We start from the raw sequence: 115,148 nt of genomic DNA, 5'->3' as shown, positions 1-115,148 counted from the left end.
ATACTATGTAGTACGTCATACTATACTATATCTCCAAAATGTGACCATTTTTGGAGAAAAAAAATTTGGTCCAAAATTGGACAAAAACGACATACTATACTATGTCGTTTTTGATTCTGACAATTTTTGGAAAAACGTTTTTTTGGTCCAAAACTTGACAAAAACATCACACTATACTATGCAGTACGTCATACTATACTATGTCTCTAAAATGTGACCATTTTTGGAGAAAAAAAATTTGGTCCAAAATTGGACAAAAACGACATACTATACTATGTCGTTTTTGATTCTGACAATTTTTGGAAAAACGTTTTTTTGGTCCAAACTTGACAAAAACGTCACACTATACTATGCAGTACGTCATACTATACTATGTCTCTAAAATGTGACCATTTTTGGAGAAAAAAAAATTTGGTCCAAAATTGGACAAAAACGACATACTATACTATGTCGTTTTTGATTCTGACAATTTAAAAAAAAAACATTTTTTTGGTCCAAACTTGACAAAAACGTCACACTATACTATGTAGTACGTCATACTATACTATATCTCCAAAATGTGACCATTTTTGGAGAAAAAAAATTTGGTCCAAAATTGGACAAAAACGACATACTATACTATGTCGTTTTTGATTCTGACAATTTTTGGAAAAACGTTTTTTTGGTCCAAAACTTGACAAAAACATCACACTATACTATGCAGTACGTCATACTATACTATGTCTCTAAAATGTGACCATTTTTGGAGAAAAAAAATTTGGTCCAAAATTGGACAAAAACGACATACTATACTATGTCGTTTTTGATTCTGACAATTTTTTGGAAAAACGTTTTTTTGGTCCAAAACTTGACAAAAACGTCACACTATACTATGCAGTACGTCATACTATACTATGTCTCTAAAATGTGACCATTTTTGGAGAAAAAAAATTTGGTCCAAAATTGGACAAAAACGACATACTATACTATGTCGTTTTTGATTCTGACAATTTAAAAAAAAAACATTTTTTTGGTCCAAAACTTGACAAAAACGTCACACTATACTATGTAGTACGTCATACTATACTATATCTCCAAAATGTGACCATTTTTGGAGAAAAAAAATTTGGTCCAAAATTGGACAAAAACGACATACTATACTATGTCGTTTTTGATTCTGACAATTTTTTGGAAAAACGTTTTTTTGGTCCAAAACTTGACAAAAACGTCACACTATACTATGCAGTACGTCATACTATACTATGTCTCTAAAATGTGACCATTTTTGGAGAAAAAAAATTTGGTCCAAAATTGGACAAAAACGACATACTATACTATGTCGTTTTTGATTCTGACAATTTTTTTGAAAAACGTTTTTTTGGTCCAAAACTTGACAAAAACGTCACACTATACTATGTAGTACGTCATACTATACTATATCTCCAAAATGTGACCATTTTTGGAGAAAAAAAATTTGGTCCAAAATTGGACAAAAACGACATACTATACTATGTCGTTTTTGATTCTGACAATTTTTAAAAAAAAAACGTTTTTTTGGTCCAAAACTTGACAAAAACGTCACACTATACTATGCAGTACATCATACTATACTATATCTCCAAAATGTGACCATTTTTGGAGAAAAAAAATTTGGTCCAAAATTGGACAAAAACGACATACTATACTATGTCGTTTTTGATTCTGACAATTTTTGGAAAAACGTTTTTTTGGTCCAAAACTTGACAAAAACGTCACACTATACTATGCAGTACGTCATACTATACTATGTCTCTAAAATGTGACCATTTTTGGAGAAAAAAAATTTGGTCCAAAATTGGACAAAAACGACATACTATACTATGTCGTTTTTGATTCTGACAATTTTTTGGAAAAACGTTTTTTTGGTCCAAAACTTGACAAAAACGTCACACTATACTATGCAGTACGTCATACTATACTATGTCTCTAAAATGTGACCATTTTTGGAGAAAAAAGAATTTGGTCCAAAATTGGACAAAAACGACATACTATACTATGTCGTTTTTGATTCTGACCATTTTAAAAAAAACGTTTTTTTGGTCCAAAACTTGACAAAAACGTCACACTATACTATGTAGTACGTCATACTATACTATATCTCCAAAATGTGACCATTTTTGGAGAAAAGAAATTTGGTCCAAAATTGGACAAAAACGACATACTATACTATGTCGTTTTTGATTCTGACAATTTTTTGGAAAAACGTTTTTTTGGTCCAAAACTTGACAAAAACGTCACACTATACTATGTAGTACGTCATACTATACTATATCTCCAAAATGTGACCATTTTTGGAGAAAAAAAATTTGGTCCAAAATTGGACAAAAACGACATACTATACTATGTCGTTTTTGATTCTGACAATTTTTTGGAAAAACGTTTTTTTGGTCCAAAACTTGACAAAAACGTCACACTATACTATGCAGTACGTCATACTATACTATGTCTCTAAAATATGACCATTTTTGGAGAAAAAAAATTTGGTCCAAAATTGGACAAAAACGACATACTATACTATGTCGTTTTTGATTCTGACAATTTAAAAAAAAAACATTTTTTTGGTCCAAAACTTGACAAAAACGTCACACTATACTATGTAGTACGTCATACTATACTATATCTCCAAAATGTGACCATTTTTGGAGAAAAAAAATTTGGTCCAAAATTGGACAAAAACGACATACTATACTATGTCGTTTTTGATTCTGACAATTTTTTGGAAAAACGTTTTTTTGGTCCAAAACTTGACAAAAACATCACACTATACTATGCAGTACGTCATACTATACTATGTCTCTAAAATGTGACCATTTTTGGAGAAAAAAAATTTGGTCCAAAATTGGACAAAAACGACATACTATACTATGTCGTTTTTGATTCTGACAATTTTTTGGAAAAACGTTTTTTTGGTCCAAAACTTGACAAAAACGTCACACTATACTATGCAGTACGTCATACTATACTATGTCTCTAAAATGTGACCATTTTTGGAGAAAAAAAATTTGGTCCAAAATTGGACAAAAACGACATACTATACTATGTCGTTTTTGATTCTGACAATTTAAAAAAAAAACATTTTTTTGGTCCAAAACTTGACAAAAACGTCACACTATACTATGTAGTACGTCATACTATACTATATCTCCAAAATGTGACCATTTTTGGAGAAAAAAAATTTGGTCCAAAATTGGACAAAAACGACATACTATACTATGTCGTTTTTGATTCTGACAATTTTTTGGAAAAACGTTTTTTTGGTCCAAAACTTGACAAAAACATCACACTATACTATGCAGTACGTCATACTATACTATGTCTCTAAAATGTGACCATTTTTGGAGAAAAAAAATTTGGTCCAAAATTGGACAAAAACGACATACTATACTATGTCGTTTTTGATTCTGACAATTTTTTGGAAAAACGTTTTTTTGGTCCAAAACTTGACAAAAACGTCACACTATACTATGCAGTACGTCATACTATACTATGTCTCTAAAATGTGACCATTTTTGGAGAAAAAAAATTTGGTCCAAAATTGGACAAAAACGACATACTATACTATGTCGTTTTTGATTCTGACAATTTTTTTGAAAAACGTTTTTTTGGTCCAAAACTTGACAAAAACGTCACACTATACTATGTAGTACGTCATACTATACTATATCTCCAAAATGTGACCATTTTTGGAGAAAAAAAATTTGGTCCAAAATTGGACAAAAACGACATACTATACTATGTCGTTTTTGATTCTGACAATTTTTTAAAAAAAACGTTTTTTTGGTCCAAAACTTGACAAAAACGTCACACTATACTATGCAGTACATCATACTATACTATATCTCCAAAATGTGACCATTTTTGGAGAAAAAAAATTTGGTCCAAAATTGGACAAAAACGACATACTATACTATGTCGTTTTTGATTCTGACAATTTTTTGGAAAAACGTTTTTTTGGTCCAAAACTTGACAAAAACGTCACACTATACTATGCAGTACGTCATACTATACTATGTCTCTAAAATGTGACCATTTTTGGAGAAAAAAGAATTTGGTCCAAAATTGGACAAAAACGACATACTATACTATGTCGTTTTTGATTCTGACAATTTTTTGGAAAAACGTTTTTTTGGTCCAAAACTTGACAAAAACGTCACACTATACTATGCAGTACGTCATACTATACTATGTCTCTAAAATGTGACCATTTTTGGAGAAAAAAGAATTTGGTCCAAAATTGGACAAAAACGACATACTATACTATGTCGTTTTTGATTCTGACCATTTTTAAAAAAAACGTTTTTTTGGTCCAAAACTTGACAAAAACGTCACACTATACTATGTAGTACGTCATACTATACTATATCTCCAAAATGTGACCATTTTTGGAGAAAAGAAATTTGGTCCAAAATTGGACAAAAACGACATACTATACTATGTCGTTTTTGATTCTGACAATTTTTTGGAAAAACGTTTTTTTGGTCCAAAACTTGACAAAAACGTCACACTATACTATGTAGTACGTCATACTATACTATATCTCCAAAATGTGACCATTTTTGGAGAAAAAAAATTTGGTCCAAAATTGGACAAAAACGACATACTATACTATGTCGTTTTTGATTCTGACAATTTTTTGGAAAAATGTTTTTTTGGTCCAAAACTTGACAAAAACGTCACACTATACTATGTAGTACGTCATACTATACTATATCTCCAAAATGTGACCATTTTTGGAGAAAAAAAATTTGGTCCAAAATTGGACAAAAACGACATACTATACTATGTCGTTTTTGATTCTGACAATTTTTAAAAAAAACTTTTTTTTGGTCCAAAACTTGACAAAAACGTCACACTATACTATGTAGTACGTCATACTATACTATATCTCCAAAATGTGACCATTTTTGGAGAAAAAAAATTTGGTCCAAAATTGGACAAAAACGACATACTATACTATGTCGTTTTTGATTCTGACAATTTTTAAAAAAAACGTTTTTTTGGTCCAAAACTTGACAAAAACGTCACACTATACTATGCAGTACGTCATACTATACTATGTCTCTAAAATGTGACCATTTTTGGAGAAAAAAGAATTTGGTCCAAAATTGGACAAAAACGACATACTATACTATGTCGTTTTTGATTCTGACCATTTTTTGGAAAAACGTTTTTTTGGTCCAAAACTTGACAAAAACGTCACACTATACTATGCAGTACATCATACTATACTATGTCTCTACAATGTGACCATTTTTGGAGAAAAAAAATTTGGTCCAAAATTGGACAAAAACGACATACTATACTATGTCGTTTTTGATTCTGACAATTTTTTGGAAAAACGTTTTTTTGGTCCAAAACTTGACAAAAACGTCACACTATACTATGTAGTACGTCATACTATACTATATCTCCAAAATGTGACCATTTTTGGAGAAAAAAAATTTGGTCCAAAATTGGACAAAAACGACATACTATACTATGTCGTTTTTGATTCTGACAATTTTTTAAAAAAAACGTTTTTTTGGTCCAAAACTTGACAAAAACGTCACACTATACTATGTAGTACGTCATACTATACTATATCTCCAAAATGTGACCATTTTTGGAGAAAAACAATTTGGTCCAAAATTGGACAAAAACGACATACTATACTATGTCGTTTTTGATTCTGACAATTTTTTTGGAAAAACGTTTTTTTGGTCCAAAACTTGACAAAAACGTGACACTATACTATGTAGTACGTCATACTATACTATATCTCCAAAATGTGACCATTTTTGGAGAAAAAAAATTTGGTCCAAAATTGGACAAAACCGACATACTATACTATGTCGTTTTTGATTCTGACAATTTTTTTGAAAAACGTTTTTTTGGTCCAAAACTTGACAAAAACGTCACACTATACTATGTAGTACGTCATACTATACTATATCTCCAAAATGTGACCATTTTTGGAGAAAAAAAATTTGGTCCAAAATTGGACAAAAACGACATACTATACTATGTCGTTTTTGATTCTGACAATTTTTTTGAAAAACGTTTTTTTGGTCCAAAACTTGACAAAAACGTCACACTATACTATGTAGTACGTCATACTATACTATATCTCCAAAATGTGACCATTTTTGGAGAAAAAAAATTTGGTCCAAAATTGGACAAAAACGACATACTATACTATGTCGTTTTTGATTCTGACCATTTTTAAAAAAAACGTTTTTTTGGTCCAAAACTTGACAAAAACGTCACACTATACTATGCAGTACGTCATACTATACTATGTCTCTAAAATGTGACCATTTTTGGAGAAAAAAAATTTGGTCCAAAATTGGACCAAAACGACATACTATACTATGTCGTTTTTGATTCTGACAATTTTTTGGAAAAACGTTTTTTTGGTCCAAAACTTGACAAAAACGTCACACTATACTATGCAGTACGTCATACTATACTATGTCTCTAAAATGTGACCATTTTTGGAGAAAAAAAATTTGGTCCAAAATTGGACAAAAACGACATACTATACTATGTCGTTTTTGATTCTGACAATTTTTTTGAAAAACGTTTTTTTGGTCCAAAACTTGACAAAAACGTCACACTATACTATGTAGTACGTCATACTATACTATATCTCCAAAATGTGACCATTTTTGGAGAAAAAAAATTTGGTCCAAAATTGGACAAAAACGACATACTATACTATGTCGTTTTTGATTCTGACAATTTTTTGGAAAAACGTTTTTTTGGTCCAAAACTTGACAAAAACGTCACACTATACTATGCAGTACGTCATACTATACTATGTCTCTAAAATGTGACCATTTTTGGAGAAAAAAAATTTGGTCCAAAATTGGACAAAAACGACATACTATACTATGTCGTTTTTGATTCTGACAATTTTTTGGAAAAACGTTTTTTTGGTCCAAAACTTGACAAAAACGTCACACTATACTATGTAGTACGTCATACTATACTATATCTCCAAAATGTGACCATTTTTGGAGAAAAAAAATTTGGTCCAAAATTGGACAAAAACGACATACTATACTATGTCGTTTTTGATTCTGACAATTTTTTTGAAAAACGTTTTTTTGGTCCAAAACTTGACAAAAACGTCACACTATACTATGTAGTACGTCATACTATACTATATCTCCAAAATGTGACCATTTTTGGAGAAAAGAAATTTGGTCCAAAATTGGACAAAAACGACATACTATACTATGTCGTTTTTGATTCTGACAATTTTTTGGAAAAACGTTTTTTTGGTCCAAAACTTGACAAAAACGTCACACTATACTATGCAGTACGTCATACTATACTATGTCTCTAAAATGTGACCATTTTTGGAGAAAAAAAATTTGGTCCAAAATTGGACAAAAACGACATACTATACTATGTCGTTTTTGATTCTGACAATTTTTTGGAAAAACGTTTTTTTGGTCCAAAACTTGACAAAAACGTCACACTATACTATGTAGTACGTCATACTATACTATATCTCCAAAATGTGACCATTTTTGGAGAAAAAAAATTTGGTCCAAAATTGGACAAAAACGACATACTATACTATGTCGTTTTTGATTCTGACAATTTTTTGGAAAAATGTTTTTTTGGTCCAAAACTTGACAAAAACGTCACACTATACTATGTAGTACGTCATACTATACTATATCTCCAAAATGTGACCATTTTTGGAGAAAAAAAATTTGGTCCAAAATTGGACAAAAACGACATACTATACTATGTCGTTTTTGATTCTGACAATTTTAAAAAAAAACTTTTTTTTGGTCCAAAACTTGACAAAAACGTCACACTATACTATGTAGTACGTCATACTATACTATATCTCCAAAATGTGACCATTTTTGGAGAAAAAAAATTTGGTCCAAAATTGGACAAAAACGACATACTATACTATGTCGTTTTTGATTCTGACAATTTTTTTGAAAAACGTTTTTTTGGTCCAAAACTTGACAAAAACGTCACACTATACTATGTAGTACGTCATACTATACTATATCTCCAAAATGTGACCATTTTTGGAGAAAAAAAATTTGGTCCAAAATTGGACAAAAACGACATACTATACTATGTCGTTTTTGATTCTGACAATTTTTAAAAAAAACGTTTTTTTGGTCCAAAACTTGACAAAAACGTCACACTATACTATGCAGTACGTCATACTATACTATGTCTCTAAAATGTGACCATTTTTGGAGAAAAAAGAATTTGGTCCAAAATTGGACAAAAACGACATACTATACTATGTCGTTTTTGATTCTGACCATTTTTTGGAAAAACGTTTTTTTGGTCCAAAACTTGACAAAAACGTCACACTATACTATGCAGTACATCATACTATACTATGTCTCTACAATGTGACCATTTTTGGAGAAAAAAAATTTGGTCCAAAATTGGACAAAAACGACATACTATACTATGTCGTTTTTGATTCTGACAATTTTTTGGAAAAACGTTTTTTTGGTCCAAAACTTGACAAAAACGTCACACTATACTATGTAGTACGTCATACTATACTATATCTCCAAAATGTGACCATTTTTGGAGAAAAAAAATTTGGTCCAAAATTGGACAAAAACGACATACTATACTATGTCGTTTTTGATTCTGACAATTTTTAAAAAAAAACGTTTTTTTTGGTCCAAAACTTGACAAAAACGTCACACTATACTATGTAGTACGTCATACTATACTATATCTCCAAAATGTGACCATTTTTGGAGAAAAACAATTTGGTCCAAAATTGGACAAAAACGACATACTATACTATGTCGTTTTTGATTCTGACAATTTTTTTGGAAAAACGTTTTTTTGGTCCAAAACTTGACAAAAACGTGACACTATACTATGTAGTACGTCATACTATACTATATCTCCAAAATGTGACCATTTTTGGAGAAAAAAAATTTGGTCCAAAATTGGACAAAACCGACATACTATACTATGTCGTTTTTGATTCTGACAATTTTTTTGAAAAACGTTTTTTTGGTCCAAAACTTGACAAAAACGTCACACTATACTATGTAGTACGTCATACTATACTATATCTCCAAAATGTGACCATTTTTGGAGAAAAAAAATTTGGTCCAAAATTGGACAAAAACGACATACTATACTATGTCGTTTTTGATTCTGACAATTTTTTTGAAAAACGTTTTTTTGGTCCAAAACTTGACAAAAACGTCACACTATACTATGTAGTACGTCATACTATACTATATCTCCAAAATGTGACCATTTTTGGAGAAAAAAAATTTGGTCCAAAATTGGACAAAAACGACATACTATACTATGTCGTTTTTGATTCTGACCATTTTTAAAAAAAACGTTTTTTTGGTCCAAAACTTGACAAAAACGTCACACTATACTATGCAGTACGTCATACTATACTATGTCTCTAAAATGTGACCATTTTTGGAGAAAAAAAATTTGGTCCAAAATTGGACCAAAACGACATACTATACTATGTCGTTTTTGATTCTGACAATTTTTTGGAAAAACGTTTTTTTGGTCCAAAACTTGACAAAAACGTCACACTATACTATGCAGTACGTCATACTATACTATGTCTCTAAAATGTGACCATTTTTGGAGAAAAAAAATTTGGTCCAAAATTGGACAAAAACGACATACTATACTATGTCGTTTTTGATTCTGACAATTTTTTTGAAAAACGTTTTTTTGGTCCAAAACTTGACAAAAACGTCACACTATACTATGTAGTACGTCATACTATACTATATCTCCAAAATGTGACCATTTTTGGAGAAAAAAAATTTGGTCCAAAATTGGACAAAAACGACATACTATACTATGTCGTTTTTGATTCTGACAATTTTTTGGAAAAACGTTTTTTTGGTCCAAAACTTGACAAAAACGTCACACTATACTATGCAGTACGTCATACTATACTATGTCTCTAAAATGTGACCATTTTTGGAGAAAAAAAATTTGGTCCAAAATTGGACAAAAACGACATACTATACTATGTCGTTTTTGATTCTGACAATTTTTTGGAAAAACGTTTTTTTGGTCCAAAACTTGACAAAAACGTCACACTATACTATGTAGTACGTCATACTATACTATATCTCCAAAATGTGACCATTTTTGGAGAAAAAAAATTTGGTCCAAAATTGGACAAAAACGACATACTATACTATGTCGTTTTTGATTCTGACAATTTTTTGGAAAAACGTTTTTTTGGTCCAAAACTTGACAAAAACGTCACACTATACTATGTAGTACGTCATACTATACTATATCTCCAAAATGTGACCATTTTTGGAGAAAAAAAATTTGGTCCAAAATTGGACAAAAACGACATACTATACTATGTCGTTTTTGATTCTGACAATTTTTATAAAAAAACGTTTTTTTTGGTCCAAAACTTGACAAAAACGTCACACTATACTATGTAGTACGTCATACTATACTATATCTCCAAAATGTGACCATTTTTGGAGAAAAAAAATTTGGTCCAAAATTGGACAAAAACGACATACTATACTATGTCGTTTTTGATTCTGACAATTTTTTTGAAAAACGTTTTTTTGGTCCAAAACTTGACAAAAACGTCACACTATAACTATGTAGTACGTCATACTATACTATATCTCCAAAATGTGACCATTTTTGGAGAAAAAAAATTTGGTCCAAAATTGGACAAAAACGACATACTATACTATGTCGTTTTTGATTCTGACAATTTTTTTGAAAAACGTTTTTTTGGTCCAAAACTTGACAAAAACGTCACACTATACTATGTAGTACGTCATACTATACTATATCTCCAAAATGTGACCATTTTTGGAGAAAAAAAATTTGGTCCAAAATTGGACAAAAACGACATACTATACTATGTCGTTTTTGATTCTGACAATTTTTTGGAAAAACGTTTTTTTGGTCCAAACTTGACAAAAACGTCACACTATACTATGCAGTACGTCATACTATACTATGTCTCTAAAATGTGACCATTTTTGGAGAAAAAAAATTTGGTCCAAAATTGGACAAAAACGACATACTATACTATGTCGTTTTTGATTCTGACAATTTAAAAAAAAACGTTTTTTTGGTCCAAAACTTGACAAAAACGTCACACTATACTATGTAGTACGTCATACTATACTATATCTCCAAAATGTGACCATTTTTGGAGAAAAAAAATTTGGTCCAAAATTGGACAAAAACGACATACTATACTATGTCGTTTTTGATTCTGACAATTTTTTGGAAAAACGTTTTTTTGGTCCAAAACTTGACAAAAACATCACACTATACTATGCAGTACGTCATACTATACTATGTCTCTAAAATGTGACCATTTTTGGAGAAAAAAAATTTGGTCCAAAATTGGACAAAAACGACATATTATACTATGTCGTTTTTGATTCTGACAATTTTTTGGAAAAACGTTTTTTTGGTCCAAAACTTGACAAAAACGTCACACTATACTATGCAGTACGTCATACTATACTATGTCTCTAAAATGTGACCATTTTTGGAGAAAAAAAATTTGGTCCAAAATTGGACAAAAACGACATACTATACTATGTCGTTTTTGATTTGACAACTTTTTTTGAAAAACGTTTTTTTGGTCCAAAACTTGACAAAAACGTCACACTATACTATGTAGTACGTCATACTATACTATATCTCCAAAATGTGACCATTTTTGGAGAAAAAAATTTGGTCCAAAATTGGACAAAAACGACATACTATACTATGTCGTTTTTGATTCTGACAATTTTTTAAAAAAAACGTTTTTTTGGTCCAAAACTTGACAAAAACGTCACACTATACTATGCAGTACATCATACTATACTATATCTCCAAAATGTGACCATTTTGGAGAAAAAAAATTTGGTCCAAAATTGGACAAAAACGACATACTATACTATGTCGTTTTTGATTCTGACAATTTTTTGGAAAAACGTTTTTTTGGTCCAAAACTTGACAAAAACGTCACACTATACTATGCAGTACGTCATACTATACTATGTCTCTAAAATGTGACCATTTTTGGAGAAAAAAAATTTGGTCCAAATTGGACAAAAACGACATACTATACTATGTCGTTTTTGATTCTGACAATTTTTTGGAAAAACGTTTTTTTGGTCCAAAACTTGACAAAAACGTCACACTATACTATGCAGTACGTCATACTATACTATGTCTCTAAAATGTGACCATTTTTGGAGAAAAAAAATTGGTCCAAAATTGGACAAAAACGACATACTATACTATGTCGTTTTTGATTCTGACAATTTTTAAAAAAAACGTTTTTTTTGTCCAAAACTTGACAAAAACGTCACACTATACTATGCAGTACGTCATACTATACTATGTCTCTAAAATGTGACCATTTTTGGAGAAAAAAAATTTGGTCCAAAATTGGACAAAAACGACATACTATACTATGTCGTTTTTGATTCTGACAATTTTTTGGAAAAACGTTTTTTTGGTCCAAAACTTGACAAAAACGTCACACTATACTATGCAGTACGTCATACTATACTATGTCTCTAAAATGTGACCATTTTTGGAGAAAAAAATTTGGTCCAAAATTGGACAAAAACGACATACTATACTATGTCGTTTTTGATTCTGACAATTTTAAAAAAAAACGTTTTTTTTGGTCCAAAACTTGACAAAAACGTCACACTATACTATGTAGTACGTCATACTATACTATATCTCCAAAATGTGACCATTTTTGGAGAAAAAAAATTTGGTCCAAATTGGACAAAAACGACATACTATACTATGTCGTTTTTGATTCTGACAATTTTTTGAAAAACGTTTTTTTTGGTCCAAAACTTGACAAAACGTCACACTATACTATGTAGTACGTCATACTATACTATATCTCCAAAATGTGACCATTTTTGGAGAAAAAAAATTTGGTCCAAAATTGGACAAAAACGACATACTATACTATGTCGTTTTTGATTCTGACAATTTTTTTGAAAAACGTTTTTTTGGTCCAAAACTGACAAAACGTCACACTATACTATGCAGTACGTCATACTATACTATGTCTCTAAAATGTGACCATTTTTGGAGAAAAAAAATTTGGTCCAAAATTGGACAAAAACGACATACTATACTATGTCGTTTTTGATTCTGACAATTTTAAAAAAAAACGTTTTTTTGGTCCAAAACTTGACAAAACGTCACACTATACTATGCAGTACGTCATACTATACTATGTCTCTAAAATGTGACCATTTTTGGAGAAAAAAAATTTGGTCCAAAATTGGACAAAAACGACATACTATACTATGTCGTTTTTGATTCTGACAATTTAAAAAAAAACGTTTTTTTTGGTCCAAAACTTGACAAAAACGTCACACTATACTATGTAGTACGTCATACTATACTATATCTCCAAAATGTGACCATTTTTGGAGAAAAAAAATTTGGTCCAAAATTGGACAAAAACGACATACTATACTATGTCGTTTTTGATTCTGACAATTTTTTGGAAAAACGTTTTTTTGGTCCAAAACTTGACAAAAAACATCACACTATACTATGCAGTACGTCATACTATACTATGTCTCTAAAATGTGACCATTTTTGGAGAAAAAAAATTTGGTCCAAAATTGGACAAAAACGACATACTATACTATGTCGTTTTTGATTCTGACAATTTTTTGGAAAAACGTTTTTTGGTCCAAAACTTGACAAAAACGTCACACTATACTATGCAGTACGTCATACTTATACTATGTCTCTAAAATGTGACCATTTTGGAGAAAAAAATTTGGTCCAAAATTGGACAAAAACGACATACTATACTATGTCGTTTTTGATTTGACAATTTTTTTGAAAAACGTTTTTTTTGGTCCAAAACTTGACAAAAACGTCACACTATACTATGTAGTACGTCATACTATACTATATCTCCAAAATGTGACCATTTTTGGAGAAAAAAAATTTGGTCCAAAATTGGACAAAAACGACATACTATACTATGTCGTTTTTGATTCTGACAATTTTTAAAAAAAAAACGTTTTTTTGGTCCAAAACTTGACAAAAACGTCACACTATACTATGCAGTACATCATACTATACTATATCTCCAAAATGTGACCATTTTTGGAGAAAAAAAATTTGGTCCAAAATTGGACAAAAACGACATACTATACTATGTCGTTTTTGATTCTGACAATTTTTTGGAAAAACGTTTTTTTGGTCCAAAACTTGACAAAAACGTCACACTATACTATGCAGTACGTCATACTATACTATGTCTCTAAAATGTGACCATTTTTGGAGAAAAAAAATTTGGTCCAAAATTGGACAAAAACGACATACTATACTATGTCGTTTTGATTCTGACAATTTTTTGGAAAAACGTTTTTTTGGTCCAAAACTTGACAAAAACGTCACACTATACTATGCAGTACGTCATACTATACTATGTCTCTAAAATGTGACCATTTTTGGAGAAAAAAAATTTGGTCCAAAATTGGACAAAAACGACATACTATACTATGTCGTTTTTGATTCTGACAATTTTAAAAAAAAACGTTTTTTTGGTCCAAAACTTGACAAAAACGTCACACTATACTATGCAGTACGTCATACTATACTATGTCTCTAAATGTGACCATTTTTGGAGAAAAAAAATTTGGTCCAAAATTGGACAAAAACGACATACTATACTATGTCGTTTTTGATTCTGACAATTTTTGGAAAAAACGTTTTTTTGGTCCAAAACTTGACAAAAACGTCACACTATACTATGCAGTACGTCATACTATACTATGTCTCTAAAATGTGACCATTTTTGGAGAAAAAAAATTTGGTCCAAAATTGGACAAAAACGACATACTATACTATGTCGTTTTTGATTCTGACAATTTAAAAAAAAAACGTTTTTTTGGTCCAAAACTTGACAAAAACGTCACACTATACTATGTAGTACGTCATACTATACTATATCTCCAAAATGTGACCATTTTTGGAGAAAAAAATTTGGTCCAAAATTGGACAAAAACGACATACTATACTATGTCGTTTTTGATTCTGACAATTTTTTTGAAAAAACGTTTTTTTGGTCCAAAACTTGACAAAAACGTCACACTATACTATGTAGTACGTCAACTATACTATATCTCCAAAATGTGACCATTTTTGGAGAAAAAAAATTTGGTCCAAAATTGGACAAAAACGACATACTATACTATGTCGTTTTTGATTCTGACAATTTTTTGAAAAACGTTTTTTTGGTCCAAAACTTGACAAAAACGTCACACTATACTATGCAGTACGTCATACTATACTATGTCTCTAAAATGTGACCATTTTTGGAGAAAAAAAATTTGGTCCAAAATTGGACAAAAACGACATACTATACTATGTCGTTTTTGATTCTGACAATTTTTGGAAAAACGTTTTTTGGTCCAAAACTTGACAAAAACGTCACACTATACTATGCAGTACGTCATACTATACTATGTCTCTAAAATGTGACCATTTTTGGAGAAAAAAAATTTGGTCCAAAATTGACAAAAACGACATACTATACTATGTCGTTTTTGATTCTGACAATTTTTTGAAAACGTTTTTTGGTCCAAAACTTGACAAAAACGTCACACTATACTATGTAGTACGTCATACTATACTATATCTCCAAAATGTGACCATTTTTGGAGAAAAAAAATTTGGTCCAAAATTGGACAAAAACGACATACTATACTATGTCGTTTTTGATTCTGACAATTTTTTTGAAAAACGTTTTTTTGGTCCAAAACTTGACAAAAACGTCACACTATACTATGCAGTACGTCATACTATACTATGTCTCTAAAATGTGACCATTTTTGGAGAAAAAAAATTTGGTCCAAAATTGGACAAAAACGACATACTATACTATGTCGTTTTTGATTCTGACAATTTAAAAAAAAAACGTTTTTTTGGTCCAAAACTTGACAAAAACGTCACACTATACTATGTAGTACGTCATACTATACTATATCTCCAAAATGTGACCATTTGGAGAAAAAAAATTTGGTCCAAAATTGGACAAAAACGACATACTATACTATGTCGTTTTTGATTCTGACAATTTTTTGGAAAAACGTTTTTTTGGTCCAAAACTTGACAAAAACATCACACTATACTATGCAGTACGTCATACTATACTATGTCTCTAAAATGTGACCATTTTTGGAGAAAAAAAATTTGGTCCAAAATTGGACAAAAACGACATACTATACTATGTCGTTTTTGATTCTGACAATTTTTTGGAAAAACGTTTTTTTGGTCCAAAACTTGACAAAAACGTCACACTATACTATGCAGTACGTCATACTATACTATGTCTCTAAAATGTGACCATTTTTGGAGAAAAAAATTTGGTCCAAAATTGGACAAAAACGACATACTATACTATGTCGTTTTTGATTCTGACAATTTTTTGGAAAAACGTTTTTTGGTCCAAAACTTGACAAAAACGTCACACTATACTATGCAGTACGTCATACTATACTATGTCTCTAAAATGTGACCATTTTTGGAGAAAAAAAATTTGGTCCAAAATTGGACAAAAACGACATACTATACTATGTCGTTTTTGATTCTGACAATTTTTTGGAAAAACGTTTTTTTGGTCCAAAACTTGACAAAAACGTCACACTATACTATGCAGTACGTCATACTATACTATATCTCCAAAATGTGACCATTTTTGGAGAAAAAAAATTTGGTCCAAAATTGGACAAAAACGACATACTATACTATGTCGTTTTTGATTCTGACAATTTTTAAAAAAACGTTTTTTTGGTCCAAAACTTGACAAAAACGTCACACTATACTATGCAGTACGTCATACTATACTATGTCTCTAAAATGTGACCATTTTTGGAGAAAAAAAATTTGGTCCAAAATTGGACAAAAACGACATACTATACTATGTCGTTTTTGATTCTGACAATTTTTTGGAAAAACGTTTTTTTGGTCCAAAACTTGACAAAAACGTCACACTATACTATGCAGTACGTCATACTATACTATGTCTCTACAATGTGACCATTTTTGGAGAAAAAAAATTTGGTCCAAAATTGGACAAAAACGACATACTATACTATGTCGTTTTTGATTCTGACAATTTTTTGGAAAAACGTTTTTTTGGTCCAAAACTTGACAAAAACGTCACACTATACTATGCAGTACGTCATACTATACTATGTCTCTAAAATGTGACCATTTTTGGAGAAAAAAAATTTGGTCCAAAATTGGACAAAAACGACATACTATACTATGTCGTTTTTGATTTGACAATTTTTTTGAAAAACGTTTTTTTGGTCCAAAACTTGACAAAAACGTCACACTATACTATGTAGTACGTCATACTATACTATATCTCCAAAATGTGACCATTTTTGGAGAAAAAAAATTTGGTCCAAAATTGGACAAAAACGACATACTATACTATGTCGTTTTTGATTCTGACAATTTTTTAAAAAAAACGTTTTTTTGGTCCAAAACTTGACAAAAACGTCACACTATACTATGCAGTACATCATACTATACTATATCTCCAAAATGTGACCATTTTTGGAGAAAAAAAATTTGGTCCAAAATTGGACAAAAACGACATACTATACTATGTCGTTTTTGATTCTGACAATTTTTTGGAAAAACGTTTTTTTGGTCCAAAACTTGACAAAAACGTCACACTATACTATGCAGTACGTCATACTATACTATGTCTCTAAAATGTGACCATTTTTGGAGAAAAAAAATTTGGTCCAAAATTGGACAAAAACGACATACTATACTATGTCGTTTTTGATTCTGACAATTTTTTGGAAAAACGTTTTTTTGGTCCAAAACTTGACAAAAACGTCACACTATACTATGCAGTACGTCATACTATACTATGTCTCTAAAATGTGACCATTTTTGGAGAAAAAAAATTTGGTCCAAAATTGGACAAAAACGACATACTATACTATGTCGTTTTTGATTCTGACAATTTTAAAAAAAAACGTTTTTTTGGTCCAAAACTTGACAAAAACGTCACACTATACTATGCAGTACGTCATACTATACTATGTCTCTAAAATGTGACCATTTTTGGAGAAAAAAAATTTGGTCCAAAATTGGACAAAAACGACATACTATACTATGTCGTTTTTGATTCTGACAATTTTTTGGAAAAACGTTTTTTTGGTCCAAAACTTGACAAAAACGTCACACTATACTATGCAGTACGTCATACTATACTATGTCTCTAAAATGTGACCATTTTTGGAGAAAAAAAATTTGGTCCAAAATTGGACAAAAACGACATACTATACTATGTCGTTTTTGATTCTGACAATTTAAAAAAAAAACGTTTTTTTGGTCCAAAACTTGACAAAAACGTCACACTATACTATGTAGTACGTCATACTATACTATATCTCCAAAATGTGACCATTTTTGGAGAAAAAAAATTTGGTCCAAAATTGGACAAAAACGACATACTATACTATGTCGTTTTTGATTCTGACAATTTTTTTGAAAAACGTTTTTTTGGTCCAAAACTTGACAAAAACGTCACACTATACTATGTAGTACGTCATACTATACTATATCTCCAAAATGTGACCATTTTTGGAGAAAAAAAATTTGGTCCAAAATTGGACAAAAACGACATACTATACTATGTCGTTTTTGATTCTGACAATTTTTTTGAAAAACGTTTTTTTGGTCCAAAACTTGACAAAAACGTCACACTATACTATGCAGTACGTCATACTATACTATGTCTCTAAAATGTGACCATTTTTGGAGAAAAAAAATTTGGTCCAAAATTGGACAAAAACGACATACTATACTATGTCGTTTTTGATTCTGACAATTTTTTGGAAAAACGTTTTTTTGGTCCAAAACTTGACAAAAACGTCACACTATACTATGCAGTACGTCATACTATACTATGTCTCTAAAATGTGACCATTTTTGGAGAAAAAAAATTTGGTCCAAAATTGGACAAAAACGACATACTATACTATGTCGTTTTTGATTCTGACAATTTTTTTGAAAAACGTTTTTTTGGTCCAAAACTTGACAAAAACGTCACACTATACTATGTAGTACGTCATACTATACTATATCTCCAAAATGTGACCATTTTTGGAGAAAAAAAATTTGGTCCAAAATTGGACAAAAACGACATACTATACTATGTCGTTTTTGATTCTGACAATTTTTTTGAAAAACGTTTTTTTGGTCCAAAACTTGACAAAAACGTCACACTATACTATGCAGTACGTCATACTATACTATGTCTCTAAAATGTGACCATTTTTGGAGAAAAAAATTTGGTCCAAAATTGGACAAAAACGACATACTATACTATGTCGTTTTTGATTCTGACAATTTAAAAAAAAACGTTTTTTTGGTCCAAAACTTGACAAAAACGTCACACTATACTATGTAGTACGTCATACTATACTATATCTCCAAAATGTGACCATTTTTGGAGAAAAAAAATTTGGTCCAAAATTGGACAAAAACGACATACTATACTATGTCGTTTTTGATTCTGACAATTTTTTGAAAAACGTTTTTTTGGTCCAAAACTTGACAAAAACATCACACTATACTATGCAGTACGTCATACTATACTATGTCTCTAAAATGTGACCATTTTTGGAGAAAAAAAATTTGGTCCAAAATTGGACAAAAACGACATACTATACTATGTCGTTTTTGATTCTGACAATTTTTTGGAAAAACGTTTTTTTGGTCCAAAACTTGACAAAAACGTCACACTATACTATGCAGTACGTCATACTATACTATGTCTCTAAAATGTGACCATTTTTGGAGAAAAAAATTTGGTCCAAAATTGGACAAAAACGACATACTATACTATGTCGTTTTTGATTCTGACAATTTTTTGGAAAAACGTTTTTTGGTCCAAAACTTGACAAAAACGTCACACTATACTATGCAGTACGTCATACTATACTATGTCTCTAAAATGTGACCATTTTTGGAGAAAAAAAATTTGGTCCAAAATTGGACAAAAACGACATACTATACTATGTCGTTTTTGATTCTGACAATTTTTTGGAAAAACGTTTTTTTGGTCCAAAACTTGACAAAAACGTCACACTATACTATGCAGTACGTCATACTATACTATATCTCCAAAATGTGACCATTTTTGGAGAAAAAAAATTTGGTCCAAAATTGGACAAAAACGACATACTATACTATGTCGTTTTTGATTCTGACAATTTTTAAAAAAAACGTTTTTTTGGTCCAAAACTTGACAAAAACGTCACACTATACTATGCAGTACGTCATACTATACTATGTCTCTAAAATGTGACCATTTTTGGAGAAAAAAAATTTGGTCCAAAATTGGACAAAAACGACATACTATACTATGTCGTTTTTGATTCTGACAATTTTTTGGAAAAACGTTTTTTTTGTCCAAAACTTGACAAAAACGTCACACTATACTATGCAGTACGTCATACTATACTATGTCTCTAAAATGTGACCATTTTTGGAGAAAAAAAATTTGGTCCAAAATTGGACAAAAACGACATACTATACTATGTCGTTTTTGATTCTGACAATTTTAAAAAAAAACGTTTTTTTGGTCCAAAACTTGACAAAAACGTCACACTATACTATGTAGTACGTCATACTATACTATATCTCCAAAATGTGACCATTTTTGGAGAAAAAAAATTTGGTCCAAAATTGGACAAAAACGACATACTATACTATGTCGTTTTTGATTCTGACAATTTTTTTGAAAAACGTTTTTTTGGTCCAAAACTTGACAAAAACGTCACACTATACTATGTAGTACGTCATACTATACTATATCTCCAAAATGTGACCATTTTTGGAGAAAAAAAATTTGGTCCAAAATTGGACAAAAACGACATACTATACTATGTCGTTTTTGATTCTGACAATTTTTTAAAAAAAACGTTTTTTTGGTCCAAAACTTGACAAAAACGTCACACTATACTATGTAGTACGTCATACTATACTATATCTCCAAAATGTGACCATTTTTGGAGAAAAAAAATTTGGTCCAAAATTGGACAAAAACGACATACTATACTATGTCGTTTTTGATTCTGACAATTTTTTTGAAAAACGTTTTTTTGGTCCAAAACTTGACAAAAACGTCACACTATACTATGTAGTACGTCATACTATACTATATCTCCAAAATGTGACCATTTTTGGAGAAAAAAAATTTGGTCCAAAATTGGACAAAAACGACATACTATACTATGTCGTTTTTGATTCTGACAATTTTTTTAAAAAAACGTTTTTTTGGTCCAAAACTTGACAAAAACGTCACACTATACTATGTAGTACGTCATACTATACTATATCTCCAAAATGTGACCATTTTTGGAGAAAAAAAATTTGGTCCAAAATTGGACAAAAACGACATACTATACTATGTCGTTTTTGATTCTGACAATTTTTTGGAAAAACGTTTTTTTGGTCCAAAACTTGACAAAAACGTCACACTATACTATGCAGTACGTCATACTATACTATGTCTCTAAAATGTGACCATTTTTGGAGAAAAAAATTTGGTCCAAAATTGGACAAAAACGACATACTATACTATGTCGTTTTTGATTCTGACAATTTAAAAAAAAACGTTTTTTTGGTCCAAAACTTGACAAAAACGTCACACTATACTATGTAGTACGTCATACTATACTATATCTCCAAAATGTGACCATTTTTGGAGAAAAAAAATTTGGTCCAAAATTTGACAAAAACGACATACTATACTATGTCGTTTTTGATTCTGACAATTTTTTGGAAAAACGTTTTTTTGGTCCAAAACTTGACAAAAACATCACACTATACTATGCAGTACGTCATACTATACTATGTCTCTAAAATGTGACCATTTTTGGAGAAAAAAATTTGGTCCAAAATTGGACAAAAACGACATACTATACTATGTCGTTTTTGATTCTGACAATTTTTTGGAAAAACGTTTTTTTGGTCCAAAACTTGACAAAAACGTCACACTATACTATGTAGTACGTCATACTATACTATATCTCCAAAATGTGACCATTTTTGGAGAAAAAAAATTTGGTCCAAAATTGGACAAAAACGACATACTATACTATGTCGTTTTTGATTCTGACAATTTTTTGAAAAACGTTTTTTTGGTCCAAAACTTGACAAAAACGTCACACTATACTATGCAGTACGTCATACTATACTATGTCTCTAAAATGTGACCATTTTTGGAGAAAAAAAATTTGGTCCAAAATTGGACAAAAACGACATACTATACTATGTCGTTTTTGATTCTGACAATTTTTTGGAAAAACGTTTTTTTGGTCCAAAACTTGACAAAAACGTCACACTATACTATGCAGTACGTCATACTATACTATGTCTCTAAAATGTGACCATTTTTGGAGAAAAAAAATTTGGTCCAAAATTGGACAAAAACGACATACTATACTATGTCGTTTTTGATTCTGACAATTTTTTTGAAAAACGTTTTTTTGGTCCAAAACTTGACAAAAACGTCACACTATACTATGTAGTACGTCATACTATACTATATCTCCAAAATGTGACCATTTTTGGAGAAAAAAAATTTGGTCCAAAATTGGACAAAAACGACATACTATACTATGTCGTTTTTGATTCTGACAATTTTTTTGAAAAACGTTTTTTTGGTCCAAAACTTGACAAAAACGTCACACTATACTATGCAGTACGTCATACTATACTATGTCTCTAAAATGTGACCATTTTTGGAGAAAAAAAATTTGGTCCAAAATTGGACAAAAACGACATACTATACTATGTCGTTTTTGATTCTGACAATTTAAAAAAAAAACGTTTTTTTGGTCCAAAACTTGACAAAAACGTCACACTATACTATGTAGTACGTCATACTATACTATATCTCCAAAATGTGACCATTTTTGGAGAAAAAAAATTTGGTCCAAAATTGGACAAAAACGACATACTATACTATGTCGTTTTTGATTCTGACAATTTTTTGGAAAAACGTTTTTTTGGTCCAAAACTTGACAAAAACATCACACTATACTATGCAGTACGTCATACTATACTATGTCTCTAAAATGTGACCATTTTTGGAGAAAAAAAATTTGGTCCAAAATTGGACAAAAACGACATACTATACTATGTCGTTTTTGATTCTGACAATTTTTTGGAAAAACGTTTTTTTGGTCCAAAACTTGACAAAAACGTCACACTATACTATGCAGTACGTCATACTATACTATGTCTCTAAAATGTGACCATTTTTGGAGAAAAAAATTTGGTCCAAAATTGGACAAAAACGACATACTATACTATGTCGTTTTTGATTCTGACAATTTTTTGGAAAAACGTTTTTTGGTCCAAAACTTGACAAAAACGTCACACTATACTATGCAGTACGTCATACTATACTATGTCTCTAAAATGTGACCATTTTTGGAGAAAAAAAATTTGGTCCAAAATTGGACAAAAACGACATACTATACTATGTCGTTTTTGATTCTGACAATTTTTTGGAAAAACGTTTTTTTGGTCCAAAACTTGACAAAAACGTCACACTATACTATGCAGTACGTCATACTATACTATATCTCCAAAATGTGACCATTTTTGGAGAAAAAAAATTTGGTCCAAAATTGGACAAAAACGACATACTATACTATGTCGTTTTTGATTCTGACAATTTTTAAAAAAAACGTTTTTTTGGTCCAAAACTTGACAAAAACGTCACACTATACTATGCAGTACGTCATACTATACTATGTCTCTAAAATGTGACCATTTTTGGAGAAAAAAAATTTGGTCCAAAATTGGACAAAAACGACATACTATACTATGTCGTTTTTGATTCTGACAATTTTTTGGAAAAACGTTTTTTTTGTCCAAAACTTGACAAAAACGTCACACTATACTATGCAGTACGTCATACTATACTATGTCTCTAAAATGTGACCATTTTTGGAGAAAAAAAATTTGGTCCAAAATTGGACAAAAACGACATACTATACTATGTCGTTTTTGATTCTGACAATTTTAAAAAAAAAACGTTTTTTTGGTCCAAAACTTGACAAAAACGTCACACTATACTATGTAGTACGTCATACTATACTATATCTCCAAAATGTGACCATTTTTGGAGAAAAAAAATTTGGTCCAAAATTGGACAAAAACGACATACTATACTATGTCGTTTTTGATTCTGACAATTTTTTTGAAAAACGTTTTTTTGGTCCAAAACTTGACAAAAACGTCACACTATACTATGTAGTACGTCATACTATACTATATCTCCAAAATGTGACCATTTTTGGAGAAAAAAAATTTGGTCCAAAATTGGACAAAAACGACATACTATACTATGTCGTTTTTGATTCTGACAATTTTTTAAAAAAAACGTTTTTTTGGTCCAAAACTTGACAAAAACGTCACACTATACTATGTAGTACGTCATACTATACTATATCTCCAAAATGTGACCATTTTTGGAGAAAAAAAATTTGGTCCAAAATTGGACAAAAACGACATACTATACTATGTCGTTTTTGATTCTGACAATTTTTTTGAAAAACGTTTTTTTGGTCCAAAACTTGACAAAAACGTCACACTATACTATGTAGTACGTCATACTATACTATATCTCCAAAATGTGACCATTTTTGGAGAAAAAAAATTTGGTCCAAAATTGGACAAAAACGACATACTATACTATGTCGTTTTTGATTCTGACAATTTTTTTAAAAAAACGTTTTTTTGGTCCAAAACTTGACAAAAACGTCACACTATACTATGTAGTACGTCATACTATACTATATCTCCAAAATGTGACCATTTTTGGAGAAAAAAAATTTGGTCCAAAATTGGACAAAAACGACATACTATACTATGTCGTTTTTGATTCTGACAATTTTTTGGAAAAACGTTTTTTTGGTCCAAAACTTGACAAAAACGTCACACTATACTATGCAGTACGTCATACTATACTATGTCTCTAAAATGTGACCATTTTTGGAGAAAAAAAATTTGGTCCAAAATTGGACAAAAACGACATACTATACTATGTCGTTTTTGATTCTGACAATTTAAAAAAAAAACGTTTTTTTGGTCCAAAACTTGACAAAAACGTCACACTATACTATGTAGTACGTCATACTATACTATATCTCCAAAATGTGACCATTTTTGGAGAAAAAAAATTTGGTCCAAAATTTGACAAAAACGACATACTATACTATGTCGTTTTTGATTCTGACAATTTTTTGGAAAAACGTTTTTTTGGTCCAAAACTTGACAAAAACATCACACTATACTATGCAGTACGTCATACTATACTATGTCTCTAAAATGTGACCATTTTTGGAGAAAAAAATTTGGTCCAAAATTGGACAAAAACGACATACTATACTATGTCGTTTTTGATTCTGACAATTTTTTGGAAAAACGTTTTTTTGGTCCAAAACTTGACAAAAACGTCACACTATACTATGCAGTACGTCATACTATACTATGTCTCTAAAATGTGACCATTTTTGGAGAAAAAAAATTTGGTCCAAAATTGGACAAAAACGACATACTATACTATGTCGTTTTTGATTCTGACAATTTTTTTGAAAAACGTTTTTTTGGTCCAAAACTTGACAAAAACGTCACACTATACTATGTAGTACGTCATACTATACTATATCTCCAAAATGTGACCATTTTTGGAGAAAAAAAATTTGGTCCAAAATTGGACAAAAACGACATACTATACTATGTCGTTTTTGATTCTGACAATTTTTTTAAAAAAAACGTTTTTTTGGTCCAAAACTTGACAAAAACGTCACACTATACTATGCAGTACATCATACTATACTATATCTCCAAAATGTGACCATTTTTGGAGAAAAAAAATTTGGTCCAAAATTGGACAAAAACGACATACTATACTATGTCGTTTTTGATTCTGACAATTTTTTGGAAAAACGTTTTTTTGGTCCAAAACTTGACAAAAACGTCACACTATACTATGCAGTACGTCATACTATACTATGTCTCTAAAATGTGACCATTTTTGGAGAAAAAAAATTTGGTCCAAAATTGGACAAAAACGACATACTATACTATGTCGTTTTTGATTCTGACAATTTTTTGGAAAAACGTTTTTTTGGTCCAAAACTTGACAAAAACGTCACACTATACTATGCAGTACGTCATACTATACTATGTCTCTAAAATGTGACCATTTTTGGAGAAAAAAAATTTGGTCCAAAATTGGACAAAAACGACATACTATACTATGTCGTTTTTGATTCTGACCATTTTTAAAAAAAAACGTTTTTTTGGTCCAAAACTTGACAAAAACGTCACACTATACTATGCAGTACGTCATACTAGACCATTTTTGGAGAAAAAAAATTTGGTCCAAAATTGGACAAAAAACGACATACTATACTATGTCGTTTTTGATTCTGACAATTTTTTGGAAAAACGTTTTTTTGTCCAAAACTTGACAAAAACGTCACACTATACTATGCAGTACGTTCATACTATACTATGTCTCTAAATTGTGACCATTTTTGGAGAAAAAAAATTGGTCCAAAATTGGACAAAAACGACTTACTATACTATGTCGTTTTTGATTCTGACAATTTTAAAAAAAAACGTTTTTTTTGGTCCAAAACTTGACAAAAACGTCACACTATACTATGTAGTACGTCATACTATACTATATCTCCAAATGTGACCATTTTTGGAGAAAAAAAAATTTGGTCCAAAATTGGACAAAAACGACATACTATACTATGTCGTTTTTGATTCTGACAATTTTTTTGAAAAACGTTTTTTTTGGTCCAAAAACTTGACAAAAACGTCACACTATACTATGTAGTACGTCATACTATACTATATCTCCAAAATGTGACCATTTTTGGAGAAAAAAAAATTTGGTCCAAAATTGGACAAAAACGACATACTAGTACTATGTCGTTTTTGATTCTGACAATTTTTTAAAAAAAAAACGTTTTTTTTGGTCCAAAACTTGACAAAAACGTCACACTATACTATGTAGTACGTCATACTATACTATATCTCCAAAATGTGACCATTTTTGGAGAAAAAAAATTTGGGTCCAAAATTGACAAAAACGACATACTATACTATGTCGTTTTTGATTCTGACAATTTTTTTGAAAAACGTTTTTTTGGTCCAAAACTTGACAAAAACGTCACACTATACTATGTAGTACGTCATACTATACTATATCTCCAAAATGTGACCATTTTTGGAGAAAAAAAATTTGGTCCAAAATTGGACAAAAACGACATACTATATCTATGTCGTTTTTGATTCTGACAATTTTTTGGAAAAACGTTTTTTTTGGTCCAAAACTTGACAAAAACGTCACACTATACTATGCAGTACGTCATACTATACTATGTCTCTAAAATGTGACCATTTTTGGAGAAAAAAAAATTTGGTCCAAAATTGGACAAAAACGACATACTATACTATGTCGTTTTTGATTCTGACAATTTTTTGGAAAAAACGTTTTTTTGGTCCAAAAACTTGACAAAAACGTCACACCTATACTATGCAGTACGTCATACTATACTATTGTCTCTAAAATGTGACCATTTTTGGAGAAAAAAAAATTGGTCCCAAAATTGGACAAAAACGACATACTATACTATGTCGTTTTTGATTCTGACAATTTTTTAAAAAAAACGTTTTTTTGGTCCAAAACTTGACAAAAACGTCACACTATACTATGCAGTACGTCATACTATACTATGTCTCTAAAATGTGACCATTTTTGGAGAAAAAAAAATTTGGTCCAAAATTGGACAAAAACGACATACTATACTATGTCGTTTTTGATTCTGACAATTTTTTGGAAAAACGTTTTTTTGGTCCAAAACTTGACAAAAACGTCACACTAATACTATGCAGTACGTCATACTATACTATGTCTCTAAAATGTGACCATTTTTGGAGAAAAAAAATTTGGTCCAAAATTGGACAAAAACGACATACTATACTATGTCGTTTTTGATTCTGACAATTTTTAAAAAAAACGTTTTTTTGGTCCAAAACTTGACAAAAACGTCACACTATACTATGTAGTACGTCATACTATACTATATCTCCAAAATGTGACCATTTTTGGAGAAAAAAAAATTTGGTCCAAAATTGGACAAAAACGACATACTATACTATGTCGTTTTTGATTCTGACAATTTTTTTGAAAAACGTTTTTTTGGTCCAAAACTTGACAAAAACGTCACACTATACTATGTAGTACGTCTCATACTATACTATATCTCCAAAATGTGACCATTTTTGGAGAAAAAAAATTTGGTCCAAAATTGGACAAAAACGACATACTATACTATGTCGTTTTTGATTCTGACAATTTTTTAAAAAAAACGTTTTTTTGGTCCAAAACTTGACAAAAACGTCACACTATACTATGCAGTACGTCATACTATACTATGTCTCTAAAATGTGACCATTTTTGGAGAAAAAAAAATTGGTCCAAAATTGGACAAAAAACGACATACTATACTATGTCGTTTTTGATTCTGACAATTAAAAAAAAAAACGTTTTTTTGGTCCAAAACTTGACAAAAACGTCACACTATACTATGTAGTACGTCATACTATACTATATCTCCAAAATGTGACCATTTTTGGAGAAAAAAAATTTGGTCCAAAATTGGACAAAAACGACATACTATACTATGTTGTTTTGATTCTGACAACTTTTTTGAAAAACGTTTTTTTGGTCCAAAACTTGACAAAAACGTCACACTATACTATGTAGTAACGTCATACTATACTATATCTCCAAAATGTGACCATTTTTGGAGAAAAAAAATTTGGTCCAAAATTGGACAAAAACGACATACTATACTATGTCGTTTTTGATTCTGACAATTTTTTGGAAAAAACGTTTTTTTGGTCCAAAACTTGACAAAAACGTCACACTATACTATGTAGTACGTCATACTATACTATATCTCCAAAATGTGACCATTTTTGGAGAAAAAAAATTTGGTCCAAAATTGGACAAAAACGACATACTATACTATGTCGTTTTTGATTCTGACAATTTTTTGGAAAAACGTTTTTTTGGTCCAAAACTTGACAAAAACGTCACACTATACTATGCAGTACGTCATACTATACTATGTCTCTAAAATGTGACCATTTTTGGAGAAAAAAAATTTGGTCCAAAATTGGACAAAAACGACATACTATACTATGTCGTTTTTGATTCTGACAATTTTTAAAAAAAAACGTTTTTTTGGTCCAAAACTTGACAAAAACGTCACACTATACTATGCAGTACGTCATACTATACTATGTCTCTAAAATGTGACCATTTTTGGAGAAAAAAAATTTGGTCCAAAATTGGACAAAAACGACATACTATACTATGTCGTTTTTGATTCTGACAATTTTTTGGAAAAACGTTTTTTTGGTCCAAAACTTGACAAAAACGTCACACTATACTATGCAGTACGTCATACTATACTATGTCTCTAAAATGTGACCATTTTTGGAGAAAAAAAATTTGGTCCAAAATTGGACAAAAACGACATACTATACTATGTCGTTTTTGATTCTGACAATTTTTTGGAAAAACGTTTTTTTGGTCCAAAACTTGACAAAAACGTCACACTATACTATGTAGTACGTCATACTATACTATATCTCCAAAATGTGACCATTTTTGGAGAAAAAAAATTTGGTCCAAAATTGGACAAAAACGACATACTATACTATGTCGTATTTGATTTTGACAATTTTTTTGAAAAACGTTTTTTTGGTCCAAAACTTGACAAAAACGTCACACTATACTATGTAGTACGTCATACTATACTATATCTCCAAAATGTGACCATTTTTGGAGAAAAAAAATTTGGTCCAAAATTGGACAAAAACGACATACTATACTATGTCGTTTTTGATTCTGACAATTTTTTGGAAAAACGTTTTTTTGGTCCAAAACTTGACAAAAACGTCACACTATACTATGTAGTACGTCATACTATACTATATCTCCAAAATGTGACCATTTTTGGAGAAAAAAAATTTGGTCCAAAATTGGACAAAAACGACATACTATACTATGTCGTTTTTGATTCTGACAATTTTTTGGAAAAACGTTTTTTTGGTCCAAAACTTGACAAAAACGTCACACTATACTATGCAGTACGTCATACTATACTATGTCTCTAAAATGTGACCATTTTTGGAGAAAAAAAATTTGGTCCAAAATTGGACAAAAACGACATACTATACTATGTCGTTTTTGATTCTGACAATTTTTTTGAAAAACGTTTTTTTGGTCCAAAACTTGACAAAAACGTCACACTATACTATGTAGTACGTCATACTATACTATATCTCCAAAATGTGACCATTTTTGGAGAAAAAAAATTTGGTCCAAAATTGGACAAAAACGACATACTATACTATGTCGTTTTTGATTCTGACAATTTTTTGGAAAAACGTTTTTTTGGTCCAAAACTTGACAAAAACGTCACACTATACTATGTAGTACGTCATACTATACTATATCTCCAAAATGTGACCATTTTTGGAGAAAAAAAATTTGGTCCAAAATTGGACAAAAACGACATACTATACTATGTCGTTTTTGATTCTGACAATTTTTTTGAAAAACGTTTTTTTGGTCCAAAACTTGACAAAAACGTCACACTATACTATGCAGTACGTCATACTATACTATATCTCCAAAATGTGACCATTTTTGGAGAAAAAAAATTTGGTCCAAAATTGGACAAAAACGACATACTATACTATGTCGTTTTTGATTCTGACAATTTTTTGGAAAAACGTTTTTTTGGTCCAAAACTTGACAAAAACGTCACACTATACTATGCAGTACGTCATACTATACTATGTCTCTAAAATGTGACCATTTTTGGAGAAAAAAAATTTGGTCCAAAATTGGACAAAAACGACATACTATACTATGTCGTTTTTGATTCTGACAATTTAAAAAAAAAACGTTTTTTTGGTCCAAAACTTGACAAAAACGTCACACTATACTATGTAGTACGTCATACTATACTATATCTCCAAAATGTGACCATTTTTGGAGAAAAAAAATTTGGTCCAAAATTGGACAAAAACGACATACTATACTATGTCGTTTTTGATTCTGACAATTTTTTGGAAAAACGTTTTTTTGGTCCAAAACTTGACAAAAACGTCACACTATACTATGCAGTACGTCATACTATACTATGTCTCTAAAATGTGACCATTTTTGGAGAAAAAAAATTTGGTCCAAAATTGGACAAAAACGACATACTATACTATGTCGTTTTTGATTCTGACAATTTTTTGGAAAAACGTTTTTTTGGTCCAAAACTTGACAAAAACGTCACACTATACTATGCAGTACGTCATACTATACTATGTCTCTAAAATGTGACCATTTTTGGAGAAAAAAAATTTGGTCCAAAATTGGACAAAAACGACATACTATACTATGTCGTTTTTGATTCTGACAATTTTTTGGAAAAACGTTTTTTTGGTCCAAAACTTGACAAAAACGTCACACTATACTATGCAGTACGTCATACTATACTATGTCTCTAAAATGTGACCATTTTTGGAGAAAAAAAATTTGGTCCAAAATTGGACAAAAACGACATACTATACTATGTCGTTTTTGATTCTGACAATTTTTTGGAAAAACGTTTTTTTGGTCCAAAACTTGACAAAAACGTCACACTATACTATGTAGTACGTCATACTATACTATATCTCCAAAATGTGACCATTTTTGGAGAAAAAAAATTTGGTCCAAAATTGGACAAAAACGACATACTATACTATGTCGTTTTTGATTCTGACAATTTTTTGGAAAAACGTTTTTTTGGTCCAAAACTTGACAAAAACGTCACACTATACTATGCAGTACGTCATACTATACTATGTCTCTAAAATGTGACCATTTTTGGAGAAAAAAAATTTGGTCCAAAATTGGACAAAAACGACATACTATACTATGTCGTTTTTGATTCTGACAATTTTTTGGAAAAAACGTTTTTTTGGTCCAAAACTTGACAAAAACGTCACACTATACTATGTAGTACGTCATACTATACTATATCTCCAAAATGTGACCATTTTTGGAGAAAAAAAATTTGGTCCAAAATTGGACAAAAACGACATACTATACTATGTCGTTTTTGATTCTGACAATTTTTAAAAAAAAACGTTTTTTTGGTCCAAAACTTGACAAAAACGTCACACTATACTATGCAGTACGTCATACTATACTATATCTCCAAAATGTGACCATTTTTGGAGAAAAAAATTTGGTCCAAAATTGGACAAAAACGACATACTATACTATGACGTTTTTGATTCTGACAATTTTTAAAAAAAACGTTTTTTTGGTCCAAAACTTGACAAAAACGTCACACTATACTATGTAGTACGTCATACTATACTATATCTCCAAAATGTGACCATTTTTGGAGAAAAAAAATTTGGTCCAAAATTGGACAAAAACGACATACTATACTATGTCGTTTTTGATTCTGACAATTTTTTGGAAAAACGTTTTTTTGGTCCAAAACTTGACAAAAACGTCACACTATACTATGCAGTACGTCATACTATACTATGTCTCTAAAATGTGACCATTTTTGGAGAAAAAAAATTTGGTCCAAAATTGGACAAAAACGACATACTATACTATGTCGTTTTTGATTCTGACAATTTTTTGGAAAAACGTTTTTTTGGTCCAAAACTTGACAAAAACGTCACACTATACTATGCAGTACGTCATACTATACTATGTCTCTAAAATGTGACCATTTTTGGAGAAAAAAAATTTGGTCCAAAATTGGACAAAAACGACATACTATACTATGTCGTTTTTGATTCTGACAATTTTTTGGAAAAACGTTTTTTTGGTCCAAAACTTGACAAAAACGTCACACTATACTATGTAGTACGTCATACTATACTATATCTCCAAAATGTGACCATTTTTGGAGAAAAAAAATTTGGTCCAAAATTGGACAAAAACGACATACTATACTATGTCGTTTTTGATTCTGACAATTTTTTGGAAAAACGTTTTTTTGGTCCAAAACTTGACAAAAACGTCACACTATACTATGCAGTACGTCATACTATACTATGTCTCTAAAATGTGACCATTTTTGGAGAAAAAAAATTTGGTCCAAAATTGGACAAAAACGACATACTATACTATGTCGTTTTTGATTCTGACAATTTTTTGGAAAAACGTTTTTTTGGTCCAAAACTTGACAAAAACGTCACACTATACTATGTAGTACGTCATACTATACTATATCTCCAAAATGTGACCATTTTTGGAGAAAAAAAATTTGGTCCAAAATTGGACAAAAACGACATACTATACTATGTCGTTTTTGATTCTGACAATTTTTAAAAAAAACGTTTTTTTGGTCCAAAACTTGACAAAAACGTCACACTATACTATGCAGTACGTCATACTATACTATATCTCCAAAATGTGACCATTTTTGGAGAAAAAAATTTGGTCCAAAATTGGACAAAAACGACATACTATACTATGACGTTTTTGATTCTGACAATTTTTAAAAAAAACGTTTTTTTGGTCCAAAACTTGACAAAAACGTCACACTATACTATGTAGTACGTCATACTACACTATATCTCCAAAATGTGACCATTTTTGGAGAAAAAAATTTGGTCCAAAATTGGACAAAAACGACATACTATACTATGTCGTTTTTGATTCTGACAATTTTTTGAAAAACTTTTTTTTGGTCCAAAACTTGACAAAAACGTCACACTATACTATGCAGTACTTCATACTATACTATGTCTCCAAAATGTGACAATTTTTGGGGAAAAAAAATGTGGTCCAAAATTGGACAAAAACGACATACTATACTATGTCGTCCAAAATCTGACCATTTTTTTGAAAAACTTTTTTTGGTCCAAAACTTGACAAAAACGACATACTATACTATGTAGTACGTCATCCTATACAAAAAAACTTTTGAAATCTTTTTTTTGACTAATTAAAAAAAGAATTGGGGTCCAAAATTTGACAAAAACATTGTAGTTTACGATGTCGTCCAAAATTTGACCAAAAATATCAAAACTTTTGCCCAAAGTTGCCCAAAACATCATAATATAGAAGAGCTACAATTTCTGTATAAGACTCACTTCTTTTTTTTGTCATATTTTTACGCTTTTCTTAGTTTTTATGAATTTTTAATACATTTCATACAATAAATATGGAGCAGTTTAGCTCAATAGCTTCCAGGTCATAATCAGTGTCGGACAGTTAAGTGAATGGATGAAAATATATATAAATTCTTGTCCAAAATCATAATCTGCAAAAAATGTCGTTCCCTGACCGGGAATCGAACCCGGGCCGCGGCGGTGAGAGCGCCGAATCCTAACCACTAGACCACCAGGGAAGCTGCTGCTGCTTAGAAGTAGCATGGTTATATAACTTAGTGTATTACAGACAGACATGATATCGTCATCAGTTTTTGTTAAGGAAAGCCGAACGTCAGAGTTTCCATGTGTCACTTTTATTGTGCACATAAGCATATCATTTGTTCCTTTTTATTTTTTGTATAATAATTAAAACAGAACAAACAGATAGAGATATAACTGGTTTAACCACCTTAAGATACAGAAACGTACTGGAGGTGGTTATTTATTATTCATTCATTTATTTTTTTATTATATATACTATATTTGACAACATTCAGTAGAAATAATCTGTGGTAAATTAATGAAGCACAAAGACCTTGTAAATTAACATTAGGATTAATGATGTACAAAAAAAACAGGTAAATTAACATCTTCTTTGTGTGTAAAATATCAGTAAAAAAAAAAAAATCACATACTCTTTGAGATATATACATTTTTTTATTTTTTTTATTATTTCATGTTTTTACTAATTCTGACATAATTGGCTGCAGAATGTGTATATGTATATGTCCTCATGTTAATGTTGATGTTGTCCTACAGGTCAGTTCTACCATGGGATTGAATATGACTGTTTAAAATCTGTTTAAAATCTGACACAGAAATCATTAAAAATTCTACCTATATTTTCAAAATGGGCTTTATTTCCCAAATTCTGTTTGCCAATAATCCCTCAAACCCTGGACATTACAATGGTGTACCTAAAATGTCTGGTTTTTAATGTATAGAGGCCCATTTCCAGTGTTCTAATGGTACATTGTGTTTGCTAATGGTGTTAGAAGGCTATTGGATGATTAGAAAACCCTTGAAAACCCTTGTGCAATGATGTTAGCACAGCTGAAAACTGTTTTGCTGGTTCGTTTTGACGAAAGCAAATTTTGAAGGGCAAAATGATTATTTTTGAATAAAAATCATCGTTTCTAATCTTGTTAATGTCTTGACTAAAGTGACCAGTGACCAAAACGATGGTGTTTGCTTTTTACGACACTGAGATGACAGATCAACAGCTGAAGTGCAAAGAGCAGCCAGACTTTGTTTGTTCGTAGACGAGCAAAAAAAAAAAATGTGTTTGTTAAAGTGAAATCAGTCTGTTTTATTTGACTTAAATATTTGAAAAGACACATTTACTTAACAAAGCACAGGACAGCGTTTCTGCTTTTTCCTGAAAATAGTCGAATGTTTAGTGGAATTAAAGTGATAAATAGTGAAAAAATTAAACATTGAAAACACGTGTTTACATTGGCCTCATCGTACTTTGGTGCCAATCCAGTGATTCAGCGTCTCCTGACCATAGAGCACAGGTCTTTCTGATCCTCCCTCCCTGGACATAGAGTTTTTATTCTCAGTACTGAAGTCAGTCAGTGTTCAGTGGGCGATTGGTCATGTCTGGACTGCTGCGTGTTCATCTACTGCTGCTGCTGTCGGGCTGCGTCTGCCTCTGGCTGCCCAGTCTGAGTCGGGCAGCTCTGGTCATCTCTGAGGACCATGAAGCTCCACAGGTGAACTCACTCACACACACACACACACACACACACACACACACACACACACACACAGAGAACTCCTTATATGGACATCCTGACATTCATAGGTGTATAGAGGCCCATTTCCAGTGTTCTAATGGTACAATGTGTTTGGTAATGGTGTTAGAAGGCTATTGGATGATTAGAAAACCCTTGTGCAATGATGTTAGCACAGTTTTGCTGATTCTTTGACAAAAGCAAAGTATATTATTTCGAATAAAAATCATTATTTCTAATCTTGTCAATGTCTTGACTATATTTTCTATTCATTTTGCAACTCTGTTGATGGATAAAAGTCTGTCTTTTAATGGAAAAGACAACAAAAATTGTATAGGTGACCCCAAACTTTGGAACGGTAGTGTACGTACGTGTTGTTGAGTCAAAGTTAAGATTGCCAAGTGAACTTTGAACCGTGCCGTACTCTTTGCTCAGGTGCATTTATATAGTTGGTGAAAATTCAAAAAAATAACAACATTCTGAAAGCCTCTGTATATATACGTTTTAACATATTAATATGAAAGCAGCCAAAGGGCCAATTCCAATTCCTATCTTAACCCTCAAGCTCAACCCTTAATCTTAACTGGCCCTCAAAACCAAGTGTTGAGGGTTATTTTGTCACTTAGAAATGGGACACCCCTTAAATGCAGATACGTCTTCAGACTGTAGGGGGCAGAATAACGCGAAAGCTGCGTCCAGTCTGTCAACTCCAAAAAATAATAATAAGAAGAACACATTTACGTCACGATTATTCATTACGATTCGTTTGTCAGTCAAGTTATTAGGTTGTCAGTTAGTTATAAGATGATACTATAGACAACCGACTATAGACAAAACATCGTAAAAAATACAAATGAATGTTACGCAACAATGACGTCAGTAATCCATAAAATGGGCCTAAACTAAGATAATACAATGGTTTTCATCATTTTTATATCTCTATTAACAAAGAAAATACTTACATTTCTAGCGTACTCGTTTTGCTGCTTTTGGCGCCATCTTTGTTATGTCAAAACACGCAATGCATTATGGGTAGCCCTCGCTCCCAAGGGTGGTCTCGGAAAATCTCAATATTGAGGGCGATACAGCCCTTAAACTTTGGCCCTCAACTTCATTTTTCTGAGAATCGGGACAGCACTTGCACTAGAGGGAGCACATTTTTGAGATTGAGGGTTAAGCAAGGAATTAGAAATTCACCCTTAATCCTCCGTGTTCTAAGGGTTAATCTGAATTTTCACAATCAACTCAGCTGTGTTTGTGTTACAGGAAACAAGCGGCGCTGCCAGATCACTGCAGGTATTTGATATGTTATGTTCACATACTGGCAGAAATGTTAAAGGGTTAAAATAGGTTATTTCATGACTTAGCGTTGTGTTTATCAATTAAAAGCTATATTTCTTTTTTTTTTGTGTTTTGTTCCAGAAAAGAAGTACATATACGGGACAGGTAAGGTTTGTTATTCACGTTCACCATCTCAAATCTTAAAAAAAAAAAAATCATCCGTGTCCTGCTGTTCCGGTGATGAGCAGCTCCCCAGAGGCAGCCATGTGGCTGGTGGGCGAGCGTGGTGCAGCAAGCATGGCCTCGGTGTTTTCACATTTCACATTCCCCAGTGAGGAGCTGAGAGAACAGGGGAGGAGAACCCTAACATCAACTCTCACCCCAACCCCAACATCAACTCTCACCCCAACCCCAACCCTACCCTACCCCTGAAAGTCGTAGCGGAGTCAGAGGACCAAACGACACCCATCCAACTCTTCCTCCTCCAAGGGTACAAAACCAAATTTAGCAAAGCTACCATCGTCATCCTGGGGCGCTGCAAAATTGCACCCATGGCGCTGTTTCTCAACCGTGGGCCGGAGGGTCTGGTGCCACAGGTGTTGCCCAAAATCTGACCCGAGAATCAGCGACGAGTGGAGACGGCGCTCAGCTAAATGAGCTAGTTTGCCTCTGGAGGAGGACGCGATGGTGACCTGCCAGACACCGAGGACAAATTAGTCGTTTTCATTTCCATCTCCAACCGGTTCTTCCTTCTCCTTACGGTCCGAGACCACCTCTTTCCAATTGTTTGCTTGTTTGATCAGCATTAGATCGTCTCGGACTCCTTTCGCACTGACCCAAACAAACTGTAACTAAGAGGGTAAAACACCACGGTTGGATTCAGCCGCACTTGTCCATCCCCAACACCACAGCTCAAACACTACAACTCAAACACTACAACTATCTTAATATATTATATAGCTACTCATAACTGCTCAGAAAAACCTCATCCGTCCCTTTCTGAGGGTCTGAGCTGGAGCCAACCCCCAGATGGCGTCGGGACAAGCGGCATGTCCCACCCTGGACGAGATGATAACGATGATAGTGATGATAACGTTAATGTCTTCTTCATCCTCTCCCTCCTTCTGCGTCAGGTGGAGGTTGACAGCGTCACCGTGGACTGCACTGTGACGTCTCGTTTCGCCCACACCGTCATGACGACCGTGGCTCTGAACAAAGCAAACGCCTCCCAGGAAATCGCCTTTGAAGTGGACCTGCCCAAGACGGCCTTCATCACCAACTTCAGCATGTCTGTGCTTCCACACACTCCCGACAGCTCTAAAGCGGAGCTTTTCCTCCCAAAACGAAGTTCATTGACTTTTCTCGTGTTGCGTCTTTGTCCGTCTTTGTGCCTCGCAGGGAAATCGATGGTCGGGTGTATGTTGGCGATGTGAAGGAGAAAGAAAAGGCCAAGAAACAGTACGAGAAAGCCGTTTCCTCTGGACAGACTGCTGGACTGGTCAGGTGAGTCGGCCAAACGACAACAAGAGTTTCAAAGCAACACCTGGGTTTCTTGTAGACTTGATCATTTTAATCTCAATATCTCTGTCACAGTGATCGTGTCTGTGTTTTAATTCAGGGTCTCTGGGAGAAAGATGGAGAAGTTTTCGGTGTCCGTCAACGTCGCGGCTCGAAGTAACGTGACCTTCGTTCTGACCCACGAGGAGCTGCTCCAGAGGAAACTGGGCCAATATGAGATTCTAACACGAGTTAAACCCAAAGCACTGGTGCGGGAATTTAAGGTGCGTCTCTGCTCGTGATTCAGATCTCACGCTACATTCACTCATATATATATATATATATACACGCGTCAGAATATATTGGTCAGAATTTTTGGGGGAAATTGTGTGCTTGTGTGTTCAAACAGATCGTGGCAAACATCTACGAGCCACAGGGCCTTGCGTTTGTCGATGCCCACGCGACCTTCCCCAGCAATGACCTGCTTCCCCTGGTGGAGAAAACCGTCACAGACAAAAAGGTCTCCAAACTGGTTCAAAATTGGTTTCTTCACATTTGCTCACTTTTGCGGTAAGAATAAGCTAATAAGCTAAACTCGGCGTGTTCGTCTTGTCGCCAGGCGCACATCGCTTTCTCGCCGACTGTGGGGCAGCAGAGGGAGTGTCCAGGTTGCGATGGAACGCTCATCGACGGAGATTTCATCATCAAGTATGACGTAAAGAGAGCAAAGAGCTCCGGGGACGTTCAGGTCAGCTGTCGACACACAGACTGACTTACATCTATAAACAGAGAGCACTTGAACGCTGTGAATGTTGTCGTCGTTTTCCCTTCAGATTGTGAACGGATACTTTGTCCACTTTTTTGCGCCCTCGGAGCTGCGCAGAGTCCCAAAGAACGTGGTTTTTTTGATCGACCAAAGTGGATCCATGCACGGGACAAAGATCAAACAGGTGAGAGACGTGACGGTACAATATCTATGCACACCGGTCACATGCAGTCAGGTGTAGTACAATAGTAAGTAAGTATACTTACTATGATGAGAGAAAATCAGTTTGTTCAAAGTGTTATTTTTCTATATGATTTCAACATTTCTGTGGTCAAAATTGCTGAATTTACGCATTTCTTGTTCAAATACACGGGAGAAGGGCGAGGTGATAAAGGTAATGAATGTGTGCGACCTATTTCAGTCTTTCTGATTGGCCACAAACATGCAGTGAAAATGCACAGGGTGAGGCAGAAAGTACCATGCTGCACTGATAGGGGGCAGTGCTGAGCTCCATAGGCACAAAGGGTAACAGAGAGCGAGTGACTTATACTTATACACTAAATATATATATATACATATATATATATATACACACACATACACGTATATATATACACACACATTTATACATATACATATATACGTATATATATATACATACACATGCATATATACATATATATACACACATGCATATATACATATATATATATACATATACACATATATATACATATACATACATATATACACATGCATATATACATATTCATACATAGATACGTTTATATACATAAATATATATATATATACACATATATATATAAATACATACACATACATATACGCACAGAATATATAAAGATAAGACAATACATGATTTTAAATTTTAATTAAAAAATCAGCCCCAATTTTTTTTTTTTATTAAAAAAAATCCAATTTGACCTTGGATAAATAAATATTCTCTTTTATTCTTGCTATCATATGGTTGAACAGTATGGAATTGATTAAAGCATAACTAACAGCTTTTAAAACAACTAAATGTTTCAATTAAGGTCAAAATTGAAATATAAGCTTCTATTTTGGATTCATGGGTTTGGGGCTGAGGGCCATGGTTGATTTGGGGATGAGGTGAATTCATCACTCTAAATTGTACGTAGGTGCGAGAGTGTGAGTGAATGGTTGTTTGTCCAGGGTGAACCCCGCCTGTCATCCCTATGTCAGCTGAGATAGGCACATCGCGTCCCTCCGGTGGAGGATAAAGCGCGACATGGGCGGGTTTGGGTTTTGTGCATCCGACTCACGTGCACACATCTCTACCTCTGATCTTGTGACCCTTCCTAGACACGAGAGTCGATGGAGCAGATCCTCAAAGAGCTCCACGAGGACGACCACTTTGCCCTCGTCGCATTCAGCTACGTCTTGAACTGCTGGAGGGACTCGCTCACCCAAGCAACCAAAGAAAACTTGACTGAGGCCATTGACTTTGTGAGGAAACTTGACCTCCAGGGAGGTTGGTAAAAAAAAAAACACACAACTTTGGTTGTCTGATCCCCCTGCGACAGAGATTCAAGTTGATATAATACATTTGAGTCTTTGTTGAACATTTAAGGCACCAACATCAACGACGCAGTGTTAAGTGGTGTGAACATGCTGGTCAAAGAACGACGGGAGAAGAAACTCCCCGAGAGGAGCGTTGATATTGTCATTTTACTGACTGATGGAATGCCATTTGGTGGTGAGCATCTGGAGGATAAAGTCACATTTGAATGAGGAACTTCATCAACAATGTAGGATTAAAAACCGTGCACGTTGTACCTGTGACGTTGAAAGGTGAAGAAAACCTGGAGAAGATCCAGGAGAATGTGCGTACGGCAGCCGGAGGGAACATGTCTCTGTTCTCGCTCGGGTTCGGTAACGACGTGGATTACTCCTTCCTGGATGCGCTGAGCAAACAAAACAAAGGAATCGCCCGGAGAATATACGAAGCTTCAGATGCAACGCTTCAAATCCAGGTGAAAGGTTTTTGATGATAAATAACTGGGTTTTTGTGATGTTTCAGTGTTCAGGCATTGACGAAAGTAATCGTACAAGGTACTCACCGACTGGTTTGGCACAGCACGGTATGGGTTGGAACCGGTAAAGCAGTACTGTTATTTGGTAGGCGGGGTGGCCGTGTCAACGGGATACGTATCGCGACATCGTACTGATGCGACAACAACAGCGGCAGTCCCCAATCGTGCTGAGTCTAGCAGCTAAATTCTACTAGCTACGTCAACTTCATCCGCAATTATGTCTATTCTTTGATCAGTTTGTAATAAAAGTTGTTTGTGTGCATGCTTTTATTTCAGGGTTTCTATGATGAAGTTGCCAGTCCTCTGCTTCTGGAGGTGGACCTGCGTTATCCTGACAACACAGTGGACATGTTGACCACAAACCACTTCAGCCAGTTGTTTAACGGCTCAGAGATCGTGGTGGCTGGTCGGCTGACCGACAACGACCTGGACAACTTCATGGTGGACGTGATGGGTCAGGGGGTGAGAAGAAGAAGAAGAAGAAAACTGCAGAAATTACTGCTGTGTCTGTTATTTACTTTGTTGATTTGACGTAAACTCTTCCCTGTAGTTCGAGGATGAGTACAAAGCACAGGATCTGGCCAGTCCTGTGAACTGGACCGACATATACCCAGATGAGGAGTACATCTTTGGGGATTTCACAGAGCGTCTGTGGGCCTATCTGACCATCCAGCAGTTACTGGAGAAGCGGTACGTTTAAGACTAAGGGCGCTTTCACATCTATAGCTCGATTGCTTTGGTCTGCACCAGTCAGAAAAATGTTACAATGTAGCAAACAGACGTGGGTAAGGTTTGCTTTCACATATGCAGAGTTCTAAACGAACCAAAATAGACCGCAAAGACCATCGGCACCGGAAACAAACTAATCATCACTGCAGCGATCAGCTCCGGTGACCACGGAGCTTACGTTCCGCTGTCACCGGAGCCGATCGATGCCACTCAAATCAATGTGAGTATTTCCACCGGCCACGCGGCGGCTTCTAGTGTGAATACGGCTGGCTGGCAAGGTAATGTGCCCGGTGGGGATTGACGCTGGGCAGAGGAGGGCGCAAAAAACCGCTGATGCGCCCGGTAATCCCGTATCTCATATCCATAATGCATTAAACTAGACTGTTTCGTCCCATTTGGTTTGGGTGCTTTCACATCAGAGGAACCATACCAAAGCAGAGTGGATGAAGCGGTCCGAGACCACCCCTTCAGGCAGGTCTCGGACCGCTTGATTTGGTGCACACCAAAGTACCGAGATTGCATTCACACCTACGGAAACGAACCGAACCACGGCCGGTTGGTTCGCCAAATGCTGTAAGTGTGAAAGCACCCTTAAAAGGGTAATTTTCAGGCTTACTGAAGTGACACAAACTTAACAAATGAAGACCTGCAGCTCTCGTGTCGCCACAAACTTTAAACGTCACATTCTTCACTCCTGCAGTAAGAGTGGTACCTCGGACGAGAAGGGCAACGCCACGGCCAAGGCACTGGAGATGTCTCTGAAGTACAGCTTCGTCACCCCTCTCACCTCCATGGTGGTCACCAAGCCTGACACTGAGGATGTAAGGAACACCCCTCTCATTGCAGACAAGCTGACTGAAGGTGAAGAGGGGAAATTAAATAGTTTACAACGTGATCCAGTGCAGACAAAATAGGAAAAACATCACTGCAATACATGGACTGTTGAATTTCTCAACTATAACAGTCGAGGTTAGCGCTTCAGTGGTTTGAACTGTGGAATGTAATAAGCTGTTCTTTTCTTTTATTTGGCAGAACAAAGACAAGTGGCAGAACGAAGAGGTGAAACAGTCATTTGTTTTTAGCATAAGGCAAAAAAGATTTCTACATTTACGTTAATGGACTGTACTAACTAACTTGGTTTTATCTTTACTGTATATAGGGCATCACTACATGCCTATAAGCCCTCCAGTGCATACGTATAAGCCCTCCCCCTCCAATACCTATCTTCCACCATCACCAACATATTTTGGTCAGTCATTCTTTTGTTTTTATCATACTGTGTGTTATTTGATGGTTTTGCGAAGATTTATTGACAGACATGCATGTTCCTCAGAAGCTGACTTTAGAATAATGACTTTAGTCATCCTCTGGGAAGGAGCTTGGCTGCCGTCTCTTAGCAGTGTTGTCTGTCATCTACTGTTATTGTGATCACTTGCAGTGGATGGAGATCCTCATTTCATGATAGAGCTGCCAGAGAAAGAAGACGCGCTGTGCTTCAACATTAACGACAAACCAGGAACCATTTTCTCTCTGGTTAAAGACCCAGAATCAGGTCAGTCCTGATCATCATCAAGACTACCTGGTCTACTTCTTTTTGACCAATATTTGAACATTTACGTGCTACTTTTTAAAAGTGACTGAACGTATCGTTTCCCTCAGGTATTTTGGTCAACGGGCAGATAATCGGAGACAAGAAAATCCCTCCTGATGGTCAAATCAACACGTATTTCTGGCGGTTTGGCATCGTCCACCAGACTCTGGGGGTGAGGCTGGAGGTGAGCACTCGTCACATCTCAGTGTTCCAGGACAGCAAATGGGTCAAACTGCTGTGGTCGGACTCTGCCTCTCTCAAAGGACTCAAGTGAGCGGCTGCACCATCACTTTCTCTTAGTGAGAGAAACATTTTCCTTTAACCAGTTCAGAATAATCTCCTCCTCCTCCTCCTCCCACAGTGTGGATCTTCTTGTGACCAAGGATCGCAGCCTGACGGTGACTCTGAAAGATTCAGTCAAGTTTGTCATCCTGCTACACAAAGTGTGGGAGAAGCATCCGTACCATCGGGACTATTTAGGTTTCTACACCGTGGACAGTCATCTCCTCTCCTCTGGTGTTCACGGCCTGCTGGGTAAAAACACGACACTCTTAGCAGGAAGTAGATCATCACATGGTTTTAGGATTATAGCAGCTCAAGAGTTATCCTGATTATCCTGACAACCCTTTGTCAAGCACGTCAGTAAACGACTGCGTCCTTAGCCTAAAAAAGATCTTAGACCTTCTTTGTTTGGGTAGTGAGTTTCTGCTTCTGCTGGTTTGTCTGTTTGGGCTACTGTAGAAACATGGCGGTGCAATACACCCTACCAAATGTTAGTTTCCCTTGAAAGGGTTAGAGAATATTCTAATTTACTTCTGCTTCTGTATAGAGTCAGATTGCTAATATTTAAAAACAATATTTCCTGTAAATGTTGGCTTGTCCTACAGGTCAGTTCTACCATGGGATTGTATATGAGGTGTCTGACCTGCGTCCAGGTGAAGTCCCAGAGAAACCGGACGCCACCATGTTTGTGAAAGGCCAGCAGCTCAATGTGACCAGGTACATGCCTCAGATTGGTGGTTCCCAAACACTGGGTAGGGACCCACAGATGGGTTGCAGGAGATTTAGCCAAAAGTTCCCCAAATCTGTTATTTCAGATTTGTGTGTTTTCATAATAACATGCATGAAATCAAGTTTGAATGAACATCTCTTGGAAACGGTCGCTGTATTTTGTTTTAATTTAGTTTTTCCCCCCCACAGAGGCTGGCAGAGAGACTTCAGGAACGACGTGAAGAACGGGGAAAACGTTCCCTGCTGGTTCATTCACAATAACGGAACCGGCCTCATCGATGGAGAAGCGACAGACTACGTTGTGTCGGGGCTTTTCAAAACTGTTTAAATTCTGACACAAAAATCAATAAAATCTCTACATAAATGTTGAATTCTACCTATATTGTCAATATGGTGACAACACATCATCATGCAAAATAATGAAACGTACATTCAGTGCCACCTGTTTTTATGAGATGAAAAATCACCACAAACCTAAAAAAAACAACAGACATTATTGGTTTAATTAAGTGGGAAGCACAATTATTTGTAAAATATATGGAATCCAAATCTGTGTAACCAGATATCTCTGATTATAGTTTTGCCAAAGGATCAATATGCACTGACGTGTAATTACAGTATGTATTCAAACTCCTTTGATGCACGAAACCCACACTTTGCATGACGTAAAAGCACACGTACACACCTCAAGTCAACACTGGATCGGCAAGTCGGGACTGGTCGGGCACAACACCTGCATGCAAACACAAAAAAGAGTGATTTCACCAACAGTGGAATGATGCAGTGTTGGAAGAATCAGTGTTTCATTCAGCAAAAATAATATCTTTATTATGATTATTTATCAGTGTCTTCACGCTCATGGTAATTTTACCTGTAAATGTGAATGAAACAGTATGTTCTAAAGAAAAATGCCAAGAAGTGGGATGAGAGTTGAGTGAAGGAGAGCGGGTTTCCACAGTTCCACGTGAAAGTTTTTGAAAACCACCCTAAATAGACATGGGTCATGGAAAAGTGCTGGAATTTTGCGCCCAATATAACAAGGCCCAAGGAGTGCGAGCCCGGTAGCAACCGCAGCAGCAACTGCAGCCAATTTTGGACCAATTTTTTTTTTTCAAAAAACTCACATTTTGGACGACATAGTATAGTATGACGTTTTTGTCAAGTTTAGGACCAACAAAATGTTTTTCAAAAAAATTGTCTGATTTTGGATGACACAGTATAGAATGACGTTTTTGACAAATTTTGGACCAATTTTTTTTTTTCAAAAAATTGTAAAATTTTGGACGACATAGTATAGTATGACGTTTTTGTCAAATTTTGGACCATTTTCTTTTTCAAAAAATTTTCAAATTTTGGACGACATAGTATAGTATGACGTTTTTGTCAAGTTGTTTTTAGCTGGTCTGTTAAGTTGTTTCCAGTTTTGTTTTTAACTGGTCTGTTGTTATTGTTTACAGTTTTGTTCCTTGTTTTTAACTGGTCTGTTAAGTTATTGTTTACAGTTTTGTTCCTTGTTTTTAACTGGTCTGTTAAGTTATTGTTTACAGTTTTGTTCCTTGTTTTTAACTGGTCTGTTATGTTATTGTTTACAGTTTTGTTCCTTGTTTTTAACTTGTCTGTTGCTATTGTTTACAGTTTTGTTCCTTGTTTTTAACTGGTCTGTTAAGTTATTGTTTACAGTTTTGTTTTTTGTTTTTAGCTGGTCTGTTAAGTTATTGTTTACAGTTTTGTTTTTGGCTGGTCTGTTAAGTTATTGTTTACAGTTTTTGTCTTCTGTTTGTTTTCTGCCTATACTTGTCTTATTTTTATCTTAACCTAATACGCACCTTATTTACATTCACTCTTATCTTATTTCTTTCCATGTACAGTTTTTAGAATATTTTGTAATTGTTTATCTGTACACTGAGCTGCTGGAACCCTGTTCTCTCCCCACTGTGGGATAAGTTTTGCATACCACTGTATTTCCATCATCTGTTTTTGTTGTTTCATGAAAACAAAATATACTATATATACTTAAGAGAGAAGGATCAAAGATAGACACATCAAACCAGACACTAATGAAATACATTGGAGTGGCTCTGTGGTGTAGTGTTACTGAAGGAGGTATATGAAAACTCACCCATAAGAATATAGAGCGGTGCTGGCGTCACGTCATCATCTCAGACAAACTACTGCGTCTGTCCTGCTCTTTTTCAGCCGCTGAATAATCATCCGATTGTTGTTTTTGTGACGATGAAGTCTGCTAACACGTTAGCATAAAGATCGCTAGCTTAAATGCTAACAGTCCACTCACCCACACACATGCATATTAATTAGCCATGTGTATTCTCCGTGACCGTCAGCTGATTCACAGCGATAAAAAGTACTGCTCCTCTGCTCACCCCCTCCCTTCCCTGAGCGCTACGGTGTCCTCAGCCGGTCAAATGTCGTCCTCGTCGTCTTTCTCCGTGTCAGCAGATGAGGTTCGTGAGGCGAGGGAGAGGGCGGAGCTACCGCGGCCGTAGCAGACGAAGCGGAGAGAGTGGCGGCGGGACTTCCGCTACAAGTAAAGCGACGCTCGATTTGTTCTCTCGCGTTTGTCCTTACAGGCTCCCGTAGAAACATGGCGTCTCGCTGCTAACAGTGGCATTGCAACAGCGGCCATAGTACATAATATGTATAAAAAAATTGGATTTTGGGTTATATAAACTCATAAATACTACACAGTGTCCCAAAGTTTATGGTTTTAAGACCCACATTACTGTATGTATATATACACATATGTGTATATATGTATGTATGTGTATATATGTATGTGTATATATATGTATGTATATATATATATATGTATGTATGTGTATATATGTACGTATATACATATGTACATATATATGTATATACGTATGTATATGTACATATATGTATGTCTATATATGCAATGTTATATATATATATATATACATATATAGGATATGAGACACTTTATATTGCACATTCTTATAGCTTCCATATATACGGTACATTTAAACATCGTAATATGATGCTCATTTTGTGCGGCTTGACTCCGTCTTTATAAAAAAAAAATTAAAACTTTACATCACTAAACGCCAGTATATGTGAGTTTATCTCTTTTAAAATGGCCAGAAACAGAATGTAACAACAGTGGGAGTAAATCTGAAGAATTGAAGGAATATTACGGGGCTTTAGTGACCTCCAGTGGTCAAGACACTAGGCTTTTCTTTTTTTTTTTTTCTTTACACAGGATGTGGTTTATTCTAACAATGAGAAACAATACTGAGAGAGAGAAAGAGAGAGAGAGAGAGAGAGAGGGGGACAGACGATAAGTAAGACGACACCGTGTATACTTTGTATTTACAGTACATAGTACAAACACACCCATACTGACCTCCGCTCATAGTACAACACTGCTACAGTGGACGACTCCATAATAATAATAATAATAATAATAATAATGATGAACTGACGGCTGCACGATAATAAAAAGTATCAATATGATGCCAACACACAAGCATAAATACAGTAATTCACTGAAAAGTACCAGCAAACTGTACAAAAATGTTAATTTATCTCACTCTCGTTACGTATGGTTAGTGTTTTAGACAATAAATATTCAGCATGTGTGCACCTACAGGTTTATGACGCAGGGGACGTCTGAGGCCATTCGCGCTGTGATGAACTCGCTGTACTGTTAATGATAATTAATAATAATAATAATAATCAGAAGAAGAAGAAAACAAAGACGACCTGTCACTCGCGCCACAAACATCTCGCTATTTCTTTTTTTTCAAAAATATGAAGCTGCGTACATTTACTGTGGCCTCTGATTTCCACTTTATGTTTAACATAAATATCTCAGGCCATTAACTGACCAAGAATTGATCACTTTCTGCTGTTTTTTCCCCCCACTATAAAATACTGCACTCCTTCATTTAACTTGGTGAGTTCTACTTATTTAGTTTCCTCTGTAAAACTCTACAGCCTTTGTGGCATATTCATAATAATATTTAAACTTGAATGGCTTTGTTTTTTAATTGGCTGTGTACCATTACTGGCTATTTCTATTGTATCCTACTTACTTATAAGACTTCCATTTCTACGTGCTGCCAGAGGGGGGCAGCAGCAGTCTCCCTGGGAGAAGCTGCAGCATACACTCTTGTCTGTACATGTCTATGAGGAGGAGTCCTCCTCCACGGGGTGGAGAGCGTGTCTCTTCAGCAGTGTCTTTAGTATCTCCACCTCCCGCTCCGTCTCCTTCAGCTTCCTACGTAGTGTCTCGTTGACTCTCTGCAGCCTCTGGTTTTCCTAGAAAACACACATAAAGATGGGACTTTGTAATGGAGAGTGTGTGTGTGTGGGGAAAAAGAATAATGGTTGTTATCGTTGCAAACGCACCGATTCCAGAGATTCGTAGGTGGGTTTGTTGTCGTCGTCCTCTGGCTCTTTAGACTTCTGCACGACAGACGCTCTGTTTTCCCACTTGACGCAGTGTCGCTGTTTCCTCTGCGGCACCGGGCTGGGACACGAGGTCAAGGCGGGCGCCGCGGGGACTAACAGGCACGGCTGAAGGCGACCGGCGACCTCGGGGGCCGCGGCCAATAATTGAGGTCCCTCCGTCTGAGTGCCGCTGTGAACCGTCCGAGGCCTCGCGGTGGGGGTGACCGGAGAGTCTGGGCTCCAGTCTTTGTTGTTGTCGTCCGGTGGATAAGGGAAGGGACATTCTTCTGAACCTGGACAAAATTGAAAAATGAAGTCATTGTGAATCACAAATGTCCCATTAATAATCTAAATAAGCTGTATATACACTACCGTTAAAAAGTCTGGGGGTATCCGCGGGGTCTTAAAAAGTCTAAAATCCAATAATTTCAATTTAAGGCCTTAAAATCTAAAACTAAAAGGTCTTAAATACAATTGGGAAAGGTCTTAAACATCTATTAAAGGTGCACTATGTAATAAATCTAAAGCAACTGGCCATAAAATCCTCCTAATATGTCACAGAGACTCAGGAATAATGTTCATATAACAAACTGAACTCACCGACAACAACAGTACAGACAAAATATTTGCATTTAAAAAAAATCTTTTGCAGACTGCAAATCATGTTTATGTTTTGAAATCATGTTTTTGGCATGTGGCGCCACCTACCGCCGTCTACCAATCATTGCAGTCAGTAGAGACTCAGCTGCACCACGAGCTAGTGTGCTTGTGCTGTGTGCGCGTGCCGTGGTGTGTTACTTTTTTGGCAGTATGGATGTGAAATGGGTCGTAAATTGTATTCATTATGGTCTTAAAAAGGTCTTAAAAAGTCTTAAATTTGACTTGTTGAAACCTGAAGAGACCCTGTTCATCAAAAGAGTTGCAAAATGCATAGAAAATATAACTTTGCTTTCGTCAAAGAACCAGCAAATCTGTTTTTAGCTGTGCTCACATCATTGCACACGGGTTTTCTAATCATCCAGTAGCCTTCTAACGTGATTAGCAAACACAATGTTCCATTAGAACACTGGAGAGATGGGCCTCTATACACCTATGTACATATTCCATTCAAATATGTAATATACATACATTAAATTCTATTCAAAATTCTTCACTGTGTTTGTGTATCCGCATGATTTAAATTTTTTGTAAATTGAAAATGAAAGTCTTCTGATCTAATTCTAGCCGCTTTCCTGCAGCAGGTGGGCATTTCACTATTACCGTAAGTGAAACAGTTGCAGGGGGGGAAACCACCCAGACACTAAGACCTTGCACTGGAGCTCTGCTGCTGCTGCTGCTGCTGCTGCTGCGAGCTGCCGTGAAACGACGCCCCCAATTCTGACTTTTTTTTTTTGGGATTCAGATCCTCAACGCACCGTCCGAGGTGCTCGCGGTGACGGGCGTGGAGCTCGGCGTGGAGCTCGGCGTCGGGCTGTCGCCGGCGCTGACCGCTTTGGCGTTCTTCTTGCACTCGAACGCCACCTGGTCCTTGCACAGCTTGTGGCAGTTCATCCCGCAGTCTGCACACACACACACACACACACACAGCGAAGAACGCAACAACAACAACAACATGTCAGAACAGGAACAGGTGTCTAGTTTTACTTTGACGAAAAACTTCTCTTATGAACACTATCTGTTCTGCAAAAATGCAACTTTCAGAACCTTTTGCGTGCTTAATGTCTGGCAAACAAATACGTTCTCATGTCTCTTGAAGCATTGGTGGCGAGGGGAGGGAGGGAGGGGGGTAAACTGTGGTTCTGACTGCAGACGCTGTCTTTTTTTTTTGATGTCTTGCTTGCAAGCTTCAGCTCGCAGAGTGTGCAACGCGGAAAACCACAGCACAGGTAGCTTCACTTCACCTGCTGCTACCAACTGTGTGTGTGTGTGTGTGTGTGTGTGTGTGTGTGTGTGTGTGTGTGTGTGTGTGTGTGTGTGTGTGTGTGTGCACGTCTGCTCTGTATTAAACGTTGACCACAGACGACACGACGTTGCAGAACGGGATAATCACCTCTGCACCTGTAGCCTTGTTTGATGACGCCCCACAGCTGTGAAGAAGAAGAAGAAGAAGAAGACGCTTACATTTCATTTCACTTCGAGTTGAAACCTGCTTTTTTTTTCATCACATCAACCCTTAATCGCCTGCGGGTTTGTTTGTGTGCTGACTTACAAAGCCTGAGCAGTTGTCACAGAAGGTGGGTTTCATGTAAGTGGTCTCCTGGAAGTTGTGGACAAAGCCGAGGCCCAGTTTGGAGCAGATGACGCTCGCTCGCATGAAATAGGCCGTGATCTCCTCTCTGCTGACGAGGCCCTCCCTGGACAGACATATGTCAGATATTAAAGGGCCCATATTGTGCAAAATCAACTTTTTAATCATTTTAGTACTGATATTTGGGACTCAGTGGGCCATACCAGTCCCCAAAATGTGAAAAAACAAGACTCGGTCATGTTTTAGTGGTGCCACTTAGTGTAAGTATAGGCGATAAAACATGCGATGTTTAAACCTCCCGCGGAATTACGACATAGCGAGCATTTCACCGTGAATGTTGGCACCCCGCCAGGCAGAGTACTTCACAGCACCACCGTAGCTCCTCCTTGTCCCTGTGAAATACGAGAGTGCAGGCGAGGGAGGAAGAGTGGCTGCACAGCGGAGCACAGTGTTTTACACAAACTTCCAGCCTCAGAGGATTTTTGTGTGTCCAGCGGATATATTTCATTTATGAAAAAAATGTTCACAAGCTTCACAAGCCCTTTGTTGTTGATCGTGTGTGTAAATTCCTATGCTGGAAAAACACCTTGAACGCACCAGTTACGTGGCGCTGCAGTTAGCGAGTGACTGAATGTGTGGATCAATAATATGAAGAGCACGCGTTTGAAAGCACTGCAGAAAGATGTAGATGTTGTCCTACATTTCTTCTCAACCAAAGGCTGCCTTTCTGTCGTGTTTCCACGTTCTCTCCTCAGTATTGATCCACACACGTCAGTTGAAGCTGCAGTAACACTGGTGGTGCATTCAAGGTGTTTTTCTAGCATAGGAATTTACATACACGATCAACAACAAAGGGCTTGTGAAGCTTGTGAACATTTTTTTCATAAATAAAATATATGGAATTATATATATATATATATATATAGGAATTTACATACACGCCGCGGCGCGCGGCTCATTAATCGTTTTTCTTCGATTCTAATGTTTTTATGATCGCGAGAAGCCAAAATCGTGGTCACTCTATGCATTACGGTGAAACGCAGTAACAACGGGTAAACGGACATAACTATGGGGTATACGGAGCAGTGGGTGTGTGTTTACCTGGGTCTCATTCACCTGAACTGCTATTGTGCTTCATCCCTATGATATTTTGACTAAAGCATGACACAGACATGTTCATTAGGGCACCAGGAACTAGTTTAACTAGGGGTTAATAGGGTATAATATGGGCTCTTTAACTTGTGTATTTATGAAAACAAGTCACTCATCTGCACCGTGTACTAAACACAGTTCATCGTCGCGGTGTTTTTGTGTAAACCTGAGCTGGTTTAGAACTTGAGGAATCGCATGCCTCGCAGGGCGTGTGTGTGTGTGTGAGTGTGTGTGTGTGAGAAACACAAAAGAGTGAAGTGAATATTTAGCGGTGGGTTTTATGGTTAGTTCTGCAGCTATTTTTTTGTTTCCTGTTGCTACACTCGTCTACAAACAAATACCACTCTTTTGGCTTCCTCTCTCCGCTGAAGTCAGAGAAAAAAAAAAAAAAAAAAAAGAAGCACTGAGAAAAGACCCGGTCGAAAGGGAGCACTCACTTCTCTTTGTCCATGACACAGAAGGAGAAAGGAAAGCTCGCGGCAATTTTCTCAAAATCCTCTTGAGAGATGAAGCCGTTCTCGTCGTGATCGTAGTTTTTGAACACGGACTGTGAAAGTCAAGAGGCAAAGGGACCGTCAACGCGGAGGAGAAGAAGAACGAAAGCATTACTTGGGTTTAGAAGAGATTCTATAAAAGCACTCACATCCACCATTCGCTGCACGTGTTTGCTGATGGTTCGGGGATCGGGTTTAGGAGCCACTCCTGATGTCCAGTCCACAACCAGTGGAGGTCTAGAGGGGGTGGCTGGCTGGTGGAAAAGTAATCAGTCGTTTAAAAACAAGCCTGGCCACACGGTGTCAATACTATTGTAAGAGAACGTCTTCTGCATTAAATGTAATCTTTCTTTTCAGAAGCAGCTTAGAGTGAAATTACTTTTACTTTGAAAAACCTAAGCAAAGTTTAGAAGGACGTTTAAGCACCTCCATATTTGTGGTCAGTCGAATCATTTGCGTACACGTTAAAGGTGCATTATGTAATAAATCTAAAGCAACTGGCCGTAAAAAAAGATCCTCCCAATATGTCACAGAGACTCAGGAATAATGTTCATATAACAAACTGAACTCACCAACAACAACACGTCTGTGACACGCTTTGGTCAAAACACCTTAAGGATGAAGCACCACAGCAGCTCAATCACCCTGTTCAGAACGCGCATTGCCGTCATATATAAAATGTGTAAATCCTCTGATCCCAAATATAAGTATTAAAATGTTGATTTTGCATAATATGTCGCCTTAAAGGTGCCATATGTAAGAATGTGGCCAAAAACGGTTACTACACGACAATTCAAAATACCGACGTCCTTTAGGTTTCGTTTTCTGACGTAACTGGCAACCCGTGGTTGCTCGGCAGCTGAGACTCTACTGACTGCAATGATTGGTAGATGGCTGTAGGTGGCGCCACATGCCAAAACATGATTTGCAGTCTGCAAAATATTTATTTTAATGCATATATTTTGTCTGTACTGTTGTTGTTGGTGAGTTCAGTTTGTTGTATGAACATTATTCCTGAGTCTCTGTGACATATTAGGAGGATTTTATGGCCAGTTGCTTTAGATTTATTACATAATGCACCTTTAAACACTTTTAAATCACACATTCGTGTCATTTTTTAAGTCACTGGTCAAACAGCTGCTTCCATAACTCACAGGTGCTTTGCAGTTCTTGGGCTCCCTGGTGTAAGACAGTTCATAGATCTCGTCCTCGGTGTAGTAAAGGTCCAGGGAGAGCTGTGGGCACAGAGCGACCAGACATCAGCACGCGGCTTGTAAACAGCCTTTGTGTGTCGCCGCCACATTTCTCCTCGACAACACGTCGCGATGAAGGTTCCAACGCGCGGGTCACAGGCTAACTATTATCTCTTCATGGGCATTCTGTTGTTCGAGTACAATTAAAAGTGCGCGCCGCGCGCGGATAAACGCGACAGTAGAGCAATCTGCACTCGCTCTCATTCACACTCCAGTCCCGTCACCCACACACTCATAGATCATAGACTCTCATCACGCCCACACACACACACCAATCCACATGCTGTAACACGCTCATTTGCATCTGTGCCCGCCGCTCGACACAATGCGGTGATTCACACCAAAGCGACGCGAGCGTTGTTTAGCAGATTTAGTAGACTCTGAAAGGTGCAATACCGTCAGCAGATGGACCAGGTCCTTGTTGGCGTCCAGCCGAGGCGGGATCTGCTGCAGCTGGATCAGCTCGTTGATGTGGCTGTAGAGCGCCTGCAGCTTCTGGACGTTGACCTTGTCGTCCTCCACGTAGTCCGACATGGCCTCGTTGACCGAAATCAGGTCTTTGAGGTGGACGCCCGCGATGGGGATTTTAAACCCCGCGCACCGGTTGTACGCTTGCCTGTAGTTGTCGAAGTTTCTGCACGAGGACAGCAGGTCCGTCATCTCGTTGAGTACCTACAAAGAGAATCGTTTGAGTTGTTTTTTTTCCCGATTCCCCGCGGCTTGGACCTCGTTCGCGACGTCGTCCGTTTTTACCTTAGTGACCTCGCTGGGAACGTGCGAGGTGGTGTCTTTTAGTCTGGAGATGGAGCTGTGGCAAAGGCCTCCGACCACGGCCATTAGTGTGTTGTAGTTGTGCATGAGATGTAGACTCTGCACACAAAACACACACACATTCACACAATCAGTCCGTCCATGTGCACACATATAAACGCGCACAATTACATTTGTTCCAGGTATCTCTGGTTATGTAACTCACAACACTGTCATTGCATAAGCCACTTATATTGTTTGCTTTTCTTACCGGGCCCCCCTCTCTCTCCCACCCCCCCCCCCCCTCTTCTCTCTCTTTTCAGCTCTAATTCGTGCTGTCATTGGAGCATCATGGTGTGAAATTCGTTCCCACACCCGTGAGATTTGAGGTCGACAGTAGACTATCGTGCATTAGTGGTTTGAGTGCAATCTGAGGCCCCTTGCAGAGCCAATACCGCCCCCCCCCCCCCCCCCCCCCCCCCGCTCCCTGAAGCTAGCACATCTTTTCTCGCATTGAAGTGGTTTTTAACAGACAAGGACTGATCGGCCAACTACGCTCGCTCCACTTTCACGGGCTCCTCGGTGTGCGAGTCCGCTCTACGCGAAGACTCCATTAGCTTGCACTCGGATAATGCTTTTTCTCCCGGTGAAATCCTTGGATATGCTAAAAGCCCCGCAGCGGAGCTCTTGAGAATCATTACCAGCTGTCTGAATGAGCGTTACGCAACCGCCAATTATGTAGCATCTATAGGGTTTAGTGTCTACAGCGTGAGGAAGAGAGCGTCATTAGTTAGATAATGTGTACATGCAAGAGGAAAGGGTTATAGTACATTGTTCCCCCCCTTTTTTTTTTTTCTTCTCGCTCAGCGACGAACAGACGCTCGAAAGATTTAACCACTACCTGTGCCACGTGGATGAACTTGGTGAAAACCTCAGCCCTCAGCTGAGCAGTGGGCCGGCTCAGCACCATCAACTGAACCCACTGGGAGACGCCGTTACACAGCGCAATGGAACGCTCCATCACGGGGATGTCCTTCATGCAGCAGTTGCGAATGTAGTTCAGATAGTCGACAAACTGACAGAGAGGAGAGAGAGAGAGTGGGGGGGAGGGGGGGGGATGTGCATGAAATGATGTGCTGCACGGAAACTGCAAAAAGCGTGAGGAGGAAACACCAATGTGGAAAATATACAGACGACGATCGCTGCAGAGTGGTTTCCTACTCACCGATATCCTGCAGAACGATTTGAACTCCAAGAAGGTGAGATGCTCGGCCAACTCGATGGGCTCCAGGTGATCGAAGAGCAGCGACACCTTCCTCTTTTTGCTGCTGTTGGCTTTGATCTTCTGGCTGGCCTTCCACGACCAGTCCCGCTCGCTTCTGAAAGCACACACGACGCGTATGACATCGCAATCGCAACTTTGGATGTTCTCCGATGTCTTGTCCACAAACCAAAATGATTGGTTTCTTTGTTATTTAAAGGGGACATATTATACCCTATGTCTGTGACACGCTTTGGTCAAAACACCATAAGAATGAAGCACCACAGCAGTTCAGTCGCCCTGCCAAACCTTTTCAGAACGAAACTTAAGGGACAGGAAATGACATCAGCCACAGAGGCTACTGGGAAAGTGCAGGCTCTAGCAGGCACATTGCCGTCATATATAATAACACATAACGTATCCACTGGACAGATAAATCCTCTGAGGCTGGAAGTTTGTGTAGAACTCTGTGCTGCACTGTGGAGCCAAGAATAGAACTATGCCCTCGCCAGCATTCTGACGTGTTTTACGGACAAAGTGGAACAATTCCAGGAATTTAGCACATTGTGACGTCCCAATGTGTGCGTCGCTTGTTTTATCTTCTGTACTTAGACAAAAACACGAGCTTTTTTCACAATTTTTCAGAATTTGCTGACTGATAGGGCCTCCAGAGTCCCAAATATAAGGATTTAAGTGGTTAAAAAGTTGAATTTGCATAATATGACCCTTTTAAAGAAGCTAAAACAATCAGAAATCTTGTTTTAATAATGAAAAAATGCTTGTTTTTTCAGTTATTTACAGTATTTTATTGTTCTATATATTTATATTGTTTTATAACGTGGGTTCTTTACAGTGTAATGTATTTTTTTTAACTAAGTTTATAAAGTTTTTTTTTAAAAAACTATTTACAGTATTTTATTGTTCTTTACAATTATATTATAGGTTTTTCCATGTTATTTCACTCATTTTGAAAAAAAATGATTTTGAACTCATCTTTACATTTTTCATTGGTGTCAGATTATTTGTAACATAATGGTGATGAACACTGGTTGGAAGGAAGGGCCCCCTGGGAATTTTTGCTTAGGGCCCCTACAGACTCTAGAACCGCCTCTGAACACAGAACATGTACTTGGACTAAAGTTCAAATTGTCACACAGTTGTCTGCATTCTCGATCGTGACTACCGAGAGTCAGAGTAACACTTACATCCACTTGGTCTCGAGGAGCGAGCAAAGATGCTCCTGTCCTTGCTCTCTGACCAGCTCTCGGAACTGGTCCAGGCTGTCCGAGAGGCTGCGGTCCAGGCGGAACATCATCCAGAACTCCTGGATCCAATGCCTGGGGGTGATTTAATGCGAGTTTAAAACAAAAACCCACACAATAAGAGCAAGAGTTTGAAAACGTGGCTGGTGAGCTGACCTGACGAGGAAGCATATCCTCTGGCACTGTGTTGGCTGCTCGTTGTCTAGCGCTGTTTTGAACGTGAGGACACTGGTTAAGGAATCCACGATGTTGATGTTGACTGTGTGATTTCATATCCAGAGTCGGCAGTCTGCTGATCTTTGACGTCGTTTTTTTTCCGCGGCGGCAGTTTTGTGTTGTTGAGTAAATACCGAACATATGGTTGCAAGGAATCTTTTCCCTATCTGCAATCTTAACGGCGATTTAATGGAAGAAAGCAAAAAAAAAAAAAAAAAAAAAGTAAAGCGATTCAACTAAAAGGCAAGTGACATTTGGAAATGTGGGAGGAGGCAGCTGCATGAAGCAGAAAACTCTCACAGGATGAATCACGAATCATTCTGGCATACAGAGGTAAGTGAATAACACCAATGCAGAAGAAAAAATACACACGCTCGCCTGCGTCTCGTTTAACGCACGACAACTGTCGATTAGCATGCGTCCGTTGTTTTGCGGCCGGGTTTGGCGGCTCTTGATTGACAGAAATCAGGTTGAAGTGATGTGCACGCAAACGGCGAAAAAAAAAAGAAAAAAAAAAAAAGGCTAATTTGCGTCATGGGAGCGAGCAGGAGAATTATTGCCCACGCAATCTCAAGGCCTGACTGCGATGAAGGGCTGTTAATGGCCCCTGTGTCTGTTCCACACACACACACAAACACACACACACGCTGAATTCATTTGATGCACCCTTCTGGGGCTTGGGCTGAGAATGAGTGGGGTTAAAAATAGCAGAGGGACCATTCAACGCTCTGACGTGACACACAAATGAGCAGTGGGGGCTCTTTAAGCAACAGAGGGTCTGTGTTTATATATAACTGAAGAGCATGTGAACGAGGCAGAGGTAATTAACACCTGAAACCTCAAGGCTGCTCGCCCGGGGGGGTGGGGGCAGTAATCTCCCCTGAGAGGGGTTCATGACGCCATCGCTCTTTCCTGAATGGAAGTGTAGATTATTTGTCCGTGCACTTAAGACACAATGGCAAAAACATGTTGTGTGTGGGGGGGGGGGGGGGTGGAGAAAATGAAAGAGACAGAATCAAACAGTTAATACTCAATGGTAATTGATTCCCTGGTCTACTCGACGCGTCCACAGTGGGGAGAGCGGAGTTTACGCGGCGCGGCTAAAAATAGGCGAATGACGCGGACGGAGCGCGTTTACAGTACGGGAGTAAACACGAACTGCCACTCGCCTATCAGATTAGCCCCGTCGCTATTGACGACGACTACACAAAAGCAGGACACGCAGCCGGTGGTCTGACCCACATTCTATTTGTCACTCTCGTCAAAAGAAACTAAAACTAGAAAAGCACTCGGAGAGCGCAGACCTCCGCCAAAGGCAGCTCAGGGCCTCAAAAACACACCCTGCCTGGTTGTAACCAGTGACAGCGTCTAGAGATCACACGCCAAAATGTAATCACTCGTTCCTGGTCCCATTGCGGACATTTCCTGAAAATTCCATCCAAATCCGTCCGTGACTTTTCCAGTTGTGTTGCTAGCTAACAGGGCAAAAACTCGAAAAACTGGCCAACACGTGACTTCCAAAGACCTTACTGTGCCGTAAGGGTTTACGCTGAAGGATATAGAGCCACGAGCTTGTCCAGCAGGTCGCTGGACGAGATGAGGAGGCGGTGCATGGTCAGGGTGATGTTCAGCAGGTGGCTGCTCCCACGAACGCCGCCGTCCGAGTCTGCGGGACGCAAAAACAAACAAAGACGTCATTGCGAGTAAAGTGAGCCGAAAATAAACATTTTGTGCCGTGTTTTTGAAGCAATTCATGTACGTTTCATTCGCTAAAACGAGGCTATTTTGAACTTAACGGTGCATTATGTAATAAATCTAAAGCAACTGGGACATAAAATCCTCCTAATATGTCACAGAGACTCAGGAATAATGTTCATATAACAAACTGAACTCACCAACAACAACAGTACAGACAAAATATTTGCGTTAAAAACAAATATTTTGCAGACGGCAAATCATGTTTATGTTTTGAAATCGTGTTTTGGCATGTGGCGCCACCTACCGCCGTCTACCAATCATTGCAGTCGGTAGAGTCTCAGCTGCCGAGCAACCACTCGGTTGCCAGTTACGTCAGAAAACGAAAACCTAAAAGACCTCGGTAATTTTGAATTTGAATGTAGTAACCGTTTTTGGCCACATTATTACATATGGCGCCTTTAAGGCCCCGGGGGGGGGGGCCTTCCAGATGCGGCCCTTCAAGCAATTTGGACCGGCCCGCGGCCCATTAGGGCTTCACCTATTTCTGGCACTTTGAGACGCTTTGTGACACTTTGCGTCCCTTTTTGGCAAATACTAGTACAGGTGTAATTGTACGCAGCCTATGTGTGTACCAGAATATTTTGCTGTAGCAATTGTACCTGAATAGTATTGGTACTGTTACTTATATTACTGCAAAAATAGCCTATTGTGGCCATTGTTGTTTATATTGTTACCTCTAACTTTTTAAGAGCCTATTGTGACTGTTATACCCAAATGTTGGCGGTACTGTAACTGTGACCTTTTTTGCACTAGAACATTTTAGTAGTAGTATAGTAGTACAGGGGTGGACCCTCTGTAAAATTGCTCTAAAAGTGTTTCTGTGTGTTGCAGACGTGTGTTGTGTTGCTCTGAACCATGGCAACCCAGCCACACACCCCGCCACCCCCCCTTTGCAGCTCATTGTGTCTCAAAATTAGTTTCACTTCCTTTCTCCCAACATGTACGCGATCTTTGTTCCTCTCTCTCTCTCTATGTGACCCGACCCCGTTTCCTTATTTATTTATCTCATCTGCATCTGACGCGACTGATGCTGAAAAGAATGACGAAGTGTCAACCGTGTGGTCGTGTGCCTCCTCCGGCTCAGTCACAATCTCCACTTCTGTTCCCAGGTTACAGTATTGACTAATGATGATGATGATGATGATGTGTTTTTGCACAACGTGATGCTATCATACTGAAGTTGACCTCTCCCCTTTCTGTGCATGTCATCACTGAGGAGTCCCTACGTTGGGATTGGCACAAAGATGGGCGAGTGCATGAGTGAAAACTGAAGATATCCACCCTCCAGGTGTTTATTTGACACTCACAAAGGGCAAAAACAGCCCTCGGTAAGGTCGCGATAATGTTGAAAGTGAACATCTGTCCTACACGGACAAGACGGACGACATTTCTGCCCAAAACTCAGCCCAAAAACTTGCTTTATCTTCCACTAAACCACCGCGACAACCTCACTCTGAGGCTGATATAACTGTAGTTCATTAATCCTCAACTGTTTTGATACTGTCGTCAACTGTCGATTCATCGGTTTGAAGCTTTTCTCGCGATTAAAACTAGATTTCTGATTGTTTTAGCTTCTTAAATCTGAATATTTTCTTCGTTTCTTGCTCTGCACAACAGAGAAATCATGAATCGTTTTGGTTCGAGAACGTCGGTCATTTCCATTCATGTTTTATAAGCATTTTCTGACATTTTATGGACCAAACAATTAATCGATTATTAGTCGCAGCTCTAGTCCCACACTCCTTAGAAATAAGGGTTCCAAAGGGGTCCTTCTACAAGGGCTGAGGTTCTACCTGGAACCATTTGCTTTTTTCAGAAGCAAATGGCTCCAGGTTCTTACAAGGTCAGTGTTTATAAAAGAACAGGTTCTTGGTAACACTAATGGTTCCAGTAAGAACCATTTTGATCCAGAGAACCCTTTAAAACCCCTTTCCTGAATAAAGGCTTTTAAAAGGGTTCTTGGTGGAACCCATCCAAAAGGGTTCCAGGTGGAACCTTTATAAAAAGGTTCTACCTGGAGCCAAAATAAGGTTCTCCTATGAGGACAAGCCGAAGTATCTTATATGGTTCTGCTTAGCACTTTTATTTCTAAGAGTGTAGACTCAGAAATAAGGGTTCCAAAAAGGGTCCTTCTACAAGGGCTGAGGTTCTACCTGGAACCATTTATAAAACCTTTATAAAAAGGTTCTACCTGGAGCCAAAAAAGGGTTCTCCTATGAGGACAAGGCGAAGAATCTTATATGGTTCTAATTAGCACTTTTCTAAGATATCTAAGAGTGTAGACTCAGAAATAAGGGTTCCAAAAGGGTCCTTCTACAAGGGCTGAGGCTTCTCTAAAGAGAACCTGGGGCGAATGTGGTGCCAACTTCATCGTCGTCACGCTGACTTTCCTCCTGTACGCGTTGACGTCAGATCCATGTGCAGTACAGACAAAAAACAAACATGTCGGATTCGATCCATCGGTCGGACATTCAAGTTGCCTTTGCTGCTCTGATACTGATCCAGGAGTCATTTCAGCAATTACGCCGAGTTAATGTTGTGGTTTTTCGACTGTGGGCTACTCAGCGCTACTAGAGAGAAGTAGAAGGACGTTTCAGCGCATGCGCGCGCTCCTGGTGTTGTTGTGTTGCAGTGCTTCACAGCGCCACCTAGCCACCTGGCATGCATACTACATCAAATTTCACACACTTTGCAGATTACCACCCAAAGACGCTCGTCTAAACGCGAAACAAAAAGTGGGAACGCGACGCCACCTTTGCGGCTTGCGTTCAGATCGTTGTCGTGTGTAAAGCCGGCCTGAGGTTCTACCTGGAACCATTTGCTTCTGAAAAAGGGTTTTTCAAGGGTTCTTGGTAACACTAATGGTTCCAGTAAGAACCATTTTGATCCAGAGAACCCAGATCCAGATTCTCCTATGAGGACAGTACATACACGAAGAACGTGAGAGTAAATGACGAGTGTAGAGCAGCATCACTGAGCCGTCGAGCTGAATATCGCTTTGAGATTTTTTCCCAGAATCTCGACACCATCAAGGACACCAGGCGTCTGAGGGGCCCCGCTTTTAAACCGCATCACCTTGGAAATACCTCAGCCACCATGGCAACATGTTTTTTTTTCTTTTTCTTTTTTTCTAATCTTTGTTATCTGTAAGCAACTCGCAACTCCACAGCCGCAGCTGACTAATCCAGCCCTCATATCCTGCGAGAGAGGGGTGTGTTTGTGTTTGTAACACACAGCAGCCACCACCACCACCACCACCAGCAGCTGAATCCAGCTTCCAAATCCAAAAAGGCAGTGCAGTTCAGACATGTATGAAACAATACCCACCCGTGACTCATCAGTTTCCACCTCTGCTGGAGTTTAGAACCCGACAATCAGGTGAGAAACTCACAACTACAGGAAGCCTCGCGACTCCCTGTCACATAAACAATTGCTCCATCCTTTTTTTTTTTTTCACAACTTTCCAACCACTAACCCTCCCGGGGTTAATTGCAGGAGGAAATCCCCTCTGGGCTGTCGGTTAGTGACTGGAAAAATTAGGAAAGCTGCCACTGCTGCTGCTGCTGCTGCCCCGTCACACTGGAACTATATGATACTGTATGGGTTACACACACACACACACACATGCGGCGCTTGGCCTACTTTTCAGGTTTATCTCAGACGTTAATCAGCCACATGCAGGCTCGCTCTGGCTCACGCATGTTTCCTTGTTTTGATAGAAGCCGTCCGACTGGATGGTTCCTTTGTTTCAGAGGAATCAAAAGTTAAACGCAGGACGATGGTTATCGCTCTCTGCACAGATCCATCATCCATCCGTCCTTAAATCACCGTATAGCTTTAAGGTGAACGGTGTTTATGTTAAGTCATCGGAGCCGCGGTTCCCCCATAGGGAATTAGTTTTGGACAGGAAATGCGATTGTAATATCAGATCATGGTCATTTTTCTAATTTTCATTCAAAAAACTTTATTTAAAAGGATTAACGTGTGACGTAATTAATTAATTTAAAGTTAATTGATCTAAAATTATATTTTTAGCTTGAACAAATATTGTTTGTGTTGCCCAAAAATGTTACTTTTATAGTTCTCCGTGATACAGGAATGATGAAATTAACGAGGAAAAATAGACAAAAGTAAGTGAAACTGTTAGACAATACTGTTTAACAACTATTAAATTGAATTAGACTTTAACTTATGTCAATATTTATTAAATTAGGACAAATAATGTCTATTATTAATTCTTAAAGGACATTACTGTTTGATTTTCTGCATGTTTTATAGATTTCAACTGGTAGAAAATACTGTTGAACAGATATTAATTTGAATTTAACTTTAGTTTATGTCAATTTATATTAAATTAAGACAAATAATGTTTATTATCAATGCTTAAATTACATTTCTGTCTGATTATCTGCATGTTTTATAGATTAAAACTGTTAAAAATACTGTTTAACCGCTATTAAATTGAATTAGACTTTAACTTATGTCAATATTTATTAAATTAAGACAAATAATGTTTATTATCGATGCTTAAATGACATTACTGTTTGATTTTCTGCATATTTTATAGATTAAAACGGGTAAAATCACTGTTTAACAGCTATTAAATTGAATTTACCTTTAACTTATGTCAATATTTATTAAATTAGGACAAATGTCTATTATTAACTCTTAAATTAAATTTCTGTTTGATTTTCTGCATGTTTTATAGATTAAAACTGGTAAAAAATACTGTTTAACAGCTATTAAATTGAATTTGACTTTAACTTATGTCAATATTAATTAAATTAGGACAAATAATGTCTATTATTAACTCTTAAATGACATTACTGTTGGATTTTCTGAATGTTTTATCGATTAAAACTGATAAAAATCTGTTTAAACAAAGCAGGTTGACAGAGTGCTGTGGTTCTCGAGGGCGAGAGAGCGAGAGTGAGTGAGTGATGATGATGTCAACAGCTTATTGATCCAACACCTCACAGAGTTCTGCGATTCAAAGGCCCCGGTCAGCATCTGAGGACCACCGTGTCGGGGAGCTGACCTTTGAGCTCAGCGAGGGCTCCGAAAGCCGCAATCGCAGGTAATCCTTCAAATGGCGCTCTTACGTGCGCTCAGGAGAGCCGCGGCGAGACCTTAGAGGGGGGTTTGGTCTGTGATGTGGGCCAAGTGGGGCAACCTGACCCTCCCCCATAGGATCAGCCATTCGGTGTCCTCACAGGTTAGAATCTTGAGCACACGTGTGCATGAAGCTCATATTGGAAAGTTTCTTTTTCCGTCAGGCTGTTATTACTCTACCTCTCGACAGATAAACGGAGTTATGGAGTGGGGGGTGGAGGGTGGGGGGGTTGCCATTTTTATTTGCAGCCCATTGTAACACCTCTCCATCGCTCCTGCTCCCATTTGTGTAACCAGGCAACAGCAATTTGAAAGCTTGTCACACAATCACCATAAACTCTGAGTGAGAGAGAGAGAGAGAGAGCACTCCAGACCAACTTGATGAAGCCAATGATCTTTTTTTTTTTTTGCCTGATTGATCCAAACTGCAGCCTACTCAATCAATCCCACACACACATAATATGTAATCATGTGGTATAGAAATCACATTAAGAGAATACAGTGTGAGGTGGGGGGGTAAAAAAGCCCTGAAACATCTTACAGTAAAGTCTTATTTACAATGTCTGGGTGCACACACACAGTCTTACTGTTTCCAAACACTGTTACTGCATCGCAGAGCAATCGATTTAAAAAAAACTTCGGACTTACCGAAGGACTGCAGACAGGCCTGGATCAGCTCCTCCCAGCTTCCCCCCTTGCTGAGGTGTCCCAGGGGTGTCATGGGCTTGGCTGCCGGGACGCTCTGGGTCGGGCTGGGTCTGTGGAACCGGTGAGGGCGTCCTGGAGGAGAAACTCTAGACCTGGAGCTGCATCTTGGAGGAACAGCAACACAAGAAGAAGAAGATGAAGAAGATGAGGGAGGAAGAGGAGGAGGAGGAGGAGGAGGGACGGTGAGGTTTCTCTGTGTGCGTATGAGGATGTATAGAGGGGTGTATTTGTGTTCTAAAACCGTGCCCCTTACGAGACTACAGATTAACACACGTACTGTTTGAAATGATTGTGTGTGAGTGGAAGCTATTGTTTGAAATAACCCTCCCCAACTCCCCAACTCCCCCCCCCCCTCCCCTTACATCTATATTTGCTATTCATTGTTCTCGTTTCCTTCCTTTAACTTTGGGTCCGGAAATGCCGGTTGATTAGAGCGGACATCCAGTTTAAACTTTAAAGCGATGGCCGGTAAACAGGGAGGAATTCACCTCGCAAGCACGTACGTCAGAAAGTTGCGGTAAAAAAAAAAAAAGCGCCTGTTGCGCGGCGGCGGCGGCGCTTGTGCGTAAAAAGCCACGGATGGTGTCGGCACAGTTTTTTAAAAACCACAAAACAACAACAAAAATATTACAGCTTACAATGTTACAGCTGGATTAAAAAAAAAAAAAGAATAATAACACAAATTAGTAAAAAAAAAAAAAAACGCACCTGGAAAAAAAAAAACGACAAAGGTGAGAAAATAACTTACGCATCGTCCTTCCCTTTGTCGTCCGACGGCACACTTTCGTTCTGGTTGTTCTCTTTCGACTGACATCCCATAGCGAGGTACTGGGCGACGAGCGGCTGAACGAGGCTGTCCATCTGTGTCCTCCTCGATGGGAGCATGTCCTCGCTCTGCTCGCCTCTGTGCGCCTCCGCGCTCTCAGCAGCATTGCGCCGAGTCGTCAGTGAACGCAACACTGTGAGGGCTTCAGTGTGTGTGTGTGTGTGTGTGCGTGAGTGTGTGCGTGCGTGTGCTTGTATTTGTCACCTCTCCAGGACCTGTTCTCCTATAAACACCAACCAGTTGTCCTCATTGCACGAGGAAAAAACAACTTTTTGGACCAAAACCTGGTCCTAATAAAACTGTTTTAGAGCCAAGATTTGAATTATGGGTTAGGGTTAGTCATCCATAACTGGGTTTGGTTAAGGTTTGGGATAACACTGTTTTTAGATGAAGCATCTTACGAGTGACTGACGAGTGAATAAAGCTGTCAAATGGAGCTGTCAATCATCATAAATGCCATTTTTGGGTAGTTTTTTTTTTCTTTTTGTTTGTTCAGTGCGCTGAACAGGAAAAGGGTTGGACCTTCCTCCAAAGATAGCAGAGGTTCCATTATGGCTCGTGTGTTGTGTGAGGGGATAACATTGTGATGCTGTAGGTGGTCCAGAGAAGATGTTTCCTGGAGCCTTTTTTTTTCCCACTGCTTTAAGAAGCTCTCGTACGCCTGCTGGTGTGATAAGACATGTATACGTTACATGATCTAGGGTTTTGCAAACACCCGAGTTGTATTCTGATGTGATTTAATCATTTCAAATTGAATTATTTGTCTCCCTTTGAGTGTCATAACTTGTCCTTGATCACATAATTTCCACTGTGGGGAATAAGGAGCACGCTTTTGGTGATGACACAAAAGGCACAGTGTTGCGTCTCTGTGCCTCCGACACTCCAGAGCATCCTCTACACCTCCCTGTCTCCAGATTTGAGATTTGAATCCATGTGTTTCCATAGGCAGAACCTGTGCATTAGCAGCTGGCTTCTTCTGATAAGATAGCTTGTTTTTTTTTTGTGATCAGACCTGCAAGCTATACTGTATGCTTTAAGCCTGCCCCCATGTGGCTAAATGCATACTTGATTTTCAAGTCAATTTCCATGAGTGAAGCAGCATAGAGTTTGAATTGCAGTATTTGTGACTAATGCAAATCCAAATCTGGTCAGGAAAAACTGAAAGGTGCATACAAATGGTATAAGAACAGGGCACGCATGGTCGAAATTGTAAATTATGATGGTTGAATCTGCAAGATCTTTAGACAGGGTATCTGCGGGGTCTTAAAAAGTCTTAAATCCAATAGTTTGAATTTAAGGCCTTAAAATGTCTTAAATTCTCCTAAAATCTCATAAAAGGTCTTAAATAGAATTTTGAAAGGTCTTTAAAAAATCTATTAATGTAACGTTTATTTAAAACATGCATAAACTTCAGTCTCGCTTTGAAATGTTTGTATTTTAGAGGATGCGATAACATAACTACAACACGGAACTAAAGTAGGCCACCTGTGCTGCCCGGTGACAATTTATCGAGCACCCCACCGCTAGCTAGTGTGCTGTGCGAGCGCCTTAGCATAGCAGTGTTACAGCTTAGCATAGCAGCAGAGAAATACAAAGTATTTAAACAGGCAATATTTAAATGTGACTTGTTGAAACCTTCTTTTTTGATATATATATCGTGCTTATATGTTTCTTGTACATCGTAAATTCAATTATGTTATCAATAAACCTATATTAGCACATTAAACTTTTGTCAAAACACACCAAACACTAAAACGGGGAGCATTTGAACGCATCGTTAATTGACGTCACAAGTTACGCACGCAACGTAACAAGTGCTCCCTGAAATCTAGCTAAGCTAACTAGCTAAAAGTTAAACCGTTAACCGACCGACGGAGACGCTCTGAAAAGCGTACGTCAGCTGAAAAGTGACATTTTAACTGTTTGAATGGCGTACGGTCAAATGGTTGTCGACGAGGCCCAGTTCATTAATATCTTCAAGGGGAAACGAATCAAGCTTACCCTCAAGACGTCGTCCTTCATTGGGGTCGTGCAACGCATAAACCCCAACAAAACGCTGGTGTTGGCAGACGGTAAGTTTTTTTTTATTTTCTCGTCCAGAAGATGATATTGAGGATTCTCAAGATACATTTGCAGCTTGTAGGCTTCCTGTTTCACTGTAAACGGTTTAATTGACCGTTATGCCTCTCTCTGTGTGTGTGTGTGTGTGCTTTCAGTTGCTAATGCTAGCAATGGCTGTAAAATCCCGGGCTCAAAACTGTTCTTTGGGCATGAGATTCTCAATGGTGAGTACGCTCGTTGCACAACGTCACTCTTACGAGTCAACACTAGATTTTCATATGTGGGTCATTCAGTTTCTACGTCAGAACGACGTCACCTTTTTGCCATGCATGTGTATGGGGTTTGAATCTACAACGTCATTATAGACTAGTCACAATTCCAAGTTCAATATCCTCAATTCAAGATATCCACATATAATGTCCTTTTTAGACATCTTGAATTAAGTTTAAAAGTCAGAATGAAGTTGTAGATATCTGCAGAATTGTAGATAATGACAAACCCGTACACACGAATGGCATAAATAAACAAATAATACTTTATTAGATAATCATCATAAACAACAGTCTCTTATCATAGATGGAACATGATGACATTATCTTTTATTTCAACATCATCCTGATGTCTCAAATGTGTTGTTATTCACAATATTAGTGCAATAACTGCAAAAATACACTTCCAATTCATGACTCTTAACAACACCCCTTAAATAACCTTATCTTGCATTTTAAGAATGTACAGAAAATTGCTTGCTTCTTGAAAGAAATATAATAACATGTAAATTGGGGCTGAACGATTTTGAATAAATATCTAATCGCGAATATTTGAACAGGAATTGCGATTGCGATACAATTCGCGCCTCCTGCGATTTGAAAATTGCAGTAGGCCATATTGTGATTTTGATTAAAATTCGATTAATTGTTCAGCCCTAATGTAAATACTGAAACAACAATTAAATTAAGTCTTTATTCATTCATTCACAGTGGAATTCACCGGTGACGCAAACGGTGACAGTGGGTGAGTGAGCAATAACGTGGTGGCGATGATGATGATGATGATCCTTTGGTGACATGTTGTCAAAAATGTAATGAGGTCAATGTTGTGTGTGTGTGTGTGTACACAGAAAAGTTATTGACCACCACTTGGCAGTGGAAGAGTTTCAGCCGTACAGGAAGACAATGACAATCGGTGAGTTCAATATGTGTGTTTAAAAAAAAAAAAAAAGGTTTTCATAGAGTTTCTTGAAAGGTGCATTCAAGCATCACATTTGAGAGGACTTCTGCTTCTTTGCAGATAACGACGAAGGCGAGGAAGAGTGCATCGACTTCGTTGTCATTGATGAGTTTCATGAGAAGTTTGTGCCTGCTGTAAGCACAAATGACTATTCTTTTTTTTCCCCCTAAACTCCAGACTTATATGGATAGTAAACAATTGCAAAGTGAGACAATCGTCATGTACATATCTTGAGTTGCCTGCTTCTCTGTAGGTGATACACATCAAGAAGCAACACACCATTGGTGTAGGAGCTAACGGAGTTGAGGTGTTTAAGCATGGCAGACTGTGTTGGCTGCAGGTGAGATTTATTACATTTCTGCTGAGGCAAATTTATTATTTTTTACTTCGCAACATTTGCTCATTTTCATTAAAACATTTTTTTAGATTGCCACCAAAAACAAGGTGTATCTGTTTGACATCCTGTTACTCGGAGCCCGGGCCTTTAAGAATGGCCTGTCCACCATTCTGGAAAGCAAAGCCATATTAAAGGTTAATAAAGCAGCATAGAAATCAGTCACAGTGGTGATGATTATTATTATTGTCGTAAACGTCTGTGCTGTTCCGTTCGGTACAGGTGATGCATGACTGCCGAGCCATTGCCGGATGTCTGGTTGCTCAATTTGGAGTACAGCTAACCAACGTCTTTGACACACTGGTAAGGACCTAAACACAGTAGCCTGTAAATTTGAAACATGACAGTGATGTTAATTTTCTGATATACCTTATGTGTTTTTTTCTTTCTGCAAGGTGGCAGACGTCATGTGCTTCCACACAGAAACAGGCGGGTTTCTTCCCGACAGAGTCTCTACTCTGCAGGAAGTGGTTAGTCTCCACCTGAAGGTGCCGCCCTCCCAGCTCTTATCCCTTCAGATCAAGTCACAGCTCACCAAGGTAAAGAATAGGGATGGGAATTTCACACATTTTTAGAGTCGATTGTCGAGGTCCACATGTTTTTTCTTTTTTTACATCAGCAGCAACAGCAGCAATGCGGGGGTGTAAACTATTCTACAGTGTACTACTTCATTTTAGGCTCAAAAACATGGCTGTAATGTCCATTAATGTCTATTATTGACCATCAGAACAGCGATAATATAAATGAGGGGCAAAAAAAGAGAAAAAAAGCGGACTCTCCGCTGGAACGCGTGTGTCGCCACTCGCCAGACGGCTCAGGTTTTTGTGTAGCGCTTGTGTTATGTCCCCCACCCCCGTCCTAAACTTAAGCGCAACCTCGTTCGCACTGCACGCACACACACACACACACGCTCGGACGCGCGCAGCCACTCGAGAGAACGAGCCGGCATCATCGGAGAGAGCGCAGAGAGCCTGGACAGCAGGATCACCTTTTCGTGCACAGCTTCTTTCACCTCCGTGGTCGTGATCTTTACGTGTTTGTGACACTTTGACTTTTTTTACTATACATTTTTTTGTCGAGGTGCGCACGTGTCGATTGTCGACAAAAAAGTCCCATCCCTAGTACAGAACAGCACGCACATGTAGTAGCTACTATGCTACTAAAGTAATGGATCTGTATTCACTGTGTGTTTTTTTTTTTTTACAGGAGGAAAATGAGATGTGGTATGTGCGCCCGTGTCCTGTAGCCCTGCTGAAGGTAATGGCTCTGTCGGTGATCCACCTGCTGCCTCTCAGACAGGTGCTCTTGGATGCTCTCATGACAGACTACATGGCTCTGGTGGACTCGTACATCACCAACAGCCAGTTTAATCCTGAGGATTTGGAGAATGTCGGCAAGGTGAGTCACTTATAAATGGGAGGTAAAGTTGAATTTTCAGCCCTTATTGAAAGAGTACTGTTGGTTAATCTTTATTTTGTAGACACGATGCATCCGTTTTGTCATTCTGTTACTTCATGCCCAGTGGTCTTTCTATTATAATGGAAAGTAAAGGCATATTAAAATGAGATGTGATGCACCAATCCAAAAATCCTATATATCGCATGCTTCACTATGCACAACCATTTTTAGCTGAGTCATATTTATATTAATATTTCTTGTACAGTTGGAGAATTTTGTTTTTCAAATGACTCTGACTTTTAAATGTGTTGTTAACAGCTTCATAGTTCATAATATGGTCTAAAAATGACTGTATGGGCCTAATCGGTAAATATCGGTAAATACTCGAGTTTGTGTCACCATTATCGGACACAAAAAAGTGGTATTGCCCCATTCCTAACTTGTGCCTGTAGCGTGGAACCCCTAATTGACTGTATATAAAAATCGATGCTGTCCTCTGGTTTGAAAAGTGAAGCCTAGTAGGAAGTTGAACAGAAGTAGCAGTTAGCTACCACTCCACTGGTTTCAAAGAGCCCAGTTTAAATGGAAGTCTATGGAAAAATTAGCCTCCTTACTTGATTTATAATGTGAATTAATAACCCAATGCACCATTTTACCACCATTACATATTTTATAAAAGCCCCCATTAGATATGTTTTTGTGCTTCCACTGTAATTTCATTTAAAGGGGAAAAAAAAGAACATTTAGAATTACCTTCTTAAATCATACTCTCCAGGTTAGTGGTTAAACCTGCTGTTTACCTATTTACATACACAGAAGAGTGTGTTGGCGTTGCCCAAAGAGCTCAGGCAGCTGCAGCAAATGCATCATGAGCGCCAGGAGCAGGCAGCTAAACACTACCCTGTCACAGAGGAGGGTCTGCTGGCTCGCTTCAAACCCCGAACCGAGCCTCCATCCCTGACCTCGCCCTCACCAGATGAGGACAGTCTGGCTCAAGCAGAATCCTTTGGACCTGCCGCTGTGGAGTTGCCTTCATCAGCACAACAAGACCAGCAACTCCCAAGCCCTCCAAAGGTCACCAGTGTTGCTTCTTTGGATGTCTGTGCCTCTACTGCGCCAGTGGCAGCCACAGTGGCAGCATTTGGGAAAACACTGCCCTCTGCAGGCATAGGATGCACTGAGGAACTGATCAAAACGATAGGTCGAGGAAAGCCCGTTGTGAAAGAGCAGTCAACCCCATGTGCCTTACCTGGTATAGGAAGAGGCTTCTTCTTCCAGATGCCACCAGTCCAGATCCCCAGAGAGAGTGTCGGGGGTGTCAAAAGTCCAGGCTTGATGGAGACGACTCCTCCGTGCTCCCTGAAGACGATGCCTGAGCCAGAGACTGGTGCTTGTGCCACTGTCCTGCCCAAGGACGCGTTTGGCTTGAGAGAAGACCTTTCTCCAACCAGTGAGTCCCTCTCATCTTCACTGACACAGTCATTCAGATCGTTCCGACATTAGTTAAAAAAAAAAAGAAAAGAAAAAAAGCAGGGTTTAAAAAAATGTTTGCAGTTGCAGACTTTGTGTTTTCCTAGAGTGACCAGTAGATGGCAGTAAATGCCCTGTGTTTGTTTTCATCTCAGGTGTTCATGAAAAGTCATTTATGATGAAAGAAGGATTTGGTTTTTTGGACTTGTTTATGCCAGTTTATCCAAATAAAGTCCTATTGTTTATGAGTAAGTGCTTCCCTCTCTATACTTTATTATTATTGATAATTGATTATGATATGCTGTTTCTAACTCGAACCTGACGCTCTAAGTAAATAATATGTTGGATCATGTATAGATTTTAAAACTCAAACTGATTTGTTAATAACGCTGATTTAGTTTGACATGTTCAGAGTTTTTATCACAGCGAATGTGTTTTGACAGAGAACACCACGGTGCTTCAGCGCGCCAAGAAATGATCGCGCTTTGGCTCGTGCAACGCAAACAGAAATCAGAAAAGGCACCACATGCCCAGTAAACCATAATGTGCTCAGCTTAGCATGATTGATTATCCATACAGCTTGGCTTCTGTGTTGCGGCTAATTGATTGTGAAAAGCAGAGGCGGGCGATGATGGATCTGCTGTTAATTGAGCAAAAACACTGCTATGGCAGACACGTCTTTTGATTTACTGGTGGTGACTGGAAACAAACCCAATAGACTTGGGCACCAGCTGAACGGCGATGCTGACTCAGATGTACATGATCACAGGTGGCCAGCACCTGTCGTGTCCCACAGAAGTCCATCTCATTTATGTAATTTGCTGTCTGCGTGGGCACTGCAGAGAGGAACATGGCAGCAGGGCGTTGCTGCAACCCTGCAGTGCAACTGCCCCCCCCCTCCCCCTCCTTTATTAATCACATCTTATTGCTACGGTTATCTACATGCGAGAGCTTGGGCACCTTTCCAGAGCTTTCTAATTGAAAGCATGGAACAGATAAAGTAAGGATTTTAATTAACTGGGAGGGAGCCCACGGTACAAAGCCTCGAATCTCTCTCTTAGCAACCGGCTCCGCCTCGGCTTCTGCTAAACACAAGCACGGTGGATCATGAACCACATGCAAAGTTAATTCTTTTAAAAGCTGTCGTGTGGTTAAAACAATGTGTGAACAAAAGGTTTGACGCGTCCTGAAGCTGCTTTACTTTGATAACACTCCTCCTTTAAAATCCCTCAAAAGTTAACGTTATGTCACAGAGTGAGCAAAAAACCGTGTGCTATTTATTTATTTATTTAAGTCTTCCAACTTTTTTTTTTTTTTTTCTAAATCTGGATCTCTTGACAATGAATCTGCGGTTGTGAGAGAGGAAGGTGATGTGTCCGGGGCTTTGGGGTCTCTGTGGGGCTGTGGAGGACAAGCTGCTGTCATTGACGACCAGATTTGGGCTCTTATTTTAGAGGACCTTGCATTTCCTGTCCGTCACAATAATGCCTTATGTGCGGCACTTCCTGTTTCTCAGGCCCGGGAGGAAGGAACAGGGCGCTTGTCACACAGTAGTCACGGCTTCCTCCTGCCCTCCCCCACTCCCCCCCGACCGCTCGACCGCCTCCCAAACTTCAGACACTGTTGTGTCCTTCACAGAGGAAAGATGACTGCACCTCCAGCATCATAGCAGGATGCGGCCCCGAGCTATTTTTAGACGCAAGTCGGAAAGGTAGCGCACAGACATAAACACAAACTTTAGGTTGTGCACCAGCTGTGTTGATTTAGCGTCCGAAAATGGACGTCGAATGTGTATTGTTGTGACTGGTAATCACGGGGGTGGGGGGGGGGGGGGTAATGGAAGAAGGCCACACATGAAGATTCATAAGCATTTTTTCAAAAGTTTGGGCTCACTTAGGAAATGTCCTTATTTTTGAAGGAAATCAGAATTACTAACGACTATTCTAGCTGCGAATGTCTGGTTTTTAATGGTATATGTACATAGGTGTATAGAGGCCCATTTCCAGTGTTCTAATGGGACATTGTGTTTGCTAATCGCGTTAGAAGTCTATTGGATGATTTGAAAACCCTTGTGCAATGAAAACATTTTCTATTCATTTCGCAACTATTTTGATGAATAAAAGTGTGACTTTTAAATGGAAAACACCCAAAAAATTGTATAGGTGACCCCAAACTTTTGAACGGTAGCGTAGTTCTCAACTATATTTAAACCTGCCAATAGTTTTTTTTTCTCCCTGTACAGTTATTGAACCACACGATGAAGTTAATTATTGATCATGGCACCTTTTGACAGCACCCCAAACAAAGCTATTGTGTGTGTCCCCCCCCCCCATTCTACCCCCTCCATCTTTATTTACTTTTCCGCCGTTTTACTATCGTAGCGCACAATCTCCAGTTACCGCCGACGCCAAAGGGACGAGGCGTTCGGAACGGGCCAGCGCTCCTAGGCAACCATACTTCTGCATGCGTGTTGGGCTACGGATTTGTTCATAATTAATCAGCCGTCTTTAATTATTAAGAGCGAAGGGATGATTTACAAAAAACAAAACCCCTCCCTTTTTAAATGGCACCTTGTTAGCGCGCGGGCGCGTTGGTTTCGCGCTAGCTAAGCACGTCATTAAAATTCATTCGCTCGGTTTGCCGACTAAGTGCACGTTCAGGTTCTAATAACGCTGAAGGGACAGGAAAAGTCCATCGCAGAGTTTGGACCGCTGGACTGGCAGTAATCGGATTGTTTGTGCTTGTGATTGCGCACCGTTACGTAGACGTTTTTTCAGCTAGCCCATTCCCACGTGGGGTTTGAAATGAGCCTCGGGCGGCACAATTGGCTGCGAGAAACATCCTTGATTGGCTTTGTCGAAAGAACATGATCTGCTCGAGTGTGGCACAAAGATAACAGATTCATCAGCATGTCCACAACATGTCAACAAAGTACTGTAATTTCCATTATTAATGTAACCGCATGTCGTCCCTTTGTGTTTTTGAGGAGGCTGGAATTTAGTCAGATATCGTCTTCCACCGCAATACTGAGCTACATTCGTGCAGCCAAGCTTCCGTCCGTCTGTGGCCATCTCCCACAAACCCACCACCTCTAACCCCCCGTCTCTCACGTTTCAAAATGACCCTCTTGTGTTGCGCTCAACAAGTCCTATCCAGTCGAGTACCGCAAAAGAAATGACCAGCATCAATATTTCAGCCACTCCGTGCAGTCAAGGAAACCCAGCTCAGGAAAGACCCCTCTGTAAACACTCATTCAAACGCACAGATGCAGCCACACAATATGGATCTTTATGAACTGCTGTGCCATGTTTACTCAGGCATCAGCACCTCAAGGGCCTCTCTAAAGGAATCAGCCATTATGGGATGGGGGGGGGGGGCTTCTGCTGAGCCCAGCTAGAGAATGAGTGACAGGTGATGGGAGCAGATGAGAGTGTGTTTGAACGATGTCAGGAAAGTCATCTTCTGCACTGTTGTATGCACGATAAAGCCCAGAAGAAGAGAGGGGAATATTATGTTCAGATGGTACACTACCGTTCAAAAGTTTGGGCTCCCCTGTACAATTTGTTTGTGATTTCCATCAAAAGCCACACTCTTTTATTCCTCAAAAGAGTTGCAAAATGAATAGAAAATATAGTCATATAGACATTGACAAGATTAGAAATAATGCACTTCACAATGTCAAAGTGCACCAGGGCAAATGGATCATTTCCTGAATTTTCAAAAATTCATTTAAATTATTCATTAAGAGGTTTGCAAATATTTTTAAACCTCGGATCCTTGTTCAGGGCGATGCCGACTATTATGATGGTTAATTTCAAGTCATTTCCCAATGTGTAGAACCCTCTACCGAGGGAATATAAAGAATAACAAAAAGGACACAGAAATCCACTTTTAGACAAATGATGGCCGTATTGGTGTAACATAGGTTATCCTCAAAGTAAAGGTAATCCTTTCCGTCTTAAAATTATCATAGATTATGTCAAACCGTTCCTCTACCGTTGGGTTTCCTGGATTTAACCACCTTCTAGTGATAGCTTTCCTGCTAGCAGCACTTAGTTATCCGGAATAAATATTTGACATTAGAAGAAACATTTTCTGATGTTATGGCACCCAAATACAAAGTCTCAAATTTAAATCGAATGCCCGCACAAGGGTTTTTCTAATCATCCAATAGCCTTCTAACGCGATTAGCAAATACAACGTACCATTAGAACACTGGAAATGAGCCTCTACTGTATTCACCTATGTACATATTCCATTAAAAACCAGACGTTTGCAGCTAGAATAGTCGTTTACCACATTAACAGAGTGTATTTCTGATTCATTTATTGGTTTATATTCATTGAAAAAAAAAAGATGCTTAGGACATTTCTAAGTGACGCCAAACTTTTGAACGGTGGTAGCGTGTGTGAGGAAGAGCTTTCAAAAATGCTGCAATACAAAGAAGAAAGAAGTTTGTTCTTCTCCCAGAGGCTGAAAACAACAGGATTTAACCACACAAACTTGCATAAAGAGCGGCAGCTTAGTTTGTTTTTTTTCGTCAGCTTTAATTCGGGTAGAGATAATGACAAAACGAGCAGGATGTTGAATGATTTGTGCGACCGACGTCGGCGGCAAACGTGCAAAACGAACGATATAAGACTCTCACTGAGCTGGAAACGTCAAGTAACGAGTCTCCTCTTAATTTCTTTCCTTGTGATGTTTTGGCCGTGATTCGTCTAAGCGTCAGAGGGTCTCGTACAGTGTAGAAGATTAGCTCGGTGAGGAAAAAACAACTAGAATTACTGGTAATCTGTCATTGTAGAACACTGGCAACCTCCTCTGCTACAAATATCTTTGACTAAAAGCGATGGAAGATGAGCTTTTTTGGCTTAATAAAGGCCTGCGTGGATGAGAGTTGTAGCCACGATGATGATCGGTTGCAGGGGGGGGGGGGGGGGGATCCTGTGGCTGTCTGAATTAGTGCCTGCTGCTTTGGCCTGGCAGCTGCGCTCTGCAGCTTGGCGCGTTGACATCCTGGCACTGTGGCGTTGTGTTGTCAGGGCCAACCAGTAGACCGGTGGTGGCAATGCCAGGCCCCACCACCACCACCACCACCACACAAACTCTTTCTCCATCACAGGCCTTTGTGTTGTGTCATACAGTACGACTTGTTAACGGGGCAATATCGCTGGATTAGTATGAGATTAGGTTTCGGGTAATTAAAACGGGACAAATTAAAAATTGTGTGTGTGTGTGGGGGGAGGGGGTGTAAACGAGTGCCTAACTAAGCCAGTTATGACATTTAATCTTAATGAAAATGTGACCATTATGTGTGTAAAGCAGCTCTTGTCAGGTGCCACATTCACCGCGCTTGTGTCTCGGCCAAGCAAAAGAAAAAGTGTGTCTGAATGATAGATGTGAGTGAAATTCAGATCCATTTAAAGTGCTTTGTCAGCACGACTTACTGCAGCAAATAGCTTTTTAAACATGTATAGGTAACATGCGTGTTCATATAGCTGGATAACAATGTTTAATTAGAATTGACATCATCCTCTCTACCATCTCAGCGAGGAGGGAATTATTTGGTGCTACTTCTTAGCCACTCTAACAACGAGACAACAAAACCACAATTCCCATGATTCCATGCTGCTTCGTATCTTCATCAAAGTAGGTTTTCTGTTAATGTTTTGTACGAGAGTCGCCTAGCTGGAGAAGCTACAGAAATGTCCTTATTTTTTGACGGAAAAGCACCTTTTTTTTTTTAATGAATGCAACATTAAAGGCGCCATATGTAAGAATGTGGCCAAAAACGGTTACTACATTCAAATTCAAAACACCGAGGTCTTTTAGGTTTCGTTTTCTGACGTAACTGGCAACCCGTGGTCGCTCGGCAGCTGAGACTCTACTGACTGCAATGATTGGTAGACGGCGGTAGGTGGCGCCACATGCCAAAACATGATTTCAAAACATAAACATGATTTGCAGTCTGCAAAATATTTTTTTTAATGCAAATATTTTGGCTGTACTGTTGTTGTTGGTGAGTTCAGTTTGTTATATGAACATTATTCCTGAGTCTCTGTGACATATTAGGAGGATTTTATGGCCAGTTGCTTTAGATTTATTACATTGTGCAGCTTTAAATGAATCAGAAATACACTCTATACATTGTTAATGTGGTAAACGACTATTCTAGCTGCAAACGTCTGGTTTTTAATGGAATATGTACATATTATATATAGAGGCCCATTTCCAGTGTTCTAATGGTACATTGTTTTTGCTAATTGAGTTAGAAGGCTGAAAACAGTTTTGCTGGTTCTTTGACCAAAGCAAAGTTTGTCTTGACTATATATTTATATTCATTTTGCAACTCTTGATGAATAAAAGTGTGACTTTTAATGGAAAACACAAAATAAACACTGTATAGGTGAGCCCAAACCTATGAATGGTAGTGTACATAAACACAATTGTCTACTGTAGGACACTGTATTCTATCATTATAGCAGTGACATGATAAATACGTCTTCATATATCGTCTGTAGTCTGCTAAAAGTGTTTTATTAAGACTTCTGACACCCTTGACTAGCAGAGGGTGTGATTGCTGGGAGACTCTGGGTTTGGATGGGAATAGGCCCCACCAGGGCCCTGGCTGGGCCCTCTTTGGCCCAGATGCAGAGTCTTTTTTCCAGGCATGGCACCGGGATATCTCTGGGGCCCAAGCGCACCAGCTGCTATCTCTGTGTCACAGACAGCTGTATCTGAATATTCATACAAAGTGCAGATTAATGTGTGTTTGTTTGCCCCCCCCCCCCCCCCACACACACACACACACAGTGTGAAAGTGCCCAAAGAAGTCAGAACTACATCTGTTAATCTGTGAACAGCAAAACAAAAATTTGTAATTATACCTAATGATTATTTTTAGAATTGAGTAATCTGTCAATTTATTTTCTGGAATAGAAAATATCAGTACTATGATATAAAGTATAATCGTGTTCTTTTGTCCATCAAATGTAGGAAAATGTTGAGAAATGCCGATCAGTGTTTACCAATCCTGGAAATCACGTTCAGAGATTAGAAAATCTTCATGTTCAGAGATTAGAAAACTTTTGCATTCAGAGATAAGAAAATATTCACATCCAGAGATTAGAAAATTTACGCATTCAGAGATTAGAAAATATTCACATTCAGAGATTAGAAAATTTTCCCATTCTGGGATTAGAAAACTTTTGCTTTCAGAGATTAGAAAATATTCACATTCTGGGATTAGAAAACTTTTGCATTCAGAGATTAGAAAATTGTCACATTCTGGGATTAGAAAACTTTCGCAGTCAGAGATTAGAAAATATTCAGATATTAGAAAATATTCACATTCAGAGATTAGAAAATATTCAGATATTAAAAATTATTCACATTCAGAGATTAGAAAACGGTCGTATTCCGAGATTAGAAAACATTCACATTTCGAGATTGAACACGTTCACATTCTGAGATTAGAAAATGTTCACATTCACATTCCAAGATTTTTTTGCATGCTGAGATTAGGAAGTGATCGCATTCAGTCTTAATTATTATAATTATTAAGAAACCTGGAAATATTCACATTTGAGAAGGTGGAAAATCAGAAAGCTTCTAACAATTAAATAAAAAGTTTCATTTCGTCATCGATTAACAATCGAATAATCGTTGCAGCTCTAAGTTTCATTACAACCTAAGTCCTGCTTTTCCTTTGGCTCCAGTCATCTTAACAAACACGTTCACATTCAAAGTCTTTGTGCAAAGTCTTCTTTGGTTTAGGTTTGTTTTGAAGGCAGTTGTTGTCGAGTCAAATAATCTCCTGGCACTCGTGACAATACAACCAGTGAGTGTTTCTTTGTTGTTTGTTTTTAAATACTTTAGTCGTATAAAATGAGCAGATGGTCTTTACTTCCCCGCCTGAATGAATGGATCAAACCAGTGGGCAACACAGAGGCAAATTTGTGGGCAAACTGTGTGGGTTTTTTTTTTTTTTTTTAACCTCCCCTCTCTTTGTGTCGTAATGGGAAAGGCAAAACGGTTGCTAACTGCTGTCGTACAATGGCTCAGCCTTAATGAGAGCAAAGTGTTTTTTGGTGCTTCTTGTATAATGAGGATGAAGTGGGGAAGCTAATTATTGCGACCATCTAAAGGCGCCGGCGCCAGATGAGTCTATAATTTCCACCACAATAAAAAGTATCTTTTAATCCTGCGCAGATTCATTTTAACACGCGACGGGAGAACATTTGCGAGGACAGATGCGCTCGTTTAGCGACGCGAAAACAGAAAGCCGCTATCTTATCGTTGAATAAGCATCGATTACGGCGTCGTAAAAAAGCGCGCGGTGTATTGCGGCGGGGTTTGTTCAGAGCAGGAGCTCTGCGGCTCTTATCTTGCCGTCGGGTCACTCTTTAACCCCGAGAATCTTAATAAGCGACCGCAATAACACCAGCTGTAAAAGCCACGAGCTGTGAGCTCTGAGAGACCTACAGGTGAAGATCTCCATGGCAGCCATATTTGTCCCGCTGGTGATTTATGGAGGAAATGATGTGTGTGTGTGTGGGTGTTCTTCTTCTGTTATAACCGGTGTCCTTCACTCACCCACAGCTGGACCTTTTGACGAGAGTCTTCAAGGGGCATTGGATTTGTTAATAGATGATCTATTTTCAGCCATTTTTTTTTACAGCGTCTTCTGTCACCGTGTGTGTGTTCTGGCTAATTTTTCACGGAGCGGAACCTTTCTCCGTGTTATCAGTAACACCTGGGACTGTATATACAAGTGCACGCTGTCTTCTGGTTGGTAAACAAAACCCCGAGATTCACATTTTGACCTGCAGCCAGGCTTAATTTGTCCGTTTTCTTTCAAATGGGACCAAAACCTAACATTATCTGCCACTGAAAGTAGTGATTGAGACCTTTTTCTGCTGTTTGGTTTAAGTTCAGTTTAGTATAGTTCATTTATTTAATTAATTCAATTTGAAATAATACACAATTTCCATATTCTGAATGAAAGGGAGGAGAAAGAATTTGAATAATTATTAAATCTGCCCCTTCGTCACAATAAAAACATACATTAGTGCTGGGCACGTTAATGCGCGTGATGCGTTAAAAGAAGTATGTTAAAGAAATATAACGAACTGTGTTCGATACTCTAACTTGTCGCTAACTAAGTCTAGCCGTGTTGGCGTGCTAACGTGTTAGCCTGCAGTTATTGTTAGTAGTTTTTTGTGTAACAGTCTTTGCTAACATGGCGCGTTTCCATGACGATAACTGCAGGCTAACACGTTAGCAAGCTAACACGGCTAGACTTAGTTACCGACAAGTTAGAGTATCGAACACGGTTCATTTTATGTCTTTAACATACTTCTTTTAATCAATTTTTGGATATGGGTTTAGATTCTCTCGTCGCTTTGTTTCGACTCCATTCCATCAGTTGAGTCCTCAATCTCTTTAAAAAATAAAATAAAAGATATAAAATCCTCCTAATATGTCACAGAGACTCAGGAATAATGTTCATATAACAAACTGAACTCACCAACAACAACAGTACAGACAAAATATTTGCATTAAAAAAAATATTTTGCAGACTGCAAATCATGTTTATGTTTTGAAATCATGTTTTGGCATGTGGCGCCACCTACCGCCGTCTACCAATCATTGCAGTCGGTAGAGTCTCAGCTGCAGAGCGACCACGGGTTGCCAGTTGCGTCAGAAAACGAAACTTAAAAGACCTCTGTATTTGAATTTGGATGTAGTAACCATTTTTGGCCACATTCTTACATATGGCGCCTTTAAACGTCATTTGTCAAATACTGTTCTCTACTTACTCACCGAATTTCAACCATTAGTAAATAATGGATTTTTTTGATTCTGCTTTATCATCTCACCAATCCTTCACATCCTTGATACTTTTACCTTTATATAATTTATATGCAAAGTTGCAGAAGTTGGCTCATTTTTCCATTCAGATTTCTTTGCGCAACCAGTGGTGTCGCCCCCTGGTGGCTAACCGCTACTTCTTCGGTTTGACCTTTCAAACCAGAAGTCTATTGTCCGATCCATGTCTCTGTGTTTTATATTGACCCATCGTGGATCGTTGTAGTTTGATTTTATTGTCCTCCTGTGATGAATGACACTATTTCACTGTAATTACTCTGCAATGATTTCTGATAATGACTTGGATTTTGTTTCCAGGACCACAATTTCGACGATAGGTTGATTACAGAGTGGTTTATATACTTATACGGATAAGCGGCGTGCGCTCTCTCCTCATCAGAAATAAGCTCGCGGTGATTGCCCAAGCACGGTCGAACTGGCGGCTAATTGAAGCTGAAGCGGCTCGTTTATGGACAAAAGAGGCCATCGAGCCTAAAGTCACAGGGGGACACTGACACAGCAAAAAACATAAGAATCTTATCCCTATTTCAATCAAATGATCACGTAATTTTATCACAATAATGATTTAAATGCACCATTTGAAAGAACTGAAAGTTCCAGTCGACTTCCACTCTGGGACTCGAGAGACTCGTTCTCATTCGGCGAAACAAAAATACTTTATATTGTGCAAATAGAGATAAGGGGGTCGTGTTTTTTAATTTATGGTTGCGGCGTGTGTGTGTGTAGCGGAGTCATCGCAGAGCCCTAAAAGGAGACATTTTTTGTCAGAGTATTCGCAGTTTTCCCATCAAGCTTTGGTGCCTTCACTCTCTGTGGCAGCAGAGGGCCAGAGCACTTTCCTGTCATTATGAGAGGGTAAACAAAACGAAAAAAAAAAGGCAAAATGGTTTCCAGGTTTGACTTTAATGTGAAGAGGGAGGGAGGGAGGGAGGGAGGGAGGGTGGATTGGTCACAGGTAGCTGTGTCAGCTTCTGAAACCAAACGGAACCAGACTAGAGCAGTCGAGTGGAGTGGGAAAGATACACCTCGCACACAGACACACACACACAACCATAACTCACTGTTAATATCGCTCCTATATATCAGTCTTTCATGCATTATTTCCCGGGCTGTCGGCAGAACAATGAGCATTGTTGATGTCTTGATAGCGGCAAAAAAAAAAAAAACCCTGCAATTCTCTGAGAACGCGCCGGGGGGATGACACCCATATGGTGCAGGGGAAATGGGTGTAGAATTGGAAGTGGGGAAATGACACAATTTCCAAATGGCTTTGTGTCGCAGACAAAATGACAGCAGGGGTTCTTGAGTTTCGGTAAAGTCTCGCGTGTGTCAGCGGGGTTTTAGAGCAACCGTTTGCGTTGTTTACTTCTCTCGCTGCACTTTAAATATACATTTAAATGGTGCGTCTTACAAGTTTAAAACCTCAAAGTCACTCTGGGGTCCTCCAGGTTAAGATTCCCACACAATGTCCCCTGTCCAGACGAGAGCCTTATTGTCTGAGGAGGAGCCATGTTGTCTACAGGGGGGCTCCTGTTCTCCTTTGTGCCCTGATAGGTTTACCAGCAGCCACAGCGAGGGACCGTGCAGGAGCCACACTTTCCCACAGGACAAACAGGAACCGAGCTCAATGCTTATCTGTTCCTTTTTGGAAATGAAATGACACTAATCGCTCCTCTGACTGTCCCCAGACTATATCACGTTTTAGATTTACGCATACATATACGTCCTGACGAGAAACCACTAGTCCCTGCTGACTCTGTGCTTTATTTATACAATATGTATATTAACCCATGTATGTCTAGACTTATTTTAACCATAAAAGGGTATGCTTTTGCCCATTTTCCCAGACTAACTTTCAATATCTGGCAGTTATTTGAGTTTAAAGGTGCACTATGTAATAAATCTAAAGCAACTGGACCATAAAATCCTCCTAATATGTCACAGAGACTCAGGAATACTGTTCATATAACAAACTGAACTCACCAACAACAACAGTACAGACAAAATATTTGCATTAAAAAAAGAAATTTGCAGACTGCAAATCATCAGTAGAGTCTCAGCTGCCGCGCAAACCAGTTACGTCAGAAAACGAAACCTAAAAGACCTCATTATTTTGAATTTTAATGTAGTAACCGTTTTTGGCCACATTCTTACATATGGCACCTTTTAAAACACTATAAATCATATTAACAGTAACATTTTGTGGGTCTTTGTGCACAAACGGGCCCAAAAAAATGGAAACTATGCCCAGCTTTTCTTCCCACTCTCTCCTCTCTGGCGACAAAGACGCCGATTCTCCGGCTTACTGAAACGGGCGCAAGTGACATTACCGTAATAACCAAGCTTTCAGAAACCGTCGGAATTCCTCCGATAGCACGAACCGTTGCAGAATTACAGTAATGCAAAGTTTCAAAGTCAGCATAAGCACGCTAACTAACTAACTATAAGTACTGTAACCTGTGAAACCAGGGGAAATACTAACCAAAAAGTCAATTTAAGCCATTTATGACTGTCTTGCGTCATATTTTAATCTTCATTATTGGCATCTGACCATGTCTCAAGAGCACCGAGCCGCTCTCGTCGTCAATGTCACCTGAATACGTCAAAACGAGTGTGGTCTTTAACTGTAAGTCCACACAGGACACGCCCTGCTATCAAAAGCATAAGTGAAAGCGTTAAATGACATGCTACGAGACCTTAAATACAGTATGCCATTTGTTCTGTTCAGTATCTACAGTTTGATGGCACACCAAACCACACACTCATTCCAAATTAGAGAGGTAGTATTTTTTTTTGTCCCTGCTCAAATCTCTTTAAAATCACTCCTGTGATGCAGTGTGACATCATGTAAAGCAAACGTTTGCATAAACAATCCATCCTTTAAGGCAGGAACTTCCTTCTGATCTGGAATACTGTTATTTTACAGACTTGTTTTCATACTGAATCACAGCCATTTTTCATGCTCCTGATGACTGCCAGCGTCATCCCGGCCCCCAACCCCCGTCCCCCCCGGCCCCCTTTCTTCCCCCTCGCCTTGAAGCATTTCCTTATCAAACGCTTACTTCTTTGGCCTCGTATCAAAAGCTGTGTGTGAGGTTTCTGCGTCGGCTAATCTTGAGGGTTTGTGCGTGGTCGGTTCCCAGCATAACTCTGCCTGGCATGAAGTAGCAGCGAGTGACCCCCCCTCCCCTCCCGCCACCCACCCCCTCGGCTGCTGACGCATCCCTACTGTCCAAAGGTCGTGAGGGGTTCCCATGTCACGGTGAAGGCCACGCTGACGTTGTAGGAGCTTACTTTACGGTCATGTTTTGCTCCTCTGACAAAGCCTCTTGACTCTTCCGAGACTTTTAATTCCTGGCCGCCGTCAATCTCAGCGTTCCCAGCGGGTCGTTTTTAATCCATGGGAACGTCGGTTGTGACAGCAGGATCCCCTGAGGAGACGGTGTAAGGAGGAACTTGACGGAAAAGGCATAGTTTCACGAAACTGAGGACGTTCGAGTCGCGTGTTGACGTAAAAAAAGGATGCGTCACCTCTCGCTGAGAAAAGGTCGCTGTTTTGCGTGACCTCGCTGATAAAGGTGAGAGCTGAGAGCGGCGGCGGCGGTTGATTAAGGGACCAGGATGTGCGTGAGACATCCTCTGATGTTCAGGAATTCCCTCATTAAAAAAAAATGTTGATGTTAAGCAGGAATCATCAGCGCTGCAGGAATAAACAGGGGCGGTGTCGTCCAACAGTGTTCAAATAAACACACTTTTCGTTCGCTAGACGGGGGGGGAAACGTCGCTCCGCAAACATATAGGTTTCCTAATTGTTGCCGCTTCCTTTATAGACAAATTGTTGGTTTCCATTTGAGTTTCATTGCAAATTTAGCTTTTGTTTTCAGTTGTTTTAGATGTGTTGTATAACGCGGTCTCTCTCCAGCCTGTCACGGAAAGTGATAAATATGGAAGTGAAACGTGAAACTGTAACAGCCTCAGGCAAGAATAGCCGATTGCCGAGTTTTTCTGGATAATATTCTTCTTAATAGCTTGAATTGCGGCAATTACAGAGGCCATTAACTTATCTGTGCGATGTATGGTTCAGTGCAGGGGCCACATCATCAGGGGCCCTGATTTGTTTTGTCCTCCCCCCCCCCCCCCTCCCCCCCGCCCTTCCCTCCCTTCTTATGTCTGACAAATCGTTTCCAGCTAATTTACGGTGGTCAAACTGTGGGAGAACAATGCCCCCGCGGACGTAGCGCTGCTGCGCAAGCTCTACCACATGTCCTAGAGAAGAGTGAGGTGCTCGCAGGAAACACTCGCTGAGATAACAAGATAGTAAGGACAGTAAGGGCCACTGAAAGGCCACTCAGAAGAAAAAGGGGGGCGAGGGGGGGGGGGCGCTTAATGCTATTGTGTTATTATTTAAGTTGTTGGGGACAATTCTACTGAGTCATAACTCATGAAATTCAGGATCCTGTTTTTAAAAGTCTGTGATCTACTTGGATGAACGTTCGAGTTTGTGATGTCGGAGCAGCTCGAGCTGTGCCAGGACAAACACATAAGACTCTGGGAATATTTTCCTCTTCCTCCGTCTCGCAGTGAGGATTAAAAACGCTGTGAATTTGCATCCGTACATGTTGATTATACGTATTTAGCCCAGATAATCGCCCCGCGGACCTCATGCGCGGTGTAATTACAGGCAGCACCTGTGCTTTGGAACCACCTGCAGTTATTACCGTGCATGCTAAGCAGCTTTTTAACCGTAATTATATCATTGGGGTTTGACGAGGGAAGCGTTCAGCGGGGCAGAACAACACGGTAACATTGTGATTTAGAATGCAAGAGGAAAAGGACCATCCCCGTAGGATTCCTGGAAGAACGAATAACAAGAAACCATGAAAGCCTGACGTTCTGCAGGCAGAGCGGCGTTTCAATCTTGCCAGCTGGGTTAGAGTTGAGCAATACAGGTGACGCGCAGGCCAGCGGGATCAAGGTTATCGGTCAGGCTAATTGATGAGCCCACTTGTTTTCCGAGTATAGGCCCGAGGAGGAGGAAAAGGAAAGGAAGGCAGTCGTCAAGGCTGCGGTGTTTGTGTTGCGAGGACAGAGGTGAGAGGTCGGGACGGTGCTTGGACTGTTTTAGCTTATTCAACGAATCCCAGCGACCTCCAGAGTTGCGGAGCTGCAAGCCTTCTTGAGATCAATGGGACGTGGTGGTGGTGGTGGTGGGTGGGAAAAGGAGTCGCCAAGGCTCGGCCAAAAGGGGCGGGGCCACAGAGAGCGGGGGGGGGTGGGGCTGGGGGAGATAATGTAAACAAGGAAACCACCTGATGTGAGTGGGGTCAGATAAATGCGCAGCTCTCCACACAGAGCAGGTGCTTCCTGCTCTCTCGGCGTGTTGAGCCTCGCCGGCCTCCTCAAATGCTTTCCTTCTCTGTTTTATCCATCTGTCTACAAGAGCTTTCGTAAAATAAAGTATCATTCGTGGCCAAAAAAGTCCAACCCACGATCAGGGTTGGGGTTGGGGTTAGGGTTAGGGTTAAGGTTACGCTTCTTTTCTCCTTGTTGAATGCAAACACGCAGAGTGACCTGAGAGACGGTGATGACAGTGATCGAACGAGCAGATGTAGATAAAGGAACCTTTAAAACCTTTAAAAAAGGACCAGGTCAGGTGAACACTGCAGACTACACATCCAGAGTATCCACGACTCCTCCTGCTCTTTCCCTTCTCTTTCTTTTTCTCCGTGCTGGTTGGTCCTGGGATTGTTTTGTGGCGCTGTCCAATGAGGAAGGAAGTTGGTGTGAGAAAGTGCCTGTTTTTTTGGGACCAACAGGAATTGGCCTCATCACAAGCAGTTCCTTTTTTTGCCGTTCGAACAATGCACTGGCGTCACACCCCTCGACTGGACCTCGGCGTTTCACATGGAAAAACGTTCCCAGAATTCCGCTCCCAGGCTTGGGGTAAGGCCGAGGATGGGGGGGGGGGGGTGGCGAGAGGGTGGGAGGTGGAGGGCGGAGGGTAAACGGCTGTTTTGGCTGAGCGGGGTGACACACAGTGACCAATGGACACTACTGTAACCAGAGGTAACCCGTTCACATCAAGGGCCTGGGTGTCAACGAAAAGCAAACAAAGCCTTAAAAATCACCAAAGTCCTCGTGGGGGAAATCGTTTGATTGTCCACTGCAGACCACACCCTCGCCAGACTGTACCATGTAAGTGGTGTGGAGCCAGCATTTTGGCCACATGGATAAAAGACTCGGCGAGTTTGTATTGTGTGACTGGATCGGCTGAATGCTCCTCAGGGGCTACATAAGCTTCTCAAAGTGCCGTGATTGTAATTACCGTGAGAGGGTACGCGCTGCTGCTCTCTCAGACCCTTATCAGCTCCAACTTGTTATTATATGGCGTTTTGTAAGCACTTTTCAGTTTCATACAGATGACTATATTTCATATTTTTGGGAGTTTGCACAGTGGCCATATGGAACGTCCAATTTTAACTTCCTGAAACGGAGCCGCCGTTTAGATCGTCAGTCACACCTGTGGCCAATTGGATGATTTGCACGTGAGTCTAAGCGGCTCCGGTTAAACCCATTTTCACTGAGGGCCACATCAGCATAATGGTTACCCTCAAAGGGCCAGATGTAACTGTCATACAGAATAAATGTACCTAAATATAATGTAAAATAAAGGTAACAACTCGGTAACAAATTGCTAAATAACTTTCTGTATGATGTACATCTATAATATGATGCATTATAGATGTAACCCAGTCACTCGTCGCATGATGCATATACAACGATACACTGCGATCTAGTGGCAGGGTGCCGTCACTTTGCGGGTAACGCAATCGCCATGCATTGTGGGAAATGTAGTTTATGGTCAACGCACGCCTTAAAGCAGCATAGACCTATTTTAACACAGATTTTTTAAGAACAATTAATCACTCGAAGGGCCACGTAAAATGGCGTAGCGGGCAACATCCGGCCCCCGGGCCTTGAGTTTGACACGTGGTGGTTTGACGCCGGAGCGTTTACGTTTACATTGCGTATAAACACTGAAGAACGGTGACGATCGCCTGCTTTGGTCCGCACTAAAGCGTGTATCAGGAAGTTACTGACCCACTTTTTAGTGGGGACCGAGGCTCATTCATTTTTATTTTGTTTTGACTTTTTCAAATGAGTCGGTTTTAATTCGTTTTTCGAGTGCGTTTGCTGATTTTTACTAGTTTTTATTTATTCTACATGCTTAGTTTTTATTGGTATTCGTGCGAGTTTTAGTTTTTTTGTAATATGAAGAATTTTGCCAGGCGCAAAGTTCAAAAGGGTGACAATAAGTTTCAGAATTGCCGAAATACAACACACTTCCTATATGAACCCAAAAGGATTAGGTATGAAATCAATTTACAAAGACGAAAACTAATCACATTTTCGCTACAATTTTAGTTAGTTTTAGTTGCGTTTAAGTTCATTTTTATGTATTATTTATTCGTTTGTGCTCACTTAAGCCTGTGTATGTGTCTTAAGGTACTTTTTTAGATAGTGACGCATTTTCCTGAGAGTTTTTTATTGGTTTGCGCACACGCTTTAAATTTTCCCAGCAAAGGAGGGTTATGATGGCCGTGACATGAGGCCTATATGTAATACGATTGGCATCACAGCATTTAGTTCATCTCGTAGCGCACAGGGCTGCAGTATATAAACAAATTACAGCCACTCACAATGTGCCGTGTCTGCACTCGTATTATCAGCGTCATCCATCACGTTAGCTAATAAATCATAGTGCATGGCGAGAGGAACCCCGAAAGATTAATTTTCCTGGCATTTTTAACTGGTCATATACATCCATTAAAAAAGTGGTCCAAAACATTCATGTTTTCTGCCCATTTTCCCACAAAACGTCATATAACATCAAAAGAACGAGCGCGACCATGAGAGCGCAGAGTTCTTGTGAAAGATGTCAAATATCGGAGACGGGAAAATTGCCTATGAGAGAGCCAAATCAGACTGGGGGCAAGGATTCGAGGCAACTTGGGGTCAGGTTGGAACAACACGCTGCAGCCATTAGGGCCTGGCACTGAGGGATCTCCTCCTGTGCCACAGGCATCACTGCTGCAGCGCCCGCTATAGGCCCTGTTAAAACATATCCATCACTGTGTACACTAATCCCTTTGACACCGTCGCTTCTGTGAGCTTAAATGAGCCTTTACTAGAGAAACAGGCTGCGGCCACAGCTCCTCATCGCTGAGAGGATTAATCACACGCCGCCCGTTGTCTCTCGGACATGTACGGAGGTCTGAATGATGTCAAACATGGCAGGAAGCCCGCTAACTCATTAGCCGCAGGAACACAAAACTGGCCGCGCAAGCGTGTACGTCTTCCATCTGTGCACGACACGTCGTGGTGCACGTGCACACGGGGGCCTTATGTTGACTCGGATAACAATCGCTCCACCACAAAAGGGTTTGGATGTGTTGTTTAGTCCTGCTGCGGAGTGGAGATGGGTTTGTGTGTGCATGTACACACTGAGCCGTTATGGGGTCAGACGCAGTTCACGGAACTGAGGCCACTGTGGTCACGTTTTGCCGTGATTTGAAAGGGGAAAGTCCTCGCACAGGTACAGAAAAGTGGATTTCTGAGAGTTCTTTTAAATCAAACGGCTTCCTAAAAATAATCCTGTTTGTCCGTATAAATAAACAATTAGACAAAGTGTTGTGTCCTCCAGGTCAGGAAGTGGAAGAGGAACAGCAGATAAGCGATCTTTAAGGATCTCTGGATATACTTAAATCACAGAATCACAGGCTCTTATCAAACCAAAGCTCGACATGCCGAGGTGGAATTACGAGATTTGTTGAGTTTCCTGTGTGGAGACACTGAGGCCCATGAAAACCGTTGCAACTTTGAAGATCAAGACAGTATTGGCTGTTACTTTGGTGAAGTTTTCCCCCTCTTAAAACCAATCTTTGGCCCCGTCCCATTTCTAAAATTTCCACTTGGTCTGGAGTGCCCTCAACTGTAAATTCCCCTCATTGAGGGAAGTGGCTTCCCGATGGAATTGGGACACCACTATATGCAAATTAGCATAGTGAACGTAACGAACGCTAACCTACGTCACATGTTGACGATTTGACAATGTGTGACTATTTTTCGTTCAGGAAAAATGCCGGTGGATCCAGCTGTTGTGTTGCCTCTTGCGCTTTATCACAAATGTGATTGAAATCTGACAAGTCCAGGGTATTCGTGTTCAATTGACCGCCGCTACACACGTCCAAAACACTTGACAAAACTACCCAGATGTAGCAGAGCTAGCTAGCGGCTATTTGCAGAGTGCCCGAGAGAGTCCATACTCTCCCGAAGCACCGGTAAATAGCCGCTAGCTAGCTAGTTAGCTAGCTGCTTTCATAAATCGTCAGTTATTTTCTGACGTTAGTGTTCAAAGCTCAACAGTCCTTTGGGTGTATATCAAACCCACATATTCCGACACATTTTGACATTGTAACGTGCTTATTTGCGAAAAAATATATTACAACGAACATTGTACAAAGCGCGTATCAGGAAGGTTCATTAACTTTTATTTTGTTTTGACTTAATTCGTTATTCGAGTGCGTTTGCTGGTTTTTACCAGTTTTTATTTATTCTACATGCTAAGTTTTTATTGGTTTTAGTGTGTGTTTTAGTTTTTTTTTTGTAATATGGAGGCGCAAGGTTCGAAAGGGTGACAATACACACGTCCAAAACACTGACAAAACTAGCCAGATGTAGCAGAGCTAGCTAGCGGCTATTTGCCGAGTGCCCGAGAGAGTCCATACTCTCCCGAAGCACCGGCAAATAGCCGCTAGCTAGCTAGTTAGCTAGCTGCTTTCATAAATCGTCAGTTATTTTCTGACGTTGGTGTTCAAAACTCAACGGTCCTTTGGATTTATATCAACCCAACATATTCAGACACATTTCGACATTGTAATGTGCTTATTTGCGGACGTGGCCGCCGTCTTTGTTGAAAATATCAGCCGGCTCACTGAATTCGCAAAGCATCATGGGTAATTCCATCTTCCACTCAGTTTTAAGCCCGCATCAGCGCCCACTACACTTTGAGGGTTGATTATAAGGGCAAAATCGCACTCCCCTTGCAAAATTTGGGGGTTAGGGCAAAACTTTAGGGTTAGGGGAGGTTTTGGGACCTAGCCCTTTCTCTTGCACCTGTTCGCACCTCATGTTAACAGGTAGATTAGTGGGTGACTGAAGCGAAGCCATCGTCTCAGGATGTTTTTTCCCTGAATGGCTGCACTGGCGGGGGCTTTTTAACAGCCCTCTTCACACCAGCACGCTCTTCCCTCTCTTCCATTTATCTCTTTCCTTTTTCCTGCCGTTGCGTAAAAAAGGCAACGATGCTTTGACTCTGTGCTAAAGGGAGGATTTCCTCAAGGCTTCTTCCAACACACACACACACACACACACAATCAGACCCTGCGCTGGTGGTAATCATTCAAGAAAACCGCTTATAACAACGTGTTTGTCTCTTTCGTGTCCTTCAACGTGTTTATTTTCTGAACAATGTGCACTAACGGGAGGACAATGACCCCCAAAAGAAGACACTAAAAAGTGGAAATGCGTCGCGTAGGGCAACGGGTACGGTGACGGTCTGAGCAAGTCGTCGTTTCTTCTGTTTTGGGAGGGACGTAGACACTGCTGCACACACAGCTGTGTGACACACATCACACGGCCTCGTCTCAACCTGACAATTTACGCACCACTACAGCCCAAACCTACGCCGATGAGCCGTAAATTACGCCCCAGGGCTCGAATCGGACGTCTTTTCAATGACCCAGCGTCTTTTTTTTTTTTACTCCGCAGGTGTAGTGACACCTACATGCATCACGACATGATGATGCCGGTAACCATAAGTGCGTGTTGTTGGTTTGCACCGTAAGGGTAGAGGAGTGCTGACACGCCGGTGTTTTGTCAACAGTTTAACAACAGGGCGGCTGGAAAGTTCCACAGCGAGATCCGCAGGCTCTTATTACTCGCGTAACGTCAGGAGCGCAGGCGTTTTTTTCGGGTCGGCTTAAAGTGAGTGAAAGCAGACGTCCGTGATTTGGTAATGCGTCGCACATGTTAAAACGCTCGCAAACATATGCTAATTAGCGATCACTTTTCGGAACAAGGGGGGGGGGGGGGGGACACAAACAGCTCAAACGGCTTTTTCAGTCATGTTTTCTGTCGAATTTTGAAATGAATCCTTGGCTGCAAACGTAAACGATCTCTGCGAATCAGTCGCACAGATTGCACTACCGTTAGAAATGTCCTTCTTTTTGAAGGAAAAGCACCTTTTTTTCAATGAATATAACATTAAATGAATCAGAAAATACACTCTATACATTGTTAATGTGGTAAAACGACTACTCTAGCTGCAAACGTCTGGTTTTTAATGGTGTATAGAGGCCCGTTTCCAGTGTTCTAATGGTACGTTGTGTTCGCTAATCGCGTTAGAAGGCTATTGGATGATTAGAAAACCCTCGTGCAATGATGTTAGCACAGCTGAAAACAGTTTTAGCTGGTTCTTTGACAAAAGCAAAGTCGTATTTTCTATTAATTTTGCAACTCTTTCGATGAATAAAAGTGTGACTTTTAACGGAAAACACACAAAAATGGTATAGGTGACCCAAAACCTTTGAACGGTAGTGTAAAAAAAAAAGGACACATTCTGTTTAAACTGGACAGAACGACAACAAAAAAAAGAAGGTGCCAACTGTTAGCTCTGTGGCTAATTTCCTACTACACTTCCCCACATTGTTGATCGCAGTGAAACAGTGGTCAAAACCAAGATAAAGCCCGGGGGACAAATAAGTGAATCGAAGGAAACTACCGAGAAGCGGAATTATACTATCCTGGATTCTTATGTGACAGAATCTCGTCACTGTTCTCAGTATTTTACTCTCCACTGCACGTGAACAGTAAATAGATGTTGACATTTAGCAGAGGAAATTTCTTTATAATGTTCCTTTTGTCCCTGGTTGAATTGATGAGGGACAAAACGATGTGTGTGTTTTGGAAAAAAGAAACGAGTGTCAACAATATGTTGGTGGTGTGTATTTTGTGTAAATGAAGCACAAAGTCCAAAAGAGGCTGCACTGGATTTATCCTGGGAATAAAAGCCTCAGAAAGAACAATTGCTCCTTCATACTTCTACTAAAAAAAATTTTATTATTAGGGTTTGGATAGCAGCTGAAAACCGTTACGGCAGAAATCAGCTTTACAAAACACTGTCATAAAAGAAAAATGATGCCCTCTGTCTGCAAACGAAAGAAGGCTGTAAGTGTTTGTTTCCAAGGCTGCTGCTGCTGCGTGTGTGTGTTTATTCTACAGCCACGGCAGCAGAAAAGAGTATTAGTGTTTGCGTTGGCCAAGAGTAAATAACTGGGACTGAAATGTTAATAATTCAGGCCAGGCCAAAAAATCAAGTAAAATCCAGCAATAAAATCAGGAAATTGATATGTAAATATTAAGAATGCCTGTTCGAGTGCATCACCAAGCCAATGTTTTCCTTTCGCTGGATCTTCCAGAAGGTCCATTTGCTGCTTCGGGTCCTAAAGGCTTTACAAGGAATTGTAACGTGAGCTGCTGTTGGGGAAACCTTAACCATCGTCCATGAAATATTAACGTGTATGGATGTTTTTTGACAGGCGGGAGCACCGTGGAGCTATATAAAAGTCTCCGAGGGGCCAATTCCAATTCCTATCTTAACCCTCAAGCTCAACCCTTAATCTTAACTGGCCCTCAAAACCAAGTGTTGAGGGTTATTTTGTCACTTAAGAAATGGGACACCCCCTTAAATACAGATACGTCTTCAGACTGCGGGGGGCAGAATAACGCGAAAGCTGCGTCCAGTCTGTCAACTCCAAAAAAGAAGAAGAAGAAGAAGAACGCATTTACGTCAGGATTATTTATTACGATCCGTTTGTCAGTCAAGTTATTAGGTTGTCAGTTAGTTATAAGATGATACTCATACAAATACCACAACCACGGACATATTCAGCTGACAGTTACCACACACCACGGCTTATTGAAAAGTAAAACATAGCAAACGATCACTTGTCCGCACCAGCCGGCTATTGACAAAAGATCGTAAAATAAAAATGGTACGCAACAATGACGTCAGTAATCCATAAAATGGGCCTAAACTAAGATAATACAATGGTTTAGCGGGAGCTCGCGTTTTTGAGATCGAGGGTTAAGCAAGGAATTGGAATTCACCCTTAATGTGATATTTAGTAAGGGTTAAATCATTGTAACAAGGCCCCGTTGATCCTCCACAATATCTGTGTGATTCAATGGTGGGAACAGTAGCTAGTGCTTCAGTGAGATGATGTCCGGGCCTCTTACTCACACTGCTCCAGACTCAATAGTCCATTGTCTCTGCTTCTAATATGGAACCTCAAACCTAAAAGTCAAAAGGTGGTGGTGGGGGGGGTGGGGAGGTGAAGTCATCTCGGCAGGAGAGCAGCACACACACACACACACACACACACACACACACACCTTCATGGCCTAGGGAACACGTCCTAAATCCTGTTCCCTCACTGTAAATCCTCCCAGACAAGTTTGGCCTGCCGCAGCGCTGATAAAGGCAACAATGCCCGTGCCCCCAGCATATGGCATTTGAATTTATTTGCACAGCGGATTTTTATATACTGTTTCCAGTCCATTTGTCTCCCCCCCCCCACTGCCCCCCCCCCCCCCTCTCCTGGAACAATAATTCTTCCACATGAAAGGAGACCAAAGTTATTCCAACTGAACCCAAGTGGACGTTAGTTCAACAAACACGGCTACGGCCGCATGAGGGATACGATCTTGACTTTAATTTATACAAATGGGCTTTCGATTGAGGTGTATTATGAGTTATGGGTTAGGATTAGAGTCCCTGAGCAGCTGGGTGCTTTCGCTTGTTATGGTATTACACTGAAGAATAATAAACAACAGTTTAACCTTAAAAAATAATGCTCTATTCTCCTCTGTGTGTGCAACACAGAATGCACATCCGTGTGTACGAAAGGGCTGATTAGACTGATCAGACTGATCGTTATTCACATTTTCATTCAAAAAAACATATTTAAAGGGATTATATGATGTGATGTTTGTGCGGCTCAAGGATTTGCTCTTCATGTGCATGGATCGAGACAATAATTCATCTAAAAAGACACATTTTGGCCTTGCACAAATACGATTAAATGTCGATTAATCGCTCAGCCCCAGTACTGATGCTTTCTTTTTGTGGGCTCCTTGGCTGACTCAGTGCAGCTGTTGGGTTATCTTTATTTTTATCTCCTCTATCTAAAAATAAACAACAGAGAGGCTGTAAAAAAAAAAAAATGGAGCGCGTAAAAGGCGCGCGTAAAGACGCGCACGAAGATTTGGCACCAACTCCTCCAAAGCTGACTCCAGTTAATGTTACTGCATTTACTAGAACTAGTTTTTAATCTATAATCAATCATAACAAACTGTGTATAAACAACGGAAAAGTGTTGTTTTTAGTGATCCATCTCCTCCAAAAATGATGAGCGCAAAGCAGGAGGAGGAGGAGAAGGAGGAGGAGGAGGAGGAGGAGGAGGGTGGGCGGTGTTTACTGGCCGACAGTGTCTGCAGTGACACCGCACACTCTGCGGTATATAACCGGGGAGGGACGCTCGAACCCCCCTCACTTGGGAGTCACTGTGCGCGCTGATGCTCCGCCACACGCTCGCGTCACCGCCGGCAGCAGCAGCAGCAGCAGCAGCAGCAGCAGCGCGATCCTCGCAGCAGCAGCACAGCGAACTCGACCCAGCACCTCTGACCGGCGCGATGGATGGACAACACAAAGACCGCAGAATGACTCACTTGTGGATATTGACGTTACTGATATTGGTCTAAGCCTCTCATCCTCTCATTCATCACTGGATAACGCGGGTCTTTTCCAAACTTTTTTTTTTTGGAGCGGGATTTTGTGGATTATATTTATTCTGACAATTTCATTTGCTGTCACTTGGATTAGGATCGTTTTTCTTTTTGAGGGAGGACAATTACGCACATTAAACCCTAAAGGATGGCCGTTTGGTTCACGTCTGTCTTCACAATAGTTATATTATTATTTACTCAGGTATTTTTTCCCACCTTTCTTTCTTCCCCCCCCCCCCCCTCCCTCCTCAATCGCTGGCTTAGATTATGCTGTGTTGCTCACTCTTTGTATCCTCGTAGGTTCTGGGGTCAGGTGTCTTCGAGCTCGATCTCCATCACTTTCAGAATACGCGAGGTTTGCTGGCGAACGGACTCCGGTGCGGCATGAGCGGCTGCAGGACTTATTTCACGGTGTGCTTGAAGAACTTCCAGACGGTGGTGTCGCCCGGAGACTGCATCTTCGGCGAGGTCACCACACCTGTGCTGGGCAGCGGCAGCTTCAGCATCCAGCAGCGGGACGCCAGGCTGCGTCTGCCGCTCAACTTCACCTGGCCGGTAAGCGAGGAAAACTCTCGAAAGAACAACGTTTTAAAAAAAAAAAAAAAATTATTATTCTTAATTCAATAAAAAATATTTAAAAAAACATATATTACATCATAATTAATTCATTTTAATTAAATAGAGAGCACAGAAGTGATGATATTAGATGATTTCAAAAATTTTAAATTAAACATTTTATTATCTTCACCATTTGAAAATGTGTGAAAAAGTAATATTTTCTATACTTACATATATATATATATATGTGTATATATGTATGTGTATGTACATATGTGTGTATATATATGTAAATGTGTGTATGTATATATGTGTGTATGTATGTCTATACACACATATATACATACACATATATACACATACATATATGTATGTGTATATATATGTGTATATATATATATATATATATATGTGTGTATGTATGTCTATACACACATATGTACATACACACATATGTATGTGTGTATATATATATGCATGTGTATATATGTGTATATATATATATGTATTTGTATATATATGTGTGTATATATATGTATATATGTATGTATGTGTATATGTATGTATGTATATATATGTATGTATGTGTATATATATATGTATTTGTATATATATGTGTGTATATATATATATGTATGTATGTATATATATATGTATGTATGTGTATATATATATATGTATGTGTATATATATATGTATGTATGGGTATATATGTATTGTTTAAATGTGTATTTCCTGTCTGTGTCCACAGGGCGCCTTCTCGTTAGTCATTGAAGCTTGGTATTCTCCTGAAGCAGACCCACCTGGAGGTGAGGACTCTATGTACTCTACTTATTCACCACTAGAGGGCGATGTGCCGCACGTATATACACCTACATACATGGCTTTTTCTTCTTCTTCTTCTTCTTCTTGCTAAGTTGTCACCTCATTGTAACCCTGTGACAATGTTATAATAATAATAAACCCCCAGCGTCATGGATCTGCGTGTTTATGAGTCACGCGGCGATTCTTTTAGCGTCAAACAACAATTGCTGCACACCCCCCCCCCCCCCCCCCCCGTTTTATTTTTGGCATGCATCATGGGAAAGTGTGCCTTGCCAAAAAAAAAAACATAATCACATGACAGCCTTTTCCTGGATTTTTGCACCTCCTTGTCAACTCACAGCTTTTTTTTTTTTCTATTATCCTCCACAGACACCACCAACCCCGATTTCTTGATTAGCTCTTTTGCCACCCAAAGGCAGTTGGGAATAGGGCTTGAGTGGTCCCAGGATGTGCAGGGCGGGACGCAGACGGAGCTCAGGTACTCATACCGCTTCATCTGCAATGACAATTACTACGGGGACACTTGTTCCAAAATATGCACTCCGAGAGACGACAGTTTTGGCCACTACACCTGCAGCCCCGACGGGCAAATAGCCTGTCGCCCGGGATGGAAGGGAGAATACTGCCAAGAACGTAAGCACCGAGTAAAGACACCGTATGGTTTTCTCTTTTGTTATTAAAAGGTCACGTGGGTCTGTCAGAGCACAGCCTGTTGCATGTATGATATGGATAGAAAACTCAGATACTCAAGTGTGTGTTAAAACTGTAGTTTATGGAAGAGTATTAGGGTAAAAAAATTAAAATAAAACAGTCAGAATTCTGAGAAAAGTCTATTGTATAAGCCTGTGTTGGTTGATAGAAACCAGGAAATGATTTCTGAATGAGCTGCAACTTCATTTAAAGTGAATAATTTAAATGAAATACCCATGCACTGAAGTGTGGGTTAAAACTGTAGTTTATGGAAGAGTATTAGGGTGAAACAAATCAGAATTCTGAGTAAAAGCCTACTGCATAAGCCTAGAAACCCCAAAAAATATTTTTCAATGAGCTGCAACGTCACTTTATTGGAGTATGAGAGGCATTTATAGTGAATCATTTAAATCAAATAACCGTGCACTCAAGTTTGTGTTAAAACTGTAGTTTATGGAAGAGTATCAGGGTAAAAAATATCAAATAAAACTTTTGGAAAATTGTAATGTAAATGTAAACATTTTGTAAATAGCGAGTATGAGAGGCATTTATAGTTAATTTATAGTTAATAATGCATGTAGTTTGTGTTAAAACTGTGGTTTATGGAAGAGTAATAGGGTCACACGTGGAAGAAATATAATAAATCTGCATGAATTCTGAGGAAAAGCTATCGTATGAGTATGTGTTGATAGATAATAACCAGAAAATGATTTGTGAAGCGAGCTGCAACTTAACTTTATTATGTAAATAGCGAGTGTGAGAGGCGTTTATAGTTAGTTTATAGTTTTGTGTTAAAACTGTGGTTTATGGAAGAGCAATAGGGTCACGTGTGGAAGAAATATAATAAAACAGCATGAATTCTGAGGTTAAAGTCGGAATTCTGAGGAGAAACCTATTGTATGAGTATGTGTTGAGAGATGGAAACCAGAAAATGATTTACGAAACGAGCTGCGACTTCACTTTATTTAGTAAACAGTGACATTTATAGAGTGGTTTGACTCGTTTCATCACCTCAGGGTGTTGATAATGATGTCTCTGTTCTTGTAAGTGTGACAGTGAAACACTCCTGAAAGTGAAATTTGAAGATGCGCGCACACACACACCGCCTGTCGCACTCTCTCTGCAGCCGCCGACAGTTTAATCCAGGGGCTGCGGTCGCCCCAGCAGCACACGCCGGGGGTTAATCGCAGCATTATCGCCCGCCACGCGCCACTAAATTGCGGCTCATCTATTGTTAAAGGTGCAAGCGCGAGAGCAGCAGCAGCAGCAGCTGCAAACGAGGCTCGAGCAAGAGCAGCAGATAACAATGGGGCAGCTGTCCCCTTACGCTTTCTCTGCAGACGAGCATCTGCTGCACACGCTCAACACTCGTTTTAACAAGCACAGAGGGCTGATATGGTCAGGTAACAGGTTTTATTGTAGCGGTAGATTAAAAAAAAAAACAAGTCCTTATCTACTGCTGCTTATAAATGTTTTATGAGGTTGTTTTTTTTAAATGAAACATGTTTTTTTTTCTCTCTTTTAGCAATCTGCCTTGATGGCTGCAATGAAAGGAATGGAAACTGCACTTTGCCTGGAGAGTGCAAGTGAGTATCTAACAATCAGCAGGGGTGTTCGTAGGCATTTCGGGAGGCAAAGGGAAAAGGGGGGCACCTCCTCCACTGTTATTATTAATGTGGAAAACAGCATGTTAGAGTTCACGGAAGAAGATTAGGGCCACGTAAAATAAATACATCGTGACTTCTGTGATTAAAGAAAAGGTCAGATTTCTGGGGGAAAAGTGGGTATTCTGAGATGAGAGAAAAGGTCGGAATTCTGAGATTAAAGAAAGTGTCAGAATTCTGAGGAACAAGTTGAATTCTGAGATTAGATTAAAGTCAGAATTCTGAGATGAAAGGAAGAAGTGAGAATTCTGAGATTAAATAACAAAGTCGGAATTCTGAGATTGAAGTCAGAATTCTGTGATTAAAGAAAAAGTCTCCGAATTCTGAGGAAAAAGTCAGAATTCTGAGATTAAATAAAAAGTTGGAATTCTGATTTTAAATAAAATGTCAGAATTCTGATATTAAAGTCAAAATTCTGAGGAAAAAGTTGAATTCTGAGATTAAATAAAAAGTTGGAATTCTGATTTTAAATAAAATGTCAGAATTCTGATATTAAAGTCAAAATTCTGAGGAAAAAGTTGAATTCTGAGATTAAAGAAAATGTCAGAATTCTGAGATTAAAGAAAAAGTTGGAATTCTGAGGAAAAAGTTGGAATTCTGAGATGATGACCAAAAAAAAAATACTTCTGCCACAACATTTGAACCATTTGGCCCTAATCCTCTTCCGTAGTGGTTCAAATGTTGAGGCAGAAGTATTTTTTTAGTCATGTCATGAAACAAACTAAAGAAAACTAAAGCGACACAATAAGGTTTCATGTCACATTATTAATGTTACACAATAAAACCTTTTCACCTCTGTTTTTGCCACCACATAATTGTTCAGTGGCTCTTACTGGACTCTCGTTACAGATGAAAGAGATGGAATGAAATCAGTGAAATCGGCAGAATGTGAGCGTTAATCGTGTTGTGTTGTGTGCTGTGTTGTGTGTGAGCAGGTGCAGAGAGGGCTGGCAGGGTCTCTTTTGTGATGTGTGTAAACTCCACCCGTCCTGTAAACATGGTACCTGTGCAGAGCCGTGGCAGTGCACCTGCAAAGAAGGCTGGGGAGGCATCTTCTGTGACCAAGGTGTGTAACAATTCCTCCTGAAGGTGAAAAAGCAAAACAGTGCGAGATGTTAGCAGTGTCAATAAAAACCTGCTGCATCTCTCTCTCTCTTGTTTACAGATCTGAACTACTGCACTCATCATAAACCCTGCGCCAACGGGGCCACGTGCATGAACACAGGCCACGGCAGCTACACCTGCACCTGCCTGCCGGGCTTCACCGGGGTCAACTGTGACTCGGAGGTCAGGGAGTGTGACGGCCGGCCGTGTCGCAACGGAGGCCACTGCCTGGTGAGTGCGGAAGTCTCTCGCTCGCTCTCCTTTTCCCACAACACAGGCCTTTTCCTGTTTTTGTTTTTTCCCCCTTCATCGTCTATCTGCCGCTCCAGGAGGATGCTATCGATTGTCAGAGTCGGCTACGTGACCCAGTTCACAGGCCGCGCACTGTAAATAGAATCCAGAATGGGATAATAGGGTTTCGCTGGGGGCAGGATATGATATAAAAAAAAAAAAAAAAAACATCTGACAGGGAGCTTTTTTTTTTTGTTGATAAGCTTTATATCTTTTTTTTCTCAGGACTCGGAGAACGGCTACTCGTGCGTGTGCCCTCCGGGGTTCGACGGCACGCGCTGCGAAAACAAGGTGCTGACGTGCGCCGACGCGCCCTGCTTCCAACGCGGCAAATGCATCGAGAGGAACAACGGGAACAGCTACGTGTGCGAGTGTCCGGCAGGATACACTGGACTCAACTGTGAGAAGAAGGTGGACAAATGTACCTCGCTGAAATGCACCAACGGTAATTTAAATCGTAAAAAGTCAATAATGCTGTTATTTTTAGTGTTGGGCACGTTAACAGCCTTTAGCGGCAGTTAGCGGCGGTTAGCGGCATCAACGTTATACGCTGGTTATTTGTAGCGCTGCTCTTTTCGTTTAATAAACGGATCGCTCCAGTTCGGCTGTAGGCGCGCTAACGGAGCTAACTGGGCTAACTGGTAAACTGGTGACGTCACGCACGTCTTTTTCCGGTCAGTCGTCATGGAAACGCGCCATGTTGTTAACCGATGTTTTAAAGCATGACGCATTTCCAAGACGACTGACTGGGAAAACGCGCACGTGACTCCCGATTGTTAAAATGAGTCTATAAAGTAACGCTAAACCTTTAAAAAACTGAGGCACACATACGCAGCTCGCAGGTACGCGGATTATTTGTAGCGCAGACTGCTACAGTTTGACTGTAGGCGCGCTAACGTTGCTAAAGGAGCTAGCGACAGAGTGTAGAATATCTGCCGCGCATGCTAACCACACAGTCGCATGTAAACAAAAATTATAATTAAACAGCATGAAGTCGTAATTCTTCGGAAACAGTTGGAATTCTGAGATTAGAGTCGGAATTATGATCCTTGAATTGGAATGCTTAGATCAAAGTCAGAATTCTGAGAAAAAGTTGGAATCCTAAGATTAAAGAAAAAGTCAGAATTCTGAGATTAAAGAAAAAGTCGTCATTCTGAGGAAAAAGTTGGAATTCTGAGATTAGAGTCGGAATTATGATCCTTAAATTGGAATTCTTAGATTAAAGTCAGAATTCTGAGGAAAAATTCGGAATTCTAGGAAAAAGTTGGAATTCTGAGAAAAAGTGGGAAGTCTAAGATTTAAAAAAAAAAGTCAGAATTATGAGCCAACAAAATCTGAATTCTGAGATTAAAGAAAAGGAGCTAACAGAGCTAACTGGTAAACGGTGCCTGGACTCCGGTGTTGTGGCACGTAAACATGACGTCACGCGTGTCTTTTTCCGTTACGCATCATGCGTTGACGTGTGTTAACGTTGACGGCGCTTACGCTCTTTTTTTTTTTTTTTTTATATGATTGTGTGTGTGAAAAATCTTGTTTTTTGTTTTGCGTTAGGCGGACACTGCGTGGTCCACGGTAACCTCCGACTGTGCAGCTGCCGCTCGGGCTTCGCGGGCCTGCGCTGCGAGATCAACATCGACGAGTGCGCCAGGAACCCGTGCGCCAACGGCTCCACGTGCGTCGACCGCATGAACGACTACACGTGCACGTGCGCGCCCGGCTTCGCGGGCCGTCACTGCGACAGGCCCACGGACGTCTGCGCCTCCCTCCTCTGCCTGAACGGCGGCACTTGCGTCGCGGGAGATAAAGGCCGAGCTACCTGCGTCTGCCCCGCCCATTTCACCGGACCCCAGTGCCAGCCTGATGATGACGACTTACCTTTCGCCAACACGCCCAGCCCTAAAGTCAGCGGGGAGTCGAGCGATAAGCTGAGCTTGGTGGCCGTCAGCATGGGCGCAGGCCTGGTCGTCGTCCTGGTGATCCTCTGCATGGCGGCGGCTCTGATCCGCCACGTGAGGAAGCAGCGAGACGAGGAGCGCGACTCGGAGGAGGAGGCGATGAACAACCTCTCCAAGGTGGACTTCCAGAAAGAGAACCTCCTCTCGACGACGGAGCTCAAGAACACCAATAAAATGATAGACTTGGAGGTGGACAGTCGGGAAAAGTCCAATCACAAACACATCAACCACTACCAGCGAGACTATAAAACCTCCACAGGGTACAAGGACGAACTGTCCCTTCTGGGCAAAGATGAAAACTGTGAAAAGACGACAGAAGACAAAAGTAAAAAGTACAGGTGAGTGTGTTTTTGAATAATTGGGTTTGACGTGCTAACCACACAGTCACATGTTAACAAAAATGATAATAACACAGCATGAATTCTGAGATTAAAGAAAAAGTCAGAATTCTTTGGAAAAAGTTTGAATGCTGAGATTAGAGTCAGAATTTTGAGGAAACAAAATCTGAATTCTGAGATTAAAGAAAAAAGCCGTAGTTTTGAGGAACCTATATATGAATTCTGATATCAGAGAAAAAGTCAGAATTCTGCAGAAAAGGTTGGAATTCTGAGAAAAAGTCAGAATTCTTTGGAAAAAGTTTGAATTCTGAGATATGAGTCAGATTTATGATCTTTAAATTGGAATTCTGAGGTTAAAGTCAGAATTCTGAGAAAATATCGGAATTCTGAGGAAAAAGTCAGAATTCTGAGAAAATATCGGAATTCTGAGGAAAAAGTCAGAATTCAGAGATTAAAGAAAATGTCAGAATTCTGTGGAAACAAAATCTGAATTCGTCGTAATTTTGAGGAACCTATATATGAATTCTGATATCAAAGAAAAAGTCAGAATTCTGAGATTAAAGAAAAAGTCAGAATTCGAGATTAGTCGGAATTATGAGATTTAAATTGGAATTCTGAGAAAAAGTTGGAATTCTGAGGCATACATTTTGAATTATGAGATTTAAAATTGGAATTGTGAGATCAGATTAAAGTCAGAATTCTGAGATTAAAGTAGGAACTTGACATTGAACTGACGTGAAAAGTGTCTTTGATTCACAGTGAGAGGCCTGAGTGCAGAATATCGACGATATGTTCTCCCAGAGACTCGGTGTACCAGTCTGTGTTTGTGATAGCAGAGAAGAACGAGTGCATCATTGCAACTGAGGTAAGTGACGGAATTCTGTGTGTGCGTGTGTGTGTGTGTGTGTGTGTGTGTGTGTGTGTGAGTGTGTGTGTGTGTGAGACTTTATTTAAGTCATCCTCAATCTGTCTCTCGTCTTCTCTTTCAGGTATAATACAAGGATTATTATTGATATTCATCGATTTCTTCTGGACTGTTTACATGTGAGTGTGGAGGGACTGGGATTTTTTTTTTTATTTAAATGAAAGTTGCTGCTCTTGGGGAAAAAAAAAAAATTAAAAAAAGAAACTTGATAACTGGATGGGAGCGCCCGGTGCACTCGTGGAAATGCAACAGCACTGAAGCTACTCAACTTTGTGAGAATGTAAAGACTCTACGCGCGCGGCGACTCCCCGACTTATTTTTATCGCGATTTATCGACGTTTTTCCGAAAGTCGAAAAAACCACCGTCTCCAACTCTCGCCGCGTTGTTGCAGCAATCAGCGATCGACAAATCGACCCGAAAAGGAGCCTTTTTTTCAGTGGCCTATGCAAGACTAACATGAATCCGCATTGTGCTCGATCGACAAACTACTGAAAACGGTTCATTTTGTTTTTTGAAGAATGTATTAATCAGACCCGCCTTAAACGCATCGTTTCCCCCCCCCCGGCCTTTTCTTTTGATTCCTTTGCACAGCAGAAAAAAAAATTTGAAGGATCAAAAATACAGATGCAATATATGCTACAAACTAAACCACAAGGGGGCCTTGTTTTGACTTTTTATGCAAGAGCTTTTTTTTCGATAAAAGACAAAAACACACACACACACGAAGAGTGACCGTCTTATCTATCACACACCAAGGACGCCAGAGGAAATTACTACACGCTGTAAGATTAGCATTTTGTAATTAAGTAATTTAAGAATATGAAGCACTGATCTTTGTTGTTCTTCTGTTGTTTTATAAGATTATTTTGTATATACTGTATATTTATATGTTCAGATTAGAAGTATGGATCTGTTTTTATTGAAGTCGACGCCCCCCCCCCCCTCCCCCCCTCAAAAAGGTGAATTTATTATTTTTCAAGTGTTGTCAGGGTTTTATTTTTTTGTTTTATAGTATATAAATATATATATATATTTATGTATATATAAACAATGAATACATATCTGGTACACTGTTTCTTTGGTCTTCGGTGGTTAAGTGTACATGTGGTCGGATAGTGAGAATAATCTAGATTTTGGCCCCTGGTATCAGTTCTAATGATTTTTTTTTTTTATTCTGTGTATGTCCACGAAATCAGTCAAATCGGTGGTGACAGTGTTGTAATTTGGCAGTTATGTAGAGGGGAAAACACACGACAACAACAACAACAACAACAACATCTATATTTAAGACAATAACTGTATGTGGAAAAATAAAAGAGTCCTCGTGATCTCTCTTCTGTACTGCGTCTCTCGCGTGCTTCTGTACATCTACGTGTCGCGGTCGGCCGAGAACTGGAAACACAAGGTATTTCAATTAAATATTCTTTTTTTTTTCTTTTTTTTATGCCGAAAATCTTATACAAAACCTTTATTTATTACATTATCTGCTTTTAAAGTGCGGAAAATACGGTTTAAAGCAACCAGTAGGGTTCACTTTACTGCTTATGAAAGTGTGCTACTCTTATTTTGAAATTATTACATTCAATATATATATATATATGTGTATGTATATATGTGTGTACTATATATGTATATGTATATATATGTGTGTATATGTATATGTAAGTGTATATGTATATATACATGGACAATATACGTATATATGTATAATATGCATATATGTATAATATATACATATACAAATATATACACATATAAATATATACATTGTATATGTAAGCTTGTCGAGTGTTTTAATTACAATTGTCTACATGTATATTCTGATTTAATGTTTAATTTCTGTCTGTTTTCGCGATTTACCGTTTTAATTTTGCCCGAACTACACATGGAAACAAACGCTTTTACTTTGAAAGGGCGTACGACGTCATCCCAAATATTTGCATATCCTCTTGCCATGGCCCCTCTTGACCAGACTAGAAGTTCATTTTGAGTTTGAGCCCCCCCCGACCCCGATTTAGAGTGTAATCCCCCAAAAATCTGCATGTTTTTAGACTTTTTTTGGAAAAACCCACACACACAAAAAATACAAACCGGAGCTCTAAAAGTACACAATTCTAGATTAGATTTGAGGTTTGGTGACGTAGTAAGTAGTTTTTACGCACACCAGTTAAGAGCCCTGTGGTGTTTCTTCCTCTTTAGGTCCTTTTTACTGCCACAAGGGGGCAGCAAGCTTTGTGTGAAGTTGAAGTTGCAGGGGAGAGGAAATGTTTTCCAAAAGTTTCTGCAGAGTAAACCTTACACAGACACATAATACTGTGTGCAGAGGCGCAGCTTGTGAACGGGCAAGGCAGGCAACTGCTTGGGGCCCCCGAGCGGATAGGGGGCCCCCCCGACACTCGGAGCCTGAGGGCTGTTTTTACTGAAATGTGCAGTGATCAGCCGCCTCCCCGTAAACAACAATGGGCGATTTGCAATGACATCTCAGTAGGAAACCCCCCCTAAAGGGGCCCCACCTCACTTTAACCTGTGTGAAGTTATCGTTCTGCAAGTTGGAAAATGAAGAGGATTATTTACAGTGTAATTTTTTACTTAATTTTTCAGTTATTTACAGTATTTTATTGTTCTATATATTTATATTGTTTTATAATGTGGGTTCTTTACAGTGTTATATAGTTTTTTTTAAAAGCTATTTATAGTATTTTATTGTTCTTTACATTTATAGTTTCACATACTTTTTAATTACAAGGTTTTTCCATGTTATTTCACTAATTACGGGGAAAAAAAAAAATATTTTGAACTCGTACATTTTTCGTTAGTGTCAGATTATTTATAACGTAATGGTAAAGAACACTGGTTGGAATGAAGGGGCCCCCTGGGAATTTTTGCTTAGGGCCCCTACAGACACTAGACTCGCCTCTGCCGAGCTATTTTAGAGGTTAAAGTGAATATAGATCTAGTTATTTTTTGTTGTGAAATAATAGAAACACGATATAAATAAGGAAATATAGATACAAATCAGTAATAGGTTCAAATATACATACACTGGAGAGTATATGTATATTTATTAATTAATATCCTGAAACGAAACTGTTTATTAATAAAGATAGTGCAACATATTTTCCTCCACCTCGTCAAACTACTCACTAATAATAATAACAACGCTACGTCACCACAGTGAACTGGTCCTGATTGGCTTACCCGCTGTCAGGGAACGCCCCCCCCCCCCTCACCTCTGCGCTGTGATTGGTCGACGCCCGTGTTGCTGTGACGTGCGCTGGGAAAACAAATGCACGTGTTTTTTGAATACAGTGGGACCATTGACCGCACAGCGAGTGGTGCGTTCAAGTGCGAGTTAGTGTGAAATGTCGACGTAAACAGGACGATACGCGATACTTTGGCGTCTTTACAGTTGAATGTAAGGGGAAAAAAAAGTTTTAAGGGTTTAAAAAGAAGTAAGACGGTGTAAAGGAGGAGGTGAAGAGCAAGATGTGGGTTTTTGGATACGGCTCCTTGGTGTGGAAACCTGGCTTTGCTTTCCAGAGCAGCAAAATCGGCTTCATTAAAGGATTCAAGAGACGCTTTTGGCACGGAGACGATTTCTACCGAGGGGACAAAGACAGGGTGAGACTTCTTTATAGTCACATTATTAAATATAGTTGTATTATTTATTATTGTGAGGTAAAAAACACTTGTTGCATGATTGTGTCTTTGCCTCTCTGCAGCCAGCAAGAGTGGCCACACTTGTAGAAGACTGGGATGTAAGTATATGTACTTTTTATTTATTATATATTTATTTTTACTGTCTTTATTATGGTTTTTTAATGTATTTTCTTTTCATTTATTGTGTTTTATTCATTCGTCTGTACAGCACTTTGATTCACTTTGGTTGTTTTAAAGTGCTTTATAAATAAAGTTGGATTTGGATATAAATAAATAAACTTAAAAAGTCTTAAATAATCCAATAATTTGAATGTAAGGCCTTAAAATGTCTAAAATTCTCCTAAAATCTCATATAAAGTCAAAAAACACAATTTTGAAAGATCTTAAAATTCTATAAACTTCAGTCTCGCCGTGAAATGTTTAGATTTTTGAGGATGCGATAACAACAACGACAACAATTTGACTTGTTGAAACCCGCAGAGACCCTGTCACTCATTTTTAGAGAATGTGTCCGTGAAACGGCCGCTCTGAGACACCTCAAAACAACATATATAACAGAAAATTGACTACTAGTTGTCGTCAAAGTCACTTTTTTCACTGGGTTTCTGTAAATCGTAACAAGTGCTATGAGTAAATGCAATAAGAATGTACGAGAATGTGAAATAAACAAACACAACGTAGGATCTTAATAGTGCTTGGCACTAGGTTAACTGACCAGAAAAAGACGCACATGATGTCATGTTTACGTGCCGCGACACCGCGAGTCCAGGCACCGTTTACCAGTTAGCTCCGTTAGCCCCTTTAGCGCCGTTAGCCTTAGACCTAAAGCGGTCTGTTTATTGAAAAAGCGCAGCTGTTTTAAAAGTTTAGCGTTACTTTCGAATCTCGTTTTAACAATCGGGAGACACGTAAACAATGACGTCACGCGCGTCTTTTTCCGGTCAGTCGTCAAAGGAAACGCGGCATGCGTTAGAACGGCGGTTTGACGTCGACCGTGTCCAGCAGTCGCTCATTACATGCTAACACTTTAGCTCATGGGTAAAACATTTAGAACTGTGTTTATAAACTACGTGCTAATAAGTATTCATGCGTTATAAATAGTGGCACCGTTTACCGGTTAGCTCCGTTAGCTGCTTTAGCTCCTTTAGCGCCGTTAGCGCGCCTACAGTTGAACTGGAGCGGTCTGTTTATTAAACGAAAAGAGCAGCGCTACAAATAAGGAACCAGCGTTCCTTGTGCACTGCGTATGTGCGCCTCTGTTTTTAAAGTTTAGCGTTACTCTACAGACTCATTTTAACAATCGGGAGTCACGTAAACATGACGTCACGCGCGTCTTTTTCCGGTCAGTTGTCATGGAAACGCGTCATGCTATAACGTTGACGCCATTAACGCACTTAACGTGCTCAGGACACGATCATAAGTTTATTCTTCACATGACCAAGTGGGAAAAATGCGTGAAACAGCCCTTTAATCGGCCCCGTTGACTTTGGAGATAATGTAGAACACACATTTTCCTCTATTCCTTCTATTATGTAATGCAAAAATGCCACGCTAAGCAACCTCATGTTTGTTTTCCACGCAGGCCTGCACGTGGGGCGTGGCCTACGAGGTCACCGACTCCCACGCCGAGGAGTCGCTGCAGTACCTGAACATGAGAGAGGTGGTGCTGGGGGGCTACGTGACGCAGACGGTGGAGTTCACGCCCAAGGAGGCCGGCCAGGCTCCGCTGACGGCCCTCGTCTACATCGCCACGGCCAGCAACCCCATCTACCTCGGCCCGGCCTCGGACAAAGACATCGCCGCCCGGGTCGCCGTCTGCAGCGGCAAAACGGGCCCCAACATCGAGTACGTGGTGCGTCTGGCCGAGTTCATGAGGCTCTTCTGCCCAGAGGTGCAGGACGAACACCTTTTTTCCATCGAGGCGGAGGTTTTGAACATTTTTAGTGACTTTGGACAGGTTGAATCCCCCAAACAGAACGGCATACTGCTGAAAGCTTGATTTTAAAAAAAGCCTTCACAAGACATTCCATGTTATACAGTGTTTTACTGCGTGGGGGGGGGAAAGGTGTTATACAGTACTGGGGCTTTTAATTTGTAGGATATACAAACACTCTGCACCTAATATCGATCTTATAATCCAATACTTGTACACTGGGTTAATTTTCTAACAATATGGTACAATAAAAAAAAATATTTTTAACTATTTTTTGCAGCTCAATGACAAACTTGCATGTCCAGGCAGACGTCCTGTGACATTCATGTACACACAACATTTACTCATCGTCATCCTGTTTTTCAGGTTACAAGCAATTATTCTGGACAGAGCATAATGTTCTTGAAGCAACTTAAAACATCTTGTTAAAAATTCAAAGAAAAAAATTTAATTAAAAATTTGGCCCCAGCGGCCGTTTTCTCCATGCTTTGTTTTTTAGGGCAGGACAAACACAGGTATTTCTGATCACACTGACGATGATGACGATGGCTCTGTTCAGGTCATAAAAGTCAGGAGAGGGTGGCGGCGATGAGGCGCGTGCATGCTGTGGAATGAAAGCAAGGTAATGGAACTCCAGCCATTGTTCATTTAATCATTAAGAAGTGATTTAAGCAGTGTCATATTTCATAAACTACCCATGTTAACACACCTGGAGCACCAAATCACACATTATATGTTGTTATTATTCCTCATCATACATGTTAAAAATGAATGAAAGTACCCTTAAATTGCCCTTAAATTAACCCTTAAATTGCCAAGTTTTTGTCACAATGCGACAAAACGAGTGATTTGAATGGGTTTCAACGAGGACATTTTTGTCCACAAGGTGTGTAGTGCGAGTATTTTAGGTAACGTTGTTTACAATAGACATTTTTAACAATATGCATGAAGAGACTCAAATATTCTATAAATTAAAGTTATAATTTGTTATTATTTTTATTGTTTTAATGTCCTTTCCATACATATCAAATATGAATGATTTAGCAATGTCATATTTCATAAAATTCCCACGTTAACACACCTAGAGCACCAAATCAGACATTATATATTATTAGTCCTCATCATGTATGTCGAACGTTATCGAATTGCGCTTAAATTAACCATTAAATTGCCAAGTTTTCTGTCACAATGCGTCAAAACAAGTGATTTGAATGGGTTTCAATGAGGACATTTTTGTCCACAAGGTGTGTAGTGCGAGTATTTTAGGTAATGTTGTTTAGAATAGACTAAACATTTTAAAAATACTTTTACAAAATGCTTTTTTAACAATATGCATGAAAAGAGACTCAAATATTCTATACATTAAAGTTATAATTTGTTATTATTTTTATTGTTTTAAATCAACATATGTCCTTTCCATACATCTCAAATATGAATGATTTAGCAATGTCATATTTCATAAAATTCCCACGTTAACACACCTAGAGCACCAAATCAGACATTACATATTATTAGTCCTCGTCATGTATGTCGAACGTTAACGAATTGCCCTTAAATTAACCCTTAAATTGCCAAGTTTTTTGTCACAATGCGTCAAAACAAGTGATTTGAATGGGTTTCAATGAGGACATTTTTGTCCACAAGGTGTGTAGTGCGAGTATTTTAGGTAACGTTGTTTAGAATAGACTAAAAAATAAAAAAAATACTTGTACAAAATGCATTTTTAACAATATGCATGAAAAAAAGGATAACATATTCTAGAAATTAAAAGCCAAAAGCACAAAATTGTGTGTTTAAGGGTTAACGCCTGTGATATTTACACACATTTCATTTGACGTTATAGCAAAATGTCCGCTGTAGAAGGAAAGCGCATACCAAAGGTGACCGACTCTGAGTTTATTGGGGGCTTAAGGCGACGGAAAAGGGGGGAGTAGAAGATAGAGTTTCAGCTGGGATCACATGGCTGTTTTTAGAAAAACACACATAAACGTGCACATGCTATGCTGTCTCTGGCACATGTGGTTTCGTGCAAGTCAGCAGAAAACTCGAGGTCAAAGGTGGCGAGCTGTGAAAGCAGCAGGGAGACGCGCGCTCACGTGTCACGTACATGTACGCTGTGCGGTACATGCATGTGTGTGCGTACATGGACACGCATGCATTGCACAAGCGCGGTTCCTCGTCCCGCAGCCGCAGAGCTATCTTTGGCTGCGGGGGAAACTGAGCGAGACACGCGACAACAAGCGCGAGAGTCGACAACACGCCGGTTGTTTGTCGGTTGCTTCTTGCGACACATCATCGTCGTCGTCGTCACGGTGCAATGTCATCACACATCATCCCGGACGACAACAACAACAAACATGATGACACACGGGGAACTCTGTGTTCTTTTTCCACCCAGTTAATCTGCTCTCTCTCTGTTTATTTATGCGTCTATGAGGCTTTTACCTCATCGCGGTGAGAGCTTTATGATTTACAAGCCGCGCTCGATAGAGCTATAACCGTAAAAGAAAATCCAATCGATCAAATTTTAGTGATTTAGCAGTGTCGTATTTCATAAAATACTCACGCTAACACACCTAGCGCACCAAAATAATGATTATCAGGCATTAGGGTAACACTTCAGATTAGGGAACACATTCACCATTGACTGAGGTGCTTACTAACATGTATAACTCGCATACTAGCCCTTTATTAGTAATCATTGAGCACGTATTAACACCTTATTCTACCTCTATTACGACATGAGTTAAGATTTTTCCTGCATAAGGTGTTAATAAGTGCTTAATATTTACTAATAAAGGACTAGTATGCAACTTATATGCATGTTAGATTATAATGGTGAATATAATCTAACGTGTTACCATATGTATATGTGTATATATATATATATACATATATATATATATACGTATATGTATATACGTATGTATGTATATATGTATATGTATGTATATATGTATATACGTGTATGTATATACGTGTGTATATATATGTATATACGTGTATAAATATGTATATATGTATATACGTGTATATGGATATGTATATCCATATATGTGTATGTATGTATATACATGTGTATATATATGTATATATGTGTGTATATATGTATATACGTGTGTATATACGTGTGTATATATGTATATACGTGTGTATGTATATATGTATATACGTGTGTATGTATATATGTATATACGTGTGTATGTATATATGTATATACGTGTGTATGTATATATGTATATACGTGTGTATATATGTATCTACGTGTATATGTACGTATATATATATATACGTATATGTATATACGTATATATGTATATATATGTGTATATGTATA

General features: G+C 38.8%; 5 protein-coding genes across 5 annotated transcripts; 4 read left to right on the top strand and 1 right to left on the bottom strand.

Annotated features, from left to right (window-relative positions):
* Positions 1-35,954: 35,954 nt before the first annotated feature.
* LOC310942653 (inter-alpha-trypsin inhibitor heavy chain H3-like) lies at positions 35,955-45,370 on the top strand (the record flags this gene model as incomplete). Its single annotated transcript, XM_083908067.1, has 20 exons — positions 35,955-36,071; positions 37,359-37,388; positions 37,515-37,538; positions 38,507-38,661; positions 38,772-38,876; positions 38,992-39,154; positions 39,280-39,390; positions 39,490-39,618; positions 39,704-39,820; positions 40,981-41,149; positions 41,249-41,374; positions 41,470-41,651; positions 41,988-42,173; positions 42,262-42,401; positions 43,141-43,331; positions 43,879-43,992; positions 44,100-44,301; positions 44,393-44,565; positions 44,919-45,030; positions 45,232-45,370. The coding sequence occupies 20 exons, from the start codon at positions 35,955-35,957 to the stop codon at positions 45,368-45,370; spliced, it is 2,685 nt and encodes an 894-aa protein (XP_083764193.1).
* Positions 45,371-49,188: 3,818 nt separating this feature from the next.
* LOC310942485 (RAS guanyl-releasing protein 1-like) lies at positions 49,189-66,575 on the bottom strand (the record flags this gene model as incomplete). The annotated part of the gene is made up of 17 exons (XM_083907877.1): positions 49,189-49,344; positions 49,435-49,769; positions 50,892-51,035; positions 51,527-51,563; positions 51,686-51,830; positions 53,314-53,423; positions 53,520-53,624; positions 54,525-54,605; positions 55,020-55,295; positions 55,377-55,493; positions 56,275-56,448; positions 56,599-56,752; positions 57,840-57,971; positions 58,053-58,124; positions 59,661-59,778; positions 65,631-65,794; positions 66,439-66,575. 17 exons carry the CDS (start codon positions 66,573-66,575, stop codon positions 49,210-49,212), a joined length of 2,436 nt encoding a protein of 811 aa, XP_083764003.1. The 3' UTR covers positions 49,189-49,209.
* A 1,883-nt stretch (positions 66,576-68,458) lies between these two features.
* Positions 68,459-73,547, top strand: exd1 (exonuclease 3'-5' domain containing 1; the record flags this gene model as incomplete). The annotated part of the gene is made up of 12 exons (XM_083908065.1): positions 68,459-68,588; positions 68,733-68,801; positions 69,558-69,591; positions 69,698-69,762; positions 69,868-69,941; positions 70,061-70,147; positions 70,234-70,338; positions 70,424-70,504; positions 70,597-70,740; positions 71,408-71,599; positions 72,416-73,049; positions 73,513-73,547. 12 exons carry the CDS (start codon positions 68,459-68,461, stop codon positions 73,545-73,547), a joined length of 1,650 nt encoding a protein of 549 aa, XP_083764191.1.
* Positions 73,548-98,015: 24,468 nt separating this feature from the next.
* LOC310942650 (delta-like protein 4) lies at positions 98,016-106,287 on the top strand (the record flags this gene model as incomplete). Its single annotated transcript, XM_083908064.1, has 11 exons — positions 98,016-98,069; positions 98,168-98,422; positions 99,177-99,234; positions 99,620-99,883; positions 101,466-101,526; positions 102,540-102,670; positions 102,770-102,939; positions 103,225-103,444; positions 104,551-105,292; positions 106,052-106,157; positions 106,282-106,287. 11 exons carry the CDS (start codon positions 98,016-98,018, stop codon positions 106,285-106,287), a joined length of 2,067 nt encoding a protein of 688 aa, XP_083764190.1.
* Positions 106,288-107,518: 1,231 nt separating this feature from the next.
* Positions 107,519-111,877, top strand: LOC310942649 (glutathione-specific gamma-glutamylcyclotransferase 1-like; the record flags this gene model as incomplete). Its single annotated transcript, XM_083908063.1, has 4 exons — positions 107,519-107,623; positions 109,687-109,839; positions 109,941-109,976; positions 111,461-111,877. The coding sequence occupies 4 exons, from the start codon at positions 107,519-107,521 to the stop codon at positions 111,875-111,877; spliced, it is 711 nt and encodes a 236-aa protein (XP_083764189.1).
* Between the last annotated feature and the right edge of the window lie 3,271 nt (positions 111,878-115,148).

This window comes from Microchirus variegatus, assembly GCF_963457635.1.
Source record: "Microchirus variegatus genome assembly, chromosome: 21".
In the NCBI taxonomy this organism is placed as follows: domain Eukaryota; kingdom Metazoa; phylum Chordata; class Actinopteri; order Pleuronectiformes; family Soleidae; genus Microchirus; species Microchirus variegatus.
The sequence above is the reverse complement of the archived record's forward strand: the minus strand, read 5'-3'. Positions and strand labels throughout refer to the sequence as shown.